At 42.0% G+C, this 105,580-nt stretch overlaps 1 protein-coding gene and 1 pseudogene across 1 annotated transcript; one reads left to right on the plus strand and one right to left on the minus strand.

Moving 5' to 3' along the window:
• Nucleotides 1-25,345: 25,345 nt before the first annotated feature.
• Kdm2a (lysine demethylase 2A) lies at nucleotides 25,346-95,176 on the plus strand. Its single transcript, XM_032896433.1, has 22 exons — nucleotides 25,346-25,728; nucleotides 27,160-27,259; nucleotides 51,509-51,647; nucleotides 52,359-52,437; nucleotides 52,824-52,870; nucleotides 57,326-57,368; nucleotides 57,982-58,018; nucleotides 59,840-59,946; nucleotides 60,484-60,577; nucleotides 62,195-62,348; nucleotides 63,165-63,280; nucleotides 65,802-65,928; nucleotides 68,269-68,666; nucleotides 80,031-80,114; nucleotides 82,002-82,271; nucleotides 82,609-82,740; nucleotides 84,107-84,196; nucleotides 86,085-86,794; nucleotides 88,603-88,766; nucleotides 90,151-90,309; nucleotides 91,061-91,276; nucleotides 92,059-95,176. The coding sequence occupies exons 2-22, from the start codon at nucleotides 27,218-27,220 to the stop codon at nucleotides 92,238-92,240; spliced, it is 3,390 nt and encodes a 1,129-aa protein (XP_032752324.1). The 5' UTR covers nucleotides 25,346-25,728; nucleotides 27,160-27,217; the 3' UTR covers nucleotides 92,241-95,176.
• LOC116894995 lies at nucleotides 46,004-46,085 on the minus strand (annotated as a pseudogene).
• Nucleotides 95,177-105,580: the final 10,404 nt, after the last annotated feature.

Raw genomic sequence — 105,580 nt, forward strand, 5'->3', positions numbered from 1 at the left:
TTGAGGCAGAATTCTTCTGGAAGACAAGAGGCCCACACACACTGAGTGCCACCTGCTTTATTCAAAGACTACCAATTTTCTCATGTATTTATTTGTGAGGGCTGTGGGACATGCCATGACACACATGTGGAAGCAAGAGGAAAATCCGTTAAGAGTCAGTTCTCCCCTTTCACTATGTGGGTCCCAGAGAGCAAACTCAGGTTGTCAGGCTTGGTGACAAGTGTCTCACTTGCTCCAAAGTTGAACAATTTAAACATAATCACATCTATTCTTTCTTTTTAACAGAAGTGAATTTTGTGGGTTTTTTTTTTTATTTGAAATTTTTGTTTTTGTTTAAAACAGGGTTTCTTTGTGTAGCCCTGGCTGTTCTGAAATTCACCCTGTAGCCCACCTGGCTTTTAATTTTAAGTATTTTTATGTGTATGAGTGTTTTGCCTGCATGCATGCCTGATGCCCACAGAAACCAGAAGACTGCCAGATCCCCTGAGACTGAAGTTACAGACAGTTGTAAGCTGCCTTGTAGGTGCTGGGAATGAACCCAGGTCCTCTGGAATAGCAGCCTGTGCTCTTAATCACTGAGCCAACTTTCTACCCTACACCTTTTTTTTTTATTCTGTATATGCTTTTTGTCAAGTTAATTGTTAACATTGTATGTACATACATGTGTATGTGGGCACATAGTGCCATGACAAAGGTGTGTAAGTCGGAGGTCAATTTTGCAGAATCAGTTTTCTTCTACTTTGATGTGCGTTCTAGAGACCACCAGCTTGTATGTTATTTTTGTATTATTACTAAATTCTGCAGGCATGATGTCATGCTTATGGTCACAAACACTTGGGAAGCTGAAACAAGAAGAAAGAGTAGCTGTGTCCACAACCTGGCGGTGTGTTCTGGGGGGATTGTGTGTGTGGTGCTTGGAACTAAATGTCTATGCATTCACGTCATTGTTCTACCACTGAGCTATATGCTCAGCCCTGAAAGTTGAGCAGCTTGAACTAAGAACCCAAAGTGGAGCCAGTCATCCCCAGTGGACTTTTCCACCTGCTATGGCTCAGCCCTGTTATCTGAGCTGAATCCCTCACCTGGAGGTCTTTTGAATGGAGCTGCTGAGCTGGATGGTGGCGGCCTGTTCTCATTGAGTATCATATGTATCAATCAAAGGAATGGGCCGGTTCAGGTTCATGACATACTGTGATGTTCCGGGTTTGCTCTGGCTCAGGGCTCAGCAACATTAAGAAATACATACGTGGATTCAGCAGTTGGAGCTTACCAAAAGCTTTGACTGTGTTCAAATTACAACTGAAGAAATTCAGATTTCAGACCAGAGCACCTGGGCAGAGAATAGACCATTGTCCCTCCGGCTACTGTTTCATGATTGGTTCAGAAAAAGACTTCAAGCATGAGAATCTTCAAACCAAAACTGTAGATGGGCCAGAGGCTAAATAAACTGGGCTATGGAGCAAGATCCAAACAAAACAAACAAAAACCATCTAGATGGTTCAGTGGGCAGAGAGGCTCGACACCAAGCCTGTCTACTTGAGTCCGATCCCTGGACCCATATGGTGGAGAGAACCAACTCCTTTGACCACCCCATACATGCTATGCCTCCTGCTTGCCCCCAATAAACACAAGTAGACACACACGCAAATATAACTTGAATCAGTCAGTGCACGCCTTTATTCCCAGCACTCTGGAGGCAGAGGCAGTGGAATCTCTGTGAGTTCAAGGTCAGACAAGGCTACAGAGAAACCCTGTCTTGGAAAAACCAGAAAATAAAACAAAACATAAACGAACACAAAACCCAACAACCCAACACTAATCAACAAGCAAACAAAGAAACCTAAAACACTAAGCAGTCCTAACTATGTCCCAGGAGCCGAGGAGAAGGGTTGTGATCGAGCTGGAATTTACCAGGTTTCTGCTGAATCCCAGGCTCTGGACCAATGAGGCACCTTGTTACCTCAGAAAAGAGGGAGAATGACATCTCCAGGGTTTTGGAGCCAAGAACATCAAACTAGGTTATCTGGATTCCTTAGGCTTCCAAGTACCCTGTGATCTCTCTCTCTCTCTCTCTCTCTCAAAGATCTATTTATTTATATGAGCACACTGTAGCTGTCTTCAGACACACAAGAAGAGTGCATCAGATCCCATTACAAATGCTTGTGAGCCACCATGTGGTTGCTGGGAATTGAACTCAGGACCTCTGGAAGAGCAGCCAGTGCTCTTAACCACTAAGCCATCTCTCCAGGCCCAATATGTTACCTTTTTTTTTTTTTTTTTTTTGGTTTTTTTTTTTTTTTTGAGCTGGGGACCGAACCCAGGGCCTTGCGCTTCCCTAGGCAAGCACTCTACCGCTGAGCTAAATCCCCAGCCCCAATATGTTACCTTTTGAAAATATATTTTTAGTATTTATGTGTGGGGTGTTGCTCTTCCCGAAGAGGCTGGAGGAGGGAATTGGATACCTAGAACTGGAGTTCAGTTTGTGAGCTGCCATGGAGGTGCTGAGAATCGAACCTGCATCCTCTGAAAGGGCAGCCAGGGCTCTGGACCACTGAGCCATCTTGTCTCTCTAGCTTATTGATCCTTCTGTGTCTATACCCAGAGTGTCAGGACTACAAATATCCACTATCACACCTGGCTTCTGCTTTGCTGAACTGATGTCCCAGGGTTTGGTTGGGCAAGCATCCCACCGACAGCTACAACCCCAACTCTGGAGGGTTTGTGTGCGTTGCAGTTTTGCCTGTATGTATGTCTGTGTGATGGGTACTGGAGTAACGGTTGTGAGCTACCATGTGGGTGCTGGGAACCAAACCCAGGTCCTCTGGAAGAGCAACCACTGTGCTCAACTGCTGAGCGATCTCTTCAGTGCTAGTTGATTTGTTTTAAGATTAAAAAACATTTTTATTTTTTGTGTGTGTGGAGGTGCGTGTTGCATGCATACATGACTGTGTACCATGTGCCGTAAGAGAGCATGGTCATAAGAGGTCATTGGATCCCAGGAACTGGAATTACAGATGGTTGTAAGTTGCCATGCAGATTCTGGGATTCAAACCCGGGTCCTCGGAAGAGCAGTCAGTCAGTGTTCTTTACTACTGCTGAGCCATCTCTCCAGGTGTTGGCTGTGTCCCATCACTAATGCCTACTGTATGATGAATAATAACTATGAGGGAATGCTGAGGAACAACATTCTACTAGCCCTTGTCTCGTGTAGCCTGGGGCATGCCAAGTCCCCAACCTCCAGGTTCTCGACTGCCTCATCTTCCTCAAAAAGGCAAAGCTCTACCTTCTGAGGCACGGAATCTAGGCAGGAAGCCACATGGCACCAAGCTCTGCACAGCCTTCTCACTCAGAGAAGACCCAAAGCACCATCTGTTCCTTGAGTTGTCCTAAATCTGGCTCCAGCCCACTTCCCTCTGGCTTTATCCCAGAAACACCTCGCCACGCCCACTCTAGTTGCACACACAGGGCAACACCCACAGGGCACTGCCCTCTAAGCCTTTGACCAGGCTGTCCCCAGTCATGAGGTACCAAGTCGCTAAGTTCCCTCTGCCACCAAATTCCTTACAGTCCAACTCAGACACCATCTTCTCTGGGAAGTCAGCGTCGGGCTGCTTACTCTCTTCTCACTGAGCACAGACTCAGGCCAAGACTCAGGTCTCTGTACACTCCTTTGCTAAGGCTTCTGGGCCTCTTCCCATACTGAATTCCCTAAGGTGACAGCTCTGGCAGTAGGACAAGGCAGAATGTCTGGGAGGGTGGAGGTAGATGCCAGGAGACCAGTTGGGCAACTACAGCCATCCAGACACAAGGAACAAGTCACCACAAGTTGAGACTTGGTGGCTTCTGGACTGGGAAGCCATGTATGACAGTAGACTGTGAGTAGGGTGGGGATAGTGAGAGTGAGTGAGGGAAGAATGTGGCCTCTCCCTGAGGTGAGCGACTGCCTCACTGTGGGGGCAGTAACTCTTCAGGCCTACCTTTCGCTCTCCAAGCACAGACGGTCACACACAGGCACCCTGTATGTGAGGGCAGGGTTCAGGAAGAATGGGAATTGTGGAAACACTACCTCCCCTCCAAAATCCCCACAGTTCCTTACAATAGACTGGCAGGGTAGGTGGGGCTTGACAGTGTGACCCAACCTGGGAGGACACTGCCCAGAAGCCAGCCCTGGCTGCCAAGAACCACAGCGTCTCAGCCCAGCTTTTGGGTTCGCTGTTGGACGGTAGGGGGCACGGGTGGAGAACTCAAATCATCTTCTCCAAGACAGACCGCTCCCTGGCACCCTGGGGGTGGAGAGGGTGGAGCCTACTCGCAATCATAAAGCCCTTTGCCCAGGCTGAGAGTAAGAGCTGCGGTCAGGCCACTGAAGGCCATTCTCCTTGCTCTCTGGCCTCCATTTATATCCTAGAGCTAGCACCCGGCCCAGGCAGGCATGCTGAAGCTGAAAGCTAAAGAGCCAGAGGACAGTGAGACCTGAAGTTGGAGCGGCCTACTGCGCGCCTCTACAGTGGCGGCAGGGGGATGCGTGTGTTGATTTTCCAGTTAGATGCTTCTGAGGAATAGGTTAGTTAGGTGATCCTGGCTGTGGAGCAAAGCATGGTGACAGGACTGCAATCCTAGTCCATGAGAGGCAGAAGCAGGAAGGCTGCCACAGGTTCAAAGCCAGCCTTGTCTACTTACCTACGCAGCAAACTGGAGACCTTGTCTCAAAATAAAAGAAGCCAGAAGGATGGTGAAGACACTGCCACCAAGGCTAACAACCCCAGATCTCCAGAACCTACACAGAGGAGCAGACAATCGCTCTTCACGTGTACATGAGGGACACACAAATGATGACAAAAACATTAACAATGCTAGCTGCATCACGGACCAACTGTGTAGCCTTCCTTGTGCTGTTCTGTTTTGTTGTCAGGACTTTCCTGTGTTTTTAAAGATGTTTTCACTTGTATGTGCATGTGTCCATATGTTGGATGTACATGCCTGAGGCCAGAAGACGACACCAGGAGTCTGTCTCTAGGACGTCTCTTCCATTCAGGAAATATCTATGCCGAAACATGGGGCTTGCATTTTTATCAGCTAAGTGGGAAAAGCAAGCTCCAGATAACCTCTTATCTCTGCCCTGTATTGGAGCTGGGTCACAGGTGTGTGTGTGTGTGTGTGTGTGTGTGTGTGTGTGTGTGTGTGTGAGAGAGAGAGAGAGAGAGAGAGAGAGAGAGAGAGAGAGAGAGAGAGAGGTTGATTCTGAGATCCAAACCCTGATTCGCAGAATGTGTTCTTAACCAGAGTCATCTCTCTGCGAGCTCTCTCTCTCTCTCTCTCTCTCTCTCTCTCTCTCTCTCTCTCTCTCTCTCTCTCTCTCTCGCAGTGTGAGGGATCAAGCACCTGAACTGCAAATGTCTTCTTGCCTCTCTTCAGCTTACTTATCTGTAGCTTTTATTTGTCAGTTCCCTTATCCCCAAATGCAGATAATAATACTTTAGAAAATAAAAACTGGCTGAATTAAGAGTTGACACAGCATGGGGTTGGGGATTTGGCTCAGTGGTAGAGCACTTGCCTAGCAAGCCGAAGGCCCTGGGTTCGGTCCCCAGCTCTGAAAAAACAGAAAAAAAAAAAAAAAAAAGAGTTAACACAGCATGGTTGCATATACCTGTAATGCCAGCACTTGGTAGGCTGAGGCAGGAGTATCTGTAGTTCAGTATCAGCCTGGCTTACAGAGACACCCCTGTCTCTAAAGAAATTAATGTGGGGCTAGGGAGATGGTTCAGCGGTTAAGATCACTGGTTCCTCTTCCAGAGAACCCAGGTTCAATTCCCAGCATCCATAACGAGGCTCATCACCATTGGCAACTCCAGTTCCAGAGTATTAAACGCTTTCTTCTGACCTCTGTAGGCACCAAATACACATGTGGTGCACATAGCAGCCATATGCATTAAAATATATGTTAATGCTAATAGCGTTTGTTCACTTATTCACGTGTATACACTGCTAACTAGTTATGAAATATAAAGTGAAAGTAATTATTTCTTGTGCAGGGATGCTGCTGGCTCTGTAAGCCAGAAACCAGAGTAAGCATATGAGTGTTCAAGGCGGGTCCCTTCATCTCAACCTAAGAGAGAGGGCGGGGCACTCACCCTCCAGGAGCCTGTGGGAGGAGAGGACTTGAGGGTGTTAACCTTCCTTCCTGTGGTAGGCACTGATAGTTACTGAGCGCTGACTATAATGGGGACTGTAGTTCAGAGCGCAGCGTGTGTTCCTTGTCCTCCAAGTCCCTCTTTAATCCTGCATGAGAGCTTTGTGGACAAGATCACAATCAGCAGATCGGCATGTGACATGACATTTGCTCTGCGGTCGACAGCACAGCTGGCCTCTGATATCAACAGGGTGGATTAAAGGTACTTCCTACAGAATAAAAGACCTTACATCTGCAACAGGGCTGCTCTGGGACTCCTGTTCCTGTTTGTCTCAAGAAATGTATATAGTTGTATCTCTCTGGACAACCTCAGTGACATTTTGCCCTCCTGCCTCCATTGGTACCTACAATTCTTCACTTTACAGATGAGGAAAACAGAGCGAAGGGGCGAAGGACAGTATTGAAGGCAATGTGGGCTGGCCAAGGCTGGGTGTTTGGACTCTGGACAGTGAGTCTCATCATAGCTGGATCTTGACCAGTAGAGGGCAGCAGGGCCCAGGAAGAGCGACCTTGCCTGGTTACAGGAGGCCAGCCTGTGATTTGCCCTAGCATTTCGTAGTGTACTATCCCTCTGGCTGTCACCAGACGGATGAGGCTTACTGCACTTTACTAAAGAAAACTACCCAAGGTCAGAGTGGTCTTGTGCGTTGCCTATTTGGTCAATGTAGAAGGAACCTACATTGAACACGGTGCTGTCGCAAACCTTCAGTTCCTCTGCATTTCAATCTGAACTCCACCTGCATGTAGCTGCTTCAGACAGCCCAGGTAACCCAGACCAGCCTCATTCGTCAGTGCAAATGAGGGGAGCAGTGGCTGAGGGCCACTACTTGGCCAGAATTTGAGACAAGTTCTGGGAAAAGATTGGTGGGTCTCCATCTCAGTGAGTTTTCGAGTAGACTGGTCTACACAGTGTGTTCCAGGCCAACCAAGACAAACCAAAACTATCCCGCAAGGTTGGCAAGCTAACTCAACTAACGATGCTCATTGTTAAGCCTAATTGATCCAGGACTCACACAGTAGAAGGTGAGAACCGATTCCCACAAACTGCGCTCCAGCCTCCGCACGTCCCCAGCGTGTGCCCAGACACACTCAACAAAACGAATACAACTGTCCTAAAGTTATAATGCATTTACTTTTTTTTTTTTCAGTGCTAGGAATAAAACCTAAGTCCTCAAACATGCTAGGCAAGCAATTAGGCGCCTGATTTTCTTGTGGAAGTCCTCCCTTATGGGTGTGGCATCTCAGCCATAAGGCCCAGCCCAGGATAGGAACTTTAACACCAACAGGGCAGAAAAAAGACCTAGAGAACCAACCAACCCTAGGGATTTCCTCTGACTACTACATAGATTTCTCCCGACTAATACGATTAAAATTTTAAAAATAACCACTTTGGGGGTTGGGGATTTAGCTCAGTGGTAGAGCGCTTGCCTAGCAAACGCAAGGCCCTGGGTTCGGTCCCCAGCTCCGGAAAAAAAAAAAAAAAAATAACCACTTTGGTGTTGAGTTTGGTAGCAGAGGCCTTTAATTCCGGAATTGGAGAGGCAGAGATAGTCTTTGATTTGTATGAACCTACTCTGGTCTGAAACAAAACACACAAAAACAAAACAAAACGAAAAGCCCAAACAACCTAAGATCCCAGAAACCAATAAAAAACAAACACTAAATGCCTAGTGGCTATATGATTGTCCTTCCCAGTTCCCCACAGTCAACAGGACTAAGCAAGTCACACCCTTTCAGGAAGTGTAATCCTGGAGGAGGTTGCTACCTACGGGAAGGTAGGGTAGGGGCAGATTCACAGAGACATAAACAAATAATAGAGATGTAAACAGCCCCAGGGACTCAGTCACCCACTCTCCAGCCTGGCTCCTTTCTCCTGGATTAACAGGAGTCTGTCTAATTTAGTAAACACCCCGGATTTCAAAACAGAGCACTTTACTCCAAAGAGCTTAATTTGGAGCCCTGGGGCACTGTCCTGCATGGCTCTACAGTCTGGATAGAGCCCTGGTTTTCTGAGCTGCTAGCACAGCTGTCCCCAAGGCCTTCCAAGAGAAGTGGTCCTCTTATCAAGTCCTGTCATTATCTGAAATAATTATGACAGGTATTAAAAGCTTACTAGAAAACATGTGAGATAGCTAGCTCAGCCAGACAAACTGACTTCCATCCCCAGAAAGCCACAGAGTGGACCAAGAGAACCAAGTTGTTCTCTGACTTCTACATATGTGCTATGGTTTAGCACACACGTATGTGCTATGGTATAGCACGCATATATGCACAGGCATTCGCACATAGGACACAGAACCTGTGTGAAGATCAAAGGACAACTTGAGGTTGTCAGTTCTGGTATCAAACATGAAACTCAGGTAAGCAGGCTTGGCAGTAGGCATCTTTATCCACTGAGCCTTCTTACTGTCCCAAGTTTTTGTTTGTTTGGCTTTTGAGACAGAGTTTTTGTGTGCTCTGTTCTGGAATTTGATCTGTAGACCAGGCTGGCCTTAATCTTAGAGATCCACCTGCCTCTGCCTCCAAGAGCTAAAGGCCTGTGCCACCATGCCCAGCTTTTACATTGAACTGTGCAAGCAGCTCCAGGGGTGCATTGTTACCCATTCTGGGGGAATGGGTCTCTCAGTGATGCAGCTGCCTTTGAGTCCCTCAGTCTCCTCATCACTAAGCCACACTTGGATGGAACTGTTTCTCTGGTTTGTTTCACTATGATCTCAATAGATGAGAACATCTTAGGAAAAGTCATATAACGCAAGTACCACTCTGAACTGTTTTTGTTTTTGTTTTTCTTTTTGAAACAGCGTCTCATGAACTCCAGGATGGCCTTACATTTCTTTTTTTTTTTTCTTTCTTTTTTTTTTTTTTTTTTTTTTTGGAGCTGGGGACCCAACCCAGGGCCTTTCGCTTGCTAGGCAAGCCCTCTACCACTGAGCTAAATCCCCAACCCCTGGCCTTACATTTCTATGTAGTTGATGATGACCCTTAATTTAGCCTCCTGCCTCTGTCTCCTAAGTGCTGAATTACAGGAATATGCCACCAACCCAGCTGTTTTTTAGTTATTTTTGGTGGAGAGGCATGCAGATGCATGTGTAGAGAAAACCAGACAGTTCTCCCCTTCTATTATGTGGGCCCGGGATTGAACTCAGGTCATCAGGCTTGGTAGCAGGCACCTTTGTCTACAGAGCCACCTCACCAGTCTGATACCCTTGTCTCAGTGTTTTTCAGATATAGAAATCTTTTTTCTTATATTTTTTATTTTATTTATTTTTTTATTTTTCAAGACAGGGTTTCTCTGTGTAGCTCTGGCTGTTTGTCCTATAACTCACTCTGCAGACCAAGCTGGTCTCTGCTTCCCTACTGCTGGGGTTAAAGGTGTGTGTGTGTGCTACTGAGCCTGGCTATGGTGCCCAGTGTCTATTATACAGCTCTGAGGACCTAATCCCAGACTTTATTTATATAAGATAAACACTAGTCTACAAGCTGAATCCCCAATGCAATTGTGGTTTTAAATTCTAGGGAGCACAGGCCTGGGAACCACACTACTTGGGCTCAAACGCTGGTTCTTCCTTAAGAAAGCTACATGGTCGGGGTTGGGGGATTTAGCTCAGTGGTAGAGCGCTTGCCTAGGGAAGCGCAAGGCCCTGGGTTCGGTCCCCAGCTCCGGAAAAAAAAAAAAAAAAAAAAGGAGAAAAAAAAAAAAAAAAAGAAAGCTACATGGTCTTGGGCCCTTGGTAACCTCTCAGCATTTCCTCAGTCTCTGAAATGTGGAAAATGGGGAAAACTACAGCAACAGTGGTGGTAATGGTTGGTAGTGGTTGTGGTAGGAACACCAGAGTTGGCATAGGCAGGGACCTTTCTAGCCAGGGACCTGTGTAGTTCCACAGCTAACGGCTTAGTAGGATTAAGTGGGTAGGATCAATGTTTTCTGTACTTCCTTTCAGCTCACCTACTTGGGAGTTTTAGTGGCCAGAAAGAAGAGGCTGCTAAGTCAAAACAAAGTCACACAGGCTGTCCCAGGAAAGCCAGAAGGAGCTGGCTTCCTAACATCCAGAGGGCGGTAACTCTAAGTTCTCCTGGGATCATCTTGGGTACATTTCCAAGAGAGAGACTGGGCACCTCTGAAATTGCTCGAGTGTCAGTCTGTCTGAGCACCATGTGTGTGCCTGATGCCCCTGGAGGCCAGGAAAGGGTGTTGGATTCCCTGAGTCTGAAGTTATAAAGTTGTGAGCTACCACATGGGTACTGGGAAAGTAATCTGAAAATTCTGGAAGAGGAGCCAGTGCTTTTAACAGCTGAGCCATTTCTTCAGCCCTATCCTTTTCTTTGGATCACAGGTCAAAGCTAATACTAAGTTACCACCTTCCATACCTCTGTCCTCCTGTGCCCACCGTGAGTTTCTGTCTCACTTGTAGGTTCTTCTCATCTCTTCAACACTATCTTTCAACCCTGTTCATTACCACCTCTTCCAGCCCAGCCAAGGCCTGCCAGGTGGCCAGCACTGGACCAAGATAGTCACTTTTCCCACTTCTTGACTTCAGTTTACAATACTATCCCTTCTAGAGACTGTGGAGGCCATCAGTGACCAATCTGTTCCCAACCTGAGCTTCAACTCACCACTAGCTCCTTCTCAATCTTTTTTCCCCTCTATCTTTATTCCTATTGCTTGCCCCTTTCCAACAGCCTTCCAAAGTTCCAACTGGCCAGCATTGCTTAGATGCAAATACTTGGTATGGGACATAGGAGCCTTTGAAAAACAAGGAGGGCTGGGGAGATGGTTTAGCAGTTAAGGGTACTGGCTGCTTTTCCAGAGAACCAGATTCAATTTTCAGCACCCTAATGGAGGCTTACAACTAGCTGTAACTCTGGGGTGAAAACCAGATTATATAGAAATCCTATGGGCAAAAAAGTACAGATTCTTCCTGAGGAGGTAAAATTCTTATTTTCAAGTTACTATGAGCTAGGGAATCCTACTTTGAATAGAGATCTCCTTCCTGTTTGAGGTCCTTCTTGGGCTGTGCACGCTCCTGTCCAAGTCTTCCAGTACCTGTGACATAAGCATAAGAGACAGTAAGGCAGTTTGCTGTGACCCCTTACACTGTTTCAAACCTACCCATGCCTTTCACTTCAATGGAGAATCCACATACAATGGAGAGAAAGTAGGAAGTCACAAGAGTGTTGATGGCAGAGCTGTAGAATTGCCAGGGCTAGAAATGGCTCAGCAGTTAGTATACTGCTCTTGCAGAAATCTTGATTTGATTTCCAGTACTCACAACTGGATGAACTACAGTTCCAGAAGACCCGAAGCTTTCTTCTGACCTCCTCAGGATACCTACAGGTACATGGTGCACCCACACTTGGGTATATACAAGGAATTTAAAAAACAAAAAAATAGAATGGCATTCTCAACTGGGTGTGGTGGTTCATACCTTTAATCCCAGGGCTTGGTAGGGTAGATCTTGTCTACAGAGCAAGTTCCAAGATGGTCAGGACAACAAAGAGAAATCTTGTCTTGAAAAACAAAACAACACATACACACACAAAAGAAAAACAAAACAAAAGGAAACACTCTCTCTTTTTTTTTTAAATTAATTTTTATTTATATGAGTACACTGTAGCTGTCTTCATACACACCAGAAAAGGTCACCAGATCCCATTACAGATGGTTGTGAGCCATCATGTGGTTGCTGGGAATTGAACTCAGGACCTCTGGAAGAACAATCAGTGCTCTTAGCCGCTGAGCCATCTCTCCAGCCCCAAAATGCTCTTTCTATCTCAGTCTCTTCATGTTGGGTTATAGAGAGCAGGAAGTTATTTACTCCTGGCTCTGGTAAGTCGAAGTTCAAGATCAATATGGCAGCACTTGACAAAGGTCTTCATCTTTTGTCTCTTCATGGCAGAACAGGGGGAAAAGAATCAGTTAGTCTTCTCCCTTACTAGGGACACTGATCTAGGAGTGAATATTCTGGACAGAGGCTTTCAAGTATAAACTCCCTCAGTCTCCTATGTCATTATCTGCAAAATGAATTTCCTATGCTAGCCATGCAACCCCCTCCCAAGCTAGGACAATTTGTCCATTCTTAGCTGATGCTACTCTTGGCCACCAACTCTTCCGTATGCTGCAGCAGTGAATCGCTCCTGCTCTATCCCTGACCCTAGGTTCTTCTCTCTTCTCAAACATACTTTTCTTCCCTCTGCTCTTCCCAACCATACTCTTCATGCTGCTGCTGCTGCATTCCCTCATCCCCCACACCAATGACCTTCTTCCTCTTCACTTCTATTGAGACAGGGCCTAATTAACTCTGGCTGTCCTGGAACTAGTTATATAGACCAAGCTGACTTTGAACTCAGAGATCCACCTGCCTCTGCCTCTGCCTCTGCCTCTGCCTCTAGAGTGCTGGGACTAAAGGTATTTGACACCAGACCCTACTCACCACACCCTCTTCCTCCAGTTTCCTGGCAGATTTCACAAGTGATGTCACAATAGTCACACCCGGACTTGGTCCTGGTTTAGCTACCCTGACTCTTCTCTTCCTCATACTGTCTTCACGGTATTTCTGTCTCTCCGGCCTCTCTGGTCATTTCTTCTTAGCCTGCTCGCAGGCTCCTCTTAAGTTGGTGGTCATCGTGTATGTCAGTTAACTCCTCAAGCAGTTACAGGGCACCTACAATGATGTCTCCAAGCTCCTGCTCTATCACAGATCCTTGTAAAACCAGCATGCGTTTCAGAGTCCTTCAGATATGCAGATGTGTCCCTGTCCTTTGGGTAGAAGCAGTCACCCTCCCTCTTCACATTCTATACTGGAATGTGTGGACAAATCCTGTTGCGTCCTCTTCCTTTACCTCTCTTGTCTCTCTTCCTAAAGGGAGGGATCGTACCATATTGCCTAGGCTGACCCCAAGCGCCTGAGCTCAGCGATCCTCCTGGCACTGGTCTGTACCAGGCTCCTATTTCTCCCTTCTCCTCTTACTCTTCTGTGTGGGGCTACCTTCTTGCTTTCCTGGGGAAAGAACAGAAGACCTTTCTTGCTAGCATTCTGCTTTTGTATGGGAGTTCTGAGACTTAAACTTGTCTTTGTCATTTCCTTGGCTCTAAGAACACAGGTTGTTCCGTCTTGGCGGTACTCTTAGCCAGTTTCAGGCCACATGTGAATTGGCCAGGCCACACTGCAGCTCACAGGACTATTCACTCTCACCACGTGACTCCCACTGCACAGCCTGTTGCTTTTTGGGTGTATGTCTTTTCTCTACCTAGAATATTTCTTTTTGTCATCCAGTTTCAACTCCAAGTGTTTCAGATAAATTGTCGCTTTTCTCCAAAGATTTACAGACCTAACCATTTGTTGTAGTTTGCCGGAGTTAACTAAGATCAGTTTTATTTTTACCAACTTGTGAAGTTTCACTTCAAGAACCATCTGAATACAGGGACTATTAACCCTTTAGTTCTCCTAACAAATACCTGTGAGAAGAAATTCCTATCCCTATTTTGACAAAACTGAAATCTTCAGGAATGTTTAGGTGATGTTCCTAGCACATGGTGCAGGAAGGTGAACAATATGCTGTGTGTCTCTAGGACTGTATTACACTGCAGTGTCTGAAGGGCAGTGTTTAAGCCCCTCCATTGTCAAAGATTCCTACTTGTGTGTTGAGTGTTTCTTTAGGATAGGCTCCTCTTCCCTTCCCTCTGCAGGGCCAGCTCTAGCCTGTCACTGACCAGCTGAGCCCAGAGCACACCAAGGACAGGACTTTCTCCTATTGTCTTCCCCATAGCCACAGTTTGCAGTTCAGACCAAGCATTCCACACTATGGCACCTCTGACTAGCTGTGTTTCCACCACAGCAGTGCTGGCCCCTCCCACCACTGTGCCTTCAACGGTTCCCAATGTAGACTATGTGTATATCCAATGAAGACCTGGTGTCTGTCACCTACCCAGTCTGGTTTACACCTAATGTGTACACACAATTATTGGACCCACTCTTTTTCCAAAGATCTCAGTTGTGAGGCTGATTTCTTTGGTCACTTGACTTGCTCCCTTGACCATATATCCCTTATGTCTCATAACGGTCATCTTGCAACCAAGTGCCAAGTGCAGTGCCTCAGACAGGCTGCCGCTTTTGCTTTTTCATGGGAGGGGATAAGCAAATGTCCGTGCACCACCTGCTTGCCTGTGCCCTAAGAGGTCAGAATTGTATTTAAGGACGGTTGTTAGCCACCATGTGGCTGCTGGTAATCTAATCTGGGTCCTTAGCCACTAAACCATCTCTTCAGCCCCAGGCTAAGTTCCTCGTTGTCGTTCTAACTCAGCTTTTTTCCTGGTCTAGTTTTCAGAAGTCAATCTTTAAGCCTCTACTCTCAGCCCTTCTGCCTTCTGCAAACCAGGGATTAACCCCAAGACCTCAGGCCTGCAAGACTGGGGCCAGGCTTGACTCAGCTTTGTTGGTTCGATTTGTTTGTTTGTTTGTGAGACAAGAGTTTCTCTGTGTAGCCCTGATTGACCAGGTTGGCTTCATATTCCCAGAGATTTGACTGCCTCTGCTCCCTGTGTTCTAGGATTAAAGGCTTGTGCCAACAGACGACCGAACCCAGGGCCTTATGCTTGCTAGGTAAAGCTTAGTGCTTTACCACTAAGCTAAACCCCCGTTTCTGGTTTTTAAAATAGAATTTTATGTGACTCAGGCTGGCCTCAAACTGGTCTGTGAAGGAGGATGGCCTTGGATTTAAGATCTTCCTGCTAGGGGCTGGGGATTTAGCTCAGTGGTAGAGCGCTTACCTAGGAAGCGCAAGGCCCTGGGTTCGGGTCCCCAGTCTCAAAAAAGAACCAAAAAAAAAAAAAAAAAAAAAAGATCTTCCTGCTATTATAGGTGTGAGCCACCACAGCCAGTTTATGCAGTACCTCAAATATGCTACTGGCATTCTACTGCTAAGATATACCCCAGTCCCTCAGAGTACAGCTTTTGCTATTTTGTTTGAAATAGGGTCCCATTATGTAGCCCTGATTGGTCTGTAACCAGCTATGTAGACCAGGCTGGCCTTGAACCTCAGAAATTCACCTGCTTCTGCCTCTTTAGTACTGGGATTTAAAGGTATTCATGACTATACCCAGCCTTGGTTTTTTGTTTTGTTTTTGTTTTTACTTTTTGAGACAAGCTATCCTAGAACTTGCTCTGTAGACCAGGCTGACCTCCAAACTCACAGAGATCTTCCCTGCTTCTGCTGGGATTAAAGGCATGTACTGCCACTTGATTTTTTTTTTTTTTTTGAGATAGGGCATTATATACCCTAGTCTAATCTCAAACTCAATACATAGTTGAGGATGACCTTGGATTTCTTGCCTTTCTGTCCTGAGTGCCGAGATTATAGGCATGTGCTACTGCTACACCAGGTTTCATGTTGGAACACAGGGCTTGGCTTTGTGCATGCCAGATAAGCACTCTTACCAGCTGAGTTCCACTCCAAGCCCAGAGCATGGCTTTTGTTGTGGTAATACAAATTTAATATCTCTATGGTAATTCCCCCAAATACCTCTTCATTAATATTCATAATATTTGAGGTATATAAACTTTAAATCACCCCCCCCACACACACAATTGATTGCTAAATATTCCAACTCTGAAATGTTTTAAGACTTCACTTTCAAAAAAAAAAAAAAAAAAAAAGACTTCACTTTCTAGCTCAGACTGTCTTTCCCACTCTCTGGAGAGATTGCAAATCTGTGTTTCAGGTGAGATTTTCATGTTACATATAATTCTTGAAATTATATGTGAGTTCATATATCACATCTTGGAGTTCATGTTCTGATTTGGCCTTAATTTTAGATATAGTTGTCTTCTTGGTAAATTGCATTTCTCCCTTAAATAAATAAATAAGTAAATAATATAGTTTGTTAAGATCCCTAGCATTGGGCTGGAGAGATGGCTCAGCGGTTAAGAGCACCCAACTACTCTTCTAGAGGTCCTGAGTTCAATTCCCAGCAACCACATGGTGGCTCACAACCATCTGTAAAGAGATCCGTAAAGAGATTCGATGCCCTCTTCTGGTGTATCTGAAGACAGCTACAGTGCACTTATATATAATAAATGAATAAATCTTAAAAAAAAAAAAAGATCCCTAGCATTGCTATCCAGCTCAAAAAAAAAAAAAAAAAAGAAAGGGCCAGTTATGGTGGCGCATGCTGGTAGGATTTGCTGAAGGAGGCAGAGGCAGGAGGATCACAAGTTTGAGGTCAGCCTGGGCTACACATTTGGGCTGGAGTGATGGCTTAGTGGTTAAGAGCTCCAACTGCTCTTCCAGAGGTCCTGGGTTCAAATCCCAGCAACCACATGGTGGCTCACAACCATCTGTAATGGAATCTGATGCCCTCTTCTGGTGTGTCTGAAGACAGCTACAGTGTACTCACTCTACATACAGTGTACTCACATACATAAAATAAATAAAAATCTTTAAAGGAAAAAAGGCAATACTTTTAAATATGTTGTGTCTCAGATTCCAAGGGACAGTCACGTGTTTGTCTCCTTTTTTTTTTTTTTTCCCGGAGCTGGGGACCGAACTCAGGGCCTTGTGGTTGCTAGGCAAGCGCTCTACCACTGAGCTAAATCCCCAACCCCACGTGTTTTTCTCCTGACTCTACAATGATACTAAAAGGAAATGGACAAGCATTAGTATCTGTTTTACTCAAGAGAACTAAGGTTGAGTCAGGAAGTTAAAAACACAAAACTGGTAGGCATTTCTCCAAAAGCAGCTGAAGTAGTGTTAGCAGAAGCTGAGGAGAGTATGTGTCCTTGAAGAAGGTAAACAATGGCCTGATCTGCTAGGAGGTTCTAGATACAGATAAGTACTTGTGAAAGTAGCCTTTAGGGGTATGGTTGAAACGGGAATTTCTCAGTTCTGGTCTGTGGCAGGGTAGCAATTCTTTTAGAAATGGTACACAGGGGTAGCCTAACAATACGAAGACTGTAGGAATAACATGTAGATCACATGCTGTCCCAGCTACCGCAACAGCCATAGTCAACCCACTACCCAAGAGAGGCTAGTCTGTGGAAAAAGCCAAACGCTAGAAGACGGTAGTAGAGAAGTACTGGTTTAGGGAAAGCTCATCTCAGGGAAATGGCCAACTACATTCCACCTAATTTATGAGTTTTGTGTGGCCTTACTGGAAGAGATGTGTCACTACGAGTAGGTGTTGAGGCTTTAAAAGCCCACAGCAAGCTCAGCATCCCTCTCTCTGCCTGATGATAAGGATGTAGCTCTCAGCTACTCCATAGCACAATGCCTGGTCTGTTGCCATGGCTGTGCTTTCCACCAAGATGATAATGGATTAATTCCTTCTCACTTTACCAACTGGGAACTAAGCATGCAACTATATGAGCTCATGGGGACCAATCTCATTCAAACCGCTGCAATGTGTCATCCATGTTCAATGACAGAAGAATTTACAGGGCATTTTTGGCTTTTTTCCCTCCCCGATCCATTTAGATTCTTTTTCCAAATGCAAAAGAAAATTACTCATCATTCCTTTATGTCATGATCATCTTACATGCAGTTTTTATTCTTAGTGTTAATAGTAATACTGATTTCAGATGCTTTTGAATGATACCCTTGTAGCTTAGTTCACCTCCACAAACAGCTTGTCTCACAGAACAAGATAGAGGGAGATGCTCACTAAGTAAGGAATCTAAATAAGATTTATTTGAGTGCACCAGACAGCAAAAGAGAGTAGGCACAGAGGCATGTCAGATGAAGTAAGAAAGTAAGAAAGAACACAGAAGGCAGGGATAGCACAGAGTGATGGAGAGAAGGATGGAAGGGGAGAGAAGAAATGGAGACCAGACACAGAGTGGGAAGGAGAGACTACTCTGACTGAACAGAGCTCCTATAAATAAGTCACACCCTGAGCTCTAGAAGACTTTTGCATCATGTGAACTCTCTTCATTTGCTTAAATACCAAGCATCTGGGGTTGGGGATTTAGCTCAGTGGTAGAGCGCTTGCCTAGCAAACGAAGGCCCTGGGTTCGGTCCCCAGCTCCAAAAAAAAAAAAAAAAAAAAAAAAAAAATACCAAGCATCTTTCTTTACTCGAAGCTGTTTTTTGGAGATAAGGCCTCATGTGGCCTAGGCTGCCTAGATACAGGCAATGCAACCCTGAACGTCTAATCCTCCTGCTTCTACCTCTGTGTGCTGGGATTATAGTTGTGCTATATCAAGCCTTGTTCTATGAAGTGCTAGTACGGAATCTTGAACTTGGTTCTTACTAGGCAAGTAATCTGCCAACACTTTCTAGCCTATTCTTAAATTTAGATGTCAGAAATATAGCACCTACCAGATGGCCAAGTGGATAAAAGTATTTGCTGTCAAGCTTGACAACCTGAGTTATATCCTTGGGACCCACATGGTGGGAAAGAAGAGAATTCTCTTCCACAGGTTGTCCTTTGGTCTCCATATGTATGCCTTGGCATACACAAATAAATGCAGTCTAATTTTTTTAAGCACACGCTTGTTATCCTAGTTGCTCAGGAAGCTGAGACAGGAAGACCTTTGAATCCAGGACTTAGGAGCTAGCTTTGGTGACACAGTGAGCCTCTTACTGAGAGAGAGCAATCATTTGCATTGGTTACTATGTCACAGACACCAAGAGGTTATTCACTTCACACCTGAAACCTTGAAGAGCTCCTTAGGAAGGAGTATTGGAAACCAGCAGGAGGCCATGCTGTCTCTGATTTCAGAGCTATTGAGCCACAGATGATTCCCAGGCTGCCTTCTGGGAAATCCTCAAGACTATGTTCTTGGTCTGGTTCAGATCTGCGGTTTTAGTGACATTCTTATTTCCTCTTTAACATTTTAAAAAAAATTGGGAATAGTTTAATGCGGTTAAAAATAAAGCTTTTTGGGGTTGGGGATTTAGCTCAGTGGTAGAGCGCTTGCCTAGGAAGCGCAAGGCCCTGGGTTCGGTCCCCAGCTCCGAAAAAAAGAACAAAATAAATAAATAAATAAATAAATAAATAAATAAATAAAGCTTTTGTTTCATCCTCCATTGCCCCAAATACACAAAGAAAGTGAATGATCTGGATACTTTTTTAAAAAACCTTTTTAAGGGCTGGAGAGATGGCTCAGCAGTTAAGAGCACTGACTGTTCTTCAGAGGTCCTGAGTTCAAATCCCAGCAACCACATGGTGACTCACAACCATCTGTAATGGGATCTGGTGCCCTCTCCTGACCCACAGGCATACAGGAGGCAGAACACTGTATGCACAGTAAATAAATAGATCTTTAAAAACAAAAACCTTTAAAAAAATGTTTAAAAATTCCCTGGATGGGCTGGAGAGATGGCTCAGTGGTTAAGAGCATTGACTGCTCTTCCAGAGGTCCTGAGTTCAAATCCCAGCAACCACATGGAGGCTCACAACCATCTGTAATGAGATCTGATGCCCTCTTCTGGTGTGTCTGAAGACAGCTACACTGTACTCATATATAATAAATGAATAAAAAAAAAAGACACGGGCTGGAGAGATGGCTCAGTGGTTAAGAGCACCGACTGCTTTTCCAGAGGTCCTGAGTTCAAATCCCAGCAACCACATGGTGGCTCACAACCATCTGTAATGGGGTCTGATGCCCTCTTCTGGTGTGTCTGAAGGCAGCTACAGTGTACTCATGCAAAATGAATAAATAAATCTTAAAAAAAAAAAATTTAAAAAAAAAGACACTAAAAAAAAAAAAAATTCCCTGGATGCCTGTGTGTGCTGGGGTGGGGGACAGTATATGTATATGAGTGCAGTTACTGGTAGAAACCAAAGTAGTTGTCTGAAGATCCCCTGAAGCTGTAGTTGTTACGAGCCAGCCAACATCACTGCTGGGAACCAAACTCATGTCCTCTATAAGAGCAGTACGTGCTCTGACCAGCATGTCTTGTGTGTTACTTTTGTGAGAACAAAACTGGTGATGCCCGCCTGTGATACCAATGTCAGAGGCAGACACAGGCAGGCATCTGATTGTAGGCCTCCTTGGCCTACAACACGGCAACTTCTTGACCATCCAGAACTGCACAAGTGAGACCTTGTCTCAAATGAAAAACAAATAAATAAACAAAAAACAAAACAAAACAAAAAACCAAAGAGAAAGAAAGATGGAAGCTGGGTATGGTAGCATTGCCTTTAGTTTCAGCACTTGGTGAGGAAGAGGTAGGCAGGTGTGATGGCTATTCCTGGTTGTCAAGTTGACTATAGGAATTGAATGAGCTATAATTCAGAAATGGAGTGCACACCTGTCTGTGATCTTGACGCAGGCTTTTGATTTGGATCTTCACATGGGATGACATGTACTTTTGATCCAGATATTGAGGTTTAGTAGCCATGAAAAGCTTAGGTTCAGGCAAAGTGGTACAGGAAATAGAGGCAAATAGATCCCTGAGTTCAAGGCCAGTCTAGGACAGAGCAAGCTCCACATAAGAAAAGTTTAGGTCCAGGCATGGTGATACACAGCTTTAATGTTGTCCATACCTTCTGCTGGAGGCCTACATAAGGACAATGGGAAAAGGAAGGGTTCATTCTATTTTACCTGCTTGCACTTACTTGCCAGCATATCTTTTGGCTCCTATTTCTTCAGGAGTCCAGCTTATACAGAAGACTGGCTAAAACACTGAGCCTTGTGGGACAGAGCAACTTCTGGATTCTTGAACTTCATTCATACCTGCCCATTGGTGGGTTAGTTGGACAGCAGACTATAAATCATTCCAATAAATTCCCTGACTATATAGAAACTATCCATAAGTTCCGTAACTCTAGAGAACCCTGACTAAGACAACAGATCTCTGTGAATTCAAGGCCAGCCTGGTTTACAAAGTTTCAGGACATCCAGAGAAATTCTAGGTCAAAAAACAAGAACAAACCACCACCAACAAAGAAAGATACTGGGGCTGGTAAAACGGCCCAGTTGGTAAAGTGACTGCCTGAGTTCAAGCCCAGAATTCATGTAAAAGGAGATGGGTGCTCATAGAATACTTACAGTCTTTGTGGAGGAAAGGCATAGACAAATATTTCCTTAGAGTTTCCTGGCCAGCCAGCCAACTCACCTACTTGGGAGTTCCAGGTCAGAGGGAGACTTTGTCTCTAAAAGAAAAAGGTAGACAGTCCCTGAGGAATGATACCCAGGGTTGTCCTCCAGCCTATATACACCTTGCCTCTGTACATGGACTCACATATCTGTGTATGTATGTACTTCCTATGAGGGCATGCTGACACAGACAATGGAACACATATGCATAAAAAACTGAAATGAGGGGCTGGAGAGATGGCTCAGCGGTTAAGTGCACCGACTGCTCTTCCAGAGGTCCTGAGTTCAATTCCCAGCAACCACACGGTGGCTCACAACCATCTGTAAAGAGATCCGATGCCCTCTTCTGGTGTGTCTGAGGAAAGCTCCAGTGTACTTATATATAATAAATGAATAAGTCTTTAAACAAAAAAAGCTGAAATGAATTTACATTAAGATTAAGACACCAGATTATTCCAGGTAGGGACTATTTTATCAAGGCTTCTAGGATTTTTTTTTCTTCCTTCTCATAAACCACTTATCTCCTCTCCCTTTAGTTCCATAGTTCAAAGGTCTAGTGGCCTTCTTGGGGAATTGCCCCAGTTCTAGACTTTCTGGAATGGTTCTTTAAAGGCAAAACAGTAGTCTTCACAGATCTGCCCCTACCCCTCAGAGCCACTGTGATTTAGGGTACCATGATGAGCCATCTGCTTTGGTATGGTCACCACACCAGCCCGTACAGACAGCACTGGGAACATTTGTTTAGTCAGTTAGTTCCCCTACTGCGGTGTAGTTAGCAAATGGTTTTCAACTGGAAAGAACTGGGATACAGCTTGACAAACCTTGTTCCATTTGCTGTCCTGTTCAAAATAAATACTACGGGTTGAATTTGTTCTGGAGCCTTCCTTGTTTGTTTGTTTTTTTTTCCTTTAATTCTTGGTTCTGAATTAAACTTATGTATGGTCCCTACAAGGGTGAGATAAAGTTGAGTTACAGCTAAAGATCCTACCTTCTTCTGAGGCAGGGTCTTGCTAAACAACCCATGTTGGTCTTGAACTCACTCTGCGCTGCTTCTGCATCAGTCCCTTGCCGGTGTGGGAATTACAGGTTTATGTACCTTGTGAGGCCTTTTGTGTCCACCCCCACACTTCCCACAAGTGTTTTCTGGATAAAGAGAACTAAATAAAGCTGTTTATTTTGCAAATAACAATGAGTCCCAATACTCGACTAGTCTGAAAGAGGCTAAATTTTCTTTAAAACAAGTTAAAGTATTTGTTTTGTAAGTACAGAAAGCCAGATGTCTTTGGGGTCACACGTGGCATTGGATGTCAGACTACTGCCTTTTTTGGAGACATGGTTGCACTCTGAAGGCCAAGTTGACCTGGTACTCACTATCTAGCACAGGGTGGCTTTTAATTTATGAGAATCTGCCTGCCTCAGCCTCTGTGGAGTCCTCGGATCACCTCCAAGTGTGAGTCACCATGCATGGGTAAGACTACTAGTTTAAAACATATTTTACTACAGCCTGGAACACCAAAAGAGGCCTTAAATCTGGCAAAGTTCCCAACATTATCTCTTTAAAGCAATGATTTAAAACGTCTGAAAAGCAACTGGTATCAGAATAAAGTGACTTTGCTCAGTGACTGGCTGTAAGATGATGAGACCACATAAACCAATCATGCTGTTGGAGGATGTTTCTGTTGGCAGTTGCAGAACTGTGAACCTCTATTCCAGTAATATGCACACGTTTAATCTTATATTCCAATTGTTTAGTTTTAAAACGAATTTAGGAACACAAAGCTCTTTCTCTTGTCTACTAAAGATGTGAAAAGCAGCAGAGAATGTAAAAATCCTGTGTGCTTTAGCAAAACTTTTTGCTGTATTAAATAATACTTTGGGTTTAAGGAGTGTCTTTACCCCAGTTCAAACTGTGATAGCAAACGAAAGTATCATTTTTTCCAACTGTCAATCACTAATGTCTTCCTAAAAGACCTAGAAGGCTGTTTATGAACGTTGTTTGATAGCTATACCACGGTGGTCTTCTTCTTCCAATCCAGACTCTTCAGAATCAAGCTGAAGAGTTGGAAACCAAGGCAGGGAGAAAAAGATGTGACAACAGTCAGCAAGGGAAAAGTGCCAACCTCAAGCACTTGGATGTGTAGCGTCCAGGCCACCGTCCTTTGTGGGATTTACAATTTAAACGGGCCTCAAAGCACGAGATTGGCTGGGGAACTGCCCTGAGCGCAGTTGGGCTGCTCGCATGGCATTGCTGTTACCTCTGGCTGGGCTCCGTCGACGTCCGGAGCCTGCTTGCCCGTCGGGCAGCTGTCGAGCCGCGGGAGCCGGTTCGTAGGCAGGGCCGAGAAGCTTGGGCCGCCGCTGCCCCATCGCTGACCCTCGCGCGAAGCTGCGCACACAGACTGGAGACATTTTCCCGGCTGGGCCTCCCTCGCAAGCTGCGGCCCTGGGGTTAGGGGCGGCCCGCGCCCCTCTCCGTAGGGGGGGTGCCCCGACTCGCCGGGGGCGGGGTCACGTCCCACCCGGGCCGCCGAGGGCACCGGCGCTACGGAAACCTGAGCGTGGCCAACAGCAGGGGCTTCCTGGGCCACCTCCCTGGGAGCCTGCGGCCCGCAGTGGGTGCGCTAGCCGCTGCCACCCCTGAGCCGTCGTGGATCCCACTCTCGCGCACAGCACCTGTGGACTCCCTTGTCAAGCGTCTGGAGCTCCCCTGAGGGAACAGAGCCCAGGATAGACATGCTACTACTACCGATTCCTGCCCCTTTGGAGCGGCGAGGAGTGGGTGAGGCGAAACCGGTTCGCTGCACAGAGGAGCCCCCCCGTGCTAAGGGCGGCCAGGCCCTGCAGCGGGGGCGCAGGGGCCTACTCCGGGATGGCGAGCAGGTGGGCCTTGGCCCACCGGCCGGCGCGTGAGAGAGGGCGCCCGGCGGGAGTGCGCTGCTTTTTATGCACCCCCTGGGTCTGAGAAGGCCCGAGCGCAGCGCCCTGGTCTGGCCCACTGCTATGGCATGACCCCGGGGGACCCCGCGTTGAGGCGGCCAACGGCTGCCCTGACCCAGGCCGCCTGGCCCTCATTTGTGTGACTGTTTGACCACCTAGCAGAGGCGGCTATAGGGCATGGGGAGATGCTTCCTACTGCCTGGGGTGGGGTGTTGTGTTTTGTGGGGGTCGGGGGTCACAACCCTCCCTAGAGTAGTGGGGGGGGCGGCTGGCGCAGCTGGCCGGCGATGGGCGGGGTCACAGGCGAAGTTCTCTGTGCTTGTGTGTGTGTGTATGTGTGTGCGCGTGTGTGCGCGCGCGCGCCGGTGTGTGTCTGTGTGTGCGTCTGTATCTGTGTGTGCGTGTGTTGAGAGTGTGGGGGAGAGAGCGCGCGGAGGAGGCTCGCGACTTGCGCGCAGGCGCCAGCATCCGGCCTAGCGAGAGACCTGAAAGGAGGCGGGCAGGGAGCGGGGGCGGTAGGCCGGCCAGAGGGCGTGCGGGCTGACGCGAGGGGGGAGGGCGGGGAACCGCGTCGGCGTCGCGGGGCGCGGGCGATTCGAGGCCGACGCATCCGCGCGTGCGCGCTCCGGCAGTGTGTCCGCGTTAGAGGGGAGTGACGCGTGCGCGTTCACGTGTGTCCCGGAGAGCGGTAAGACGCGTAGGGAGGCTTGAAGGAGGTGGGGGTGGAGAGGCAATGGGAGGAGGGGGTGGTGGTGAAGAGAGGGCGCCTGCGCAGTAAGCCCGGAGGAGCTGTGTGTATGTGAGAATCTGACGGGTTCAAAATGGCGGCGGCTGCTTCAGCGGATCCTCCTGTGTGAGGGAAACAACACCCCTCCCCAGCAGCGGCGGCGGCAGCGGCGGGCCGCAGAGCACCTTTCCAGCTCCTGGGCCTGTCGCAGCTGTTTTCCTCCCGGGCAGTGGGTTCTTCGTGTGGAAGGGCAACGTCAGGGGGCCCATCCCCCGGAGTCCCTCCTCTGCTACTGGGGAGTAGCTGGGGGGGTAAGGGGGATCGTCCCGCAACGCGGAGCCCCGGCTCAGGGGACGACGCAAAGGCAGCCGAGGGCCCCCAGTCAGGGAGCTTCGCTGCTCCCGCCCTCTCCGCCCCCCGGGGCCGGGGCCCGCGTTCCGGGGGGCCGGGCGGCGCGGGGAGCGTCGGCCGGGCGGGTCTCAGCTGATCGGCCGCGGCTCCTGGGCTTCGGAAGCCGCTGTGACCGTCTGAGGGTACCGAGAAGAGGGTGTTTCCCGCGGCCGGGTTGGCCCGGGTTTCGGGCTGGGGCTGCTGACCGCCAGCTTGGGGGAGTAGCCGAGTGGTCTTGCTATCCTGACGCCTCAGACGCGGAGTCTGTAAAGCCAGAAGAGGAGGTTTGGTTCAGTCACTGTTTCCTCTTTTCCGGGTCGCTCTGACCCTTCTCTGGATACTGGGTTAATACACAGAAATACCGAAGACGACGTTTGGGATTTTATTTTTTCTCTGTTTGGAATTTTACTTCTCTCTTGGACAAGAACTCAAGAACAAAATCCTCGGTGAGATTTCCCCTCCCCCCTCCCCCGCCCTGGGGAAGTTTGGTTCCCGGTCTTATCTAAAGACTTAATGTAAAGTTTTTATTTCTTTGCAAGGGGTGAGGCATAGAAACGCCTTTTCCCTTGGGAAGCAGTGGAGGTTTGCCGCTTTGCTGTCCGGCCCTGGCGGCACTCGTCCAGGGGGTGCAGACCGTGTCCCTCGCGACTGAGGCCGAGGAGGGCAGTGCCACGAACTGCTCTCGCAAACTATGTCATCGGGTCCTCTGAAATGAATCTGTTAACGTGGCCGTAATATATTTACAAGAAAGAAAAACATTTGTATAACCAATGGAAGCCATTATTCAGGAGAAAGATTATTTAGAAAAATGAAAACCCTTGCTTGGTGTCGTGGATTGATTGACGTGCCAACCGGTCTTTATTTAATGGATGTTTCACCCGTATCCATAGATCGAGACTTTCATTTATTATTTACTTATCTAGATTAGATGGCATTTTAGCCTCCGTTTGCAACTCTCAAATTTGTTCCATAGTTGTGCACCTTGAGGTGGATGGTAGTTTTGGAAAGGCAATGATTCTTTACTAGAAGGATGTGGGGCATTGGTTTGGAGTCTTTTTGTAAACCTATTTTTCTTGCCCTCTTTTTTTTATGAAAGTGACCTGCCCATTTTGCTTATAATTTGTCATTACCTGTTTGAGAACTCTTTGGTTTAGGTCTGGATTAGTTTTGTGTGTACTTCACCTAGTCATTTAGCACTTTAGAAATAAAAGCCCTTCCTGGGTTTGGTGCTTTACACCTTAGCCAGCACTGGGCAAGCAGAGGCAGTCGGATCTCTTGTGAGTTGGAGTCAAGCCTGGTCTTCCTTGTTAGTTCCAAGACCACCAGAGCTATGTAGAGAGATCCTGTCTCAAAACAACAAAAACTTACACAAACAAAAAACCCAGCATACAAAAGAAAAATAAGAGTCCTGAGCCTTTTCACCTGCATGTGTATCTGTGTAAGGGTGTTGGATCCTTTGGAACTGGAATCAGACAGTTGTGAACTGCCATGTGGTTGCTGGGAATTGAACCGGGGTCCTCTTGAAAAGTAGCCAATGCTCTTAATCTTAAGCGCTGAGCTATGTCTCTAGTCCTCTACTTTAGCTAGCTGACTAGCTAGCTACTTACTTATTGCTAATGTTAGCAGGAAGAGTTTTGTTAATTGCTATCCCATGGGCAGAAGCAAGTGATGTGGCTGGTCCTAAGGAACTGAAACCAAAGTCTCCTTTTACTTAGTTCTTTTATAGTTGTGATGTGACTAATACTGACAAGACATGGTACCATTTGCCCAAGAGGATAAAGGATTCTCAAAGAGCCTTTAACTTAATGAGAAGGAGGTATAAGTTCCAGAATGAGTTCTTATTTCTCTTCATTTCCTTTGTAAATTTGGATCCTTAGGAAGAGGAAGGCATCCGGGAGTGGTTTCTTTACAGTACTTCCATCAGAAGAGTAAGAGATGGAACCTGAAGAAGAAAGGATTCGGTACAGCCAGAGATTGGTTAGTATTTTCAGTTCTCTCCTTTTGGAAAACACTTTTTCAGTTGGCTTTTCTGTGTACCAGAGGAGGGGTGAAAGTATTATTAATATCTTACTTGTTTCTTTTTGTCAAGTAGTTAGAACCTTAATTTATGGTGTTTGGAAATGGAGTTAAAGCCTTAAATTTTGTAGAAATAATTGCAGTTCTGAAAATCACAGGATTTTGTGGATTGTTATGAGACAAAGATTCTTAACTTGACAATACTGACATTGTAGTAAATCTAACTAAGTTATATTAAAATGTAAATTTTAAGAACAAACCAAGGAAGGATATTTCATTTAATATTTTAGTATAAGTGTTGTTTGACTATTTAACAATTGTAGTTTCTGAGCTGAGGACTTAGTTAATAAGCTATGAATATTTCTGCTAAGTTAACAGTATGGTTGTTTTAATAAGTTAAAAGTGGTAAGTTTGGAGCACTGTTAAGACTGATTTGAGGACAGTACTAGATGCTGATGAAGTTCTTTGTCTTTTAAATATTTGGAAGGAATTTATGAGACATGTTACTGAAAGAAAACTTTATAGTTTAGACGTTAGCTTGTACATGGGTTTGAATATTTTTTTGGTTTTTCTTTCAAACTTGCTCTGTTGGAGTTTTAGGTCTTTTTTTTTTCCTTAGTCACAGAGACCTTTATTGTTTACTACCTATTCATTTTGAACATTCAAATTTGTGTTTGTAGAGTAGGGTAGGAGAGACACAGAATTGTATGTAGTATGTGAATTCTAGACCTAGAATATTGCTGGACTTTATGTGGTTTCATTTGGCACTTTTTTTTTTTTTTTTTTTTTTTTAAAGAAAAGTGAGATAATTCTCTAATCCATTTTCTGATGATCTTTACTCTTAGAGAACAGGCTATAGATTTGTTTGCGTTTTTGAGGTAGGTTCTCACACTAGCCTTGAGTGACCTGGAATTTGTGTCAATCTTTCTGTCTCAAACTCATGAATGCTAGAATTTCAGGTGTGAACTACCTTACTTGATTTCTTTTGACTTTTTCTATTGTTAATTTGCTTGTTAGAGAGATTTGAAGTGGAGGATTTGAAGAGATGGCTCAGTGGTTAAGAGCACTTGCTGCTCTATAGGACTTGGTTCAATTCTCAGTATCACATGTAACTCTAGTTCTAGAAAATCTAATATCCTCTAATAGCGCTGACTGTTCTTCCAGAAGTCTTGAGTTCAATTCCCAGCAACCACATGATGGCTCAGAACCATTTGTAATGGGATCTGATGTCCTCTTCTGTTGTGTCTGAAGACAGCTACAGTGTACTCATATAAATAAAATAAATCTTTTTTTAAAAAGGGAGTTTAGTTTAAAAAAAAAAAGGAGTTATAGAAAGTATAGATATAGAAAGTATCACACTGTGATAGGGGAAAAAAAAAACCACACTGTTACTAGATAATAGCATGTGTTAATTGAATGTGTAGTTGGCCCTTTGAGTTTCTAATTCAACCAGCCATGGTTCACTACTCCTTGAAAACAATGTGTCTTATGTTGACCTTGTAGAGATATCTTTGTTATTGTTCCCATACAATGATTGCAGTGATGTGTCATATACTAACACTGAGGACAGACTGTGTACATTGTGTATCTCATGAGTTAGTCATATAGTAGGTTATACCTATAGATTTATATGTGAGCTCTATGATGTTTGCAGGATAGTGAAATTACCTACCTAAGGGTATATTTCTCAGTGTATCTCTGTCTTTAAGTAATGCAAAACTACTTGCTTAGCAGTCTTTAAGGTGGATTCTTTTTGCCCTGGCTGTTCTCACTTTAGACCAGGCTGACTTCAAACTCAGATAATCTATCTGTTTCCCCTTTCCCAAGTTCTAGTTTAAAGGTGTGCAGTAACACTGCCTGGCATAGGTGATTCCCATTTCTGATTCCCATTTTACAGATTTGGAATCACGCCTTAAGTAATTTGTTCTGAGTTATCCAGCCAAGATGGAACAAGGGTAAGATTCAGAGTTGTCAGTTTTTCCCTAGAATGTGCTATAAGCTCTACTAAACAGTCCAGTTTTGTTGGTTGAACACTTTTATGTTTTTTGTTTATATATATTACTTATAAAAGTTTTTTATATGATAAACGAATTTGAGTTATTTACCAAGTTATCTTTCTCATTCAGAGGATTAGTTCAATTAAATGTTCGTTGAGTGCTTATGCTGAGCCAGACACTTAAATTTTCAAATATTGTAGTGTCAGTATTGAATACTTTAAGGAAATTTGAGAGTCTTAAACTTCTTGTAGATTCAAGATCACTTTTTTTAGATTGATTAGTCAGTGAAAGGTTTTTTTTTTTTTTTTTTTTTTTCCGGAGCTGGGGACCGAACCCAGGGCCTTTGCGCTTCCTAGGGCAAGCGCTCTACCACTGAGCTAAATCCCAACCCAGTGAAAGGTTTTCTAAGAAGATGACATTTTATTCTGAGACCTGAGCTACCCTTAGAACTGACTAATGCAAAGTCTTAAATAGGAATGAGAAACATTTAACTATGTATCCTGTTGTAAGCAAGGCTCTTAGAATAGAGTAATGGGCAAAATAAACATGTTTGCCATAGAATCTCTACTTTGATGAGTCAAACATTAAACAAATGTTCATAAGAGTCATGTAAATTATGGTCATGTAAAGGGCTACAGCATGCAATCAGTGTAATAGTGACCTAATCTAGTCTACTCTATACTTTTTTTTTTTAAATATTTATTTTATTTATGAGTACACTGTTGCTTGCTCTCTTCAGACACACCAGGAGAGGGCATCAGATCCCATTACACATGGTTGTGAGCCACCATGTGGGTGCTGGGAATTGAACTCAGGACCTCTGGAAGAGCAGTCGGTACTCTTAACCACTGAGCCATCCCTCCAGCCCTCTATACTTTTTTTAAAATATTATTTATGTAGCTGTCTTCAGACACACCAGAAGAGGGCATCAGATCCCATTACAGATGGTTGTGAACCACCATGTGGTTGTTGGGAATTGAACTCGGGACCTCTGGAAGAGCAGTCAGTGCTCTTAACCACTGAGCCATCTCTCTAGAGAGCTACTCTACACTTGGTAATGGGGCTGAGGTATCAAAAGATACTTGATAAGTGTTCAAAACGGAGATTTAAAGGATAAGGAGAAAGAGGCAAAACAGAGGAGTGATTAGTATACAAAACCCCAAAGCTGGAAAAGGATTTGACATTTTTGAGAGACCGGAAGTAATTAAAACTCTAAAAAAGCTGGGCAGTTTCGGCTTACACCTTTTAATTCCAGCACTTAGGTGGATCTTTCTCAAGGCCAGCCTTAATTTACAGAGCCATTTTCAGGACAGTTTTTCCCAAGGCTACAGAATAAAAATACTCTGTCTTGAAAAGCCAAAACAACAACAATGAAAAAACTAAAAAGGTCAGAATAATTATAGAGGTATAATTGAAGGAGATAAAATATTGTCAGAATAGTAGGGATGGTCAAATAAAGCATTACAAATGCACTGGGAAGAAACTGCAGACTGAAGACTCCTCTGAAGATTCAACAGATGAGTCGTCTTATGTTTAGATTACAGTATCTGTGACCACATTGAAGAAAAGATTGGAATTGTAATACATTGATAATCCCTGGGAGAATGCAGGAATGGATTTTTGACTAGTTAGGATTTCACTGCATTTTATTTTATTTTTTATTATTTTTTAAAAATATTGTGTGTACATCATACAGCTGTCTGCCCATATGCCAGAAGAGGGCACCAGATCCCATTACAGGTGATTGTGAGCCACCTTGTGATTGCTGGGATTTGAACTCAGGACCTTTGGAAGAGCAGATGTGCTCTTAACCTCTGAACCATCTCTCCAGCCCATTGCATTTTATTTATTGTGTGCACATTTGTTCCATGTTGTATATATGGAGGCCATAGGACAAATTGGGGAAGTTTATTCTATAACTACATGGGTTTTGGAGATTACAAATTTAGATTGTCAGCTTTGGCTACCATCTTAATGAACCTGGAGTCCAACAATTAGTCTAAACTGGCTAGCCAACAAATCCCAAGAATCTGTTTCGTCTTTCCCAACATTGGGATTATAGGTGTCTTCTCTGCTGCCACTTATCACAATATTGTTCTTATTTTACTCTTATCCTGGGTGTATTCTGGCCAAACCAAATTACCTGCTTAGGGTTTTCCACTTCTATATATTACTGTTTTCTGATTCCTGTTTGTGTGGATGTACGCGGGTGCACGCGTGTTTGTGTGTGTGTGTCTGTCTGTCTGTCTCTGTCTCTGTCTGTCTCTGTCCCCCCCTCCCTCTCTCTCTCTATTGTAGATGGACTTTCTAGCCCTATGTAGTCTTGACTGGCCTTTGCATTCACTATGTAGATTCCTCAAACTCAGAGCTCTATCTGCTTCTGCCTTCCAAGTGCTGAGATTGAAGGTGTGTGTCACCACTGCCCACCCCAGTCTTCAATATTTCACTTTGCAGTAATTGTATGATGACAGAAACCCCTTGAATCCTCATTTTTGCTGTGCCTGTTGATACCTAACAGTACAAAATAGAAAGTTCAGAAGCAGCCAGTGCTCTTAACCTTTGTGACATCTCTCCAGTTCCTGTAAACACTTCTCTTACATGCAGATATTCTCCTATTTTCTACAAAGATTATTCAAATTTGTTTATGAATTGCTAAGGGATCACCCCTTATGCTTACTCAACTTTTCCTCTGGAAAGCATTTTATTTTATTAATATCATCATCATCATCATTATATTTTTTGAATTTTAAAAACTTTTTTTCCGGGCTGGAGAGAGAAACCCTATCTCGAAAAGAACCAATAAAGGGCTAGAGAGATGACTCAGAGGTTAAGAGTGCTGACTGCTCTTCCAGAGGTCCTGAGTTCAAATCCTAGCAACCACATAGTGGCTCACAACCATCTGTAATGAGAGCTGATGGTCTCCTCTGTGTGTCTGAAGACAGCTACAGTGTACTTATATACAATAAATAAATAATTCGTTTTATAAAAAAAAGCCAAAAACTTTTTTTCCAGACAAAGCTTTATTATATAGCTCTGGTTGCCCTGGAACTTACTGTATTGACATGGTTGGCCTTGAATTTACAATGAACCACCTGCCTCTGCCCTCCCAATGCTTAAAGTTGTTTAAAGGACTAAAGATATACACCACTGTGCTTGGTAAGCATTTTATTTTATCTTATTTTATTTTATTTTTGTTTTTCTGAGACAGGATTTCTCTGTATACTTGTCTAACTACCTTTGCCTGAGGTATGAGTGTACACAACTGTTGCCCAGCTTTATTTTTAAGATTAATTCTAGCATTATTTATTTGTGTATGTGTGAAAGCATGTGCTTTCAGAAGACAGAAGAGGGGGGTTGGGGATTTAGCTCAGTGGTAGAGCGCTTGCCTAGCAAGCCCAAGGCCCTGGGTTCAACCCTCAGCTCCGGAAAAAAAACAAAAAAACAAAACAGAAGCCAGAAGAGGGTGTCAGGTCCCCTGGTGCTTTATTAAAGGCATTTGTGAGCTACTTGGCACGAGCACTAGAAACTGAACTTTTCGAGAAGCAAACACTTTGACCCCTAATACCAGCATGCTTTGGGTCCTAGAACCCTGACTGGGACTACTAGAAATAATAAAAGGACAGACACAAACAAAAAGTCGAAGTCAGGTGGCCTGTGATAGAGTGGCACTACCTATGCAGCAGTCCAGAACATTAGCACCTTTACTATGTACAGACAGGGTAAATTAGCTTGTTTTGGTAGGAGATGTGTATGAGCAGTCTCAGACTGTAAACATTGGAGGAGGGGGCTGCATTTTTTAGTTTGTGCCAACATTTGCACTTAACCAAAGGAAGCCTTTGCCATTCCTCTGAGCCTTACAGGGAGTCAGGAGGAGCTTTGCTATTCCCATGGGTCTGAGGTATTGGGTCCTTGACATGGCAATGCCATGTTAACAATACACATTGACTCAGGGCTTACTTATTTGTACACATTCACTCAGGGCTTCATTTGCTCTCTTCACACTTAGCTACTAAGCAAGCCATCTCTCTGGCCCTTTTTGGGGGGTTGGCAGGTGTCAGATCTTCCTGTTAAGTTTATATAGCATAGACTACTTGTGCTTAGATTTATCAGAATCTGTATTTTATTCATTAGTTTTTTTAAAAAAGTTTTTATTTTTTTGTGTATTAGGGTTTGGCCTGCATGTGTGTAAGTGCCTGATGCCCTTAGAAGCCAGAAGAGGGCACTAAACCCCTTGGAATTGGAGTTGGAACTTTCATTTGGATCCTGGGAACTGAACTGGGTCCTCTTTAATAGTAACAAGTAACTCTTAACAGTTCAGCCTTTTCTCCAGCCCCCTTATTTATATTTTTAACAAGTATAAAAGAACGTAATGAATGGTCATTTAATGCTTGGTATATTCACACCAAGTGTGATGGCACATGCCTTTAGTCTCAGCACTGGGGAGGCAGAGGCAAAGCAGATCTCTGAATTTGAGGCCAGCTTAGTCTACATAAGAGTTCCAGGTTAGCCAAGCTACATAGGGAAACCCTTTTTCAAACCAACCTCTTGTATATGTAAGCTCAGAAGTCTACAGCTGAGACCAGAATTGTCCATTCCTTCTAGAGCTGAAGTTACAGGGACTTGTGAGACACTCAACGTGAGTGTTGGTAATCTAACTCAGGTTATCTGCCAACAGTGCTCTCAACCATGGTTTTCTCTATAGCTCAGGAGTTCTGGGGTTAAAGAAATGCAGCAGCACCAGGCTTACTTGCCTTTTGTTCTTTTTTAAATTTTAAGAGCTCCCAATAGTGCTCAAGCTGGCACTCATGGTAGACTTAGTGTCTTAACTTTTTTGGTTCTGGAATAGGCATGAGCCACCATGCCTGCCTAAATTTAAAAAAATTTTTTTTGGAGATAAGGTTTCCCCTGTGTCGCTTGGCTGTCCTGGAACTCAGAGATCCCCTGCCTTTGCTTCCTGAGTGCTGGGATTAAAGGCATATGCTACGGCCTCTTGGCAGCCTGCCTAAAATCTATTTTTTTAAAGGATTTATTTATTTATTTTTATATGAGCATTACAGATGGTTGTGAGCCACAATGTGATTGCTGGGATTTGAACTCAGGACCTCTGGAAGAGCAGTCAGTGCTCTTAACCATTGAGCCATCTCTCCAGCCCCTAAAATCTATTTTAATAAACACTTAAAAAGAAATTTAATGTGTATGGTGTTCTGCCTGTACATGCTTGCAGAGGCCAGAAGAGGGTGTTGGATACACTGTAATTGGAGGGTTGTTTTTGGGTTTTTTTTTTTGAGAGATACGTAATGCTTTATTATGGGGTCTCGGCTACAACAGTGTGTAACTAGAGTTTAACAGCTAGTTGGGAGTCACAGAGTGGATGGAATTCCCTAGTTCATAGCTGATGTGAGCCATTGGAAGTTCCAGTTTGACTGAGGATAACACAGACATAAAGGAGGAGCTTTCCTGAATATATTATTAGAATGGCCACATAGGGAATGGATTGCATAAAAGGAATTATTTAGAAGAAATAACTTATTTACAATTATAAAGAGCCAGAACCACCTGGAAGCAACTTGAGCCAGGTTGCTGGGTCCCCATTCTCAGAATTTCTGATTAGGTCTAGCACAAGATTTAAGCATTTTATTCCTACCTATTTCCAGATAGTCTGGTCTAGGACCACATACTGAAAGTAGCTGGGTATAATGTCACACACTTGGAGTCCTAGCACTTGGGAAGAGGTGGTGGCCAAAGGATAAGATTTGAAGCCTGTGTTGGCCATATGAATATGTGGGGATACCATGCATGGGAAGGGAGAGAAAAAGAAAGGGGAATTTTAAAATATAAGAGCTGATTAGCACCACCAAGACTCATGACGGAGTTCTGTTAGAGGTCAGTTTGGTTTTCATAGTAATATAAATCTCCACACAAAAGTTTTGGAACAGGCATGTGATACGCCTTGTATCACACAGTATTTAGGAGATGAAAGCTAGAGGATCAGGAGTTAGAGGGTTTTCTTAGCTAAATAGTAAATTCAAGGCTAATCTGGGCTATATGAAACCCTGACTCAAAAAATTTAAGTGGAGTGTTTTTTGTTGGTTTTATTATTTTACTGGTTATGCATATATACATATATATATATATATATATATATTTTTTTTTTTTTTTTTTTTGAGACAGGGTTTCTCTGTGTAGTCCTTGCTATCCTGGAACTCATTCTGTAGACCAGGCTTGCCTTGATCTCAGAGATCTGCCTGACTGTTTCCTGAGTATTTGGATTAAAGGTGTGCACTGCCACCATCCCACTTGCTAATTACTTTTTAAATTAATTAACTTACGAATTCATTAATTTTGAGACAATTTCACCTGAACTCTGAGGCCTCCCAGGTACTGAAGTGAGAAGGCATGAATCGCCATGTCCGACCCTATTTTTATTTATTTTTTGTTAAATGTCTTCTCTTATGACATTTTCATGCATATACTTTGCTCATACTTTTTTCAAAATGCTTTTACTTATTCTAAAGCAATTAATTTCATATATTTACATGCATCTTTGCTTTGTCTATTTTCTAGTTTTCACCCTATATAGCTTGTATACCCTTGTTCTAGTTTGCCTCTCTGGCCTTGCCCTGCCCGTCCCCTCCCTTCCTGATCTACTTTCTTCCTCTAAATTGTATCCCCTTCTGCTTTCATGTCATATTCCATTAACCTCTCGTTTCCCTCCTTTTAGACTTTAATCCCCATACTTTCTTTTTGTACTGTTATGCCATTTATCCATCTTACCGTGCTTTTATCTAAATTTAAATCTTAGATTCTAAAAATGAGAGAAAACATAAAATATTGTTTTTCTGAGCCTATCTTTATATTTCCTGTCACTGTTAAACTTTTATTCTGTTTTATAGCTGAATAAGATTTTGTTTATATGTCACATTTTCATTGTCTATTGTATAATTCTGGTCCTGCCTACTTTTGCTAAATATTTTTGGTATTATTTACTTAGGCCCCATAGTGTATTTAACTTTAGAATTTCTGTATAGCATCATGATGTTCCATTTGTGGTAATTTTTGTTTTGTTGTTCCATCTTTGAGACAGTCATGTAGTTCAAGTAGACCTTGAACTTGTTATATAGCCCAGGATGACCAGGAATATCTATCTGATCCTCTGCCTTTTACTTCTTGAGTGCTGGAATTACAGGCATGAATTATCTTGCCTACTTTATGAAGTTTTGGAGATTGTTTTGCTTTCCATGCTATATCTACTCGACCCATACAATTTTTTTTATGAAAAAATACTATTTTATATTAATGAGTATAGTAGCATGCCTGTCATGCTCTGTGTTCAGGCCAGAGGACAACTGTTTGGAATTAGTTTTCTTTCCCATAATGGGTTCTAGGTATTGGGCTCTGGTTATCATGATTGCATAGCAAGTATTTTTAACCTATTGAGACATCTTAAAGTTTCTTTTTCCATTTTTTTTTTTAACTAAGTGTGTAGTACAGTGAGTGGTTTTCTAATATGTATATTCCATTGTACTTTGTTCATATTTTTATTTTTCCACAAAGAAAAATACTATTCTGGGCATGATGTCTCACCCCTATAATTCCAGCACCTGGAGGGCTGAGACAGGGTCGTAGGGTGGTATTGCCATGAATCTAAGCCATCCTGTGCTATGTAGAGTTCCAGGTCAGCCTGGGCTACAGAGTAAGTCTTCTAAAAGATAGGAAGAGAGCTAGTCAGAGTGATGCACACTGGCATAACTCTGGTACTGTCAGTTCTAGGCCAGCCAAGGATACATAGTCAGACCCTGGTTTGTTCTCTTTTAGGGTGGAGTTGCTTATTGTTTGGAATTCACTATGTAGACCAGGTTGGCCTCCCAACTCAAGAGATATATCTCTGCTTCCTCATTGCTGAGATTAAACATGTGAACCACTACACCCAGTAAAGCCCCTGTGCTTTATTTTAATTTTTTATAATTAAATGTGGGTGGGTGTATTGTCTGCATATATATTTATTTGTGCATCATGTCTATGCTTGGTGCCATCTGAGGCCAGAAAAGGGCATCAGGTTTCCTAGGACTGGAGTTACAGATGTTTGTGAGCTGTTTGTGGGTACTGGGAATCAAAACTGGGAAAAACACCGAGTCCTCTTAAGGATCACTGAAATTATTACACCCTCTAGCCATTCTTCCGGAAACAGAAAAGAAAAAACAAACAAAAAATTTTAAAGCCTATAAAATCCAGAATGTATCAAGTTGAAAGCACACACTATTTTTGGTGATTTGGTATAGAGGAATAGAATAAGTCTTTTGTTTATGCTGGTTTAAGGTGATATTCATTCATTCATTCATTCATTCACTCACTCATCCTGGAAAAAGTCAGATATAAATAAAGATCTTTCATTAGTTTTCAAGAATCAGTGAACCCAGCAATACCTTACTGTAGTAGGAATGAAAATTTCAGGAATTCAACGAGGACGTTCTTTAGGAATACAGGAAAGCCAAACAGCAGTGTTTCTCAACCTTCTTAATTAATGATGTGACTCTTTAATACTTAATACTCTTTAATAATTAATGTTGTGACACCCCAATTATAATTATTTTCATTGCTACCTCATAAAAGTTTTGCTACTGTTTTAAAGCCTAATGTAGATACATTTTTTGATGGTCTTAGGTGACCCTTGTGCAAGGGTCATTCAACTCCCAAAGGCACTGCTGTATAGGTTTTTACAGCAATAACCTCTCTTGGATGTTTTACTGGTAAAGTAGCTGAGTGTGGTGCTTTGAATTCTAAATGTCCTCTATAGTCTGGGGGTTTGAATTCTTGTTCCTCAGTTGGTGGAACTATTTGATTAGGTTTAGAAAGTGTTTCTGGAGATGTGTCACTAGGGGCAGTCTTTGAGATTTAAAATGCTCATTTCAGTTTATTCTCTTACTTCTGGTGCCATTTTCAATGTGAGCTCTTAGCTGCCTGCTGCCACAATTCCCTGTCATAATAAGGTCTTAGCTTTCTGGTACCAATAAGCCCAAATAAATTCTTCTGTACAGTGCTTTGGCCATGGTGATTTATCACAATAAGGAAGTAACCAAAACACTTTGTTGGTGGGTGGGAATGGGGTGGATTCTGTGGCTTCTCATTACAGTATACAAATCTCTGACCTTTTACATAGTTCACTTAGTTTTTACTAAGTCTCTACTTGATACAATTATTTGTCTTTATTGCTACCCTTTAAGAAAACTATGGATTTGGATTTGCAAGCTTGTAATCTTCAGCTACTCAAGAGGCTGCCACAGGAGAGATTACAAGTTCAGTTCCTGCCTGGACTACAGAGTCAGCTCATGGTTAATCCCTAGTAACTTAGCATGGGATAAGGACTTGTACATGGTTCTACACTTGTTATGCTTATATCTCTTTCTAAAATCTTTTTTTTTTTTTTAAGATTTGTTTATTCATTTTATGAGTACACTATAAGTTGTCTTCAGACACACCAGAAGAGGGCATCAGATCCTATTACAGATGGTTGTGAGCCACCATGTGGTTGCTGGGAATTAAACTCAGGACCTCTGGAAGAGCAGTCAGTCAGTGCTCTTAACCACTGAGCCATTTCTCCAGCCCCTCTAAAATCTTTTTTTAATAGGTTTGCATGCTGTTACAACATGTGTAATGAATCAATCAAGGCTTATCAAATGTTTCATTTTTACTTCCTTTACTGTGGCTGGTTGATTCACAAACATACCACTTTTTAGCTTGTTGAATTTTTGAGCCAGGGTATCATTATTATGTTGCTCTATCTATCCTGGAACCATGTAGACCAGGCTGGTCTTGAATTCACAAGGATCCACCTGCCTTTGCCCTAAAAGGTGGGATTAAAGGCATGTGCCACCCTGTCTTATATTTCTTAAATATATTTTTCTGTTTCTAATGAATCAAAGGAATATTCCTTTCCTGAATTAACTGCATATTTACTTAGCAATGCTTTACAATCTAGCTTGTATAATTCTTCTCAGGCCACATTTATGTGACCTTAAACTTTGGGGGAGGGGTGCACGCGTGTGCACATGTGCACACACGCACACACCTTGGACATCATTCCTCAGCTAATTCTTTTTTTAATTTATATGTTTGCCTGTATATGTATAGGTGTCCATGTGTCCTAATGGCTAGCATTGTATCCCCTGGAGTAAGAAGGGAATTGTAAACTGCCAAATGTAAGTGCTGGGAACTGAACCCTAGTCTTCTGTAAAAGTGTGGGTTTAAAGGCATGTGCCACCATACCTTACAAAATTGAATTGATTTCTAACTATACATATAAATATATAATATAGATAATATAGATAAGATTAAAGAGCTTAGTTTCTCTAATAGTTATCTGTTCTGTCAGTTTGTATATTTATTCCTCCATATCTCTTCAATGCCTTTTTATATGTATACATACACAATCAGACTTTTTTTTTTTCCTCCTTTTCTTTTTTTCGGAGCTGGGGACCGAACCCAGGGCCTTGCACTTCTACCACTGAGCTAAATCCCCAACCCCCACAGTCACACTTTTTACATCATATCAGAACTAAAAGAAATAATATAATTACCGCGTCTTAGAATCTATGCATATTACATATTTGCATATGTAGTAATACATATTTAGTAATCAGAGAACAGCAGAATTCAATAATCTGTTATGTGTTAAAGTCTCTTACACCAAATTATATAAAAGGAAAACTAGGGCTGGAGAGATGGCTCAGCGGTTAAGAACACTGACTGTTCTTCCAGAAGTCCTGAGTTCAAATCCCAGCAACCACATGGTGGCTCACAAACATCTGTAATGGGATCCAATGCCCTCTTCTAGTGTGTCTGAAGACAGCTGCAGTGTACTTATATAAAATAAATAATCAAACCTAATCCAAAGAGCCATACTTTAAAAAAGAAAAAAGGAAGAAAGGAAAACTAACTAGAAAGAAGCACAGTTTCAGCTAGTAAAAGTGGCGTGCGTGTGTGTATGTATGTATGTATGTACACGTACTCGTGCCCATTTGTTATAAAGTCTCATGTATTCTGATCATCTGGCTTCTAACTCTGGGGATAACAGGAATGTGCTACTATATCTGGTTTCTACAGTGTTGGGAATCAAATCAAAAGCTTTGTGTATGCAGGCACCTTACCAACTGATTTCCCAGCCACACATTTACTCCCACTCCCCAATAAATAGATGAGAACTCCAGGAAATTCACTATCATGTAGTTTATTTTAAATTCTAGAAAGAGTTAGGTCAAAGATGCCCTGTATAATAGTCTACAAAATAAAACATTTCCTTCACTGAAAACAACGCACATTTTCTTACTATCTTTTGGGACTTGGAAAGATTTGAGGAGAAGATAGTAATTGAAATTGTTCTTTTGCATTTCCCTTGGTTTTTTTTTTTTTTTTTTTTTTTTTTTTTTTTTTTTTTTTTTTTTTTTTTTTCGAGCTGGGGACCGAACCCAGGGCCTTATGCTTGATAGGCAAGCGCCTACCACTGAGCTAAATCCCAACCCTCCCTTGGTTCTTATTTATGGGTTTTTTTTTTTTTTTTTTATAGTTACCTATAGCGGTTTAGTATTTTGTTTACTTGTAATGTATACATTAGAAAATGAGTCCTAACCTCTTAGCAAAAGAGATAGATTTTGAAGTTACATTACTTTTTCTAAAGCTAGTTCTGTCAGAATTTTCATTTAAGTAAAGGAGCATGGAGAATGAGGCTGGTGAACCTGGGGCACAGTGGTAAACACTTTAAATCCCAGAACTCAGGAAGTAGAGACAGGTGGATCTTTGAGTTTGAGGCCAGCCTGGTTTAAAGAATGAGTTCCAGGACAAGTACAGACAGTACTATGTAGAGAGGCCCTGCCTCCAAAAATAAATAGTTGAAAAGAGGAAGAAGCCAGAATTATTATGGAAGCAGATACCTGTGAATTGCAAAATATGAATTTGACATGGTTTCTTCTCTCTGAGGAATTAAACTAAAACAGTAGGAAGTTGGTAGTACTAGATAGAAATGTGCTTATTCTAATCACTTGAGAGTGAGGGTGGCCTGGAGGGAAACAAAAGATTCAGTTGGGTTTTGCAGCTGAACTGGAGCTGGATAGAGTGAAGCCTACAGGGCAAAACTCCCACATTTAGTATGAGTGAAGGGGATGTGAGGTGGCATCTTGTGTAGTAATGATGATATCCTTTGGAGGATACAGAAGTTGGGGTTCAGGTTAGTTTGTAAACACCTTGGAAAGTAAAGGTTTGACTGAGTTACTGTATTGAAAATGGAGAATGATTTCAGCATATCGCCTTGGAAGATTTCATGTAATTAAATTGCTTCTCTGGTGACTGGTTTTCTCAGTTTTGTTTCTGTTGCTTGTTTGAACAATTTAGAGTTGTGCTGTTCAGTATATAAATTACTAGCTACGGGGTTGGGGATTTAGCTCAGTGGTAGAGTGCTTGCCTAGGAAGCGCAAGGCCCTGCGTTCGGTCCCCAGCTCCGAAAAAAAGAACCAAAAAATCAATCAATCAATCAATCAATCAATCACTAGCTACAAATTTTGGTAGATGGGGCAGGAGGACAAGAATATAGAGAATTTGAGTCTACATGAAAGAAACCATGTCTCAGAATACAAAAGCAAATATATATAAATATATAAAAAGATGGCTACTAGAAAATTTAAAATTGTGGATTTGGTCACATTAATTTTGTTACACTTCAGTGGCCTAGAACAACTTGCATTAGAAGTATTTTGCCCACATCCAGAGCATGTCCAATACAGAGGTCAATGCTAGCAGCAAACCACCAAACTGAGAATAGGACCCCCTTGGGGGAATTAGAGGAAGGATTGAAAGAGTTGAAGGAGGGACTGGAGAGATGGCTCAGCGGTTAAGAGCACTGACTATTCTTCCAGAGGTCCTGAGTTCGAATCCCAGCAACCACATGGTGGCTCACAACCATCTGTAATGGGATCTGATGCCCTCTTCTGGTGTGTCTGAAGACAGCCATGATATACTTATATATAATGAATAAAATAAATCTTTAAAAAAAAAGAAAAGAAAAGAGTTGAAGGAGCTTACAACCCCATAAGAACAACAATGCCAACCAACCAGAGCTTCCAGGGACTAAACCACTACCAAAGGACTATACATGGACTGACCCAGGGCTCCAACTGCATGTGTAGCAAAGAATAGCCTTGTTGGGGCACAAGGGGGGGGGAATATTGGGGGGGGGCAGTAAGGGGGACGCAGGAGGAGGGAATAGGGGCTTATGGACAGGAAATCGGGAAAGGGAATAACATTTGAAATGTAAGTAAAGAAATATATCTAATAAATAAATAAATATTTTGCTGAAGAGCATCTTGTAGAACCCTCCAGAGATGATTTGATTTCATTAGGAATATTTAACTTAGTTGATAAAATAGGGGCTGGGATTTAGCTCAGTTGCTTAAGGAAGCGCAGGCCCTGGGTTGGTCCCCAGTCAAAGAACAAAAAAAAAAAAAAAAAAAAAAAAAAAAAAAAAAAAAACCTGCCTAATATGCATGAAACCTCAACTTTAGTCAGTTTCTTTTGTAACTAACCAAGGCTCTTATTTAGCCAAGACTGACCCTTAACCTCCTGATCCTCCCAAGTGCCGGGATTTTGTTTTGTTTTACCATTTTTTTCCTTTTTTTTTTTTTTTTTAATTCTGGTTTAATTTGCATTTTGTTTTGCAAACTAGTTTGTTCTTTAAATCAGAGTTTTGAAAGTGGGTAAAACATCAGCACTGTGATGGCCATGATGATGTGTGATTTAATCCCAGTGTTGAGGGCTCCCTGGTCAACAGCATTCCAGAACAGCTAGGGTTACATAGAGAAAGACCCTGTCTCAGTGCGCCTCCCCCCAACCCCCAACTCCCTTCCAAAAAATAAAAAAACAAGTAAACAAGAAAAGGAAAATAGAAAAGTCACAACTTAACTATTTTCAATACTACAACTCAGTAGTGTTTTAATACATTCAAAGTATTTTGTAGGACAGGTGTGGTGATCCATGTCTTTAACTCTAGTACTTAGGAGCAGAGGAAGGCAGATTTCTTGAACTGGAGATCAGTGTATGGTATGATCTACATACAACTCTATAAAGTGTATAAACCTTGTTTCCAAAAAACCAACAAAAACCCCACAAACAAAAAACAAAACTAATCATCAATTTCTAAGCATTTTGAAAAGAAACTTGGGCCGGAGAGATGGCTCAGCGGTTAAGAGTACTAACTGCTTTTCAGAGGTTCTGAATTCAATTCTCCAGCAACACATGGTGCCTCACAACCAACTGTAATGGGATCCAGTGCACTCTTCTGTTGTGTGTCTGAAGATGGCTAACAGTTTACTCATATACATAAAATAAATAAACCTCTAAAAAAAAAAGAAAAAGACACTTAGTACCCATTAAACAGTTACTCTCCATTACTCCTTCCAGCCTATCATATAACCCACTTTAATTGGTTTTGTGTCTGTAACTGTAGATATTTCATATCAGTAGAATCATTAAGTGCCTAGTTTCCTCCCCCACCCACTCCCCCCCGCCGCCATGAGCCCCCCAGTTGAGGACCTTGCACTTGCTAGGCAAGTGCTCTACCACTGAGCTAACCCCAACCCCTAGTTTTTTTTTTTTTTTTTTTAAAGATTTATTTATTTATTTTATGTATATGAGCACACTATATCCGTCTTTAGACACACCAGAAGAGGGCATCGAATACCTGTTGTACAGCTAAACCACATCTTGTTCATTTATGCATCCACTGATGGATATGGATATGGTTTCTTTCCTTTAATGATTCTGTTTACTGCCACCACAAATGTGTTTTGGTTTTTTTGTTGTTGTTGTTGCTGAAAAAAAAAAAAAAAAAAATAAAGATGTATTTATTTATTGTATGTAAGTACACTGTAGCTGTCTTCAGACACACCAAAAGAAGGCATCAGATCTCACTACAGATGGTTGTGAGCCACTATGTGGTTGCTGGGATTTGAGCTCAGGACCTCTGGAAGAGCAGTCAGTGCTCTTAACCACTGAGCCATCTCTCCGGCCCACATAAATGTTTGCGTACATGTATTTAAATACTTTCCTTTCTTAGGTTTTGAAATGGTGGTGGGAAAATCAGTATTTTGTGGCATGAAAACTGATAGAAATTGAAATCTCAACATCCATAAATACAAGCTATGTTCTTTAATTTGTTGTCTGTGTTGCTTTTTTGTACAGTGGTAGAGTTGAAGGGTTGTGACAGATACAGACAGTGAAGTTTAAAATGTTTCATACTTGTGCCTCTTTTTATTATCGCTGACTTTTTCAAATTAATAAACTCTATTTGCTGTGTTGCTGGAAATGGAGCCCAGGGTTTTGTGCATGGTATGCAAGTTTGTATACCATTGAGTCATATATACTCTACAACCCTTAGTTGTTTTGTTCGTGAAGTTTTTTATTTTCAATTTTTTTTATAATTATGGCTCTTAGACTTGTATGTGTGTATATGGCTCATACATAGTGGTGCCTCAGGAGGCAGAAGAGGGTGTCAGATCCTCTGTAACTGGAGTTATACAGAGTTGTCAGCTGCCATCACGTAAGCCCAGGTCCTCTGGACCCCAACTTCTGACCTTGAGCTTTTTTGTTTTGTTTTGTTTTTTTTAATTTATTTTATGTGAGTACACTGTTGTTGTCCCCAGACACACCAGAAGAGGGCATCAGATCTCATTACAGATGGTTGTGAGCTACCATATGGTTGCCAGGAATTGAACTCTGGACGTTTAGAAGAGCAGCCAGTGCTCTTAACCGCTAATCCATCTCTCCAGCCCGACTTTAAACTCTTAATCTTTCTTTTCTAGCCTTCCTTCCAAATACTGGTAGTACAGGCATGTTGAATAATGGAGCAGGAAGTACAATTTCCCCATTCTGTTATCCTTAGTAAGATTCTTCCATTTCTTTGCTACATTTGTTAGAACTGATGGGCAAATAAGGATAACTTTTGTGTGTGTGTTACAATTTATGTGGATTTGTATATGTTTATGTATAGAGGTCAAAAGTTTCCCTTGTTTGTTACTCCTCAGAGGCCATCCATTTTTGTATTTGAGACAAGGGTTCCTCACTGGCTAGAACTAACTTACTAGTTGGATGAATAACTCCAGGGGTCCACCTGGGTCACTGACTTCCACAGTTTTGAGATTACAAGTTTATACCTATCTTTATACCTATGCCTGTCTTTCTTCTGTGTTGTTTACTTCAGTCCTTTTGTTTGTACATCAACATTTTACCAACTGTACTATCTATCTCCCCAACCCTGATAACAAGTCACTAATTAAAGTTCACAGCAAGTATTTACTCTATTACAGAGTCCTATAGCTTTTGACCAATTTATTAATTACTATAGTACTTACAGAGTTGTTTCACTCCTTAAGAATCTGCTGTGTTCATATTAAGTTCCCTTCCACTCTCCAGCAGCTACTGATCTTTTTCTTTTATTGGATATCTTTCATTTATATTTTTTAATGTATAAAATTATTGTCAATAAATTTTTATTTAAGGGGTTGGTTTGATTTCTTTGCTGTCCATCCAGGCCATCTGAAAATAGCCCTTTCTCAAGGTCATCCAGTTGTGCTTTTCAGCTCTGCATAATAAGAACATGGGAGTAATGGGATGAGTATTCTAGAACCATCTACATATAAAGTAACAACTGGATAAAGATTTGCTCAAAAAATGTTCCCAACAGGTTAACTGCTAGTCAAGTAGCATATGGAAAACCTAATGGGAATTTTTTATTTACATTTTAAATGTTACCTCCTTTACCAGTTTCCCCTTTAGAAACCTGCTATCCCATTCCCCTTCCCTCCTCTTTTATGACGGTGCTTCCTCACCCATCCACCCATTTTTTTCTTTTATTGGATTTTTTTTTTTTTTTTTTTTTGCTATTAATCTTTTTTTAACTCTATAGTCTGTCGTACCCCCACCCCCTCAATGCGTGTGTGCGTGCGTCCGTAGTTCGTAAGGGAGGGAGACTGTTGTTGAGCTCTCTGGTTATCCTCAGCTATGTAGATTCAATTGCTGGTGAAGACAGGTTTTGCCTTTGACCACTTGAGCCTCCATTTACCATGTGCAGTTTCCGTTTGTTTCAGTTTCCTGATGTGGGCTTATATGTTTGTGCCAAGAGAGCAAGAGATCTATAACTTGAGCCATTGTTTAAATGTTACTTTAAGAAAAGAAAAAGTGTGGTCTTGATGTGTATAACTAACTGGCTGGCCTCATGCTCACTGTGTAGCCCAGGCTACCCTGATACTTGATGTACTCAGTGTATGAAAGGCTGGGGATTGATTATACACATGTTCTGCCGTACCTGGCCCTTAAAATGTTCCTTTGACCCAAGATATTCTTTAAGTTCATAGTAAGAGCAGTAATCCTAATGCCAGCTCCATATTGGCAGAAAATATTAAGTGCTCATTGTGATAACATCATGATAAATTGACTTCTTCAATAAGTTTTCAACCTGTAGATTATATGTAATTTTGTATGTAATTTTGCTTAGACTGTAGATCAGGAAGATTAGTATGTTGTATTGAAGTGACTGCATCACTGACTTTTTCCTAAGCCGTGCTTTGGATGGACCCCAGGGCCCCAGAGGAACTCTAGCATCGAGCCACGTTGAGCCTGGAAATGTGCAGAACATAGTGACACACGGATATATTTAGTTGTAATAAAGTTTCCAGAAATATACCATTTAATAGGTGGTTGTAACGTGCTGTGTGGGTCCTGAGAATCAAACCCAGATCCGCTGCCAGAGTAACTTGGCTATATCTCCAGCCCCCCTGATTAAATTCTTGCTGTTGGAAATTGTAATCGAATTTTTCTATTGCTGTGATAAAGCGTGGTTTTGAAGGCATTATATTTATTCAGTCTTATGGTTTCAGAGAGTTAAGAGTCTTACCATCATAGCTGGGAAATGTAGCAGTAGATAGGCAATGATAATTGGGGCATCAAAATGAGAGCTCGCAGCTTAAACTACAAGCAGGAAGCAGACAGAAGAAACTACAAATGTATCAGTCTTTTAAATTCTTAAAGCTCTGGCTGGGCACTGGTGGACCATGCCCTTAATACAGCACACAGGGCTAAGAGCAGGTGAATCTTCTGAGTCGGAGGCCAGCATTCTATAGAGTAAGTAAGTTCCAGGAGAGCCAGGACTTGTTACACAAAGAAACTCTGGAGAGAGAGGGGCAAGGGAGGGAGGTATTTGAACCTTTTAGTTTTTGTTAGGCATATCTCTTCTCTTTAAGCAATTCTACCTCTTAAAGCAGGGTCTTTTCCTAACAACTTATCAGGTTTATCATTTCATATTAAATTAAACTACAGTTTGTAGATTTTATAATTGGATAAGTAAGGACCTCTTTACAGAAAGTAAGATTTCAACTTAGAAATAGTAAAGGCTTTGGTCCCCAGCTCCAGGGGGGAAAAAAAAAAAAGAAAAAAAAAAAAAAAAAGAAATAGTAAAGGCTTACTTGGGAACGAAAACCTTTTACCAATTATTTAAAAAGAAAATGTAGGACTTGTCTCTCTAGACAAGCCATTTTTTTTTTTTTTTTTTTTGGTTCTTTTTTTCGGAGCTGGGGACCGAACCCAGGGCGCCTTGCGCTTCCTAGGCAAGCGCTCTACCACTGAGCTAAATCCCCAACCCCGACAAGCCATTATTTTTGCAAGATAGATTTGTACAACATGGGTTCATTTCCAGAACCACAGTTGAATGTTGAGAATTTGTTGTTGTTTAGATAGGGTTTTATGTGGCCCAGACTAGCCTTGGACTCTGTAGTCAAAGATGACCTTGCATCCTGATCCCCTACCTTTGCCTCCCAAGGTCTCAAATTACAGGCATGTGCCACCAAACTTGGTTTTATTTGGCGCTGAGGACAAAACCAATGTTTTATGCATGCTAGGCAAACACTCTCCTAACTGAACCACATCTCCAGTTTCTCCCTCATTCAATCCTAATACAACACAGTTTTTCATACTCTCTCTCTCTTTTTTTTTTTTTTTTTTTCTTTTTTTTCCGGAGTTGGGGACCGAACCCAGGGCCTTGTGCTTGCTACGCAAGCGATCTACCTCTGAGCTAAATCCCCAACCCCTCATACTCTCTTTTTATCGTCATTATTAAGTAGCTTACCAAGAGTAAGAGAATGAACCCAGAATTTTAAGATTCAACCCCTGAAGGAAACTTTATTTCAAAGACAAAATGAAAAAATTTTAAAGTTCTTAGGTTACATTCAGAAACAAAGCCATAGTTTTTCTGTTTTAACTTTAGTTGGTATAAATGAGGTTGACAAATGCCTAGAAGGAAAATGAACTACTTGACTAGAACCCCGATGTGTAGAGATGGGAGGGGCAAGAGTGTATGTTTGTTGGAAATGTAATTTTAAATGCCAACTCTTCTTTTTCATTTGGTTTTAGAGACAGGGTTTTTCTGTGTAGCCCTGGCTTGCCTGGAACTAGCACTGTGGACCAGGCTGGCCTTGAACTCATAGAGATCTGGTTGCCTCTGCATCCAGAGTGCTAGGATTACAGGCATGTACCATAACTGCCTAGCTTAAATGCCAGTTCTTCGTCTTATATCATTTCCTTTTAAGGCTTCTTCTGGACAGAAAATAAAACAGATCTCCAGTTTTTACAGTTTGTTTTAGTCAGAGTCTCTCCATATAGATAGCCTTGGCTATCCTGGAACTCCTAGACAAAGCTGATCTTGAATTCAGAGATACCTCTGCCTTAAAGGTGTACACCACTGCACCCAATGGGTTTTTTGTTTTTTTCCTTTTGAGAATTCCTTATTTATTTATTTATTTATTTATTTATTTATTTATTTATTTATTTATTTTTATTACAGTCTTGTTGAAATTACTTTGATAGATTTTTTTTTTCATATACAGAATTATTTTACATACTGTCAATGTCTGCTGTAGAGGTTGATCTAACTTGGTCCAGGCTGACTTGACCAAACTTTAATAGTACAGATGCAATATTGGCAGAGACAGAAAAGAGCATCTTGAGTTTGAGGCTAGTTAGGGCCTATATATATATCCCTATCTAAAAACAACAAAAACTCAACAGAGTTAAAAACAAGTGTAGCCTTTTCCAGCTGTGTTAATTCAGCATCCCTTTCTTGTAATATGTTAAAGCAATTACGTTTAAATTAAACATGTTTTTCATTGCTTAGTTCAAGCTTTTTATTATTTAGTGGCAAAAAAAGTATCAAGTCAACATAATGGCCAAGAGTTTCAATGTTTTTGTAATGATATAGGATGTTCTCATTAAAATCATGAAATGTAATGAAACAGTCGAGTTTTGTAAACAGTTTATTCTTTTTTTTTTTTTTTTTTTTTTTTTTTTTTTTTTTCGGAGCTGGGGACCGAACCCAGGGCCTTGCGCTTCCTAGGCAAGCGCTCTACCACTGAGCTAAATCCCCAATCCCCTAAACAGTTTATTCTTTTCTGGAAGGAGTGCGTATGTATGTGTGTACATACACATATGTACACACACACACAGGCACCCCCTAAAAATTCCAGTATTGAGGAGAAAATATTTGCAGGCAAGTAACAATCTGTGGTACATAATCCTTGGAACCTAACAGATGATTGTTAAAGTTATACTGAGTGAATGAGCGTGTTCTCCTACTTAGTTTATGTGTAGCCCTTGCCAATCCCTGCTAATTGTAATACCATAATTTTACATGTCTGTCTTCATGTGATGTACGGACTAGCCATCTTCTCCAACATTGGGACTGAGCCTGTTTGTCTGTGTGTGATCACCACTTGACTTAACTGACCTTTGACAACTAATCTGCTGAATGGATTTACCAATTTCACCCATTTCATATAAATGAAATAATATCTGGATTTTTTTTAAACTTAGCTTTAGGTTTTCACATCGTGGTACATATCATTTATTGCTAAGTAATAGTAGTTGATATATAGAGATGGATTTTTCAATACTTGTACCTTCATTGACTGTCATGATGATGACATCATGGTGGGTATAAAGTAGTTTGATGGGTTTGGTTTTCATCTATCTATTGATGAATGATACTGAACATCTATTCATGAGTTCATTTCTATTTGTATATTGTCTTTGGAGAGACTTTTTTTTTTTTTTTTTCTTTTTTTTTTTTTTTCGGGGCCTGGGACCGAACCCAGGGCCTTGAGTTTGATAGGCAAGCACTCTACCACTGAGCTAAATCCCCAACTCCTTGGAGAGACTTTTTTAAAGCTCAATATTGATGGCCTTCTAGAGTTGTTTAGCCTTCTTGATCTGAAGAAGAATAGGTTTGGCCTATTTAAGTGTTTATTTTAGGCTATTTTTATAAAGGGATTTTATTTTTAATTGTATATGAGCATAGGTTTCTACACGTGCCTCTAGAATAGGGTATTGGATCCCCTGGAGCTTGCTCTTTAAATACTGACCATCTCTTCCACCTCAATTTAGGCTACTATTGAGATTGTTTTATAAATTTAATTTAAATTTCTCAATGAAAAGTTTTGTTTTTATATTTGAATGTCTTTTTAAATATTTATTCATTTAAAAGTATTTTTACTTTTAATTTATGGAAGTGTGTGTATCTGCATTTGTGCATGTGCATGCCATTCTACAACAACAGACAGTGGCATCAGATCCTCTGGAGCTAGAGTTACAAACATGTGTACTGGAAACTGAAAGAATAGTATGCAACTGTTAAGCACTGAGCTAATTTTCCAGCCCTTATTTGAATGTCTTTAAATGTCCTAACTCTGAGGGGCTATGATAGATATTTAGTAGGTCTGAGGGTTTTTTTTATTGTGAATTTATATCTCTAGGCTTAAAGAGGTAGCAGAAATAAAATTCAGCCAAGTTTTAGGCCACTGTGATCTAAAGAATTTCAGGATAGTCAGGACTACACAGAGAAACCTTATCTCAAAAACAAGCAAAACAAAACCGAAAGAAACAAAAACAAACAAACAAACAAAAAACCCTGTAAACTTCACAGGTTAGAAGCCCAGTGGTTTATTACCACTTTGTTTTATTTTGCGCATTTTGAGAATATCAGCCAACCTTAAGCTTGGAGAAAGGAAAGTGAATGCTTTGAACTAGCAATTGAGACTGGAACTCAAATTCTCCATGAGCGCTGACTGGTTGGTAGAGAGGAAGGAAAAGTGCATTATTTTATCTTTGTATCCTTTTTTTTTTTTTACAGCGTGGTACCATGCGACGTCGCTATGAAGATGATGGTATTTCAGATGATGAAATTGAAGGGAAAAGAACTTTTGACTTGGAAGAGAAGCTCCATACCAACAAATATAATGCCAATTTTGTTACTTTTATGGAGGGAAAAGGTCAGTATCATTTTTGATTCAGACTCTGAACCCCTTGATGTAAGAATCATCAACTTGAGATTTTAGCATCTGTGCAACATTAAAATATTACCTGTTGAGGATATTTAGTTTTTCTCATAATGCTCATTCTCTGCCAGATTTGAAGTACTCTTTTATTAGAATAGGAATGTTACCAGGAAAAAGACCTTTTTCCTTTTCTGATTTCTTGGCTTGGGTTTAATTAAAAATGATACAGGTATGGTGGCACATGCCTGGAATATAAGAATATAGGAATGGTCTATATGTTATAATGTATGTATAAGTATATGTAATGGTAAGTTAAAGGCCAGCCTGGGCTACATAAGACTTTGGATAGAAGGAGAGGGAGCGAGAGATCAAAATAAAAAGAGTACAATGAAATTTCTTTTATGAGATTGGATTCCTTATGTGTTATGTAGTCTTGACCTTCAGGAAACTATGAAAAGATTGGATGTATAATGTTCAGACTATTTAAGCCACTAAGAGACATAATTTCTAATTAGGATGTATGAAGTGACTCATTAACACAACTACCTACAAGCCCTGATTGTCAATATACTTTCTGTATTTCCTAAGAGATATAAAACATCATATGCACAGATAACAAACACTATAAATACATTTTTACTTAAAATTCCTTTTATAATTTTTTTTTCAATGATTCCTCTCTAATTTTTTCCCCCATGGTTTCAGATTTTAATGTAGAGTATATCCAGCGGGGTGGCTTGAGAGACCCTCTCATTTTCAAGAACTCTGATGGACTTGGAATAAAGTAAGTGCTCTGGTCCTAGCGTGAGATGGTTGCAAAATGGCTTTTACACTCAGAGGTTCAGATAGTGGCGATCTTGAGAACCCAGAGCAGTAGGTAATTGAAAATAACTTCCCAGTTACTTTGTGAAATATGTTTCTTGTTTCACAGGTGATTCATATACCTAGAAATGAAAACTATAGATGAGCTTAAAAGAAGTTTTAAGTCTCTTGAATCTATCAGTCTGATATAATTGCTGCTGACATTGTGGGATTTCTTCCTATATATTTAAAAAGTATTTAAACCTGAACATGAAGATTGATTGATATTTCTGGAAAGTGCTTCATATTTTCCAGATCCACACTGACTAGAGAAGTAATGCTTCTCGTTTACTGGTGTTTATTTCATAGGATGCCGGATCCAGACTTCACAGTGAATGATGTCAAAATGTGTGTGGGTAAGTAACAAACTTTTGGCCTGCCTCTTCTTCATCTTTGAGGTATAGGAACCTTAACGTATATATTTTATTAGAAATAATTGTTTGATTATCAGCTCAGAATTTTCCTCAAAAGACATTTAAAAAGAAAACAACTCTCTAGGGAGGAGATAGGAAGTTACTGTATGTATTCAGGGGAAATTTTTCTCCAAAGCAAAAGTTTTCTAAGATTTATTTAATGTATATGAGCATCCTGTCGCTGACAAACCAGAAGAGAGCATCAGATCCAACTACAGATGGTTATGAACTACCAAGTGGTTGCTGGGGATTGAACTCATGACCTCTGGAAGAGCAGACAGTGCTCTTAATCACTGAGTCATCTCTCCAGCTCTCAAAAGTTTTTTGTTTTTTTTTGTTTGTTTGTTTGTTTGTTTTGTTTTTAATTTAGTTCATCTAAAGCCTAGGCATGGGAGATAACTTTTATAGTCTGTAAAAATGCAGTAAAATGGTATAAAGTTTTCTGTTTCCAATAAACATGAGCAAAAGGAACTCTTCTGACTCTTGCTCTCCTATGGAATATAATAGTTCTATTTCTTACTTTGGACATTAGAATAGCACCACCTTTTGTCACTTGGATCCCTTTTAGACTGCTGGATAATCTTGTTCAATCCTGAGAGGTGAAAGTCACCAACAGTCTTAATTTTCTGATCCCAGTATTACTCATGCATGCCCTAATGCTCTAAGCACCTAGATACATGTATTTCTTCATACCTAGCACAACTTGTGAACTACGTGATCAGTAAATCTATTGAGTGATCAAAATCCTTACCTATCCTTTCAGAAAGAGCTCTTTTAGGAGACCTAGATAATTTGTGAGTACTCAACATTGTAGAACTTCATTTAACAGGCTGGAAAAAAATGGCTTTACCTGAGTTCAATTCTCAGCACCCATATGTCAGCTTACAGTTGTCTGTAACTCCTATTTCAGTGGATCCAATACCCTCACACAGACATACATACATGCAGTCAAAACAGCAATATACATAAAATAAAAATAAATATATTATTTTTTAAAAAGTTCACTTATCACTTATTTTTTGTTGTTGTTTCTAGACAGAGAGATTCAAGTATATTAAGCTAATCTCAAACTCACTGTGTAGTCAAGGCTGACCTTAAATTAATTACCTACCCACCTTTTGAGTGCTTCAGTTACAGGCATTTGCCACCATACCTAGCTCAGTGGGGCTGGATCATATCCAGAGCTCAGTCTATGCTAGATAACTATTCTTTCAGCAACTGGGTTATTTCTTTAGCCTCTAATTTCTTTCATAATCAACTTTCAGGAAAGTAATTTCCTAGCTCTATAAAGCAGTAGACAGCCAGAGCTTCCTGTGTTGGTTTTTAAGATTATTTTGTTTTTTCCTCATGAGACAGCCGTGTAGCCCTGGCTGCTGTCCTGGAACTTGTTCTGTAGATTTGCTTCAAACTCAAATCTACTTGTGTCTTCCTACTGAGTGTTGGGATTAAAGTTGTGGGCCACCACCACACCTAGCAGACTTATTTTTTAGTGATATACGTATGTGTTTATGGTTTACATGAATACATGTGCTCACAGAATAAGAAGAGTTGGATCCTCTGGAGTTACACGTAGTTGTGAGCCACCACCTAACATGGGAGCTGAAAGTAGAACTTGGATTTCTGAAAGGGTAGCCCCTGCCCTTTACTGCTGAAACTCTGTCGAGATCCCTTCTTATGGTTGTGGTTTACCAGTGACCAACTGCCAGTTATCACATCTGTGATAACTTTAAAGCACAGACTCATAAGAGAGCACTCTGGGAAGATGATGAGAGCATTCTCCATCTACTTGATTATTGCCCTGACAGAGTCTATCTGACATAACTATTGTGGAATTCTGTTAAAAAGGTTTGCAATGTCCAAGGAACGATTCAGACAATAAAGTTAATTTCAGGTTTTACCATAGTAATAACCACTTTTCTACATCCTCCAGCCCTCACCAACTGGAACCCACAAAGCAGGTGTGCATGTTTTTAAGGAGCCAGGGTGGGTCTTGTCATTTAAATATTTGACACTTGTGTTGTGATTGCAGATTTCTATTTCTAACAAAACGTATAGACAAAAGAACAGGGCTGTTTTTATACCATATCTTAAACTGTTACAATTCCCTTGTATTTGACCCCAGTGACTTCTATGGGACTTACTTAAAAGGCTGCTGAAAGGCCAGATGTGGTGACATAGGGCAAACATAATTGAGAAACCCTATCTCAAAAAACTAACACAAAGGGCTTGGAGATGCCTGGTGGTTGTGGTGGCTGCACACGCCTTTACTCCTAGCACTCCAGAGGCAGAGGCAGAGGCAGAAGAAGTTGGATCTCTGAATTTCTTGAGGCTACTCTGGTTTATAGAGTGAGTTCCAGTATAACCAGGACTACATAGAGAAACCCTGTCTTAAATCCCCCCACCCCTCCAAAAAATCAGTTACATAAAAAAACTAAAATAGCATAATGGTACCATGACATACATTCACAGAATGCTCACACAGAGAAATAAGATTAAAAGAAGCTATCTTAAATATATACAATCCAAGTGTAGTTTACACTCTTAAAAAATCCCAGTGTTTGAAAAGCAAGAAGAACATGAGTTCCAGTCACCCTGAGCCGTGTAACTATCTGATACTTTGTTATAGCAACATTAATCAGACAAGAGATGACCAGAAGGATAGCATTAGACAGACCAATGTTTATTTTGAGAATACTAGAAGAAAAAAAGAAGGGAGAGAGTAGGAAAAAAACATAATAGAGGTAAATATACGAACAGTTGATTCTCTGGGATGATGGCTCAGTGTGTAAAAGTACTTGCCAAACAACCTGACCTTAATTCCTATTCAATGTACAGCTATCACCACTATCAGCTATTAGAATCTATCACCCCAAACAAAAATCTGTTAAGCAGTCATTTCTCATTCTCTGTAGCCCCTGGCAACCACTGATTTTATGTTTTCTCGATCAGGATTTATCTAATCTGTGTTTCATATATCTAGAATTATATAATAGTAGCCTTTCGTCTGTGAGTTCTCTCACATGGCATACTTTTCATGTTTGTGTGATTTCATTCTTCTTTAAAAAAATTTATTTATTATATATGTGAGTACACTGTCACTTTACCAAAAGAGGGCATTACAGATGGTTGTGAGCCACCGTGTGGTTGCTAGGAATTGAACTCAGGACCTCTGGAAGAGCAGTGAGTGTTCTTTTTTTTTTTTTTTTTTACCTCCCTTCACCTCCCCGCAGTGAGTGTTCTTAACCACTGAGCCGTCTCTCTAGCCCATTTCATTCTTTTTATATCCACTTATTGTATAATTTACCATTTTTTGTTCATTCATCTAGTGATGGAATTCGATTAGTTTTAACCTTTTAGAAGGAAAACTTCTGCTACCTGGTGTATTTAGTAAGATTTACTCTTACATTTGGGGGCAGCACTTGCTCATTGTCTCTCTTGTCAAGATCTCACTGTGTGTCATAGGCTTGGAACTATGTAGAGCAGTTTGCCTCAAATTTATAGATTCTCCTGCCTCTACCCTACTGTGAATGCTAGAATTATAGGTGCATTCCAACACACTCAGCAGCACACTGTGTTGTTATGCTTGAGGAAGATTAACACTGTGTTTACATAGTAGTTTTATCAGACTGTAAATGTGGACTAAATGTAAAGAAGTTTTATATTAAAAATTATTGACAAGACTGGAGAAACCAACTAAATAGAGAAGTTTAAACTGGTACTCACTAACTCACATAATCCCCCTCCCCCAAGACAGGTTTTCTATGTGTAACAGAGGCATGGCTGTCCTGGAACCTCCTTTGTAGACCAGGCTGGCCTCAAAGTCCCAGAGATCCACCTGCCTCTGCTTGCCAAGTGCTGGGATTAAAGGCATGAGCCACCAAGTACAACTTTTTTTTTTTTTTTTTTTTTCCGGAGCTGGGGACTGAACCAGGACCTTGTGCTTTGCTAGGCAAGCGCTCTACCACTGAGCCAAATCCCCAACCCCCATGTACAACTCTTAATTCATACTCTTGAGATAGATTGGGTCAGTCTTTAAACCTTCACTGAAACAGTGTATCTCAGTAAGTCTTTTGTCTTGCAAGTTACCTTGTCCCTGTTATATCATGTATGAAATAAACACTGGCATTTATCATATAGAATTGTAAGGTTAAGTGAGGTATTGAATAAAAGAACCAGCACTTGATAGTATAATAAACATGACCTTGGCACTGAGTAGTATTTTTGACTGCACCTGTTGTCCTTTTCATTCTCTGATGTGGTTATGATTATCCTTCTCAAGTAATTTCCTTGTCTGTTACTAGTTATTTTAAGAAAGGATAGTTTGTTAATTGGACTTGTGGTTTGCATGCTTAATATATTTAGGAGTAATCATGGCTTAATCAAACTCCTTTCATGTAGGGAGTCGTCGGATGGTGGATGTCATGGACGTGAACACACAGAAGCTCTCTCTCTCTCTCTCTCTCTCTCTCTCTCTCTCTCTCTCTCTCTCTCTCTCTCTCTCTCTCTCTCTCTCTCTCAACTTTTTGTTTCACATCATGCACCCCATCTCTCCATCTCATATCCTTCACCCTTGCAACCTCCTTTCTAAAATAAAAAACAAAATAAAACATAGAAAACATCTCATTGTAGAGCTATAGTATGTCAGTGTCTCCTACGATACATCCCTCCATCCACGTATCTTCACTTAGAATTGTTCATAGCAATAATTCATTGGTGTGTTTCAAGATCTCTGGCTTTTGTGATACCATCAGTATTGGATCCTCACCAGTACTTCTCCTAGCTATCTTGGCAGTCTCCCTGTGGTGTCGAGATCCTGCACCATTGAATCAGCAGGACTGACCCTTTCATAAATCCCAACTGTTAACAGATGATAAAGATTTTGGGCCACTTCAGAGCCCTGAATCTGGTCTTGGGTGGTGTCTGAGTTTGTCGGTATGCAGGCTTTCTCTAGCACTGCTTCCAGGTAGCCACCCAGCACTGTCATCTTCAGGAAGCAGGGTCAGTTTTCCTGCTCTCATGCCCTTGGCCTGCTCAACTGAACCTGTGCTGCCCAGTCAGGGCGAGGGGCCCATTCTCCCAATGCTGCAGCCTGTGAGAGGCTGAACCAGCTCTCCTACTCATGTCCTCAGAGCTGGCTCACCTGTGTTTTTGCCATTGAGGGAGCAGGGCTAGTCCTTGATCTCAAATCCTTGGGTTCAACTCTCCCCAGCTATTGACTACTGATCTCTGGACTGCTGCAGCTGGCAAGGGACGTGGCCAACTCTCTTGACTCTGCTGCAGGTGGCCAGGGCAGGAAGCCGCATTCACATTTTCTTTTATGTCTTGTCTCTTTTTTTTTTTTTTTTTTTTTTTTTTTTTCGAGTTGGGGACCGAACCAGGGCCTTACTCTTGCTAGGCAAGCGCTCTACCAACCCCTCACATTTTCAATAAAGGGTCTTTTTTTTTTTTTTTTTTTTTTTTTTATAGCTCTGTACATGCTAAGATTAAGCTAAATGTGGGAAAGAGTATTAGATAACAGTAGCTTTCATTTTTAGAAAAGTTCATTTTCCAAAATCATTTTAATTTTCATTGGAATCATTTTGATTCATATCATCAAGAACTTAATTGGAAACTTGGTCAGTGGTAGATAAGGATCTTAAAATGTTACTGGGAAACTGGCTTAAAGAATTTCTATCCTATAGGCTTATGTTTGCTAAGAAACTTAAGGGAAATAATTGTTTTAGGTTTGGGAATGTGTGCCATGTTTGGTGGCATAATCCTTCAATCCCAGCACACAGGAGACAGAGGTAGGGGAGTCTCTTGAGTTTGGGACCAGTGTGTTCTGCATAACTAGTTCCAAGATAGCCTGGATTGCATAAGAGAGACCCCATGCAAAAAAATAAAATGAACAAAAATTAAGGGAAATTTTGTTTAGAACAAGTGAATTTTGAACCCCTGATCCATCCACTTCGCTAGATGAGCATTTCATGTAACATGTTGTAGGATTTAGTAGGTAAAAATAGTAGTAATGAATGAGTTGGTTTCATTGGTTTTTGATACCCTACTATCCTAAAGTCAATTTTCATTTTACCTATCTTTGGGTAAAGTAATGGCTATCTTTTGAGAAGCTATTCAGGAAGTAGAATTGGCTCCACTTTTGAAATGTACCTATATATTTTTGAGTCTTTCCTCCCTTAATTCCTGACTGTGAACTCAAGCCAGGTATGGTGGTTCCTGCCTCAGCCTCCTGTGTGCTGGGATTAATGTGTGCACTAACATGTCCAGCCATTTCAAAGACTTTTAATATTTGTCTGGAGCTAATCACCAAACTATTCCTTTGATCTCAGATTTTTGATAAATCAGAAACTTATGATTGCTAACTCAGTTCCTACCAAATACTGAATTTCTTTTTTCTTTTCCTTTTTGATATACTATTTTTTTTTAAAACATTTATAAGTGTGTGTGCATGTGTGCATCATGATACATATGTAAGGGAATTGGTCGTTCTTTCCACTATGTGAGATCTAGGGATCAAACTGATGTTGTTGTGCTTGGTGGCATATATGCCTTTATTTCTGAGTCATCTTGTTAGTCCTGATCTTTGTATCGTCAGAAACTACCTTTTAAAAATTTTACATTTAGACATGTTTTCAACCTCTACTATACCCATACTGATAGAACAAAGTTTCTAGTTGTAAGCTGTCTTTAATGAATCGGTTTTGACCAGAGCTGGCTGTACAGTTGTTACTGGAACCGCTTCTCTATTTTTATCTATTTATAGAACTTTTATCTTTTGACTCTAAGGCTCACAGATTTTTAAAGTTTATTTTGTGCAGAGTACATTTAAAGGAGTTGCTTTCTTGACGTTAAAATTCTCTGTTACCCCACTGCTTTTCTTGGACCTTAAATCTCTCTCTCTCTTTTTTTTTAAAGGTGGATTTCATTGACTGGGTAGATAACATGTGGCCAAGGCACTTGAAAGAAAGTCAGACTGAATCAACAAATGCCATCTTAGAGATGCAGTACCCTAAAGTGCAAAAGTAAGTTACTTGTTCTTGTATACTTTCCCCAGTGTTCTGAGAGGTATAACATTGATAATTTTGATAACAAGGCACAGTTCATCCCTTTTCTAGCTTTGCTGTTTTAAATCATCAAATTGATAAGAGTATGTGAGAAATTACATAGCACATGATCTCATAATAAAGGGGAAAGATTGTATGGTCTTAGAAATGTGACATAGGGGCTGGGGATTTAGCTCAGTGGTAGAGCGCTTACCTAGGAAGCGCAAGGCCCTGGGTTTGGTCCCCAGCTCCAAAAAAAAAAAGAAAAAAAAAAAAAAAAAGAAATGTGACATAGAACTGCATTCCTTTAGCAAGATTTGGTATTCCATGGGCCAGCCCTCTAAGTAGCAAATTCCAGGACAGACCCTTGCTTCAAACCCTCCAAAAAGGAAAGAAAGAAAACCTACCAGAAGTTTATTAGATGCCAAGTAGAGGGGTTCACTAGGGAACCTCTTTTGGTGGTTAATTTCTCTTTATCATTGTACTAATTAATGCTGCTGCTTCTCTTTGGGTCAGGTACTGTCTAATGAGTGTTCGAGGCTGCTATACTGACTTCCATGTGGATTTTGGAGGTACTTCTGTTTGGTATCACATCCACCAAGGTGGAAAGGTATGGTTATGGTTAGGACTGTGAAATTAGAAATTATATGATTCGCATGCTTTTTTTTTTTTTTTTTTAATTTTAAGATTTATTTATTTATTTTATGTACAGCATTCTGCCTGCATATGTGGCTGCAGGCCAGAAGAGGGCACCAGATCTCATTACAAATGGTTGTGAGCCACCATGTGGTTGCTGGGGATTGAACTCATGACCTTTGGAAGAGAAGTCAGTGCTCTTAACCGCTGAGCCATCTCTCCAGCCCCGATTCGCATGCTTAATATAGTCTAGAAACCTAGTAATGTACTAGTAGTATATTAGTATATACTAGTAATACTCATAAACATCTGAAGAGAATTGTAGATTCTGTTACCCTTTGTAGCTATTCCATTAGAGGTTCAGTATTTATGTAGGCCAGTGTCATTCTACCAATATTTGGCCAGTTCTTTTTTTTTTTTTTTTCGGAGCTGGGGACGAACCCAGGGCCTTGCGCTTCCTAGGCAAGCGCTCCACCACTGAGCTAAATCCCCAACCCCATTTGGCCAGTTCTTAAAGCACAAATTTTCTAGGTGAAGCTGAAGAGGTAATTTTAGGAAGACAATATCATTTTTATCTGTAAAAAAAGTAATGTAGGGTAAGGGAACATAAGTTTTGGATATATTAACCAAAAGTCCAGCAAATTAGGATTCAGCCAGCTCTTCCTCTTGGAGATATTAGTCTGAAATGTGACCAAAGGGAACATTGTCTTTTTGAGGATTGGAAAAATGAGTTTTTCTAAATAGTATATTAGAATTGCAATCTAGAATTAAAAGTAGAGGTTTGTAGTGTTAGCCATTCCTCCACTTGGAGGAACTACATCTGTTAGTAAAAACAGAGCTGGAATGAAAACAAGAACTTAACATAGAACATATGGACCTCTATATCCAAAACATCTGTGTAGATGGGATCATAATTTTGTCCTATTGATCTTTTTTTTTTTTTTAAAGATTTATTTATTTATTATATATGAGTACACTGTAACTGTCTTCAGACACACCAGGAGAGGGAATCAGATCTTATTACAGATGGTTGTGAGCCACCATGTGGTCGCTGGGATTTGAACTCAGGACCTCTGGAAGAGCAGTCAGTGCTCTTAACCACTGAGCCATCTCTCCAGCCCCTGTCCTATTGATCTTAGTTACCACCTTGAGACAGAGCAGCCTAGACCAATATCTTTTTTTTTTTTTTTTTTTTTTTTTTTTTTTTTGGTTCTTTTTTTCGAGCTGGGGACCGAACCCAGGGCCTTGCGCTTCCTAGGTAAGCTCTACCACTGAGCTAAATCCCCAACCCCTTAGACCAATATCTTAGAGTTGATTGATTACGTCTAAATTACTAGTTAGTAAGAAACTACCCACATAATAAGCCCAAGGCCTCTTTCTCTTAGTATTCAGGGTTCTTCTGCCACAGTCCCAGGAAATCTAGATGATGTGTCTGACCAAGTGATTAGCAAGAAAGATCTGTTTGGGTCCTGAACTACCAAGATAGTCAAGTCTTCTACCTTCCAATCCTCTTTGTGCCTGTTTATCAATTGAGGGAGACGACTGGATCATGTCAATAGCTGTTAACAGACTGAAGTTTTTTAACTCACAGGTCTTCTGGCTCATCCCCCCTACAGCCCACAACCTGGAGCTGTACGAGAATTGGCTGCTATCAGGGAAACAGGGAGACATCTTTCTGGGTGACCGGGTGTCAGATTGCCAACGAATTGAGCTCAAGCAGGGCTATACCTTCGTTATTCCCTCAGGTAAGCAAAGTGGGGAAAGTAGGTTGCTTTCTAGGTTTCTTAAAGAAAGCTGATTATACACAGGCTCTGAATTCAGTGTCAGCACGGCGTGCATGTGCATGAGCGTAGTCAGCAGCAAACAATGTTTTCCTGCTTTAATGGAGTACATGCAGAGAATATGTATTTAAAAACAAATATGAAATGGCTCAGTGGTTAAGAGCACTGACTGCTCTCCCAGAGGTCCTGAGTTCAATTCCCAGCAACCACGTGGTGGCTCACAACCATCTGTAATGGAATCTGATGTGCTCTTCTGATGTCTGGTGTCTGATGACAGCTATACTGTAGTCATAAACAAAATAAATAAACCTTAAAAAAGAAAAATAGCAAAAGCAGTGCTTAATACTGGCACAATACTTCTCAAACATATACATTTGGACTGTATATTAAGCCCTGAAATTCAGAAGTTTTACTTGTGATGTGTCTTCTCTAGTGAGGAGAGCCAACTTTCCTCACCTGAGTGGGGAATGCTGAATCAGCAGTTTTAAGAGCCTGTCTTAAAAATAAACGTTTTTCCTTAGATATATACTCTCATTTAATGCTTACCACCATATAAAATATAATTTACTCTAGTTTTAAAGAAAAAAAAAATGAGGCTTTGAGAGGTAAGTAACTTGACCAGCCATTAAAGGAACCTGGGCTATGCATCAAGGATTTGTTTCCAAAAAAGAGAAGAATATATAATATATAATAATATATAATCTAGAAGTCTTGTACTATTCTGAAGAAACTATATTGCAGTATGTGCTTTCAATGCTGACTCTATTCCCTGTCTTCCAGGTTGGATTCATGCTGTGTATACTCCTACGGACACATTAGTGTTTGGAGGCAATTTTTTGCATAGCTTTAACATCCCCATGCAATTAAAGATATATAGTATTGAAGATCGAACACGGGTGAGTAATGTAACAATTATAGGTGAAGATATTTCCCCATTTAAGACAGATATTAGGTGAACATGGTAACACATGCCTCTCATCTTTGTAGCACTCAGGGACAGGAAGATTGTGAGTTTAAGGCCAGCCTGGCCTATGTAGCAAGACCGTGTCTCAAAAGAAAAAGACAAGTTTAATAAAGAGATTGATTGATGGGATGAGGTGGCTTAGCAGGTAAAGATACTGATGCTACTTGATAACAGAGCTCAAGCCCCAGGATGAACATGGTGTAAGGACAGAACTGACACTGGCAGGTTACCTTCTAACTAACCTTCATATGTACACACTGCTATCCTCCATCCCCACAAATCACTAAGTATATCAGATAGGGATTCGTGTATAATTTGTTACATTTTCAGATTGTTTTTTCATTAAAAAGTTTCCACATATTGAGAACATAATAAAAAGAAATTACTGAACACTTGACTTTTGTTTGGGGGACTTTTTAAGTCTGTGAAGCTGTTATCTAGATATTTGTATAATCTCTTGAAACATGTTTTTCATTTTTACACTCATGAATAATTTGTGGAATGGGGATGATTACTTCAAATTTCATACCTTTGAGGTTTTCTGTCTTTATTTTGATTACCAGTCCTCCCCTTCTTCACTTTTCCATTTTAAAAATACAAACATCTTTTTAAAACTAAATTTTATTTATTTTGTGCATTTATGTTGGGTTGCTATGCCAAGGCATATGAATGGAGGTTAAAAGACAACTTGCAGAAGTCATGTTCTCTTATTTTCACCATGTCCCAGGAATGTAATTGAGGTCGTCCAGCTTGGCTGCATGCGTCTTTAACCATTGGTAAAGGCCATCTTGTTGAGCCTTTCCCTCCCCCAATCATAAGTATCTATATTAATCAGCTTTCGTAAAATTTATTGAGTTTTTTTTTTGAGTAATTTATACTTGACCTGAACTCCTCAAGAACTTTCCCAAAAAGTATTAATATACTTCAAAGGCTAATCGAGAATAGTGTGTTGTACTTAATTTAAGAAGACCCAATACTCTTTGGTCAGAAAGAAATTGGCTTTTAAATGAGAAAGAAGAAAATTCTGGTTAAAGCCATAATCATACAAGAAATCCAGGTCTGGGTCTGGTCATATCCTTCATTGTTTGTATGCTTCTTGTCTAGTGATAAAGTGATTTCCTCACTTCATAATGATACCCTGTGACCTGGTGAAAGGTTTTGAAAGGGATTACTTTTCATTTTAAATTCACGAACACAGCTGGACATCATAAGGGGTGCTGTTTGGCCTTAATATATAGACTTTCTTAAAAGAGAGTGGCAGATAGACAGACAGACTGACTTAATTAATTTTTCAAGACAGAGTTTCTCTTGTGTTTTACAGGCTTGGCTGTCAGTACTGGTCCATGCCTTTAATCCCAAAGGCAGAGGCAGGCAGATCTCTGTGTGTTTGGGGCTAGCTTGGTTCATAGAGAGAGCATTCCAGACAGCCAAGGCTATATGAAACCTTGGCTGGAAAGACCAAAAATCTGAAATAAAAAACAACCCTGGCTGGTCTTAAACTCACAGAGATCCACTTTGCTCTGTGTCCCTGTTACTGGGATTAAAGGCATGGGCCACCATGCCTCGTTTAATTTTGTTTTGTTTTGTTTTTTTTAAGACAGGGTTTCTCTATGTAACTCTGGCTGTTCTGGAACTTATATGTAGACTAGACTGGCCTCAAACTCAACAGAAATATGTTTGTCTCTGCTCCCTGAGTGCTAAGATTAAAGATAGTAGCCAGAGGGTAGCAGATATATTTTAGAATGGTACCTGGATCTTATCTTCTTTTTTCATTGCTTTATGTTAATTTTAATTTGCTTTATCCTCGACAGTGGTATATCTAAGGGACATTTCTTTATATTTCTGAAATAATTTTTAAGATGCTCTGAATTGGAAAGCATGTTCATGCTACAAAGATAGTGACAGATAAAACCATACAGGTTAATCTGATTGGTGACTACAAAGGACAAGCCAGGGGAACCGAAGGTAGATGTTGGACAGAGGCTCAGTCTTCTAAACAGCATGCAGGTTGAGAATGAGTCTAAAATTATACTTTCATACATACAGTGATAGACCTTCTATAAGTGTGACTTTATGTCCTGTCTGTCATTCATTAGATTCTTTGTCCTGTGTTCTTTAAGATTCAGAAAAAACAGAGCCAAGGTTGGAATGCCTTCATTCTTACTCTAAAGCATTTCTTTTCCTTTTTGAGACAAGATGTCTCTATGAAGTCCAAACCTACCTTGACCTAATTTCTTGTGTTGAGATTGCAGTTACAAACTACAATTCCTGTCTCAAAATTGACAGGTTGACTTACGTTCTAGCCTCAGAACTTAAGTCTAGCTTGAATTTATAGATTGACTAACAGTAATTTTTCCTGGGTTAATTACTGCAGTTACAGAGATTGTCTTTTATATTCTCTTCCCTAGAAAATTGTCATTGCCTTGTCTTCTCATTATTCTTTTTCTGTGTAGGTTCCAAATAAATTCCGTTACCCATTTTACTATGAAATGTGTTGGTATGTGTTGGAGCGCTATGTATACTGCATAACCAACCGATCTCACCTAACTAAGGAATTTCAGAAAGAATCCCTTAGCATGGGTAAGTATCCTGATTCCATGAACTTTTAAGACACACTAGAACTGACAATATACTGTAGCTACAGTTGGGGTTTTTTGTTTTGTTTCATTTTTGTACTTGTCTGTTTGAAAATTGCAAATTCATTTACTGCGATTGAACACTAAATACACAAATAGATGTGAATTACTGGGCTGAATGAAATACTGTGATCTGATCTAGGTTGCTGTATTCATCTCCTGGAGATAAGTGATACATTGCTTTTGTTTTTTATTAACATATATATACTGATTTCCTTATGATATATTCAAACATCTATCCCTCATTACTTTCATGTCTGATCTCCCCTGCATATAGAGCTTCTTTCTTCTTCCTATCTAGTCCCTGTCTACTTTAATTTTCTTTTTCTTTTTTTTTTTAAAGTTTTTTTTTTTTTTTAAGATTTATTCATTTATTATATATAAGTACACTGTAGCTGTCTTCAGATACACCAGAAGAGGGCATCGGATCTCTTTACAGATGGTTGTGAGCCACCATGTGGTTGCTGGGAATTGAACTCAGGACCTCTGGAAGAGCAGTCAGTGCTCTTAACCACTGAGCCATCTCTTTAGCCCTACTTTCATTTTCTTAAAGAAAGATTTTCTTTTTCTCTTTTTCAAAAAGAATTTGATTAATTCATTTTTATTTTATATGCATTGGTGCCTGCATGCATGTCTGTATGAGGGTACTAGAAGAGCTTCTGGAACTGGCATTAGAGAGAGAGTGAGAGTGTGTGAGTGTGAGTGTGTGTGTGTGTGTGTGTGTGTGTGTGTGTGTGTGTGTGTGTGTGTGTGTGTGTGTGTGTGTGTGTGTATTAAACTATTGAACTTGAGTCGTGGAAGAGCAGCCAGTTCTCTTAACTGTTGAGCTAGCTATCTCTGTAATCCCTTTAGGGCTTATCAACTAATAAATACAACTAGAGTTAACATAGAATCTTGTGTAAAGGATTATTTATAGACATGGGCAGCAAGTGGCTATACCACTGAAGAAAATTTCTCTCCCTCTCCCTATAACTAGGAACTGCCAAACGATCCAGGGAGAAGAGGGACTTAACTGTCCATAGATTTTAGATAGGGTCAGGCCCTTATGATCCTCTCCCAACCATGATGGAAGTTGATGGCCCAATTTTATACAGTTCTTGTGCATCATAAACAGTCAAAGCCACTTAAAATTTAAGATTCCTGTTTTATTCCTGGAATGTAGCATTGAATAATACACCATCATTTCCTTCAGACATTATATTCTTTCTGTCTCTTGTGGTTCCTGAGCCTTAGAAGAGGTGATGTATAGATGTCTCATTTAGGGTTGAACATTCAAACCTTTGACCAGTTAAATATGTTTTAATGTTATTAAGTTTAGCTTAAATAGCTTATTAATAAACTTATTAGCTTATATAGTTTAAATTCTTATATGATATATATATGTGTGTGTGTGTGTGTAATATAACCATATACCTGTGAGGTAGGTATAATTAGCCTGATTTTACAAATGAGAAACTTTTTTTTTTTTTTTTTTAAGTTTTGTCTTTTTGTTTGTTTGACAGGGTTTCTCTGTGGTGTCCTGGCATAAATGAGAGAGTTCTGAGAGTCCCCTACCCCTGCCTCTCAAGTGCTGGGATTAAAGGCATGCGCCACCATCACCTGGCACAAATAAGAATTTGAACTCTCAAGATTTTTTAAATTTTTTGTGATATTATAGTTAATGACTGATAAAGCAACACCTTAGACTAGTCTGATCAGACTCTAATCTCTCTGTTTTCAAGTTCTGTGCCTTAACAATTATCTGTTATCAAGAGAAATGCCTCATTGGATCAATGGTAGTTTCTTCTTTTTAAATTTGTTTTATTATGGGAAGTATGTATGTATTTGTACCACATATGTGCTTGGTGCCTGCAGTGGTTAGAAGAGAGTATCATATCCCATGGAACTGGAGTTCTAGATTGTTTTGAATCATCTGTGGGTACTGGGAATTGAACCTGGATCCTTTGCAAGTGCAAGTGTTCTTAACCACTGAGCCATTTCTCCAGCCTCAACATGGTAATTTCACATACATTTTTGTTTTTGTTTTTTTGAGACAGGGTCTCACTCTAGCTGGTCTGGAATTCACTATGTAGACCAGTCTAGCCTGAAGCTCATTTCACTGGTCTCCTTACCAATACGCTAGAGTAAAGGTGTGCACCACCCTACCCTACTCCTCCAGGGCTATTCTGTTTGCAACAAGGAATTTCGGAAACATTGGCCTTGTCATTTATAGCCTTGGACATACTGTGCTATTTCTCTTGTTGATAAACTAGCCAACTAGCATGTATTTCTTTTGCATTGGTAGATATGGAATTAAATGAGTTGGAGTCTGGAAATGGTGATGAGGAAGGGGCAGACAAAGAAGCCCGACGCATGAACAGTAGTAAGCGATCTGTGCTTACCAGCCCTGTGGCTAATGGAGTCAACCTGGATTATGATGGACTTGGCAAAGCCTGCCGAAGTCTTCCAAATCTGAAGAAAACTCTGTCTGGAGACTCATCCTCAGACTCTAGCCGGGGATCCCACAATGGCCAAGTTTGGGATCCCCAATGTAGCCCTAGAAAGGATAGGCAAGTGCATCTGACCCACTTTGAACTTGAAGGTCTTCGATGTCTTGTAGATAAGTTAGAGTCACTGCCACTGCACAAGAAGTGTGTCCCCACAGGGATAGAAGACGAAGATGCTCTGATTGCTGATGTAAAGGTAAGCAGCCATTGACATGTGTAGGAAAGCCAAGTTTCTTGATTTGGAGGGAGAAATTACAGGGATTAAGGATACTTCAACTACAGGGGAATTTAATATGTTCCTGTGTCAGTGCTGCCCAGTGTTTCAATTTCTAGAGTGATATTAACTCACCATTTTGAAAATGGGAACATATGTGTATTTAGTGTTGACTTACACTAAGTGCTAAAAACTTGAAGCTTATCACCAAAAGTGGTGGGGTGGGGGTGGGGAGGGCGCGCAGGTGAATGGCTCAGTAAATAGAATATAATTCCCAGAGATGGTATAGCAGGTAAAGTCCCTTGCTGCATAAGCATGAAGAGCTTGGTTTAGTCCCCAGGGCCTATATTTTAAAAACAAAAAACAAATAAGGCACAACTTAATGCAGTGGTGCCCATCTGTAATCCTCACATTCCTACCATGAGATACGAGGTAAGATACTGGCCAGAAGCTGATTCTGTCCTTCCCAACCATATTCTCTGTGGCTTCCTTCCTACCCCAAATAGTCTCCCTTTCTGCCTTCATGTCACATATATTTCTTTACCCTATGTTCTTTCCTCTTCTCTTTCCCTTTCCTCCTATGGTTTCCTTTCTACCTATTCTCTCCTATACAAATACAGATTCTATATACATAATATTCTGCACTTCCATCCATTTTCTTGAAATGCCATGGTTTTATATTTCAAAAACTTTGTAATTATATGCCACCTTTTCATTATTCATTTATCTGTTAATAAGCACCTCAGCTGGTTACATTTCTTAGCTATTGTGAATAGCCCAGCAATAAAAATGTCTATCCAAATATCTGTGGTATGGTGAATTGGAATCTTTACACACCCAGAATTGCAGCTGTATTATATAGTAGCTCTTCGTTGAGTTTTTTGAGGACTTGACAATTCCTTACCAAATGACATTTCTACCAGAAATGTACAAGAATTCCTTTTTACACAGGTCCTTACTAGCATTATTACTGGGTTTTTTTTTTCTTTGTTATCATTATTATTATCATTGGAGGCATATGTATTGCAGTGAGATGGAGATTGAACTTGGGTCCTTAAGGTTGCGCGGCAAACTCTACAGCCAGCTCCGGTCATTGGTTGTCTTTGTAATTATTTGAACCAGAGTAAGATGGAGTCTCCCCACAGCTTTAGTTGGTGTTGATGACTAAATACACCTTCTCAGATACGAGCATTTGTGTTTCTTTTGTTTCGTGTTTTGTTTTTTTTTGAAATTGGGTCTGTTACCTCTAAGTTTTCTCTCTAGATAAGGTCTTTCTATGTTGCCTTGGCTGTCTTGGCATTCCCTATGTAGATCAGGGCAGCCCTAAACTCACCAGTATTCTCCTGCTTCTGCCTCTACAGTAGTTGGAATTAAAGGTGTATGCTACCGTACCTGGCTTACAAATGTATCTTGAAGTGTGTTTTGTTTTGCTTTGTTTTGTTTTTTAAATTTTAGCTGGGTGATGGTGATGGCTCACACCTTTCCAGGCCAGCCTGATCAGAGTGAGTACCAGCTAAGACTACACAGAGATACTGTGTCTCAAAATTAAATCAAATTAAATGTTACTTATATGTGTGTGCCTGTTGAGGCCAGAGAAAAGTGTTAGATACCTGGAACTGGAGTTACAGGTGTTTCTGAGCCATGTCCAATGAATGGACTGAACAACCAAACTGCTGTCCTCTGAAGGAGCCACAAGAGCTTCTAACCACAGAGCCATCTTTCTAGCCCCCAGGCCCCTCCCCGTTACTGGGGGACATGTTTTGTTTTGAGACCAGATCTCTCTACATAACTCTAGCTATCCTGGAACTCACTTTGTCAGCCAAGCTGGCCTCAGACTCACAGATAGCTACCTACCTCTGTCTCTTCTTCCTGTATTCTGGGATTAAAGGTATCTGCTGGCAAACTGGGCTTCCATTTTAAAACAAACAAAAAGACATACAGTTTTAGTGTGGAATCACTCCTCTCTTTCCATGACATGGGTTCCAGGGATAAAACTCAGGTCTCCAGTCTTAGAAGCAGGTGCCCTTTTTCCACTGAATGGTCTCACTAGCCCTCATCCATGTTTTCTATCAAATTTGATGTTACAGATCTTTGACCAATTTTGAATTGATTTTCGTTTAGGGTAAAAGAGTCTGATCTTCTACATAGATAGTCTAAGCTAGTTTTCTAAACATCATTTGATGAATCTGTCTTTTTTCAAGGTATATTTTAATACCTTTTTCAGAAATTAGGTATCTGTACCTGTATCTACAACAACCTCTTTTTTGAAGATATTCTATCACAAGTGCATGTGGTAAACAATAAATTTTGACTTTTAAGACTTGTTTAACTTGAACAGTTATCTTTAGAAACTCTATAAAAGAAACATTTCCTAAAACTGTCTTTTTTTTTTTTTTTAAGATTTATTCATTTATTATACATAAGTACACTGTAGCTGTCTTCAAATACACCAGAAGAGGGCATCGGATCTCTTTACAGATGGTTCTGAGCCACCATGTGGTTGCTGGGAATTGAACTCAGGACCTCTGGAAGAGTAGTTGGGTGCTCTTAACCACTAAGCCATCTCTCCAGCCCTTCTTAAAACTGTCTTACAACATTCTTTTGGTCTGTGTGTTTCTAGTTCATAAAAATGAGTATCTTTTTTAGTTCTAAGTATATCTAAGTTTGTCTATGGATCTAATTTTAACTAAATCCAGTTGTAGATACCCTATTATACTACAGTATTTTATTGTTCAAGGTCAAAGTTCCTGCTAGAAATACAAAAACTTGCTTAAGTAAGTGATATAATGTGGCTAAATAAAGAAATTGTTTGGTTTGGTTTTTAGGCAGAGTCTTGCTGGGGAGCCCAGGCTGACCTCAAATTATGAATCTTCCTACTTGAGTCTCCCAGGTACTAGGAACACAAGTGTGTACCAGCTGCCATGCTTGGCTTCTGTACGGAGATTAAAGGAAATCATGATCCAATAGATTACCAGGAGAGAATGTAGAAAAAATGATAAAAGGAAGCAGTAGGAAGGCAGGTGAGTAAGTTAAGGGGAGGCTTCCAAAGGACTCCAACCATCTGAAAATCACACAGAATTACTAGGAAGTGTATAGCTATCAGCACTGACTAAGACGTGACGGCACAGGTTGGAGCATGAGGAACCTAGTGACCTATGACTGAATAGACTGACAGTTTTTAAATTCTTGTTTCAGGACTTCATAACTTTTCTTATTTACCTCAGATGAGATGTCAGAATGCAGCCTCTATAGAGCTGTTACTCGTCTGTAATAACATCGACTCAAAAGGTAGATAGAGGCAGAAGGATCAGTTGAGCCTAGGAGTTTCAGATTAGCCTGGTCAACAAAATAGAATCCCTTTCAAAAGTAAAAAGAAAATACTTGGATCCAGTCTTAAAGAACAGTCTATCAGTTATGTGTAATGAGAGTTTTACAAAGTTCAGAGCTTAAATTTAAGAATCTCAGTATCAGCAAGAACAACAACAAAAAAGCATTGAGCCTGGTCAGTTTAAGACCAGCCTGGTAATATAGCAGAGTTTTAGTCTAACCCTTCCTTTTTTACGTCATTGTAAGGGGCTAGAGAGGTGATCCAGCAGTTAAAAGCACTTGCCACTCTGCTGCTCTTTCAAGAGGATCCAAGTTTGGTAGTCAGCATTCATATTGATTGTCTCATTGCAAGCTCACACTAACACTGGCTCTAGCAGTCTGGTGCCCTCTTCTGGCCTAAACTCTGTATCACTCATGCACATGTCTCTATACACGTAATTAAAAATAAAATGCTCCCACCCCACCCTTTTCTTTTTAATGCAAGGTGATAGCTCCTGCCTATAAATACCAAGCACTCAGAAGACTGGAACAAGGTCAAGTTTGAGACCAGTCTGGGCTATGGAGTGAGATCTTGTCTCAAACACCACTAACAAAATTAGAACAATTAGGTTGGGTAGGTGTCAAATCACTACATAGATGGGAACTCTGCAACACTGGAGAATTTAGCACTTATATGCTGGTGGCTAAGCTGCAGTTGGGAAAAGGAAGCAGTTTACTCTTTTATGTAGAAAGGAATTAAATATTGTTACAATCTATATGTTTCTTAGAAATAGTGAGTAGGATAGATGAAAGAAAAATAAGATGACATAGCCATAATTACATATTTCCTTGAAGAAAAGTCCATTTTAGTACTGTCATAAAGAACTTTCAACATTCTAAAATGTTAAGTTTTATAGTGTTGAAGAATCATAGAGGATAGAATTAGAATAGGATTAAGGGGGAAAAATAGAGCATTTAAAGGATATGAGTTTATTGATAAAGTGAGTCAGCATAAATAATGCTGGAAATGTTTGAGTAACCTTGATTGTTTGAGAAAATGTAATGTATTATAGTATTTCTACTATATTAAGATATTTTTAGTTTGTCAAGTAGAAGAGTTGCAACTTAATATATATTGAATAAAAAGGCAGAATGTAAAACTGTATAGTATAAAGGGGTTGGTGATTTAGCTCAGTGGTAGAGCACTTGCCTAGCAAATGCAAGGCCCTGGGTTCGGTCCCCAGCTCCGAAAAAAAGAAAAAAAAAAAAACTGTATAGTATAGCTCCATTCATAGAAGTAGCTCATTGAAAGGCTTCTTGAAAGTACATTCTAAGCTGCTGTGAACAGGACACTAAAAAGGTGATGACAGTCAACTGGAAGAATTTAACTAGAGTGGTAACATAGTAACTAATCACAAATCTGTGAAATTCATTCATCTCAGTCTTAGTCTTAGTCTCTAGGGCCTTCAAGTCCATTTGTAGAATGGGCATTGAAGTAGGCTAAGTACAAACATTGTGCATTTCCTATGCACTGGCCTCAGAGCAAACTCTGAGGGAAGATGAGTTTATCCTAAGGAAGGAGTAAGTACCAGTCTTCTCATTTTCACCAGCTAAAACCGTCCTGGTAGATGAAACAAATTGACTATAATAATGTTCTATAAATGCTAACAGCTTTCAGTTTTATTAATTGGGAAACTGTTCTTTGTAGTGCAATAAATTCATGCTATTCTAACTTACACTTTTAAAATTTTATCTTTTTTTTTTTCTTTTTTTTTTCGGGGCTGGGGATTGAACCCAGGACCTTGCGCTTCCTAGGCAAGCGCTCTACCACTGAGCCAAATCCCCAACCCCTTTATCTTTCATCTAGAGATTTGCACTAAGTTCTACCCCAGAAGTCTAATAGTACTGAATCAGAGTTGTGGTAGCAAATAACCACAGGAATAGTAGTTACCTGGGGCTGGAGAGCTGGCTCAGTTTTTAAGAGCACTGGCTGTTCTTTCAGAGAACCCGTGTTACAGTACCAGCACCTCTAAGGCAGCTCACAGCCATTTATAATTCCAATGCCAGGGAATCCACTGCTGGCTTCTATTTACCTCAGTTTCCAGGCATGCAGTGGTGCATATACATGCAGGGAAAGCATGCATATACAACATAAAGTAAATAAGACAACAAACAATAAAGTTTCATTTGCAATTTTCACTAACAAGATACTATGTGTATGTGTTGGTGGGGGGATGCACATCTGTAAGCCCAGAGGATGGCCCTCAGGAATTGGACCCTCATATGCCCCCCACTTTGGAAAAACAAAACAAAACTTTTTTGGTTAGTATCCTAAGGGGGGTACATGCCCACCATGTCACAGAGGATAACTTTGTGGAATAGGTTATCTCCTTAAACCTTTTTGAGGATTCCAGGAATCAAAATCAGGTTGTTGGTCTTGCTCCATACTTACTGACTTATCTATTGACCTGGATGTTTTTGAAAAAGGTTTGGGGAGTTTGTTTTTTTTTTTTTTTTTTTTTTTTTTTTTTTGGTTGGTTTGGTATTTTTGAGACATAGTTTTCTCTGTGTAGCCCTGGCTGTCTTGGAACTCACTTTGTAGACCAAGCTGGCCGGAACTCAAAGAGACCTGCTTGCCTCTGCCTCACAAGTGTCGAGATTAAAGATGTACACTGCCACATGGCTCCTCTTTAGCTGTTGAGACAGGGTTCCATTGTGAAGCCTAAGTAGGTCCTGAAGTTATAATCTTTTGTCTCATCTTCTAAGTGATAGCATTGTAGGCATTGCTACCATACTCAGTTTACTCTTTTTTTTTTTTTTTTTTTTGTCAGCCACTATTTATTGTTAATCACAAGAGAGGGCAAATTAGGTCTGTTTAGTGTGTGACTTGAAAATTATTGGAGTGAGTTTTGCAGTGGTATGCCTTGTTTCTTTTTCTTTTTTCCTTTTTTTTTTCTTTTCTTTTTTTTTTTTGATAGGTTTTGCTATAACCAATTTTCCTTGAGGTAATATGTTTTTCTAAAATACTATCCCTCTAGGATAGATAGCACTGAAGATAAGCATTTTAAAAGAAACTTCCCAATAGTTCTGTCACTAGGGTTTTTTGTTTGCCTTTTGTTTGTTTTTTTTTTTAAATATTTATTTTCTTTACATATCTGAGTACACTATAGCTGTCTTCAGACACACCAGAAGAGGATTCCATTACAGATCGTTGTGAGCCACCATGTGGTTGCTGGGATTTGAACTCAGGACCTCTGGGAGAGCAGTCAGTGCTCTTAACCACTGAGCCATCTCTCCAGCCCCTGCCTTTTTTTTTTTTAGAATTACTTATTTATTATTTATGTATATGAGTACACTGTAGCTCTCTTCAGACACACCAGAGAAGGGCATCAGATCCCATTACAGATGGTTGTGAGCCACCATGTGGTTGCTGGGAATTGAACTCAGAACCTCTGGAAGAGCAGTCAGTTTCCTTAACCTCTGAGCCATCTCTTCAGCCCCAGCTAGATCACTGTTAAAACTTTTCATATGAAATAAACTGAATATACTTTGTCCTGAAATCTTGAAGTGGAAGTACAAAGGAGCAATCTGAGGTTAGGATGACCATGTAAGCATTTCCTAGAAGAACTCAACCAAGAACACAGAAGTCTCTTTCATTCTGTAAGCTACTGTGAAAATAAGCACATGGAACAAGTTCAGAATCCAGGAGGATCATTTTTTTTTTTAAAGATTTATTTATTTTAGTTACATGAGTACACTGTAGCTATCTTCAGACACACCAGAAGAGGGCATCGGATCCAATTACAGATGGTTGTGAGCCACCGTGTGGTTGCTGGGAATTGAACTCAGGACCTCTGGAAGAGCAATCAGTGCTCTTAACCACTGAGCCATCTCTCCAGCCCCCCAGGAAGATCATTTTAAGCCCCCACAGGTTAGAGCTAAGCCTGGGTAGGCAACACAGGGAGGGAAACAATCTGGCAGAAAGTATATCCACGAACACAGCCCTTGACACCATTTCAGATGCCAGAAAGCCTATTAGGCCACTATCTATTCCAGAAACAACTCACAATTGTGGCACTTACTGCCAAGCTTAACAACCTCCATTCAGGGACCCATATGATAAAAGTTATCCCTGACATCCATATGCACACATAAATAAATAAATGTAACTTAAAAAATTAATGGTAGGAAAAGCTAGATGTTTATGTCAATTATATTAGGAGGTTCTGGAAAATGCTAATTCTGCTGCTTCTTAGCAGCTTCTCTTCCTGTGCTGATGTGTGTAGACCTCAGACTCACCTGGGTGAGTCTGCCCTTTCTCCTGTATCTCAGTGAGCGTATGAACCAACTTTGAGCTTCGACCTGGCTCCAGGACCTCTAGACAGAATAAATGATGTCATCAAAGTGTCAATAGGATGAAGGGCTGTTTGCTTCATAGGGGATCATTAAGGTAGTCACACCTATATTTCTACACCTAAAAACTGAGGCAGTAGGATTGTAAATGAGGCAGGCAACACTGATTTAGAAACGAGTGGTGTCTGGAGTGTGAGGCCTTCTGATGGGCAGAGGAGACTACTGACTGCAGCTGGGAGAGGCCTATTCCCCAACTCCCTGTCTGTATCTTGTATAGAGTCAAGAGGATAAAGTGTTCTGACTTACAGTTACACCAGAGTAGCTTGATTTGTTCACAATAGAATCGGTAAAAGACTGCTGCAGGTAGAGTTCTAATATGCTGATGGTTCCTTGTCACAACCAAAAGTAGGCATGTACTGTATTTATGGTGAATGAGAACAGCCATATTTTATCTCTGTGCTACCTGTAATATGGTATTTCTGAAGGTGTTGGTATAAATACTTGCTGCTGGGATGGAGCTATGTGAGTGTGGACAGGTGTGAGACAATTGACTCTGGAAGAGCTGGGGAAAGTAAGCTGCTGTCAGTTTCCTCCTCAGAGATTCGACTCTTGTTAGGATTCCAGAGAGGAGAGAAATCTGTGAACTGTCAGTGAGAGAGCTCTGGTTATCTCAATAAGTGACAATGAGCTGAATGGTGTGAGGCTTCTGTAAAGGTATGAAGACGTTGCCTGTGGATTGGGTTAAAGCCTTCCCTTCCACCGGTGCCTCCTGAAGTCTGCTACCAAGAGCCCTCCCAGAGCTGGCCCTGGGTTCTCCTGTTGCAGTGTTGGAGGGAAGGAACTGGGGCCGGGGCTGGCCAAGCTCCCTCCCCCGGCTATGCTTCCTCCAATCACAAGGAGGTGAGCGGCTGCCAAATACCTCCCCTCCGGGTGCTGCAGCAGAACGGCCAGGCCCTCTGCCTGGCTGGCTCACTCGAGCTGCGCTCCCCCTCCTGCCATCTTCCGTTGCAAAGCATTTCTGGGAGCTGCATGTGGGTGACGCAGCAGCATTGTTCGCAGGCACAGGAAGCCGCGGCTGAGCTGAAGGGCTTTAGAAGGAGCTCAGAGTGCTCCACGCTGTTCTGAGTAGCCTGAAGGGTTACAACCTTACGTGCTCTGGGAGATTCAGGATTTTCCCGTAAATCAGGATTTTCCTAGAAGCAGAAAAGCTAACTCCTTCCGCACAACTTCAGCACAGAAAACAAAACAAAGGCGCTGGGGAAACTTCACCCAAGAGCCTCTGCAGCTCCAGAGCAACAAGAAATGCAAGGTCAGGCGGTCGGTTGGCAAGCCCTTTCTGGTTTGGGGTGTGTATAACTGTAGAGACTTTGTCTCTTGTAAAAGGCAGAACTGCCTGCTGGGCGAGTCCAGGACAATGCGTGTGTTACTTGTGTTGTTTGAGCCGTTGTTAACACTTGTTCTCTAGCTGGTGGGATTTGCTTTGGAACTGGGTTGCTTGGCTTTGGGGAGTACTTACTGCTTGATCAGAGGCCCTTCGTTCTCTTTCCCTTCCTGTGTTCTCTGGGGTGTGGGCCTGTGTTTGAATGTTTTCCCAAATGCCTAGAACCTAGATAGGCAGAGCCTTTCCGCACTCCACCCACCCCCACCCGCGATCCCTGATCCTAAATCCCCACTGGCGAGTGGTGATAGCTTTTTTTATGGTTTCTCCTAGGACCTCAGCTACAGTCTTTTTTAATGAAACCATTGCGGACTTGGCCCCACCGAATTTAGGCTGGGAAGGAAATCTACATTTCCCTCCACACCCACACATACACCAGTAATTGAGTGGTGTGTATGTTAACTGCCCCCACCCAACGCAGCCCACACAGTTTGTCTTTCTGCCCTTCCTTGTGCCCCCTACAAAAGTCTTGCAGGTGGAATTAAACTGTTTCAGTGAACTTAAGTTCCTTTTCTACTCTCTTAATCATAGGTCTTTCTGTGCAGTCTGTTTTGCTGAAAGTGGAAAGTCCCTGTTTGTGGACAGCTCAGTTCTCTCCCGCAGAGGAAATGGGCAGAGTCCTACTCCTCCCTTATGCAAAGTGGGGGAGGGGAGCCATGCACTCCTCAGTGCACATTTTGAATGGACCTGAATTTTTCACCCTAGGGAGATTAAGAGCTGGGACCAGAACCTTGTCCCACGTGGTACCACACCCTGCCTCTTCACCCCCACACAGTATGGTGCTAGCATGAGGCTCTAGAATAGGGTGCCATAGCAACTTGAAGTAAATAAAATGACTGAAAATGAGATTGGTTTGGGGGAAGGTGTGAGGCATCTGGAGATTTGGTAAAAAGGGGATCTTAATAGAGGAATCTTTCAGAATATAAAGAGATTTTTGTGAGCCCTAATTCTGGAATTTAGAGCATAATCTATAGGTTAAGGATAAAAATAGTTAAAAGTTCTGATTATGAAAATGCTTGTTAAGGATGACCCAAGCACTAATCCTTCTAGGTCAAAGTTTAGTTTTTGCTGAAAGCTAGTGTATTTACACTTAAGAAAAAGCTAAGCTGTCTCTTATGTTCTTTTACTGTAGCATTCATTGCTTTGTGGTTCATGCAGTCAAAGGGGATATTCTACTAGGTGGTTTGTGGTTCAGGATCTCTTTCAGACATAAAATGTCTCAAAATAAAGTCAACCAATATGATTCACTGGCAGCTTCTTACTGTCACATTATTCCTAAGCCATCCAAACTTTTTATTAAAGTCATAAGAACCATTGATCTAAGACTGTTCCTTTCCTATTATAGTTATAAATGCAAAGCAAACTCTGCTCACATGTCTGTGTGCACTGTGAACTCCCAGAGGGTGTGCAGCTGTAATCAGCCTTGGAACAAGTCTGTCTGGGGAAGAGCATTAGCCTAGAATGTGCATGCGTGAGATTGTGGGTTTAATCCCCAGTACTACTTCCTCTTCTCCTCTAGAAGTAAGTCTTCTTTTGAACAAGGACATTAAGGTTATATTGTCCTACTAATTTAATATTAGACATTCATTTTGGTGTCCCTTTGCCTACACCTACAAAATAAAAACAAAAACTGTTAATTGCTGCTATAGAAAAAATGCAGAAGAAGCTGCACTTTTAATTCCAGCATAAACTGGGAGACACAAACAGGCCTATCTCTATGAGATTGAGGCCAGCCAGGTCTACAGTGAGACTTCCTAGACTACTTGGAGAAACCTTGTCTTGAAAAACAAACCAAAGACTAGAAAAGGGCAGAAGTAATGAAAAGTTTGATTATCCTGTACCTGTATAGAATTAATTGCTTGACATAAAACACTGTAACACTATAGTATCTAGTTGCGTCAGTTTCTTAGAAATATATAGATATGGTGTTGAGAGCAAGAAGTCTCTGTTCTTGTTTGAGATAAAGCCTCACTGTGTAGCCCAGGCTGGCCTGGAGCTGACTAGATCTGCTTCCTCGGTCCTAGAATTGTTGGCGATCCAAAGTTAGAGTCTCAATAGCAGATAGGCATAATCTGAGGTTTCTCTTTCCATTGTTGATATAATTGGTTTGCCATAAGTGTATGAAGGGAAAATGCAGCCAACCTGTCCATCTTGTGGTGCTCACAGGGCACAGGTAAGGCTGAGTCTGCATGTTGTTGAGAGTGCTTGGCCTTTGTGTTGACTGTACTCAACTTCTCTTTGATCCTTAGATTTTGCTGGAAGAACTTGCCAGTAGTGATCCCAAGTTAGCCCTCACTGGAGTTCCCATAGTACAGTGGCCAAAAAGGGATAAGGTAAGAGAATTTTCTGCTTGATCTTCAAGCCACTTAAGTTTATTGTCAATTGATCACTATCATTTTGGAATTAAAAGACAGCTAGACACAGATGGGTTTTGGTCGATGCCTTAATAATCAGGAAAGGTTGTACAGAGGTTAGTAGATCTCTGTGAATTTGAGAGTATCCTGGTCTGTATTGTGACTTTAGGGCAGCCAGGGCTACATAGTGAGACCCTGTCTCACAAAGACCACAACAAAAACTTAATAGGCCTGCATATGGTACAGGCCTTTCTTTGATCCCAGCACTCAGAAAATAGAAGGAGGAAGGTTGTTGTAAGTTCCAGGCCAGTCAGGGCTGCGTATCAAAACCCTATCTCAATGAGGAAATAAATAACCATCGGTAGATGGTTAATCATTACTTGGTTTTGTTCTGACTCATAGTTCAGGGTAATTGTCTCTCTTTGAAGTTGACTTAAACAAAACTGTCCTGCTAGAGCTCTTACCGGGTTCAGATGCATTGTTGACCAAAGTAGATATCATTCTTCTGAACCAGAAACTTGGCTAAATATGATTAAAAGCTAGTTTAAACCTCTACATATGTATTTAATACTATAAGGTTTTTTGTTGTTGTTACGATGAGACGAATTTACCACTCTCCCCTTTTTGAAACAGGGTCTCATCAAGTTTACAGAGCTGTCCTTGAACTCATGACCTGCCTCTACCTCTAAAGTGCTAGGATTACAGGTAGATTACTATCACACCCAGCCAAAGTTAAAAAGAATTTCCATCGGCAAATGAATTTTCTGTGTTTTTTATTTGAGGGGGTGTTTTGTTTTGTTGTTTTGTTTTGTTTTTTGTAGCTTACTTCCTTTATAACTTTTTACCTTGCTGTCCGTGGCAGGGTGTTTTGTCCTGACCATGAACTAAATAAAGCTTCTCTTCAGTGTTTCCTACCTGAAAGTTACAAAGCTCTAACATTCCGGGGTACTTAGGAAAAAGGTTTAAAAGTGTTGGGTTGAATATTATCTCCTTGTTTTTTTGCAATAGGATTTCTCTGTGTAGCCCTGACTGTCATGGAACTCACTCTGTAGACCAGAATGTCCTTGAATTCAAAAGATCCACTTGGCCTCTGGCCCCCCAATGCTACCCAGTTTGAATAGTATCTTTAAAGAGCCACCTCCCTCTTCCTGGGTGTAGGAGTCTCGCCAGTCATGAGAGACTGCCCTAAAACAATTCAGTTATTTATGGCTGTTGGTATTTCATGTCAGAAAATTATTTAAGAAATGAGAAACTAAAAAAAATAAGATATGGTTCTCATGCCTTGAAAAGGTTTCTAGCCAGGTAAATAAACACGTGTTAAAATCAAAAAACATTGAAATTTATTCCACATTTAAATGTTATTAGATGCAGTATGACAAGTTGTGTGTGCTTCCATTTGGAGTGATAAATGAATAAGACTAATTTCACCTTCTAGGACTTTGCCATCCTGTTGAGGGGTTTATTCAGAGTTACCATCAGTACTATCAGCACTTAACCCAGAAAGCTTTAGGGAGGAGCAAAGCAAGCCTTACAGCTCTCTAAATTAAAAGACATAGCAGAGTGTTAGAACAGTGTTAGCAGGTTTTTCTGTCAGTGTTGAGTTTCTGTATGTTTGTATTCCACACAGTCAAAATGTGTCATAGTTCTATAGCATTTGAAAATGGCCATAGAGAATACATGCTTAAATAAATGAGCATGACTTTGTTCCAACAAAAATTTATTTATAAAGATTTATTTATAAAAATCTACTATGGCCAGTTTTGCCTACAGACATCTTTTTGCCAAGTTCATTACCATGTAATATTTGGCCCTCTTCGGGTTTACAGCAACACAGTATGGTTGACTGCACTGCTTTCTTCTTTCCAGCTTAAATTCCCGACCAGGCCAAAGGTGAGGGTTCCTACAATTCCCATCACAAAGCCTCACACCATGAAGCCGGCTCCGCGCCTAACACCTGTAAGGCCTGCTGCAGCCTCCCCCATTGTGTCAGGAGCCAGGCGGAGAAGAGTGCGCTGCAGGAAATGTAAAGCCTGTGTGCAAGGAGAATGTGGAGTCTGCCACTACTGCAGGGACATGAAGAAATTTGGTGGGCCTGGACGCATGAAGCAGTCCTGTGTCCTCAGACAGTGCTTAGCAGTAAGTGATCTGGGTGAAAACTTTGCAGGGAATGGTATTGGTGCCAGAGAAGTTATGTATATGTTAAGTCAGGGAGACTCAGCTGAGGTGGGTTTGGAAGGAAAGTTATCTTATAAGAAAAGACAAGCCAACAAGCAGTGAATTAATTGCCTCCAATAGTCTAGTTCCTAGACAGTTAAATTCCTCATCTTTGTCAGTCATTTCCCTAGTAAAACCCCCTCTGCTTACTACCTTGTCTTCGTACATCCCAAGTGTGCCAAGTCTCCTATCTTCATTTAAAGGGACTATGAAATTTAAAGGTTCAAAATCTGGTCTTCTGATCTTTGTCTTCTTGTAGCCTAGACTGCCTCATTCAGTTACGTGTTCTCTCTGTGGAGAAGTAGATCAGAATGAAGAGACACAGGACTTTGAAAAGAAACTCATGGAATGCTGCATCTGCAATGAGATAGTTCATCCTGGCTGCCTCCAGGTAAAGAGATGCCTAAAGGCCCTTGACAAAAGATTGGGACACCTGTCAGAAGAGCAGCTACTATCCCTACTGTGGACTTGCAGCTGCCTAGTCACAGAGAACAATAGCCCACCGTCCAGGTGTCTGTGAATCAGGCTGTCTAATAATTTTTTGAAGAGAGAACAGTATACAAAATAGGCCAGTTCATGTGCCAGGGGATCCTGGACGGTGCGTTCAAAGTCACTGTAATGAAACTTGAAGACATGTTTGAGGGCGCTTCAAGCTCCTAGGCATCTCTGCTACATCGCTCATTGTATCTCAGGCTGTAAGCTTAAAGGAATGGGGCAAGGTTGGTTGAGGTCTGGTATTTAGACTGCAACCTCAAAGGTGGAATTATATGATATGGCTTAAATACTATATTCCTAAAGTGCCCCAGGTGGAACATGCCTGTGAAATTGGATCGGTCAAATTTAGGTCTCAGGTACATGAGTGACTGGCATGATGACATGCCAGTATCCCAATTACTCTGAGGTGAGAAAATACATTTAGTTTGAAATCAGCCTCCCCATCTTAAAGGTGGGTGGGTTGGTGGGTAGGTGGATATGAGACATTCTGGTTCAGTCAGAACTTAGAACTTTGTAAATTAGGCTGCCCTTAAAGTTACTGAGATAATACTGCCTCTGTCTCCCAAGTGTTGAAATTACAAGCAAATGCCACCATATCTAGCCATAAACACTTTGAACTTAGTTCTTACCACAAACCAGTGTTTGTGTTACTATATCACAAGCAATTAAGAGTGTACCTTGTTAATGTGAATTTACATGTTACAGTTGAGAACAATGAGTGGCTGAAATACTGATCTCTGAATCTCAATAGTTTGCCCAAATAGCAAGATCAAGTCTGGTGGAGTCTGGTGCCACTGACACGAGATACTTAGGAGAAGAAACTCATCTAAACTGGCCCAGACCCTGAAAAGTCTGTTCAGGGAGCCTAACTTTATCAAGCAGCCAAGAATCAAGGTGGCTGAAAGCCAGTGTTAGAACTGTTTGTTGTGGGGCAGGAGAGATGGCTCAGCGGTTAAGAGCATTGACTGCTCTTCCAGAGGTCCTGAGTTCAATTCCCAGCAACCACATGGTGGCTCACAACCATCTGTAATGAGATCTGATGCCCTCTTCTGGTGTGTCTGAAGACAGCAGCAGTGTCTTTTAAAAAAAAAAAAAAAAAAAACAGAACTGTTTGTTGCTCATTAGCTTTCAGTCTTTAATTCCCATGTAGACCAGTATGTTTAGAAATGGATGATTCTTCCAGTTGTTTTCCTACCTGTTTTACTATATGATGTAGAAGGCAAGAGAGACTAACTTTTTAAAACATCCCTATCTGTCTATAGATGGATGGAGAGGGGTTGCTTAACGAGGAATTGCCAAATTGCTGGGAGTGTCCAAAGTGTTATCAGGAAGACAGCTCGGAGAAAGCCCAGGTAAAGGAAATGCTCCGTCTGGGAGGTTGCTGTGCACTAGCCTTTACAGTAGTATCCAAGGCTTTCTGTGTGTGACCCAAGATTATTTTGGTTTTGTATGTTTGGTATCTTTTTATCCTCCTTTTTTGGTTATTCCCCTTCCCCCTCCAGTGTGTTGGGGTTTTGTTTGTTTATTTGTTTGCTTGCTTTTGTGTTTTTGTTTTATCTTTAGTTTTTTATTTTTGTATTGCTAAATAACTGTTCCACTTGGGAGTCCTGATGTCCTTTTTATTCTAGTAAAGTACACGAGTACTAGAAAGGCAAGTACCATCCCTGGGCTATTGAGTAGGAAAATAAAGGATGCACATTTATATTGAGGAATGTAACTAGAGGGGAGCCAGGCTTGGCCTCCAAGTGCTGTTACATGCTGGATTCGTATACTAGAGTTTCCAGTTAAGCAGGTTTCCCCTTTTTTTGGGGGGGGGGTCATCTTTAGCTCTTTGTTCTTACTTGCCCCATGCACCCAAATGTGCAGTTCAGAAGCAGCTATTCTACTAGAGAGAGGGGAGACCAGCTTCATGACCTTAGCCCAGGACACCTAAGGTTGTTGCCCTAATGGTCACCAGTAGCATTGCCATGCCAAAAGGACTCTGGTTACTCAAGCTGGCAAGGCTAGATCTGCTGAGAGCACAGACAGCAGGAGATGGCGGCCTCCTGTCAGCCCTTCAGGGATCCTGCATAGGCATGAGGAAGAAACCTAAAGGAATTGCTCATCTTTTTTTTTTCTTCCACTTGAGCTCGCTCTAGGGCAGTTGAAATTTTAGTTAAGATTTTTTGTTTGCTATTTTGAGACAAAATACTATGTAACCTTGGTTGGTCTGGAACTCAACTATGTAGATCAGGCTGGCTTTGAACTTAAAGAGATCAACTGTGTCTGCCTCCCTAGTGCTGAAAATCGAGGTGTGTGCACCATGTCTGGCCGATTGAAATATTTTTGAGGATAAGGGTTTGTGGAACTGACTACTACCAGAGTTCTCATTCCACATTCTTAGACTAGCAACATTTTAATTTGTCTTTATTGGTGCTGTTAAGAATGACAGATGCAGGGGCTGGGGATTTAGCTCAGTGGTAGAGCGCTTGCCTAGGAAGCACAAGGCCATGGGTTCGATCCCCAGCTCCGAAAAAAAGAACCAAAAAAAAAAAAAAAAGAATGACAGATGCAGCGTTTTTGCTACATTTTAATATTCTGTGCAAAATAGCCTCCAGAACAGAGATGGTCATTGCCTCAGCATTGACCAGGAATGTGAAGAACAAAAGAAATACAGACCAAGAGTGTGACTGGTGACAGATTGTTTCCTTATGGAAAATCTGACTTGTTAATAGGATATTTAGTGACGTATATTTCAAGTTTCTGGAACGCACAGGTACTACAGGATGATGTCTGGGCTTTGTAGGATTCTTCACCATAATCATAACGAGGTCTCTGCGGTGGCGTGGTTCTTGACAGAGCTGAGTTGAGATACTGCAGAGTTTACACAAATGGTAGAGTTGTAATGCTTAAAATAGCCTTTTTACCCAAAGAGTTACCCAAAAATTGAGGTGCAGTGAATATGATATAATATAGATTCAAGGAGCCTTGTATTCTAGATTCCATTCCTCTGTACATGGCCACAAACTTTTTCTCATGGGTAGGTTTCCCAAGTGACCATTTAAGGATTTTGTGTTCTGAAATTAGCATTCTATGGCCTGGCTGTGTGAGCTCAGTTGCTGATCTTGGCAGTCTGAATCACATACTCTGAAGAAACGGCCCCCTTAGGCAGCAGCGACCTGGCTTCTCTCAGGTTCTACTTATTATTTTAAAAGGTTTAGAAAAAAAGGCACTGGTGTTTCTTTTCTGTGCATTTTGCAGAAGCGGAAAATAGAAGAGAGTGATGAAGAAGCTGTACAAGCCAAAGTCCTACGGCCCCTGAGGAGCTGCGAGGAGCCTCTCACACCCCCGCCTCACTCACCTACTTCCATGCTGCAGCTCATCCACGACCCGGTTTCTCCCCGGGGTATGGTGACTCGGTCATCCCCTGGGGCTGGCCCCAGCGACCACCACAGTGCCAGCCGTGATGAACGCTTCAAACGGCGGCAGTTGCTGCGGCTACAAGCCACAGAGCGCACCATGGTACGGGAAAAGGAGAACAATCCCAGCGGCAAAAAGGAGCTGTCTGAAGTTGAGAAAGCCAAGATCCGGGGATCGTACCTCACTGTCACGCTACAGAGGCCCACCAAAGAGCTCCACGGGACATCCATTGTGCCCAAGCTGCAGGCCATCACGGCCTCCTCTGCCAACCTTCGCCCTAACCCCCGTGTGCTAATGCAGCACTGCCCAGCCCGGAACCCCCAGCGTGGGGATGAGGAGGGGCTTGGGGGAGAGGAGGAGGAAGAGGAGGAGGAGGAGGAAGATGACAGTGCAGAGGAGGGGGGTGCAGCAAGGCTAAATGGCCGGGGCAGTTGGGCTCAGGATGGAGACGAAAGCTGGATGCAGCGGGAGGTCTGGATGTCTGTCTTCCGCTACCTCAGCCGCAGAGAACTTTGTGAATGTATGCGAGTGTGCAAGACGTGGTATAAATGGTGAGCAGGGATGCAGGGGTCAGGAACAGGGGCAGGGGTAGGTAATAGGGCTTCTGTGTGCACCTGGATGTCTGCGGGTATCAGACCTCCTCTGTGGGTGCTGTTAAAGATGTAGTCCATTGTACCTGCATATGTTAGGGGAATTGGAGCCTTTCGTCTTCTGCCAGCTCATTGTTTCCCTGTCTCAACTGGGGGGAGGGAAACCAATTTAAGGGGTGGATTTGTACAGTTTGTGCAGTTAGGGTCTTATAGGTTGTGAGCTTGTTTTCCCTCCCCTAACTTACCATGTACTAGTTGAGATTCTGAGACGAGCTATGATTTCACCAAGAGGAGTGGCAAACTTTCCAAAATGAATTTGAAGGTGCTCCTAATATTCCCGTTTTTAGTACTCTTTGGTCTCCCCTTCTGTGTTTGCTTCCAGTTTTAACTATCCCCCAAACTTGAATTTTTCCTTTCTTCAACAAGGAGAGCCCATTTCTGAAGCTTAAGACTTAACTATCCTTCCTAATGAAACATTTCTCCGCCGGTTCAACAGACATTTAGTGGGAAAGTCCCTAGAGCTAATGAATGAAGAGATTGCTACGGAGCACCTTGAGGTTTAAGGGTGTATAATTTTTTTATTTTGGTCACACTCTATTACTGTTATTTCCAAAATCAGGTGTCTTGACCAGCAATATATGTCTGGAAACTTGTCAAAGTATGGTAGTGCCAGAGTGTGGTATTACATACATGATGCCAGCATTCAGGAGACACAGGCAGGAAGATCTGCAGTTTGGGGTGAGCAAGGGCTGTATAGCCCCAGACCAATCTGTGCTAAAGCATGAGAAGTAAAGAAAAGCAGATCCCCAGGCCTGCTAAATCAGAGCCTCTGGGGTGGGTCTGATGTAGTGTGTATTTTGTTTGGGTTTTTCTTTTTTTTATTTAAGGACTCCTACCATCAACATTCAGTGTGCTATCAGTGAGATTTTTGTCAATTGTAATACCTTTGCCAATACAAATCTTACTTCTTGACTTAGAATTTGTGACCTACTCATATTACCTTTTTTTTTTTTTGGTCAAGCAAGTAGGCTTCCTAGTCTAATCCTTGGTTTCCAGGCCAGGGCACATAAGACTCCCAATACATATTTCCTTGTGTTCTGCCAGGCAGCCTGAGCTCAGGAGTGGAGATTACAACATTGTAGAGTGTGGTAGAAAGACCTCTCACTTTCAGTTTTGGATGGACTAGCAAGATGTTAAGCTAGCAAGGAAGCAAATGCCTTAGGGTGGAAGAGAGCTGTCCAGGCTGAGAGAAAGCGTCACTTGGCCTGTGACAGTAATAGGCTCAAGGCAAGATGTGATAGTGTTGGGTAGCATCCTTCATCTCCCTCAGCTCCATGTAACTACAACTAACATGGGAAAGAATCAAGCTATGAAATTCTAGACAGTAAGAGGTCAGTCTTGTAACCAAGTTAAAGATTAAAGTCCATTTCTAAATTTTGTTGAAATGTTTCTGTACACTATATAATAGAGCCACACCGTTTTAGTACAAAGGAGGAGAACACAGTATACTATTGTGTAAACATGCCAAACCGTGCCCTGCCTATCCTGGATTTGCAAAGTGTCTAGTTTTTTTGGTTTTTTCTTTTTTTTTTTAAAGGGCAGTTTTTTGCCTGACTCTGAGGTAGAAAAATGGCAGTGATTTCTGGTTTTCTACAGGAAAACTTACAGGAATGACCTTCAGGTATTTACCAGAAGCCTTTTAGCAGAGTGCCTTGGGAGCATCTTTGACAGTAATATCAAGTTAGTTAAATTCTCTTCCCTCTTAACAGGTGCTGTGACAAACGACTTTGGACAAAAATTGACTTGAGTAGGTGTAAGGCCATCGTGCCCCAGGCTCTCAGTGGCATCATCAAGCGGCAGCCAGTAAGCCTGGACCTTAGTTGGACTAACATCTCCAAAAAGCAGCTGACATGGCTGGTCAATAGGCTGCCAGGTAGGTGAGCAGCCAGACCTGCCACTGTTCTAGGGCCCAGAGGACCAGCAAGAAACATTAGGCTATTGTCAACACTGCTTAGAACTGATGCAGTGCAGTTTGGGGAAGTAATCCTGAACCATGGCTGTTGGGAGGCCATCGTAACGGCCACTGTGTAAGGCATTACTGGATTGGTGACTGTACTAGATAAAGAGAGAGTGGCATTAGGTTGCTGCTGCCAGCCCTGCATGTTTCCTAAGCATAGAAGAGGAAATTTAAGTCAGATTTTGTTTCTATCAGCTCTTTGTTAACCCTTTGGCATCTTAAGGTCCCAGAAAGACAGAAGCCGCACAGCATCTACTGCTCTAGTAGAAACTTAGTGACTGGTCTTTATTTTCCTTCTTTTCATATGTGTGAATGTTTGACGAGTGTGCACTTGTGTGTACATGTGTATTAGGAATCTTAGGTCACTCTTCTACTTCAAAGGTTGAGACAGAGTCTGTCAGACAGCACAGGGCTTGCATCTGCTATGGCTGGCTGGTCTTGCTGTCTAGCTCGTGGTGTCCCCATCTCTTCTTTTCAATGCTATAGCTACTGTTAGATGCCATGTCCACCTGGCATTATGTGGTTTCTGAGGAAATGGATTCTGGTCTTTCCAATGAGTGTAAACTTTTGATTTCTTAGCCATCTCCCTGAAGTGCTCAGCAGTGTGAGTGTGTGTGTGTGTGTGTGTGTGTGTGTGTGTGTGTGTGTGTGTGTGTGTGTGTGTGTGTGTGTTTTGAGATGCTTTCACTCTGTAGCCTCGAACTCTTCAGTACTCAAAGAGATGAGCCTGCCTGCCTATTTCCCTTTTTTTTTTTTTTTTTTTTTTTTTTTTTTTTTTTTTTTTTTTTTTTTTTTTTTTTTTCCGGAGCTGGGGACCAAACCCAGGGCCTTGCGCTTCCTAGGCAAGCGCTCTACCACTGAGCTAAATCCCAACCCTGAGCCTGCCTATTTCTGAGTGCTGGGATTGAGAGTATGCTACCACACCCAGTTCCAGCATTTGGGTTTTTTTTTTTTGTTTGTGTGTTTGTCTTTTTCTAGACAGGATTTCTCTGTGTAGCTCTGACTGTTCAGGAACTCATTCTGTAGAATAGGTTTTCTGTCTGTCTCTGCCTCCTGAGTGCTGAGATTAAAGGTATGGGACACTACCATCTGGCATTCCAGCTATTGATTTTAACACCAAAGTAAAAGTTACAACTTGGAGGCTTTGACACTGAGAATCTTTAGACTTTGTTACTAGATTAGAACATAGTCCTCCCCAGTTGGCTAGAGATCCTTTCATTTTGCTCAGAACATCTGGTAACAGAGGATTTGAATTCTCTATAAGTAGAGTATGTTGTATGTCTGTTTCCATTTGTTGCAGGATTAAAAGACCTCCTCCTAGCAGGCTGTTCCTGGTCTGCAGTATCTGCCCTCAGCACCTCCAGCTGCCCCCTTCTCAGGACCCTTGATCTTCGGTGGGCAGTAGGAATTAAAGACCCTCAAATTCGGGACTTGCTGACTCCACCCACAGATAAGCCAGGTATGCTCTGGGCCTGCCTCACTTATCTGTCTTCACCTTTTTTTTTTTTAAAGATAGAGCTTAAAATTTAAGGTCTCAGAATTAAACTATGAAAGATTGGAAGTATACAAGGCTAAAATACAAGTGCTGGTTATGTACAAGCAAATAACTAAGCAAACAAACAGGAAGAAGTCCATTCTATAAAATTTTTTAAAAGATTTATTTATCTTATGTATGTGAGTACACTGTAGCTGTCTTCAGACACCAGAAGATCCCATTACAGATGGTTGTGAGCCACCATGTGGTTGCTGGGAATTGAACTCAGGACCTCTGGAAGAGCAGTCAGTACTCTTAACCTCTGAGCCATTTTTCCAGTGGCTTCCCACCCCCCACCCCCTCATTTTATAAATAATAAGAATTTGGGCCCAGAGAGCATAAACCTGATCAAATCTTGCAAGACTTCTGACTCAGAGCAAGACTTTGAAAGTTTTTTTGAATGATAGATGGTAACAGAATCACAGGACTGAGGAAAGAGGGCTCATTCCACACACCACTTTGAAAGTGAGGCATTTACTCTGCCACTGAAAAGACAGAAAACTTACCTTGTTTCCTAGAAATAATCTCTGTACATTGTTCTCTCCCTACATGAAGGGTTGAGTGTAGGCAGTTCTGCTTAACTCTGTCAAGGGGGTCCTAACCAGTGCATGCTCCTGCCACTTGGTTCTTTAGTAGAGAATTAAAAGTTTTGATCTAAGTTCTTTTGCCTGTACAGGTCAAGACAATCGAAGCAAACTCCGGAACATGACTGACTTCCGGCTGGCAGGCCTTGACATCACCGATGCCACTCTCCGACTCATTATTCGCCACATGCCCCTTTTGTCTCGACTTGACCTCAGTCACTGCAGCCACCTTACAGATCAGTCCTCCAACCTGCTCACTGCTGTCGGGTCTTCCACTCGATACTCCCTTACAGAGCTCAACATGGCAGGTACGCTCTCTGTTTGTATGAGATGATATCCTTGGTCTCTGAACCGTGTCCACGTCTGCACGGGGATAAAGAGCTGGGTCATAAACACCTGTAACTCTAGTATCTTAATATCTGACACTGTCTAGGCTTTTGAGTACCTATTCACATATCAGCATGCACACGCAGTAATACAAAACAATTTTTTTTTTTAAATTTGCAGCTGGGCATAGTGGCAAACACCTTAAATCTAATAACAGTGTTTTGGAAGCAGTAGAAGGTAGATTTCTTGAGTTTGTGGTCAGCCAGGGCTATATAGTGAGACCCTTTGTCTCAAGAAAATAAATAATAGATAAAAATGTACATCTAGCCAGTTGTGACACACACCCTTTTTAATCCCAGCACTTGAGATGCAGATGTAGGCATGTCTCTTAAGTTCAAGGCCAGCCAGATCTTCATAGAGAGACTTTCTCAAAACAATGAGAAAGTTGCATTTGCATGAGAGTAAGAGACTTCTATTAATTTTTTAACCAAAGATCTCTGAGGTGAGTAGTAAACTCAGGTGCCTCCATGTTTGGCTGCTGTCCAGCTGTAGTTTGGTCAGCCAAATGGCCCTTGTGCTACTACGCACTTGCCTGTGGTCCTTATAGGCAGGCAGCAAGAGGCAGCAGTACTAATGGCAATCCTGGTATCTCTGAGTGGTGACAAAGAGCTTTGGAGAAAGATACTGAGATAACAGGGTGGCAGAAATGGGCCTCTGTGGCTATGTTTGTGATCTCTGTTCTCTTTGGCCATGTTGCCTACAGGTTGCAATAAACTGACAGACCAGACCCTGTTCTTCCTAAGGAGAATTGCTAATGTCACCTTGATTGACCTTCGAGGATGCAAACAGATCACAAGAAAAGCCTGTGAGCACTTCATCTCAGACTTGTCCATCAACAGCCTCTACTGCCTGTCTGATGAGAAACTGATACAGAAGATTAGCTAAGACATGCTCAGCCCAGACTGAACAGGAAAATCTTCCCCTGCCTTCCCATCAAGGAGAGTCTCTCCCTGACCCTTCGCAGGCTCTGAGGCCAACGACACATTCCCTCTCTGCTCTCTTTTTCTCTGAGCCCTTCTCCCACAGGTGGGGCAGAGAGAGGTTGGTGGACACCAAGGTTATTGCCTGCTCCTCTCCCTCCCAAGGAAAAGAGAGGAGAGGTTGATCAAGGAGAAAGCACAGGCTGTGCTATCCCAGTACCTTGCTTGCTTGCTCGTCTGCCAGCTAGGATGCTGGGCTCTCAGTTTGGGGGAATTTGTGCATCTTTCACCTGCACTGGGCTAAGAACCCTCCCTTCTCACCCATAGTCCCCAGCAGTGCCTGGTTCTGAGCAAACTCTAGGGAGAATGGCCAGATTCTCCTCATGGTGTCCGTTGCGTGTCTCTCCTCCGTTAAACTCTCCCGGCTTCCGCAGGAGGAGCCAGCAGCCCTAGAAACACCAGGCCTGGCAGGTCTCAATGGTGCTGTGAGTTGTCTGAAGCTTTGCTCCATGTCTATGATAGCCCTTTTTTCTTGTCCCTGAGCTTGATGCTGTCCAACACTCATTCATATAATCAGTCCCTATTCTGCCATCACTCCGTAATTTTTCCATTAGTCACAGGTGCACTTGTCCATTGTTGCACTTACTTGGGGTTATCAAAGGCTCTTCAGAGGAGCTGAACTCTGCCCCAGGAATCCCCATGTCATTGCTCCCCAGGCATATTCTAAGGCAGGCATCATTATCCCCACCACCACACCCCCCATCCCTGTTACTGCCCACCAACTGCCCCTTCCCATTTGTCCTGTCTCCTGCGTAAGCAGGGCTTTTCCAGATTTTGTGTCCTCAGAAGGAGCAGCATGTTTCTCCAGGTGGGGGAAACAGAAGACTGGTCGAATCCCCACCTTCCTCCAAGCCAGGCTTTTTTGGGCTCTGGTTTAGCATGGCCCTCTGAGCCCAGGCCTGTGTATAACCTAGCAGCTCACTGACCTGGTGCCTTTTAAGGGGAGTCCTGATTGAAAACCTACCCTCTGCCTGCAGCCTTGGAAGTGTGTGTGCATGTGCCTGTGTGTCTGGCTAAGTGTGCTGCACATATGTGCAGGGAAGGAGAGGAGCATGATGTCTCCCACTCCTCCATTGCCCCTCTTCAAGCCCCATCAGCTGCCCCCTTTTACTTTGCATTGAACGGCCTGTCCAAAGATCCTCTCTCTAGGGCAGCAGAGAGCTTTTTGCACTTTAAAGAAAGAAAGAAAGAAAATGGTCGGAACTATTCTGGGTCAATATTTAGAGTATGAGGAGATGCTCAGCAGAGGCCTGTGGCCAGAGTTTGTCAGTGATACATGCAAATTTGCACTCTGCTCCCCATCTCCCCATAGGAGATTGATAATTGATAGCACAGCCTTGCCCCGCCTTCTCTTAACCCCAAACATACCCCTTCCCACCCCATTTCCTGTAATCTAGCCTCAGACTTTCCTAAACTCCATCAGGAGGGGACAGAGCCCGGGCACCATGAGTCTGAAGTGTGAACTGCCCAAGGAGAGATGCTAACTGTACCCTTGCCACTGCCAAAGCAATAGAGGCAGAAGTGTCCCCTCTGCCACCCAGCCCAGCTTTGACCCTGGCAATAACCAGACTTTTTCCAGGAAAACTGGGTTTCTGGCAAGGGGTGGTATTGTTTCTTCCAATCTGCTGATTTCTCTTGGCTGCACCTTAAAAACAGCAGTCTGCTCCCTTGACCCTCTGCCATTCCATTGGTCTTCAGGTCCCAGAATTCTGGGACTGAAATGTTGAGGAAACGCCAGTGACTTATTCCAGAGTGCCTCCGTTAGGGGAACTTCTGTAAAGAACCCTGGGTGTTGAGCAAAAACCTTATTAATACTATTAATGACCTATAATTAGAAGCTTCCTGACTTTTTTTTCTTTTTGGTTGCTCCTGTGGAAAATACTAAAATTACTAAGTTTTGTTTGTTGTCTTTTTATGAAAGGGGAGGTGGAGAGACCCTTTCAGAGCAGGGATTGTGCCGGGAGAGTGCCTCTGACCTTTGGGACAGTTCATCCACAGAAATTTCTAAGCTGATGGCTTGTCTGGGTTTTGGTCTTTGCATTTGGATTTCGAGAAAACAAGCATTTTACTGCACAGAAATTTGTCAGTTGAAAAGGGAGCTCAGGATGGTGGCAGATGGACTGAAGCCCTTGCTGGGTCTTACTTTTCTTTAAGACTATGAGGGAGAATGGTTTTTAGAGGTGAGAGTTGGTCCTTGCAAAAGAGAGAAGTGTCTCTGAGGACATAGAACATGCAGGTCTGTAGTCCTGCATCTACTCTTAGCTGTGGTCTTGCCAGAGCCTGGCCTCAGACTGCAGGACCAGATCTCTGCCTTCATCTTTCCACATACTGGGGCAAAAAACCACAAAGGAAAGGAAGAAAATTATATATATATAATTATATATATATAATATAAAATCACTTGGTGATTAAAAAAAATAACTGCTCAATAAATAAAACTCCTAAAGTCACTATGTTTAAAGGGTTTGGTTTTTTGGGGGGGCGGGAAATATTGTAAATATATATTTTTTGTTGCTTATTTAGAGTCGATCTCCAATGTTGTGCTAAGATTTTTAAATTAAATGTAAGCATTAAGGGAATGAGTCTTAGGCCACCAGCTGACACATTGGCATTATTTTGGGTCAGGGAAGGAGAAAGCTAGTTGGACTTTGTTTTCTAAAAGTTCCCCACTTGGTTTTAGAAAGAGCAAAGATGTCTTTCTTCTGACACTTGGGAATGGGAGATATTTGTGTAATAAAATTTTTAAAAGACAAAAAAAGAAATAGCCTCCAATGGGAAATATTTTGATTTGGTTTTCTTTTTTGTTTTTGTTTTTAAATAAAAAGACTTTAAAAACAAAAACTAATCCCTTTCTCCTTTGGCGTATGTGTATGTCTATGTCTAAGAGGATGTCAGAAGGTTTGCAGACATGCTGATATCTACCTAAAACCAGGGAGTGCTGGCCCCACTGCTCTGGACAGAAACATCTGTGGTACAAGTCTGTATACTTACTACCTTTCTTTTTTTTTTTTTTTTTCTTTTTTTTTTCGGGGCTGGGGATTGAACCCAGGATCTTGCGCTTCCTAGGCAAGCGCTCTACCACTGAGCCAAATCCCCAACCCCAACTACCTTTCTTAAAGTCATAATGCAGGCATGTACATATACCATAGCATACCAACTGGAGGAGTCTGTTTTTGTAACCATGTGGGGTTCCATGCCTGTAGGTCAGAGGGCATCGTGGAGGAGTCTGACACTTTTTAATGTATAGGAGTGCTCTGTCATATTTGCATGCCAGAAGAGGGCATTGATCCCATTATAGACAGTTGTGAGCCACCATGTAGTTGGTGGGAATTGAACTCAGGATCTCTGGAAGAACAGTCAGTGCTCTTAACTGCTGAGCCATCTCTCCAGCCCCAACCCCCCACCCCAAAAAGCAAACTTTTAATGCATGTATAAGTATTTTACATGGTAAGGTTAAAGGACCTCCCCCAAAATAAACAGTCTTAGAGCAGTTCCTGGGAACAGCCTGGGCATTTCTGACCTCTCAGGCCCAACCTCCACATGCTGAAGCCACAGACTAGGCACCTCCTTGAGATTAGTGCCTGCCTGAAGCCTCCAGATGGCCTGTGGCTGGCATTTATCCCAACTCTAGGTAAACCATGTGACAAGATCTGTTGCTTAGTCAACCTCTAAAGAAGCACTGCCTGCTGCCAGAAATCCCCACTATCTCAGGAGGAATGAGTTCTTATTCATCCTGCTGCCCTAAACTGACACTCTGCTGTATGCTCTGGAAACCAATGGAACACTGAATAAGTTTCCTGAAGATGAGCTATTTGGGTGTTAGCAGAGAAGAGGGAATTGTCAGTTTTGCCTCCTTCTCATCCTTGCCACCAGGGGCACAGAATTTGGAAGGTTGAGGACCAATGTTTCAGTCCAACTCAGGAGCAAGAGCATTTCAGTGACTGACCCCGATGCTATTTAATACCTAAAACTCATATTAAAGGGCTAGGACTGGTGCTTGCAAGCTTTTAATCTCTTGAGTTCAAGGCCAGCCTGGTCTACATAGTGATTCCAGGACAGTCAGAGCTTCACAGAGAAACCCTATCTTAAATTTTTTTTTTCATTTTAGTTTACTTAAGGTTTTTTGTTTTGTTTTTGGAGCAAGGTCTCTATGGAGCCTTGGCTATTCTAGAACCCTTGTGTAGACCAGGCTGGCCTCAAACTCAGAAACCCACCTGCCTCTACTTTTCCAAGAGCTGGGGTTAAGGGTGTGAACTACTATAACCAGCTAATTTGTGGGTATATTCATTGCCTGCATGTATGTCTGTGTACCACCATGTGGATGTTTAGTGTCCATGGAGGTGAAAGAGGAATCAGACCCCTGGAACTGGAGTTACAAATGTTGAAATTAGATCTAGGCAGGTCTTGGGAAGAGTAGCCAGTGCTCCCCCACCCCCCCACCCCCCCACACACACCACCACCACCCACCAAACCCCCCCCCCCCCCGAGCTGGGGACTGAACCCAGGGCCTTGCACTTGCTGGGCAAGCGCTCTACCACTGAGCTAAATCCCCAACCCCAGTGCTCTTAACTGACGATCCATCTCTCCAGTCCCTGATTTCTGTTTTTTAGTTAGGTGTATTATGTATGTGGATGAGTATGGTTTGTGTACAAGGGCAGTGCCCTCAGGCCAAAGAAAGCATTTGATTTCCTGGAATTGGGGTTATGGGAGTTTGTAGTAGACTTGGATACTGGGATAGTACTCTATAAGAGCAATATGTGCTCTTAATCGCTGAGCCATCCTTCCAGCCCAGAGCCTATTAGAGAGAGACAGAGAGGCAGACAGAGACAGGGACAGAGAGTGTGTGTTCAGCTGGAAAGAGATGTATGTGCCTGTGTGCTTTGGAGCTAGAAGAGGACATCAAATTCCTTGGAGCTGGAGTTGCAAGACTGGCTTACTAGGTACTGGAATCTGAACTAGGGCTCTATGATTATATAGCATGTGATATTAACCAATAAAACCATCTTTCTATTTTATTTGCATAGGGCCCTTCAAATGATATATATGGGGGTCCCCCATGCCAACTTTGCCCCCATAACAACCCCCAGGCCAATTTGCTAAGTGTGGCTTGGATATTAGCTGCTTTATACTCTGGATGCAGAATCCTTCTTCCTCTTCCCTATGTATTTCCAGGCCACAAATATAGTCCAAGCCAGGACAGAAGCTGGAAGCCAGAGAGCACTAGGCCGGATCCAGTCCCCTATCTTTCCCTATCCTGTCAATCCTACTCTAGAGGCTGAGTACAGAGATTTCCAGCTGCTGACTCCTATGAGCCAGGAGGGTGCTGGAAAACAGTAATGCACTTTGAGAGACCCAAAAATGGAAAAGTGACAGACAGGTAGAGGGCAGAAGAGAAATGAGATAAAAGACTTCAGAGGATGCCTGGAGAAAAAAATGAGAAGACCCCTCAACTGGTGGCAGAGTCAGCAGACCAAGATTCTACCCTACCAGAGCTTTGCACACCATCCGTTCACCCATGCTGGTTCAGAACAGATAAATGACCAAGGCACTGGACAGGGTTAGTAAAGGATAGTTCTCAGATCCAGCCATCAAACACTTCAGTACCAATGTGAGGGCTACCAGACAGTAAACCAAACATTTACAAGCCAGTATTAAGTGTCCTGTCATAGAAGGGACCTCCATGAACACTACCTCCATATGTTGCAGAAACACATGCACATTGAATCTAAAAGGGTGGGTCTAGACGGGACCAAAACTATGGCAGGGATGAGGCCAAAAGTAGGGGTCTAGCTGAGATCCAGAACATTGAAGCTGGAATCAGCCTCTGTAAAAACTCCGAAAAGCAGATTCGGGATAGAGCTGGGACAGGGCTGAATTGCATGACCTTAAGGGTCCCTGGGAAAGTGCTGCTACTCAGAAGAAGGTCATGAGAATCTGGTAAGAAGCTAAGAACATGCAACCTGCATTCTGGTGGCAGGAACCTGTAATCCCAGTACTTGAGTAGCTGAGACAAGAAGATGGTGATTTTGAGACCAGCTTGAACATACATTGACTTTGTCTAAAACAAATAGGACCCTCCTGATTGGGAATCTAAGTTAGGTCCTGGAACCAGTGTAAATGTGGAATGAAAGAACAATCCTGAAAAAAAAAAGAACCAAAAAAAAAAAAAAAAAAAAAGAAAAAAGAACAATCCTCACAAAGTTGTCTCCTCACCTTCAAATGTGTGTTACAGCACACGCAGCCACACACATGCACTACACGCACACGCACAATAACAGCAATGGGCTGGAGAATTCCCAGCTTCCACATGGTGGCTCACAACCATCTGCAATGTGATCTGATGCCCTTTTCTAGTGTGTCTAAAGACAGTTACAGTGTACTCATATACATAAAATAGATAAATCTTTTTTAAAAAAAGAAAAAATACAATGGCAACAACACAAGAAGTAGAGTGTGATGACTCACGTCTGAAACTCAGACTTCAAAGACTGAGGCAGGAGGATCAGTGGAAGTTTAAAACCACTTTGATCTGTATAGCAAGTTCCAGGCCAGCCAAGGATATATAGTAAGACCCTACCTCAAAAATAAACAATTTTTTAATGCCAGGTGTCCTAGTTAATGGTTTTCTAATGCTGTGAAAAAGCAAAACACCATGACCAAAGCAAGTTGGAGAGGAAAGGGTTTATTCAGCATACACTTCCACAGCACTGTTCATCATTGAAGGAAATCAGAACAGGAACTCAAACAAGGTAGGAACCTAGAGGCAGGAACTGATGGAGAGGCCATAGAAGAGTGCTGCTGACTGGCTTGCTCAGCTTGCTCAGCCTGCTTTCTTATAGAACTCAGGACCCCAGCTCAGGGGTGGAACCACCCACAATACTTGGCCCCCCTCTATCAATAACAAATTAAGAAAATGCAACCACATTTCATTCTTAAAAAGTTGGATCAGGGGGTTGGGGATTTGGCTCAGTGCTAGAGCGCTTGCCTAGCAAGCGCAAGGCCCTGGGTTCAGTCCCCAGCTCCGAAAAAAAGAAAAAGAAAAAAAAAAAGTTGGATCAGGCAGGAGAGATGACTCAGTAGTTAAGAGCACTGACTGCTCTTCCAGAGGTCCTGAGTTCAATTCCCAGCAACCACATGGTGGCTCGCAACCACCTGTAATGGGATCCGATGCCCCCTTCTGATGTGTCTGAAGACAGCTACAGCAGTATATATATATATATATTAAATACATCTTTTTTAAAAAAGCTAGATCGTCTTTTTTCTGTTTTTTAAGGTTTATTTATGTTATATAAGTACACTGTAGCTGTCCTCAGACACGCATCAGATCTCACTGCAGATGGTTGTGAGCCACCATGTGGTTGCTGGGATTTGAACTCAGGACCTCTGGAAGAGCAGCCAGTGCTCTTAACCACTGAGCCATCTCTCCAGCCTCAACTGGATCTTGTAAAGGCATTTTCTCAAGATTCCATCCTTTCTGATAACTCTATTTTTGTGTCAAGTAGACATAAGACCAGTCAGCAAACCACCAGTGGTAGCATGTCTTTTTTCCAGGCACTACTGGGAAGGTAAAGATGCTATCTGTGAGTTCAAGAATAGCCTGCTACATAGTAAGTTCCAGTCTAGACGACAGCAAAGCAACATAGTGAGACCCTTTAAAACACACACACACACACACACACACACACACACACCTCAAATGAAATAATTCTCAGTACTAGAGCATGTGAAAGGTTCTAAATTATTTTATTTCATGTGTATGTATTTTTGCCTACATTATGTATGTGTACCATGAGTGCCTGGTGCTTATGGAAGTCAGAAGATGATATTAATTTCCTGCAGTTACAGAAAGTTGTAAACTGCCATGTGGGTGCTAGCAATTAAACCCAGGTCCTCTAAAAGACTGCAGCGAGTGCTCTTAACCCCTGAGCCATCTCTCCAGCACTAAAATGTCCTGAATTCTATCCCCTGAAGTGGGGGAGAAGGGAGGTAGTAGTTTGTTCCCATCTCTGGGGAAACAGAACCAGGAAAGTTGCCACACAAGTTCAAGATCAACCCGAGTTATATGCTGGCCATGAGGGATGCTACACTGACCAGCACAAACAGGAACACAAAGACAGAGCCCTTTACCCTCTGAAGGTAATGTTCTGAGAACAGCAGGCTGAGCAGAGGACCTGAGGAGAGGTGGGCAGTCCAGCTCAGGCTGGAGAGACAGAGGCTGGAGAGCAGAGAAGGGGAGGGAGGACACCTAACCGAGAGATGTGTAGGCCAGGCAGGGTTGTTAAGTCTTACAGTCCACTGGAAGCAGGTGGGCATTAATTATTCTAGGCCCTAGACCTGTCAAAGTATCGTTTAATTCAAGTAGGGAAAGCCATAATGCAGAGACAGTGAGGCTGAGAAGAGGCCGCTGTGCTTCACACAGACGGTGCTGGTGAGTTTATGGGGACCAGAGACAGGCAAGGAGTCGAAGAAGACTCATAATATTTTGGAAGATGGAGGTTTCAAGGGGAGGAGGGAGCAGGTTAGAGAGGTGGATGGGATCACGAGCTCAGTGTGGACTGAGTTTTCAACACGTATGATCACCCTGAGCAGAAATGGTGTTCCTCTCCTCTTTGCACTGTCAGCATCTCATCGTGGCCCAATCCAGAACAATCTGGATATGTGATATGATTTGTAGAAAGAAGGAAATGATTGAAACTGGTCTGAAAGGTCAAGTTTACAATTGACCTTCCTTCTGGACACCACCAGGGGGCAGCACTATCTCAAAGACCAGCCTTAGGACAGGCCTCCTCACACTATCTGGTCCCCTGGGGGCCTGAAACTGCTTTCTCATGTCTCAAGAATCCCTAAAGGATGCCCTGGAGACCAGCCCCTGGGAACAAGGTCTGTCTGGGACAGTGGGTGGGGGCAGTGGGTGGGATAGCCCATCTGGGTTTCCAGGTAGTGAAGAGAAAGGAGGGCTGGCATTTCCAAACCCACACTCAGACTCTGGTCTGACAAGTTCTTCAAGCAGATTTTTTTTTCTTTTTTTTTTTTAAATAGGAACTGTTCCAGAAAACCCAGGGCGGGGCTGTGCTTACAGGCCCTGTCTCGGAGAGTCAGTCAGGGCAGTGCTTGTGGAAAGGTCAGAGGCACTGGTCCTGCTGGAGCTGCTAGCCCCATTCTGCTTCAAATTTCATGTGTTCAGGAGTGTGGTCACTCATTCATTCATTCATTCGTCCATCAAACATCGATGACTGTCTGAGTCTGGGCCTGAAATGGACACAGCAGGGCAAGAGATAAGCCAGGAACAATGGGGAGATGACTCAGTTGGTAAAGTGCTTGCTGAAAAAGCATGAGAACCTTATGTCAGTTTCTCATACTCACATAAAAATCCTCTCACAGTGACAGGCAGTTATGGTCTCAGCATGGCAGTGGTGGAGACTAGTGGATTTATGAGGCTTTGTGTCCCACTTGAGAGACCGTCTCAAAATAACTGAATTAGGTGGTTAGAGAGATGGCTCGGTGGTTAAGGGTTAAGAACATGTATGTAGAAAGGATCTGAATTTAGTTTCCAGTTCCCACAGCAGGCAGCTCACAAATTCTTGTAACTCCAGCTTCAGGGGATCCAACATCCATTCTTGATTCTTGATTCTGCAGGCACTTGCACTCATGACCCACATTCAGTTATGCGCACGCGCACACACACGCACACACACACACACAACTTTTTAATTAAAAATAATCTTAAGGGGCTGGGGATTTAGCTCAGTGGTAGAGCGCTTACCTAGGAAGCGCAAGGCCCTGGGTTCGGTCCCCAGCTCCGAAAAAAAAAAAAAAATCTTAAGGGGCTAGAGAGATGCTCAATAGTTAAGAGCACTGACTACGGGGCTAGAGAGATGGCTCAGTGGCTAAGAGCACTGACTGCTCTCCCAGAGGTCCTGAGTTCAAATCCCAGCAACCACATGGTGGCTCACAACCATCTGTAATGAGATCTGATGGCCTCTTCTGGTGTGTCTGAAGACAGCTATAGTGTACTTATATAGAATAAATAAATAACTCTAAAAAAAAAAAAAAAAAAAAAAAGAGCACTGACTGCCCTTCCAAAGGATCTGGGTTCAATTCCCAATCACCACACGGCAGCTCACTACTGTCTGTAACTCCAGCTTCGGAAGTTCTGACACCTTCACACAGATACACATATATGCCGCATACAGGCAAAACATCAATCCACATAAAAATAAATGAAAAGATTTAAAAGATTTATTTAAGGGGCTGGAGAGATGGCTAAGCAGTAATGAGCACTGGCTGCTCTTCCAGAGGACCCATGTTCAATTCCCAGAACCCACATGGCAGCTTACAATTGTCTGTAACTCTAATTCCAAGGGATCCAACACCCTCACACAGACATACATGCAGGCAAAACACCAATCAATGCTCTAAAAATGAATAAATTCTTTCCGAAAAGATTTATGTAAAAAAAATGTCTTAAAATTAATTAAAGTAAGTATATAGATGACTCCTGAAAAATTATATATGATTGACCAGACCTCTTCAAAGACACATACCTACACATAGCATGCACTCATACTCACATGAATATGCACACATACTTGTGACACATGTTCATTTGCACACAAGAGAGAGATGAACCATGGATCATCAGTTACAGTGGAAGTCAGTGGATTTTCTCTCCTCATAGATCAACATTTCTGAAATTCAGGTGCAGAGATGTAATAATGTAGTGTCTGCCTTCCCCCCAATTTAAAATGTGCAACAGTGAATGATTTAATTGGCGATGGTTTTAGACAAAAGCAATAGGGCCTAGTAGTGCTAAATGTAGAATGGAACATGGATACAGTTGGGGTCAGGGGGTCAGGGCGTGAGTCTGAAATGGTAAGTAAGAGCTGGTTAGGGAAGAAGGCACATAAAAGGGCTTCCAGGTCCATGGAAAAGCAGAAACCCAAAGCAAAGCAAACAATGAGCCATGAGGTTCCTGGAGGAAGGTGGGGGCCAAGCTAAAGAAGGCAACAGGACTCCCTCATTCATGCTTCAGCATAAGACACCTTCAGGCCTTTAACCCCAGCACTCAGGAGGCAGGAGCAGGCAAACTCTGTGAGCTTAAGGCCAGCCTGGTGTACTGAGTGAATTCCAGCACAGCCACAGCTACATAGAGAAATCATGTCTCAAAAACAGGGCGGGAGGGGGGATGAGAGAGAGAAAGAGAGACTCTAGCCCAGGCCAGGCACTAGGGTGGTAGATCTCTATAAATTCAAGGTTAGCCTGGTCTATATAGTAAGTTCCAAGCTAGCCAAAGGCTACACGGTGAGACTCTATTTCACAAAAGCAAAATGCAAGTTATCGTTCATTCATCTAACCTGGCTTGGGCAGCAGAAAATTGGGGTCCAAAGTGCCCCCTTAAGATTTTACACTTTTGCTCTTACTCCCTCTTACCTTCCTTTCCCCCTCTTGCTCTTTGTTCTCCTCTGTTCTTGCCCCCATTCCCCACTCCACGTACTCATGGCCAGCCGCCTTTCTTCTCTTTTTCTACTCTTCTCTCATTAAACCTCTCCATGTGGGGAAAAAAAAAAAGATTTTACACTTCCGACAGGCAGTGGTGGCTCAGGCCTTTAATCCCAGCACTTGGAAGTCGGAGGCAGGTGAATCTCTGAGTTTGAATTCAAGGCCAGCCTGGTCTACAGATCGAGTTCCAAGACAGCCAGGGCTACACAGGGAAACCCTGTCTTGAAAAACCAAACCAAACAAAACCAGACAAGACTTGACAGTCTCAAGTGGGTATAGTGGCATACACTTTTTTTTTGGTTTTTTTTTTTTGTTGTTTTTTGTTTTTTTTTTTCCCCTTCGGAGCTGGGGACTGCGCTTCCTAGGTAAGCGCTCTACCGCTGAGCTAAATCCCCAGCCCCGTGGCATACACTTTTGACCCCAGCACTTGGGAGAAAAAAAAAGCAAGCAGATTTCTTAGTCCGAGGTCATCCTGGTTTACAGAGTGACCAGGGCATCCAGGAGTACACAGAAAAACCTTATCTGGAAAAACCAAAACCAGAAACAAAAACAAGACTTTTTTTGTTTGTTTGTTTCTTTCCGGAGCTGGGGACCGAACCCAGGGCTTTGCGCTTCCTAGGCAAGCTCTCTACCACTGAGCTAAATCCCCAACCCCAAAAACAAGACTTTTTATTCTTGGTAGCTCTGGGGGACTAGACTAAGCTGTTGTTTGGCCTTAAATGGACAGTAATCCCATCAGATCTAGATTTGAGGACAACCATTCTGGTCGGAGCCTGCATCAGAGGGCATCCTGAGAGATGGATAGGTCAGTGGTGACATAGGAGGGGGGGCATAGTGGTAGGGGTGGGGAAAAGCAGTCTGGGTTTAGACCTGGCTGTCTAGGGATGCCATCCACTGACACCCCTCCCCCCAGATTTGTTTACACCTGAAGTAGTCAAGAAGTCAAGGGAGTGGGGGTGCTTATTTTGTTGGACATGAGTTGATAGGAGAATTAGTTTCTAAGTGTCCAAGACTGAAGTGGGAAGACTGGGTTGAAAGTGTCCTTGGAAAGCAAAGAGGTGCTCTAGCTTGAGACCAGGTCTCACTATTTAGCCCTGGCTGGCTTTGGCTTTACAGAAATGCACCTGCTTTTGCCTCCCATGTGCTGGGCAGACAGAGTAGGAAGGAGTTGGCTAAGGAAGAAGGCACACAGGAGGGATCAGTGGGTAAAATGCTTGCCACCAAGCCTGAGGACCTTGAATTCTATCCCTAGAGACCTATGTGGTAAAAAGAAAGAACTGACTGTCAAATTGCCTGTCTTCGAACCTCCGTCTGGGCATACACAATAAACAAACAAACATATAAACAATAGGTTCAGCCCTCATCAGAGTATGGTTTGATGGACTATGCCTTTAATCCATTTCAGCCTTTGGGAGCAAGCAGATCTCTTGGGCAGCCTGCTCTACATAGTGAGTTACAGACTAGCCGAGGCTACACGGGTAAACCTTCTCTAAAACAAGAACAACAACAAATGTTCGTGGTCAGGAGGGTGGCCCAAGGTCTGAGTCTGGGGTCCTGTTGGGAGTTTGAAGTCCAGGATTGTCATCCAAGGTCTGCGGTCAGGTCAGGAGTCAGGGGTGGTAATGATGATCTTGAGAGAATGTTCAGAAATTTGAGTATGGGGTCTTGATCGGTGTCAGGATTCTTGTTATGATCCACGGTCTTGGGTAAAGGCCCGAGTAGGAGCGTGGAGTTTAGCATCCAGAG

The sequence above is a fragment of the Rattus rattus genome, chromosome 2 (genome assembly GCF_011064425.1).
Source record: "Rattus rattus isolate New Zealand chromosome 2, Rrattus_CSIRO_v1, whole genome shotgun sequence".
NCBI classification, from domain to species: Eukaryota; Metazoa; Chordata; class Mammalia; order Rodentia; family Muridae; genus Rattus; species Rattus rattus.

Coding starts and splice junctions, on each gene's coding strand:
- Kdm2a (XM_032896433.1), top strand. CDS start 27,218: ATGGAACCTGAAGAAGAAAGGATTCGGTACAGCCAGAGATTG. Junction 84,197..86,084: donor ACAGCTCGGAGAAAGCCCAG/GTAAAGGAAATG, acceptor TGCATTTTGCAG/AAGCGGAAAATAGAAGAGAG. Junction 86,795..88,602: donor TGCAAGACGTGGTATAAATG/GTGAGCAGGGAT, acceptor CCCTCTTAACAG/GTGCTGTGACAAACGACTTT.